The sequence below is a fragment of the Pistacia vera genome, unplaced genomic scaffold (genome assembly GCF_008641045.1).
Source record: "Pistacia vera cultivar Batoury unplaced genomic scaffold, PisVer_v2 Contig157, whole genome shotgun sequence".
NCBI lineage: Eukaryota > Viridiplantae > Streptophyta > Magnoliopsida > Sapindales > Anacardiaceae > Pistacia > Pistacia vera.
Window position 1 is genome coordinate 116,234 of NW_022195652.1, and position 122,838 is coordinate 239,071.

Genomic DNA, 122,838 nt, shown 5'->3' on the forward strand with positions numbered 1-122,838 from the left:
AGTTTGTGGAGTTTCTGGTGCGACAATGCTAGAGAATTCTTCTTTTATTTGGTTGAGTTTTTATTAATTTCTAGCATAAATTCTTCTTTGTTCGTTAAAGTTTTAGTATGTTTTGGAGGGATCTCGTGTGGAAAAAATAAAGGTTTATTATCTACAATTTTTAATGGTTTTGACTTTAGGCCAATAGGTCTTAGGATTGGTTTTCCTACAATATCTTCAATTCTAATTAATTGTTCGCCAATAGTATTCAAGCATTGGTTTACATAATTATTTTGTTGGTAAATATTTTTGATATCATTTCTTGACATTTCACTTAAATTTTCTTTAACTTTTAAAGGTGAAGCCTTAATTTCCACTCCTTTATAGGGAATCGTTACTTCTGCTGTACATGGGTGGATGAATTGATTCTATTTCTTCAATATCTTTTCCTCTTGTGATTTTCCATTGTTTTGCTTTTGTTTGGACTTTGATTGTTTTTTCACTGTCAAACCATTGAAAGAAAGGTATAAGAACTTGGCGTGTTTTCATAAAGTTATATTAATTTTGTTGAATTATATCCCTTTCTTTTTTATTAAAGGTTTTAAAGAATTTTTCCCTTAATTCTTGATTTTCTTTCGAATAAAAATTCTTTCTTAAGAAGATTTTATCTATTTCAAATTTTTCAATCATGTTTAATTATGACAAATCTATTATTTGGGAATAGGTCGGAGACATTCTTTGTGATGTCTCTTCCCTATCTTGTTGGGAAGGTGTTTGAATTGAATAATAAGGTTGTGGTATTGTTGAGGAATTATCTATTCACTGAAGATTTGTTTTAACTTGGGTTGGCCTAGGGGGATCTCTTACTGAACAAGAAAATCTTCTTTGGGATTTAATCTGGATGATGGCAAGTGTGAGTCATCAAAACTTATACTTGGAGACCCATTAAACCTAATCCGAACACTTCCATGAGAATTTTCAGTTATGTTTTCAATCTCTGTATTTTGGATTGGTTGGGTTAAAGGTTTGGGAATTCTCATTTTTAAAGATATGACTGCATTTGCTAATCCTCAATCTTCTGGTAAAGTAATTTGATCCCAACTTATTGTTTTAGGAACTATTATGTGTGATCTTTTTAAATCAGTTTGAAAACAATATTGTGTGGCCTTTTTGGTCATGATTAATGACCCTAGTTTCAAAAGCAGATTGCATTACTTTGTATTGGATCCTATAAATGACTGCTATAGGAGTGGTTCATGGTTTTAACTCATAATCAAACATTTTAATATTCAAAGTTAAAATATCTAGTATATTTTGGTCATCTAAACAGACTGTGAAATCAAGATAACAATTGAAATAAAATGGTCCATTAGACAGACTGGATTTTATTGTTCCTAGCAGAGAATCTCTAAATCTTAGCCATCTTTAATCTCTTAAACAAGAAAAGATAGCAGTGTCCATGCCTTTAATGCTTAAAGTTTTGATTCTTATTTGGTCTAATCCTATATGAAGATAATTATAATTCTTTTTGTATTTTTCAACCATTTCATTAGATATTAACCTAGTTATTTGAGTTGAATTGTTTACCTTAAGAGTCTTTTCTTTTGTTTTAATTATGTATTTTGATTTGTTTAAGGGGTTTATTCTATTGAGACTTGATAATTTTTCTTTTTTGTAAACATCTGTTACAGAAATTTTGGGAATTTTCCATTTATCAAAATGTTTTCTAAATTTTAAGGTCTTATGACCTGTGTATCTTTTTGTGTACAAGCTTGACTTGTTTCAATTATGTTGTCATTTTGATTTATACAAATCTGTTCTTGATGAACAATTTGTTCATCTCTAGTATTCAAACTGGAAGTAGACATTGATCTAGAATTTTTTTCCATTTTGTTTATCTCCTATTTCTTTCCCTACAGTGGTTGATCTAAGGTACTTACAACGGTTACATCCTAATAAATATATATGAGGATATCTTGACTAGAGAATTATATATATTAATAAAATATAATTATAATATCAATCAAACAATTTAAAATTAATAAAACTAGAACTCATAAAGTATGGGGAATTTTTATTAATCCCCACGCGATTCATGTAATTAAAATATCTAATATGAAGAAGAGGAAATAATTATAACCTATTCTTTGCATCCCATCCACATAGATTGGCCACCTTTGTTAAGGCTCTCCTCCATGTTTGGACCTTTCCCACATTCTCCTTGAAAGTATCTTCATGTCTGGCAAAGGCTTCATTAAAGTTTCCGATTTGTTTTCTTACTACTGATGGATCCACATCATAGAAAATTGGAATCACCATATGTCCCCAAGAATCCATACATTGAACAATCTTGGTAAGTTCATCCAAACACCAAGTGGAAAAAGCATAGTTTTGCGAGAGGATGATAATTGAAATTTTTGATTCTTCAATTGCTTGAAGGAGTTCTGGTCTGATGGGTTTTCCTCTCTTAAGTTCTTTGTCATCTCTAAATGCCTTAATTTTCTTTTTATTTAAAGCATAATAAAGATGATCAGTGAAACTCCTTCGAGTGTCTTCACCTCTGAAACTTAGAAAGACATCGTATTTACAATTGGGATTATAAGAAGAGACTTTTTCCATGTTCAGGCCAAGAATCAATGAATCATTCTAAGCAACTAGCAAGCTCCTCGGATACAAGTCTGATTCCTGAAACATGCCAAATTTAATTGGTTTATGTATATTTGATCTCAAAAGACACATCCATATTATACCACAATAATTCATTGAAATCAAAATTTTAAAAAGAGTAAACGATTTTTCCCACTCAAGGTTTGCCTTAACGACACTTTCTCACTTAAAAAGTTTCAAAATACTACTTTCCCACCCAAAGTTAGTATTACATTACTACCCAAAGCCGATTTCAGCTACGAAAATTCTCTCTATCACCACTATTTGAACCTCCGGTCTCCTTTCTACAAAACTTATCTCACTCCGGCACCTGATTTTTCGTCAATTGCCAACCAATACAAAGCTAAGGTTTCATATTCTTAGCTGATTTTTTATGATGAATATTCAATCGGTCACCATCATTCGATCCACCAGTCTCATTTCTACAAAACCCCTCTTATCATGACTTTTGGTAACTCGCCAAACACCGGCTGAGAAAGTGAAATGTATTTTGGATATTAACAGAATATGAACTTTGGGTGGAAAAGTGATATTTTGAAACTTTTTGAATGGAAAATGTCACTAATGCAAACTTTGAGTGGGAAAAAGTCGTTTACTCATTTAAAAGATATAAGAGTTATATATGGCTCAGAGAATTAATATTGATTGGATATATTAATTAGGAAAATAAAATCACATGAAGAAAAAAAATTGTAAAATTACGAGCGTACCTGTAAGAGAAGCTGCGGAGGAAGGGAACACAGATTTTGGCAGACGGGAGACGGGCTTACAAAGAAAAAAACTCCTATGGCTGGGATATGAGTTACCCTAAATGAACGCGGCCCAGTTTATGTTAAAGTCCCAAGGATAATTTTTTAAACGTCGCGAATGCCTTTTATCACCTTTCACCAGCACTGAGATTAATTATTTCATTTGAGTGGGAGAATGCTTTCGGCGAACCTTTAGACCGAAGTTTCACTATTTAAATTGCACGCCGAACCTTTCTTTCATTCCTATAGTTTTGATTACACAATTTAGACAAAAAAGTTCAGATTCCATCGCCTCATTATGCTTTGCCTTATTATCATATATTACAAAAGGTCAACAAGGATTCGATTGACTGCCTTTAACGTCTTTTGATGGGAGAATTGAACGTTCCTGAATTTGATTCGTTCCTCACTTTCTTTCGGATTCTTAAAATAAGCCTTAAGATTCTGTGTCCATTGATGGGAGAAAGAATATGTACTGTGCGAAGGATGATCATGAGCGTGCCACTGTATGCATAATTTATGTTGGCTACTTTTGTAGATAAAATTTACATTAAATATTCTTAAATTACAAAAGATTTCAATGGTTCTGAGGCTACCAAAACTTTTTCTAAGCTCTTTTAATTATAATTATTTCAATTATAAATCTACTCATATTAAAAAGGTATTCTATCTTCTTCCCTTCTATTAAGTTAAATAGTTCTATTATGGAATAATAAATGAAGCGGTTGGTTAACAAAGTTTAAAAGCCGCGTCAGTAGATAAATAGAGTTGTTAGCTGTTATGTAAGGTGGCATTCTTCTTTTGTATGAAAGTTGAATACACCTATTAGCTGACTATGTCTCAATATATAAGTTCGAGAAAAAGAAAAAACAAAGACCCTGAGTCTGTTCACTATCTATTATTGAGGTTACCTAGTAATAATGTTGAGTAAAGCTTAAATGTTAAAAATCAGGTTGTTGTTGTCCATATTCTTCGGTAGATTTTACGCTTATATACCTATATATCACCTACTGGTTCTTAATGTATAAGCTCAGTTTATCCTCTTGAATCAATCTCTCTTGTTAAGTTGGTATGATGCCATGTTGAATAGCGTCAATGGCAAACATTCTGTAGTTTTCTTCACTACCAAACATCCTGAGAAAATAATCTAGATGCCAGATATTTTCTCATCCTGCCAATTTTACTTCAAGTTTTCAAGTATCTCACCACAACTCAATAGAGTAACTATCGTTTTCGAAGAGTATTATTTGCAATGGACACATGATGGTGAAGATCGATCATCTGGTAGGAGTAATTCCTTGTCTACACTTTTTTTTTTTTTAAAGGATTAAGTCATAAACTTTAACCTTTTAATTTCATAAAATCAAAATTTAAGATAAGATTTTTTTTTTTTTTTTGGTTGGATAACGGGGTGTTCGGCCAACTTGTATGCACTTCGACAATCCCTGTGGTCCATTGAATACCTTACAAACTCTCGACCAATCTCTAGGATCCATTGAATACCCTATATCTACAAACCCAATGTTCCAAAGTAAGTCATAATGTGATAGTGATTCTAAAGTTTGAACTAGGAAGTAAATAAAGTGAGTAAACATTCTTAACTGTTAGACCAACCATTTGGGGTTGATGGTAAGAGTTTACCCTCACGAAATTGAGTGAGTAATTAAGATTTGATTGATATTAAGTACTTAGCTTAGCTTGGAATAATGGTATGTATACTATTGGTACAATCTTGATTATATTTTATCATAGATTATAATCAAGGTAAAAATCACATCACAACTATAAATTAATTAATATATAAGGTTAGTGTAAGGGATTTTTTCTAACCAATTACAAAATCCTTTTGGGCAAAATAATATTCATAGTTTCTTTAGGGAGAACGACATTTTCCCACCCAAGGTTTGGCAAACTGACCTTTTCCGACCGTAAGTTTAAAAATGACACTTCCCCACCCATATTCCGTTAGGAAATCGGTTCTGAAGAAGGGCAGGATGGTCGATTACATGAAGGGCAAAATCAAAATTTAAAATTAGTTGCTTGCCTTCCGGTATTCGCGTCGTCGTTTTATTAATTCTCTTGAAAGAATTCGTTGCTCTGCAACTCTACTCCTAGGAACCAAATACACATTTCCACCAGCAGGTTCATTACTTAAATCCATAAATGTATTTTAAGAAGAAATAATGTATTGTTTTGTTTAGGGTTTGCTTATGTATGTAGTTTTTTGTTTTGCTTCTTTGATTTGTCGAATTTCATTGATCATTCTCGGAGATAATTCGAATTAGGCTCTGTTTGGAGTTGAGAAATTGTGTTTTTAACTGTTCTATCTTAGTTCTTATTAGTCGCTGATAAAGTCGTTTGAAAAAAAAAAAAAAAAAAGAATTGGAAGAACCTACACGGATGACGATATATACTTGAGTTCTCCTCCCTGTCAATATGAAAGGTTCAGAGCAGCAACTCTGTGTTGAACAACCTTTCAGGTACTATGCAAAGAATCTGTAAGAGTTTGAGAACGGTTACACAGGAGAAATCGATGGAATGAGGCTCTAAAGTCGGGTTTCAGAAGGGAACAGTTCCAAGTTTTTCACCATTGTCAATGCCGAGGAGTTCTCAGACTGCATTATCAGAAAGTGACTTTAACTCAATTGACCGGATGCCCTCGAATGTATCTAATTATAAAGTGAGGAACAGGATCAGATGGTCCCGTGAACAGGTATTGTCGTTGAACAGTTTGCGACATTGTTGATTTTGATGTGTTCGTAGATATCACTTGAACTTGAACAGGGCCAGCATGGTCTGTTTTATGTTGTCTGTTCTGTGTTATGGGAAGGTTCAATTGATAAAGCATAAGACAGGTTCGAATTGTTTTAATTTTCCTGATTTTTGGCAGAAGAAGCCTTTAGAAAATGCCTTAGATCTGTAAGCAATAATGAAGGAAACTGGTGATGTTAAGTAATCATTGAGTCTTAAAAATATCCAGGAGATGAAACCCTGTTCCGGGATTGTATCTGGTTAATAATGGCTGTCTCCTTTGATTTATATTGAATATGAGATCTCTGGGTCTAAAGAGACATCTGCCAAAAACCATATAATAGAAAATATCAAATGTAAGAAGTGACTTTTTGGTGCTTATTTAAATGAAATTTTAGGGGAACTTATGTTTTTACATTTTTCTAGGTGATGAGAGGTACGAAGACATTCAGAGAAGAGAAGAGAGTACGGCGGAGAAAAATGTGAGCTTGGGTGTTCTTCAGCAATACTTTTCTGGGAGTCTTAGATGCTGCAAAAAGCATTGGTGGTGAGACTTCAGTTGCAGTTCTTGCGTATCATTAATGATTGGATTTTAAATGTGTCATTCCATCTTTGATCTTGACCACCACATTAAAGTGCATATGTCTGGTTTTTTCGGAGAGCATTAAAAAGCCTTTGCTTGGACTTAAACTGAAATAGGATTAAATTCATATATTCTTTGGAATGTACTTGTATTGAGGGATTTATACCAAATGTTTGAAAAATATGAAGGTTGAACCAGTTTGCAATTGTGTAGGTAGATCACATTGAAGTCTTTGAATATGGAAGAGAATTGAGGGCTGGTATTCTTTAACTTTTAAATTTCTTTTTCTCTTGCAGTCTGCCCGACCACACTGAAAAGGATATGCAGACAACATGGGATCTCTAGATGGCCATCCCGCAAGAGAAACAAAGTGAACCGTCATTAAAGAAAATACAAACTGTGCTTGACTCTGTTCAGGGGATGGAAGGTGGATTAAAGTTGACCCAACCACAGGTAGGTTTGTGGGCAGCAGGCTCGATCATTCAAGATTGATGCTCGGAAAAAAAATTCTCTTCCCGACAAAAACTGCTGTCAAGAACCCTGAGCCAATAATCCAAGATGCAGCATCAATACCTCCAGCCCTTTGTATGGATGAGGAAAAGTCTGTTAAACAGGAGGAAGATGGATGCAGTTCGGCAAAAAACCAAGTAGGCCTGACAGGAGCATGATCATTCCAAATAGTCCGAGGAGATGTACCTAGATCAAACGTTTTCTGATTGTTGTACTGAAGACTCCCTGTGGGCGGAATAGATGCCGGACAATTTCAGCAGCTAAGCTTGTGCTGCAGCTGGGTTACTCCTGAAAATGGCTCCATGGGTTCTTGTTTTGCGAAAGGAAAAAAATTGGGCTCTGAACAAGGAAGGGTTGAAATTAGAGAATTCCGACTGCCAATATGTGTCTCAATGCTTCAGCTCCTTGGTGTTGCAGAGGAGATGGATACTAAAATGGAGGGTTATGATGGAATGATGAACAGAACCAACCTACTTCTTCAGGCATGACAGACTCATCAAACGGTTCATTGGTGCATGGTAGTTCATCAAGCTCCCCAAGCTTTGAAGAGGGGAAGCAATCGAAAGTTCAACCAAGTTGCGGTGACAGTGGCACAAAAATTACCGTGAAAGCTACTTACAAAGAAGATATCATCCGATTCAAGTTTGAGCCTACTGCAGGGTGTTTACAACTGTACGAAGAAGTGGCAAGCAGACTCAAACTGCAAAATGGTACCTTCCAGCTCAAGTATCTAGATGATGAAGAGGAATGGGTGATGTTGGTTAGTGACTTGGATTTGCAGGAGTGTCTTGAAATAATGGAATCCATTGGCACACGAAGTGTGAAGTTCCTTGTTCGTGATCTTTGTAGTGCTGTTGGCAGCTCTGGCAGTAGCAATTGCTTTTTGGTAGGCGGTTCATAGTCAACACCATGCCGATCTTTTTCCCCAGCTTCCATACGAGGTGATGTTCTTCCCAAAAAGTTGTAAACTTACACCTTCCTTCCTAGTTTTTGCAGTACTCTCATGAAATGAAGCATCTCTGTCCTTTGGTCTAAGTGTTAGTCTAGACAGCATGATAAGTTCCAAAGAACAGCTCTGCATCGTTGAATCATCGTTCACTGCAAGAAGTCTGAAGCCTAGATGATATAGATCATAAATGTCAATTCAAATAGGTCTGTATATGTTAGAAATAGCAACAATTGTAGAATAGATGTCTGTATAGAGATTTACATATTAATTTTGATAAGAATGAAGTTGTATCTCTTGAAGCTGTTGATTTCCTTACTTTGTTTGCATCGTTGGTAGAGAGATTGTCACAATACCGAGGGTAGTGAATAGTGTTAAACTCTTTTCTTCAAATCCTTGGATCATGGTTCGGTCAACCTTTGAATCACGATTTGAGGGTGGACTATGGTTCGATCAATCTTTGGATCATGGTTCGAGGGTCGATGAGTAGAATAATATTGATCTCAGTACTGTGACAATGAAAATAAATATATGTTTATTATAACATTATTAATGATTGTTCAAAGAAAAACTTTTGTTTTTCTTAAAAGGAAATTCATTTAATACATCTTAACATTGTTGATGGATTTTAGATGTTAGATTGATTGAATTTGGATGAATAATAAAAATATCATTTATTTCAAACTTAAATAGAATAATCTAATGGTCCATAAAAAATGGGGATTTCGATCGCATTTCTGACCTAAATATGGGGAAAGTTGAATACATCTATTAGCTGACTATGTCTCAATATATAAGTTTGAGAAAAAGAAAAAACAAAGACCCTGAGTCTGTTCACATATCTATTATTTGAAGGTTACTTAGTAATAATGTTGAGTAAAGCTTTAAATTGTTAAAAATCAGGTTGTTGTCCATATTCTTCGGTAGATTTTACGCTTGTATACCTATATATCACCTCCTGGTTCTTAATGTAAAAGCTCAGTTTATTCCTCTTGAATCAATTCTCTCTTGTTAAGTTGGTATGATAGCCATATTGAATAGCGTCAATGGCAAACATTTCTGTAGTTTTCTTCACTACCAAACAATCCTGAGAAAAATAATCTAGATGCCAGATATTTTCTCATCCTGCCAATTTTTACTTCAAGTTTTCAAGTCATCTCACCACAACTCAATAGAGATAACTATCGTTTTCGAAGAGTATTATTTGCAATGGGACCACATGATGGTGAAGATCGATCATCTGGTAGGAGTAATTCCTTGTCTAACACCTTTTTTTTTTTTTTAAAGGATTAAGTCATAAACTTTAACCTTTTTTAATTTCATAAAATCAAAAATTTAAGATAGTAAGATTTTTTTTTTTTTTTTTTGGTTGGATAACGGGGTGTTCGGCCAACTTGTATGCACTTCGACTAATCCCTGTGGTCCATTGAATACCTTACAAACTCTCGACCAATCTCTAGGATCCATTGAATACCCTATATCTACAAACCCAATGTTCCAAAGTAAGTCATAAATGTGATAGGTGATTCTAAAGTTTGAACCTAGGAAGTAAATAAAGTGAGTAAACATTCTTAACTGTTAGACCAACCATTTGGGGTTGATGGTAAGAGTTTTACCCTCACGAAATTGAGTGAGTAATTAAGATTTGATTGATATTAAGTACTTAGCTTAGCTTGGAATAATGGTATGTATCTATTGGTATTCAATCTTGATTATATTTTATCATAGATCTTATTAATCAAGGTAAAAATCACATCACCAACTATAAATTTAATATAATATATAAGGTTAGTGTAAGGGATTTTTTCTAACCAATTACAAAATCCTTTTGGGCACAAATTATATTCATAGTTTCTTTAAGGGAGAACGACATTTTCCCACCCAAGGTTTGGCAAACTGACCTTTTCCGACCTGTTAAGTTTAAAAATGACACTTCCCCACCCATATTCCGTTAGGAAAATCGGTTCTGAAGAAGGGCAGGATGGTCGATTTACATGAAGGGCAAAAATCAAAATTTAAAAATTAGTTGCTTGCCTTCCGGTATTCGCGTCGTCGTTTTATTAATTCTCTTGAAAGAATGTCNATTAAGTCATAAACTTTAACCTTTTTTAATTTCATAAAATAAAAAATTTAAGATAGTAAGATTTTTTTTTTTTTTTTTTTTGGGTTGAATGACGGGGTGTTCGACCAACTTGCATGCACTTCGACTAATCCCTGTGGCCCATAGAATACCCTACACCCTTGATCAATCTCCAGGATGCATTGAATACCCTACATCTACAAAACCCAATGTTCCAAAGCAAGTCATAAATATGGTAGATGGTCCTAAAGTTTGAACCTAGGAAGTAAATGAAGTGAGCAAACATTCTTAGCCGTTAGACCAATCCTTTGGGGTTGATGGTAAGAGTTTTACCCTCACGATTGAGTGAGTAATTAAGATTTGATTGATATTAAGTAGTTAGCTTAGCTTGGAATAATGGTATGTATCTATTGGTATTCAATCTTGATTATATTTTATCATAGATCTAATTAATCAAGGTAAAAATCACATCACCAACTATAAATTTAATATAATATATTTAAAGTTCTTTTATTTTATTTTCTTTGATTCTTGTAGGCTATTTGTTGAACATGCATATATAGTATATTATTATTATTATTTCTACTTAGTGTGTGCACAAAGACAAATTAATTGATCCTTTTATAGGGTTAGTATAAGGGATTTTATCTTTATATCTCTAGTTCTTGTGCAAGAATTCTAACCAATTACAAAATCCTTTTGGGCACAAATGATATGCATAGTTTCTTTAAGGGAGAACAATATTTTCCCTCCCAAAGTTTGGCAAAACGACCCTTTCTGACCTGTTAAGTTTAAAAATGACACTTCCCCACCCATATTCCGTTAGGAAAATCGGTTCTAAAGAAGGGCAGGATGGTCGATTTATATGAAGGGCAAAAATCAAAATTTAAAAATTAGTTGCTTGCCTTCCAGTATTCGCGTCGTCGTTTTATTAATTCTCTCAAAAGAATGTCGTTTCTCTGCAACTCTACCTCCTAAGGAATCCAATACACCATTTCCACCACTAGGTTCATTATTTAAACCCATAAATGTATTTTTAAGAAGAAATAAATGTAATTGTTTTGTTTAGGAGTTTGTTGGTGTATGTAGTGTGGGAAAACACGTGTAATTCTAGGAGTGTTGTGGTGTAGATATTTTTAAATTTAAATTTAAACAGAACCTTGTATATAGGAGTTATCCTAGGAGTTAGGTGTGTGACTAATATTCTGATTTCAAATCTGATTGTTATCAGGTTAAGTTGATCCCTTTAAATAGGGTTGCCTTGTACACTTTACGATGTATCAATGAAACATTCTGTTTCTCCAATTCTTCATGGTATCAGAGCTAAACTGATCCCTATCCAGAAAAGTTGAGAGAAAACCAGAGAGTCCCTAACCCAACCGAAACACCAACCAAACACCATGTTTGATCTTTCAGGTGAAAACACTTCCAAAAGCCCTGAAACAAACCCCTCTCTTGCTGTTATTCCCCAAACAGCACCTCATCATGCTCCTTCAGCCGAAAACCCCTCACTACAAATCACCTCACACAAGCTAAATTGGCAGAACTATTTGCCATGGTCCTGTTTTGTCACCATGTTTGTCCGAGGTCGAGGAAGATACGACTATCTCTCGAGCACCACTACAACCCCGCCAGAATCAAATCCTTCATACCCTCACTACAACAATATACACATATATCTACGAAAATTAGCTACAAAAAGAAAAATTGTAGAAAATTCATATTTATAGCTATAAAAATCAATATTTATAGCTAATTGAAATAATTTTGGTGATAAGAATTTATTCCTCGAAGCTAATATTCATCTATTGCTTTAACTTATTAAAATTGTGGCAATAGCTATTCATTTAGCTACAATGTATTAGCTATGGTAAAACATTGTAGCTAATTAATGTATTTAGCTATAAATATTTCATTTACATGACATATAGTATCATTATTTGCTATGAGTTTTAACTATATAGCTATTATTTGTGCATTAGCTATAAAATATTGAGATTTGTAGCTAATTAATGTATTTAGCTATAAATATTTCATTTACATGACATATAGTATCATTATTTGCTACGAGATTTAACTATATAGCTATTATTTGTGCATTAGTTATAAAATGTTGAGATTTGTAGCTAATTAATGTATTTAACTATAAACATTTTATGTATATGACATATAGTATCATTATTAACTACGAGTTTAACTATATAGCTATTATTTGTACATTAGTTATAAAATATTAAATTTTGTAGCTAATTAAGGTATCTAGCATTCAAACAAATATAATATGAAAGATTAAAAAAATGTAATAAACATTCTAATAATCTATATGAGCAAATCTTCATCATCAATGTCACTATCATCAATGTCTTCAACATCTCTCTCTTCATCAACACTATGTCTTCAACACCAACACTATAACCATCATCAACAATCGCACTACTAGAAATAGATATCTCATATCTCTTCCAATTGATTAAGTCACCATCATCTTTAAACATATTTGTAATTTGAGGATTTATTTCAGAGCTATTTTGGTGGAAAGCTTCTTCATTAATCTGATATGGTGAGAACCCAATCTGATAGTGGCAAGTGTGAGTGAAAACCAAGACCTTTGGGGAATTAAAAAAAGAAAAGATAAAAGAAATAGATGTTGATAAACACGAGATGGTGGAGATCCTGATCCTAATCTTTGATATTGATCTTGAGCTGCCAAATCAATTTCATTTTGTTTAATCTAATGATACATCTCTCACCTTTCCACCGTCAAATATCTCATATTTATGTTATATTTTATTTTAAACTATTTAATTAATAATATTTTATTGGGTCTAGACGTCTAGTGGAATAGGGTAAAGTTTTGTCTAATCTCACCTGTCAACCTCTTGCCGCCAATCTCACATTTGTGCTATATTTTATTTCAAATTATTAAATTAATAATATTTTATTTAATAATAATACTTTATTGGGTCTAGACGGCTAATGGAATTGGGATGAAATATTTATATATAAAATACGTATATATAAACTATAGTAATAATCACTTTGGCCTTTGGGCATAACTAAATCAAATATTTAGACTATTTTAATTAATAATAATTGTTTTTAAGTATTTATACTATTTTATTTAATAATAATACTTTATTGGATCTAGAAGTCTAGTGGAATTGGGATGAAATACATATATATATATATATATATATAGTCTAGTGGAATTGGGATGAAATTATATATATATATATATATATATATATATATATATATAGAGTAATTATAAACAATAGTAATTATCACTTTGGGCATAGCTAAATCAAATATTTAAACCACTTTAATTAATAATAATTGCTTTTAAGTGTATATATATAAAAAATAGAAAACCCTATTTATTTGGATTAACCTGAATCTAATCCAACCCAAGTTCAAATATTAGTAATCTAATAACAAGTCCAATTACTAATTGGATTTACCACGAGGGCGCGTTGCCCTCTCATCCCCGCCCTCTCACCAATGAGCGGGACCGTTGCCCACTCACCAGGGAATGGGACCCCCAAATGCATCATTAATCAATAAGTTAGAGATTAATTTACAAGTTTATTCTATGAACAAGAAATAAAGAATTCATCACGGATCTTAGCAATGGTAGGATTTAAGTTGGATTCATTTCTTTGTGATTTAATAAATTGTTCTCAAGTTGTCAGTTGCAATTAATTCAAACCACTTGTGATTTAATTCACAATCTTTTCATATTGTTTATAATAAGAATATAAGTTTACTTATAAAAATTGAACTTAGTGAATCACATGAGATTATGGTTAGCTTGTGTGACAATCCACTATGTAAAGATTATTTATCTTATTCATCATTTATAATTCAAATTATTTATCTTAAATATGTAGAATTTAATTTTCTTCATCATAATTTATGTAATTTATCTTTTAAATGTGAAAAATTAAAGAAATTATTCATATATCTTAATAATTATAAGATTAATTAATAAAATAATTTGTTTAATTTTAGTTATGATACATATTAGGGTAAGTAATCAAACATCTAATCCTCCCCAACTTATTATATACATTTAATTTTGATGCATATTCTACTTAAACAAAACTCTACCAAATTCCAATTCACAAGTATAGTAATTTGTTTTCCTTGCACATAGTGAAACAACAAGACAATAAATATAAATAGCACAAAAAAAGGGGTATTCCTAAGGAAGTTAAATGTCCATAAGTATAATGAAAATGAAATAAGAACAAATTCCCATTTAGAAAGTCCACTCCTCAAAACTTTACAACAAATATTAATCACTAATGGACAAATGCCTAACCACTTGGACAAATTTAAGACCTTAGATTATTGATCTTCTTCCCAAAAATATCATGCAATTTAAAAAATCACAAGTATTTAATTAACAACCATGCACTATCAAATTAATGCTAATAATCAAACCATATTTTATATATTTGACAAGCATATGAATCTTCATCATCATTTATCTTTTTTTATTAAATTATGTATAAGTTGGAAGCAAAAACCGGCACAGACTCCCATGTGTAATGCTAACTTTACAACAAATATTAATCACTACACAAATGCCTAACCACTTGGACAAATTTAAGACCATAGATTAATGATCTTCTTCCCAAAAATATCATGCAATTTAAAAAATCACAAGTATTTTAATCAACAACCATGCACTATCAAATTAATGCTAATAATCAAACCATATTTTATATATTTGACAAGCATATGAATCTTCATCATCATTTATCTATTTTTATTAAATTATGTGTAAGTTGGAAGCAAAAATTGGCACACACTCCCATGTATAATGCTCAACTTTTGTGATTTAATCGAGATTATAGCTAGTGTAGAAGCGGATGTGTAAGAATTTAATTAAATAAATACAAAGTTTTTATTATTTTTTATTTGATAGGAGATGCACGCAAAAACATAGTTATATAACATAATTAAAATAGATAAAATAGATTTAAAATTAAATAGGATAAAGAGTAAATGTTTTCCCAAATTATAAAAGTAAAAGTGACGATACTTTTTATCCCTCCATAATTTTTCAATTGCGCTTTTTTTTTTTTTATAAGTTTTTATTTTATCATAAACATGGGGGAATCAAGAACAAGGCGCGGCAAACGATTACAACCATCGGGAAGAATTTCCAGACAATATTTAGGCTTCAAAGGTTAGTTTTCTTTTTGGAACCAATACAATATCATTAAGGTTTTTATTTTCTAGTGTTCTGTGCATTTTTTTTTCTTTTGCAAATTGTTTTACTTGCAGTTTTCTTTCAAGAATCAGTTTTCTTTCAAAGGTAAGTTTTCTTCTGCAACTTGTTTTGTTTTCTTCCATGCATTATTTGTTTATATAGAGGACAAAATCTCATAACTTTCTAGGGTTTTTAGAAAATACACTCAATTGATATTTATTAAATGTTTGTTTAATGACACAATCATCGATAAAAACACATAATCAAACACACATTAAGCACATAATGCCAAATTTTGAGAAAATTTTTATTTATACTATAATATTAAACTTGGCCATGCGTCAAACCAATAAGTGGATATAAAATAAGGTTAAAAAAAAAAAAAACTGATAAAAACTCATGACAATAATTATCTTTGATTACATTTCTAATATCCTCCACAGTGCCTCTGCTTTTTATTAACCTGATAACGGACTCAGCTTGCTACTTTAGCTTTCGAGACTTTCCATGTCTGCTGCAATAACTAGTGTCATCAGACATTGCTAATTTATATACATATATATTTTTTTTGGACATTTTCAATCTTACATTATTTAATTAGTATTTTGCAAACCAGTTATCTTAAGATAGATTCCTCGAGGCATCAAACCATAACATAAATACATTCACAATATATTCTTTTCATGACCCACTCTGCTTAAAATACCATTATATAAATATATTCACAACATATTCTTTTCATGGCCCACTGCACAATCTGTCTTCATTCATAACTTAAGGTTTTGGAAAATGGATGAATGATTAATTGACATTGGGGTTTAAGGAAATTTTCCGTTTTATGGTCACAGCTTAATAATGTCTTTTTCTTTCATTTATTTATTTATAACTCAGTGATTTATTTTATTGTAAATAATACATTTTTAGAATACCAATAACATGAGTAGGTGTGGAGGTTTAGTTAAAGACAAAAGAAAAGCTAAGCTCACTAACAAAAAGAGTGATCCTCCTGATAGTGTCTCTCAAGATATGCAAAAAACTCATCATGAAGCATAACGCAATAAGGTGCAATCTACTACAAATAGCATTGAAAAGTCATGTCTTAATCACCGGTCTTGTATACAGCTAGAAAAAACAACCGATTCTATTGGTAAGCATCATTTAGTAATTTATTTTTTTAATATCTTCTTGATCATCAAATCAATTCATTGTTATGTCTATCATGTACACTCATTATTAATATTGTTTGTTAGTTTTTTTAATATTCATCTAACTTGAATTTACTTTTTCTATAATGGGAAGAATGGGCATACCGGACATGAGAACAATAAGATTTCATTATGGAGGATATTTTGTCTTTTCACCTACACGAACGTATATCAATGGTAGAGTGAGTGAGAAGTACTATGATTTTGATTTGGAGTTCGAGTTTCTCACATACTTTGCTTTGTTGGATTACATAAAGAAGAACTGTGACTTTGATGTACTCCGCAGAGACAAATTGTTTTACCTAAAGCCAAGGAGTATCCTCAGTGATCTTGATGGGCTAGTCCAAATTGTTGATGATGATGACGTGAGAAACATGCTTGCAAGTTACAGAAATACTAAGGGAATGCATGTTAACATGTTTACTCTCTTAGAAAAGGATGATATAGTGCCTTGCTATCCCAAAGAACATAATCTTGGAAATGTTTCTAGAGAAGTCAACTAGACATTTTTGGAGGAATGCACATTAGATGTTGGAATTGAGGCATGGACATCAAGTTTTAATTTTAATTTTTCCCTTTTACTTTCATGCATTTTCATTTTCTAAATGTCGTGCAGTTCTTAATTTGCTAATTAATAATTATTCATGTGATTTTTAGGTTTAAACACCAAAAAAAGGAAAACAAGAGGTCCTGCTGCATAAAAATCATTACATTAGAAAAAGGAGAAAATTTGCCTATAGAATTTGATGAGGATCATTAGGCTGTTGGTGAAAGCTCAATAGATTTTGTTTGATTTTTAGGATAAACAGTTTGGAATAAGTCATGTTGTCCTTTACAAATAAAGGAGTTGAAAGAACTTAAAGAACATAAAATTGACCATATGTGGACCATTATCAAGGTAAGACAGATAAGAAATAAATATTTATAATATTTTGTATTTTGTTTAATATATTAAAGTGTAGAATTTGAAACTTATTTTTCTTATATGCTTTTCAGGAGAAGTTTGTATTTGAAGAAGTAGAAAGAAGGAAAGAAGCCATTTTTGGTCACATGAATGCCTTATATAGGGATTACAAATACAAAATGAAAAAAAAAGATATTTTGATTCGAGACCAACTTACCAAAGTCGTTTGAAAACAAGCATAAACTTGTTATATGGACGATTTGAAGTATTTGGTTAATTATTGGAGTGAGGCAACCTTTCAAGTAAGCATAGCTATTTAAGTTACATTTTAGCATAATTACTATGTAATTATAAGATATAAATATTATTGCTTATTTTATCATTATACAGGAAATGAGTAACAAGAATAAAACAAATAGATCAAAGTGGTCTATGCCTCCTTACATAGGAACTAAAAGTTATGCTCGACTCAGACATCAAATGGTATGAATTTGCTTTCAAATATGAGATTAAGTTTAATAATTCACATTCATTATTTTTTAATCAATATGTTCATAACTTTTATTATGACAGCAAAAGAAAAATGGATATACTCCTTCTCGTGTTGAAGTTTGGATATAATCTTGCAAAAGAAAGAAAGATAAGCAAGTTGAATCCAATATAGAAGACATCATTGTAATAGCTTTGTATTCTCTTTAACTACTTCTTGATTTTTTATTATGCACACACATCCAAGCTAATACCATAAATTTGTTTTGCAGTCACAGTTTGATCGATTAAAAAAATAACAAGTAGAAGGACAAATCTTATTGAATGATGATGAAATATTTGAAGAGGTCCTTGGTCCAGAGAAGAATGACTATTTGCGTGCTTATGGTCCAGGAAAAAGTGTTACCGAATATTTTGGAAGTAGACCAACTAAAGCACAACTTATAAAACAAGTACAAACAACTAGGAAGGAAGCAAATGAAAGGGTAGAGGAGGCAAAGAGGGAACACTTATGGAGGAGATGAATAGACAATGGGAAGAGAAGTTCATGATGACGCTTACAACTCAAGGTCAACAATCTTCAATAAATAACCAAATCCCTTTGGATGAAATTGTAAGTTATTTTGAAAATTGCATATATACTATGAAAACCATTTTTTTTTTTTAGATTAATCATAAAGTGATATGCAATTGTTACATTAGTCTATATGATGAATCTAATTTTTTTTTTTTCAAATTTGATATTGCAGGTTGGTAGAAATTCTTAAATGGTCAAGAAATATTGATATGACATTGAAGATTCATATTTTGTAGAAAAAGTTAGTTGATAACATTTTAAATTACTAGAATGAAGGATTTTATGAGTAAACAATTATTTGGTTGGAAATGACTTTGTTAATGTATAACTTTTTATGTTAGAAATTTTCATATGACGTCATATTATCTATTTAATATAAAAGAATTGCTATAAATTTGTAATTATTATTAAATTTGTTAATTATAGCAATATTTGTACAATTAATTTTAATTGAAGCAATAAATTATAAATTTTTTATATAAATTATTTGTTCGACAGCAAATAATTATAATATTTAGCTACAAATTAAAAGTATTTATAGCAAGTTATTTAAATATTTAGCTATTAACAAACTATATCCATAGCAATTGAATTTCACATATAGATATGACTTCAATATGTCCATAACAAATAATTATAATATTCAGCTACAAATCAAAAGTATTCATAGCAAGTAATTTCAATATTTAGCTATTAACACACTATGTCCATAGCAATATCTTTTCATATACAGATATGACTTTCATATGTCTGCAGCAAAAAAATTAATATTTAGCTATGAATTCACTATATATGTGGCAAATGATATTTTTATTTAGTTACGATTTTAGTTGTCACTTAGTCAAAAGGTTTAATGTATTTGCTATGGATATTATTTTTGTAGCATAAATTTTCAAAATTTAGTTATAAATTTATATGGTTATAGCTAAAATGCAAACATAGCTATACAGACTATTCTCCGTGGCTATAAAGGCAAAGTTTTTGCTACAAGTTTATTATTATTATGGCAAAAACATCTAAGTTTTTAGCTACATATTAATCATCTATCGCAAAAAATATAAACTATTAACTACGTAAGCAAAAGTTACATTACTAAATTTTAGCTACGCCACTTCTAGCTACGATAAACTACAAAACATTGTATTTGTAGCTAAACCATTTAGCTACATAAATTCATACTTTTAGCTATAATGAACGCCATGGCAAGAAATGCATAATGTTGTAGTCCTACTTGGGAGGCCGAAAACTCCATGTTGATGGCCTGGTTGATCAACTCTATGGAACCAGATATAGGTCGATTATATATGTTTCTTCCTACTACCAAAACCATATGAGAAGCCGCTGCCGAAACTTATTTTGATGCTAGTAATGCTGCATACTATTTGGAGTCACTCAAAGGGTTCACCGAATCAGACAGGGAGAGCTCTGAGTCACTCAATACTACAACATTCTCAAAGGGCTGTGGTAAGAGGTTGATCAGTATCGACGGGTGAAATGGGAGTGTGCTGCTGACAGCACGTTGTACAGCAAGATGCTTGAACAAGAGCGCATCTTTGAATTTCTTATTGGCCTCAACCGAGACTTAGATGATATACGAGAACGAATAATTGGAAGAGAACCCCTGCCTTCTATTCCCGAAGTCTTTGTTGTTATTCCCCGGGAAGAAAGCCGTCGGTTCGTAATGATGGGAGGAAACCAGCCCACTTTACCTATCGATAAATCTGCATTGGCTACCAACTCTACTCTAACAAATCAACAGCATTACAATCAAAGGAGTGACAACAGACGCCCTTGGTGTGACCATTGTCACATAGTCGATCATACCAAAGAAACTTATTGGAAGCTGCACGGTAAACCACTGCACCTGAAGAACAATAAGCCAGCCGAGAGCAATAATCGTGCTCTTCATGTCACTAACGACACCCAATCCATTCATTCAGGCTCTCAAACTGGTTCTCAAGACTCAGTCATCTCCAAGGAGCAATGGGATCTTCTTCAGGACCTCATTCAGAAGACCAAAACGCCAGCTGCATCTACTTCTAATCCCTCTTGCTCTTTAGCAGGTATGACAAACAACTCTTGTGTCCCTTGGATAATAGATTCAGGGGCGTCTGACATCATGACTAGTTTATCTAATCTGTTCACCTCCTATTCCCCTTGTCTGGGTAATATCAAAGTTTGAATAGCCGATGGATCTCTATCAGACATAGAAGGAAAAGGAAAAATTCATATCTCTCAAAATCTTGCTCTTAATTCCGTGTTACATGTTCCCAAACTTACCTATAACTTGTTTTCAGTCAGAATTTACTAAAGACCAAAACTGTGTTGCTAACTTTTATCCTACCTACTGTGAGTTTCAGGACTTGATCTCGGGGAAGAGAATTGGTAGTGCTAGGTTGGAGAATGGTCTATATTATTTTGAAGAAGAATCAACTTCGGTAGACAAGTTCAAGTTGCAAATAAAGCCTCCATTTCTCTTGAAGAAGATAATATCATGTTATGGCATCGTAGATTAGGACATCCTAGTTTCAGTATTTAGCAAAATTGTTTCCTGTTTTATTTTCTAATAAAGATCCTTCTCTATTTCAATGTAAGATTTGTGAACTTGCAACACATCATAGAGCACATATTTGCTCAAAAATTTATGAAAAATCTTCGCCTTTTAATGTTATTCATAGCGATCTCTGGGGTCCATCTCTGTTTCAAATATTTTGGGTACAAGATGGTTTATATCTTTTATTGATGATCATACTCATTTAACATGGATATACCTATTAAAAGACAAATATGAAACGTTTCAGTGCTTTCAAAATTTTTACAACATGATTAAAACCCAATTTGGTGTTTCCATTCAACTTTTTCGAATGGATAATGGTTGTGAATATTTCTCTAATGTACTCGGTAGTTTCTTATCTGAAAAAGGAGTCATTCATCAATCCTCATGTGTCGATAGTCCTCAACAAAATGGTCTCGCCGAAAGAAAAAATGGGTATCTCTTAGAAGTGGCTAGGGCATTGATGTTCACCTATCAAGTTCCAAAATATCTTTGGGGGGAAGCTGCACACTTAATTAATCGTATGCCATCTAAAGTTCTCAATTTTCAAACACCCATTCAAATATTTAAAAAATTCTATCCAAATACAAAGTTATTACACTCTTTACCCCTAAAAACAATTGGTTGCCAAGCCTTCGTCTATATTCACAGTCAATTTCAAAGCAAACTTGATCCTAAGACCATTAAGTGTGTATTTTTGGGGTACTTTCCTCCTCAAAAAGGATACAAGTGTTTTGATCCCATCTCTAAAAAATTCTTTGTGTTAGTCGATGTCACCTTTTTTGAAAATCTTTCTTACTTCTCCAAAACTCCTCTTTACGGAAAAGATAAGCTCACAATTCGAATCAGAAGAGAAGTTTTGGGAATCATAATCAGTAGAATCAGTTCCTAATATCTCTCCTCAAATCTCTCCAAATATCTCTCTAGTTCAAAATTCGAATGACACTCAACCTTCTCCATCAATCTCTTTAAACCAAAACTCAAATTCAGATTTTTCAGTGCCTCAAAAAAATCAGCAAACTAAAAATTCAAAGAATCCTAGGAACTTGACAGATATTTCTAAAATTATGTTCCAATCTCGGTGCCAAAAAATCGCAAAGAGGGGGATCGGTCTAACTACCCTGAACTTCATGTTTATACAAGGCGAAGAATCCTAACAGAATAATGCAGACCTTTCAACCCGTACCAATACTGTCCTATCCTTTAGCTGAGATTGAGGAATCAAACACAACAAGTAATGATCTAAATCTACCCATAGCAACCAGAAAAGGAGTAAGAACCTACACACAACATCCCATTGGTAAATACACTTCATATCATAGATTATCTCCTATCTATTTGTCTTTTGTTCTCAATCTGGGCTTCTGTAGAAATACCCAAGAATATTGAAGAAGCTTTGGGGAAACAAGAGTGGTGTGAGGCTGTAATGGAGGAGATGAAGGCATTGGAAAAAACTGGAACTTGGGAGATTGTTAAATTGGCAGAAGGCAAGGTTCCCGTTGGCTGTAAGTGGGTTTTCACTCTCAAATACAAGGTTGATGGATCGATTAACCATTACAAAGCACGACTGGTTGCCAAAGGGTACACACAGACTTACGGCATCGACCACCAAGAGACCTTTGCACCCGTAGCAAAGATGAACACAGTTAGAGTGATCATGGCCATAGCAGCAAATCAAGATTGGCCACTCCACCAGCTTGACGTAAAAAAAGCTTTTCTCAATGGGGAGCTAGTAGAAGAGGTGTATATGTCACTCCCTCTAAGATTCGAGAAACACTACGAAAAGGACAACGTATGTAGACTAAAAAGATCACTATACGATCTGAAGCCATCTCCAAGGGCCTGGTTTGACAGATTTTCAAGAGCAATCAAAGGTTTTGGGTTTGCACAAAGTCAAGCTAACCATAAACTGTTTCTGAAGTATTCGGCAAAGAGAATCACTCTGTTAATCGTATATGTTGACGACATAATAGTGATAGGTAATGACAGTAAAGGTGTTCAAGAGGTTAAGGAGTATCTTGGGAAGGAATTCGAAATCAAAGATCTTGGACATTTGAAGTATTTCTTCGGGATGGAAGTAGCAAGATCAAAATCTGGTATTACAGTCACACAAAGGAAGTATACACTGGATCTACTCAAGGAGGCCAGAATGCTAGGATGCAGGCCTGGTGAGGTTCCTATTGAACCAAACTTTAAACTGAAGGTTAGTAGAGATAAGAAACAAACCAATAAGGAGAGATATCAACGACTAGTCGGGAAACTCATTTATCTATCTCACATTAGACACGATATCGCCTTCTCGGTTTAGTGTGGTTAGTCAACACATGCACTCTCCAACAGATGAACATCTGGAAGCTGTGTATAAGACTTTAAGGTATTTGAAGAGAACACCTGGTAGAGGATTGCTTTTCACTAATAAGCATCCATTGAAGATTGAAGCTTATACAGATGACAGGAGGTCAACGACAGGTTTCTGTACATATGCGGCATGTAATCTAATCACTTGGCAAAGTAAAAAACAAACTGTTGTGGCACGAAGCAGTGTTGAGGCAGAATTCAGGGCTACAGCTCAAGGTATATGTGAACTATTGTGGCTTAAAAAGCTAGTTGAAGAAATGGGTATCAAAGTTGGAGGACCTATGAAACTTTTTTGCGACAACAAGGCAGCAATTAACATTTGTCACAATCCCGTTCAACATGACAGGACGAAACATGTTGAAATTGATAGACATTTCATTAAGGAGAAGTTAGAAGAAGGAGTTGTTTGTATGCCTTACGTCCCTACAAAAGAACAATTGGCTGATTTGTTTACAAAAGGGTTGCAGAAACAGACATTCGAAGATTTAGTGAGCAAGTTGGGTCTTTATGATGTATACGAACCAGCTTGAGGGGGAGTGTGGGAAAACACGTGTAATTCTAGGAGTGTTGTGGTGTAGATATTTTTAAATTTAAATTTAAACAGAACCTTGTATATAGGAGTTTTCCTAGGAGTTAGGTGTGTGACTAATATTCTAATTTCAAATCTGATTGTTATCAGGTTAAGTTGATCCCTTTAAATAGCGCTGCCTTGTACACTTTACGATGTATCAATGAAACATTCAGTTTCTCCGATTCTTCATGTAGTTTTTGGTTTTGCTTCTTTGATTTGTTGAATTTCATTGATCATTCTCGGAGGATAATTCGAATTTAGGCTCTGTTTGGAAGTTAAGAAATTGTGTTTTTAACTGTTCTATCTTAGTTCTTATTAGTCGCTGATAAAGTCGTTTGAAAAAAAAAGAAAAAAAAAAAAAAATTGGAAGAACCTACACTGGTGATGACGATTATATACTTGAGTTCTTCCTCCCTGTCAATATGAAAGGGAGTTCAGAGCCGCAACTCTTGTTGAACAACCTTTCAGGTACTATGCAGAGAATCTGTAAGAGTTTGAGAACGGTATGAAGGCTCTAAAGTCGGGTTTCAGAAGGGAACAGTTCCAAATTTTTCACCATTGTCAATGTCGAGGAGTTCTCAGACTGCATTATCAGAGAGTGACTTTAACTCAATTGACCGGATGCCCTCGAATGTATCTAATTCTAAAAGTGATGGAACAGGATCAGATGGTCCTCGTGAACAGGTATTGTTGTTGAACAGTTTGTGACATTGTTGATTTTGATATGTTCGTAGATATCACTTGAAATTGAACAAGGGCCAGCATTGGTCTGTTTTATGTTGTGTGTTCTGTGTTATGTGGAAGGTTCAATTGATAGAGCATAAGACAGGTTAAAATTTGTTTTAATTTTCCATGATTTTGTGGCAGAAGAAGCCTTTAGAAAATGCCTTAGATCTGTAAGCAATTAATGAAGGGAAACTGTGTGATGTTAAGTAATCATTTGAGTCTTAAAAATATCCAGGAGATGAAACCTCTGTTCCGGGGTCGTATCTGGGCAATAATGGCTGTCTCCTTTGCATTTATATTGAATATGAGAATCTCTGTGTCTAAAGAGACAACTGCCAAAAACCGCATAATAGAAAATATTAAAATGTAAGAAGTGACTTTTTGGTGCATTATTTAAATGAAATTTTAGGATTGAACTTATGTTTTTACATTTCTTCTAGGTGATGAGTGGACCACGAAGACATTCAGAGAAGAAGAGAAGTACGGCGGAGAAAAATGTGAGCTTGAGTGTTCTTCAGCAATACTTTTCTGGGAGTCTTAAGGATGCTGCAAAAAGCATTGGCGGTGAGACTTCCTGTTGCATGGTCTTGCGTATCATTAATGTTATTGGTTTTTAAATTGTCATTCCATCTTTGATCTTGACCACCAAGCGCATATGTCTGGTTTTTTCGGAGAGCCATTAAAAAGCCTTTGCTTGGACTTAAAACTGAAATAGGATTAAATTCATATATTTCTTTTGGAACGTATTTGTATTGAGGGATATTATACCAAATCTTTGAAAAATATTGAAAGGTTGAACCAGTTTGCAATTGTGTAGATGGATCACATTGAAGTCTTTGAAATATGGAAGAGAATTAAGGGCTGGTATTCTTTACATTTTAAATTTCGTTTTCTCTTGCAGTCTGCCCGACCACACTGAAAAGGATATGCAGACAACATGGGATCTCTAGATGGCCATCCCGCAAGATAAACAAAGTGAACCGTTCATTAAAGAAAACAAATTGTGCTTGACTCTGTTCAGGGGGTGGAAGGTGGATTAAAGTTTGACCCAACCACAGGTGGGTTTGTGGCAGCAGGCTCAATCATTCAAGAATTGGATGCTCCGAAAAAAATTCTCTTCACAGACAAAAACCTGCCTGTCAAGAACCCTGAGCCAATAATCCAAGATGCAGCATCAATACCTCCAGCCCTTTGTATGGATGAGGAAAAGTCTGCTGGTAAACAGGAGGAAGATGAATGCAGTTCGGACAAAAACCGAGTAGGCCTTGGCAGGAGCATGATCATTCCAAATAGCTCTGCTAGTTTTTGCAGTACTCTCATGAAATGAAGCATCTCTGTCCAACACCATGAACCGCCTACCAAAAACCGAGCAATTGCTTTTTGGTAAGCGGTTCATAGTCTACGCCCAACACCATGCCGATCTTTTTCCCCAGCTTCCATACGAGGTGATGTTCTTCCCAAAAGGTTGTAAACTTACACCTTCCTTCCTAGTTTTTGCAGTACTCTCATGAAATGAAGCATCTCTGTCCTTTGGTCTAAGTGTTAGTCTAGACAGCAATATAAGTTCCAAAGAACAGCTCTGCATCGTTGAATCATCGTTCACCGCAAGAAGTCTGAAGCATAGATGATATAGATCATAAATGAATGTCAATGTAAATAGGTCTGTATATGTTAGAAATAGCAGCAATTGTAGAATAGATGTCTGTATAGAGATTTACATATTAATTTTGACAAGAATGAAGTTGTATCTCTTGAAGCTGTTGATTTCCTTGCTTTATTTGCATCGTTGGTACAGAGATTGTCACAATACTGAGGGTAGTGAACAGTGTTAAAATCTTTTCTTCAAATCCTTGGATCATGGTTCGGTCAACCTTTGAATCACGATTTGAGGGTGGATTATGGTTCAAACAATGTTTGGATCATGGTTCGAGGGTCGATGAGGTGAATAATATTGATCTCAGTACTGTGATGATGAAAATAAGTATATGTTTATTATAATTTTATTAATGATCGTTCCAAAGAATCTTTTATTTTTTCAGAAAGAAATTCATTTAATACAAGATCTTAACATTGCTGACGGATTTTATATGTTACATTGATTGAATTTGGATGAATAGTAAAATGTTATTTGCTTCAAACTGAAACAGAATAACTTAATGGTCTGTAAAAAAAATGGGGATTACAGTTGCATTTCTAAAACCAGTGGGAGTTCACTGAAAAGCACCAAATACACGGGGTTTCAATTCTATTTTAGAAACCCGCTCCACAAATAGGAGCTTAAGAGTTATTTTTTTAAAGAAAGCTACGCGATAATGTTTATGAGTTAATGGAATGCATATTCTTGAACAATTATATTCTATATTATATAAATGAACTTAGAACAAATAAACCAAATTAATCATCCTATCTCATATTCTTGAACTTTTGTTTGATCTCTTTTCACGTTTCCGCTTCATCACAAGATTTTAATTAAACATACAAAAGAAAAGCAAAAAGCTTAAATTATCGTTTTATAAGGAGTTAATAACATTAATTCCCATGAGATATGATATACTAATACAATTTTTCCTAAGATTTCTAAAATCATAAAAATCCTTCTAGTAGTAAGCTATTAAAATTTACACGGTTATAAATTTGTAAATATTACCAAATTTTTCTCCTACCATTTATTTTAAAAGAGTTAATGATTTTTTCACATCTAAATAATGGTTTAATGACACTTTACCATTTACAGACTCTTAAAATGCTATTTTACTATCCAAATTTATATTCTAATGACAAACAGGGAGCAAACTTGGTTCATACTGTTGGAGCTTTTGAAAAGAGGAGGTCGATGAGTCTTTTGGTGGTGGAAGGTTGGATTTTAGTGATTGAGATTAATTAGAATTTGACTTGAGAGGGTCAGTTACACAAACCTCAATCGCCTGATTGTCGGTCATTGGTAGGGTTTGGCAGGAGTAAGATTTGAGGGGTTTTGGTGAGTGATGATCGTGGAAGAGAATGATGGTGGTGTGGATTCACAATGATGTCTAAATTAGAAATGGAATATAAATTTGGATAGTAAAATAATATTTTAAAAGTCTGTGGGTGAGAAAGTGTCATTAAACTATTATTTGGGTAAAAAGTCGTTTACTCATTTTAAAACCTAAAGGGCAATTTTTTTTTGGTTACTTTTGAAACCTTAGGGGATTTTGTTATTATATCATCCCTTAGGGTAGTTAATGTTATTAAATCTTAGGGTGCGTTTGGTTCAAAGAATGTTGTATTATTGAGAATGTTACATTAATGGAAATATAAATTACCTTAAAGATTACTGAAAATGTTTAGAGAAATGTGTTTGGTTAGTTTGGAATAAATTGGTGAGTATGTTATATTGATATGTTTGGTTAGGAGGATAAATTGGTGGGTATATTATATAAATTACTAAATTGCCCTCATTTTTAAATATTAATAGAATAGTATTATTATTATTATTTTTTGAATCATTTCTTTTAACCCCCTACATTTAAAATTTTACTAAAACACCACAGTCATATAAAATGTCGTAGACAGTTGCGAGAAAGACGACCTAGTCGGAACTCATACCCAAGTATGAGAAACCGACAACCTAAGACTTTTGAGAACGAAGACATGCAAAATATTTGAGAATTTAACTCAAGGTCAATATAACTAAGTCAACACACACATACAAGCAACCTTCACGAGCAAAAGCAATGATCACGTTCAAATTCCATAAGTTCATAAATAAAACAACAATCAACATTCACTAGTAACACCAACAAATATACAATCGGGACAATCGGGAACAAGCTCAGTCAATTCTTTTCGATGCTAAAGTCTTTAGCACTTGGAGGATAGGGGTTAGGAACAGGGGCGGACCTAGCTCCTTGGGCCTACCCCACATTTAAAAAAAAAAAAAAAATTGTTTATATAGCTCATAAAAAAATTCTATTAATATATATATATCCAAGCCTACTTTAAGGTTTAGGTTTTATACATATATACAGGCTCATAAAAAACTTCCTATTAATATATATATTCCAGGCCTACATCATATTAAAAGTTTAAAACTATCTCCACTCTTTTCTATGTCCACCTGTTTTTTATGATTTTATCTCTAAAATTCTTTACTCTCTCATTCTCTCTTCACTTTCTCTAAGTTATTCGTTCTTAAAACTTTTGAAGACTGTTGAAGCTTTCACTAATCAAGGTGCCATAATTAGCTTCGTTTTCTGTTTTATCAGTTTTAGGTATGTGTATTGCTCATTTCATTTTAGTTTATTTTAGGGCTGAATCATGCTTAGTTTTTGAAGGTTTTTTGTTCTAATTTGATGGAAAAAGACATGGATCTTGTGAGTTTGTTTTCTGTTTTATGTCCTGCTTTCCCAAATTAAACATTAACTATATTTTACTGAATGTTATTCTTCACCCTTCACCCATCATTTTTCTATATTTCAAACGTCACCATTTGGCAACTCAAAATTATTAAAGAAGTTTTAGTTTATTATCTATGTTTATACTAAAAAAAATTGCCCTTTTTTTTATTAATTCATATTAAAAGTCAAGGCAACATTAACTTAATTTACATTTTGATTGACTTTAGCTTAGGCTAAGCTTGATCAAAGTCATAAAACTTTATATTATAATCTTTGAAAGCCAAAAATAAAAAAGGAAATTAAAAGAAAAAAAGAGGAGAAATTAAAAATTTGTGTAGAACATTTTTGGTGGATTGTGATTGTTGTAAACTCTTTTAATTATATTGGATTTAAGTGGATCGTTAGATTCATGTGGTTTTTTGCTCTCTTTAGTTTAAAAGGTTTTTCCATAGAAAAATTTTCTTATGTTTCCTCATGAATTGGATGTTATTTTCAACATAATTTACTCAAGGTTTTGCTTCTCATAGATTTATTCAAGTAGTAAAGTATTGTGTTATTACATTGTTTTCTTTCAGATTATTGATATTGTATTATTTCCTTCACTTAAGTTTTGGTGATTTTTTTACAAGTTTTCACTAGTTGTTTGACAAACAATGGCGGAACTGCAAAGGCCCTCCTGAGCAAAAATCCTGGGTCCGCCACTGGTTAGGAATAGCAACAACCTCGGTAGAGTAGACCTTTGGAAAGGCAGACTCGATTGCTGTGTGAAAAGGTTATTTTGTGGTTACTTCAGTCCTCAAAGCACCAACACTTGCTTTTCCTCAACACCAAGCAAGGGCACGCCTCGCGGAGTCATGGTTTGTCGTCTGCAACTTATACTAACGAATCGAGCTCGTCATTAAGAGCTTGGTCCAATCGTCAGTCAAGCCCATTTGCTCAGCAAAAGTACGTAGACCTCATATCATTGACTCGGGTGAAGAAGCTTGTAGTTTTTGAAGCCTGAATCGACTGCCAAAAACTGGGGGACAGTTGTTGTGCAGGGAATCTAGAGCTGATAAATCCTTATTTGGCATGTAGATATTATGTGATATGTCTCCTATAATCAAATATAAAGATCATGCCACTTCTCATTTTTATCGGGTTTGAGCCTATCTACAACTCAATCATATAATTGACATTATATAAACCTAGGATGAACAAATTGTCAACCTAAAAACTCTTTGTAAAGAGCTCGTCAATCGATAATAACATTGGACGTATGTTTTTGCCTTGCGAGCAGTCAAACCAGTTTAAAACGCTTTTCTGCTCTTTGTTCTTGGTATTTCATTCCCTGCGTATCCATCACCATACTATTTCATTGCCGATCTATCAGGATTACACAAACATCTTATGTGGTATAATGCTATCAATCATGTACCTCTGGTTAGTGCAGATTTTTGCCTTAACAAACATCAACATCATAATTTAACATTCCCGCAGCTACTTTACCCAACATTCTTTCTTCTCATTACTCAATTATGTACATATTATACATACAATATAAATAGTTAAAATGCAACTCATGATCAACTTAATAAGGTCGAAATAGTGCAAGAAATAGACAACATCAAAAGTAGCCGAGCCATGCAAAAGATTTACAACTACACACCCACGAACATTCAAACCCAAAGTATGATTTTTATGCAATTTCTTATACATAATAACTATACTTCAATAAACACAGTCTTAATGTCAATGATTTCTCTTTTTACCAACACATTGTCAACACAGTCTTCTAAGAAGAGAAATTCATGGTAAACAAAAGTCCATACAAGCACCCCCAAAAAGTTCACAATTGGCGGAAGCATACAACCTTCAAATACCCAAAATGCATGCCTATATCTCATTCCAAAATACATATAATATCTTCATAACCCAAGCAACTCATATAACCAACAAGCAGCTAGCATACATGACATTTGAAAACCCAAATAAATGATGAATAAGAGTAACATGCAACAAAATAATTCACCTCCATTTCATGTTCACTTCGGCCACTTCCTTTCATGCTTCCGGCCATAATAACCCAACCCCATAACCATAAGTTTTCCACATAAGCTGTTATAATTTGAGGTGGGCCTGGCTCCTCACCCAATAAAGCCTTGTTGAATAAGAGAATTACCCCTTCTTATAACCCAATAGGCTTGAGCGTGCCTAGTCGATGTGGGACTCCAACACTCCCCCTCACGGTCAAGCCCATATGTTAGGTCATGTCTGTTATTGGAGGTAGTTGCTGGCTCTAACTCCTCACCCGCTGGTTAAGCACTTAGCTCAATTGAACTTGGGCCCTGATACCATGTTAGAATTTGAGGTGAGCCTGACTCCTCACCCAATAAGGCCTTATTGAATGGGAGGATTACCCCCTCTTATAACCCAATAGGCTTGAGTGTGTCTAGTCGATGTGGGACTCTAACATAGGCAACCAAGTTTCGAAACATAGCACATGCCCAGTAGAATACAATATAGTAATTTTAAACTCAATTTTAACACCATCACAACAATATATAATATCAACCACAGAAAGGCACAATATTTTACGTGGTTCAATATATTTCGCCTATATCCATGGATGAGAGAGATCTACAATAATTTTAAGAACACAAATGCTAGAGTGTACAACACCATTGAAATCGCCTACATCCACAGATGAAAGAGATCTACTATAATTATATGAGTACGATATAAGTGTTCATCACACCATTAACATAATACCTTTACATAGGCGAACATCCTGTTCGTATGGTGTTTAATACCCTGTGGTATTTTCCCGATATCTGTGGTACCCTTAAATTAAAACCTCTTGTATCCTCACATTCTCTCTTTCTTTACTTCCCTCTCTCATAACCTTGGATTAATTCTAACTCTTATATATTTATAGATAGAATAGGACATTCTTTTTCTACTAGGATTCATATTTCCAATCCTACTAGGATTCTAATTTGATTCATTCTCCTATGTTAACTCTAAATAAAATCCTAAACCAATTCTTCATTCTACTACAACTCGAAGTAAAGGAAAACAAATATTCTCAATTACAAATTCCTAAAGTAGAAATTTGCCTAAAACTTAAATTTCTTTTTCTTCTTGCTTGCCTTTTCTTCATCAATTACCAAAAAGTTTTCACATTCCAACATTCCTCCTTGAGCCTTTTTAATATTGAACTCCAAAGCTTGTTCTTCATTCTCTTACTCCTCCTTACCTCTATTTTTCTTCCTCCACCCTTTGTTGGAGTCTTCTCTTCTTCCCTCACTCTTTGTTGGAGTCTCGATGGTTTTCTCTTGTTGATCCTGTTGCCGACATTCTTGCAGACCATCACCCTACAATTTTCACTTCATCTTCCTTAGGCCCTTTCTCCTGTAGGTCCCTTAAGAATATAAGCTCTGATACCATGTTAAAAATCAAAGGAGTAAATAAATAAAATAAAGAACAACAATAACAACACACAAATGCATAATATTTTATGTGGTTTGGCATAACTCATCTACATCAACGGATGAGAGAGATCCGTTATAATTTTTAGAACACAAATGCTAGAGTGTATAATACCATTGAACTCGCCCACATCCACAGATGAGAGAGGTCCACTATAATTCTATGAGTAAGATGCAAGTGTTCATCACATTATCAACCTAGTACCTCTCCCAAGTCCAACAATTGGTATCAGAGCAAAGTTATCTTAGGGGATTTGTGGTGAGGTTCTTAAGTTAGAGAGAGAGAGAGAGAGAGAAGAGTAAATATGAAGTAAGATGGCTCCGTCAAGTTTAATGTCACGGATTCCTGTATTTACAGGAGATCTCTACCATATTTGGAAGTATTTGGAAGGTGAAGATGCAAGGATTTCTACAGGCTGCTGATTTGTGGGAAGTCACCAAGACAGGAGGAGACTTTCAAGAAGAATTGGAGGATCTGACGATCACTCAGATGGAATTAAAAAGGTAGCAGATAAAAAGAGAGTAAAGACTTTGTTGTACTTGCAATTGACTGTGACTGATGTGATTTTTGTGAGAATTATTGTCTGCACTACTGCCAATGAGATTTGGGAGAAGTTGAAGACAAAGTATCAATGTTCTGAGAAGACAAGGAACATAAAGATTATCATAATGAAGTGGCAACTTGAGAACAAGAGGATGACTAAAACGAAGAGTATATCGCAATACTCTGACAGCCTAATGAAGCTTGTGAATGAAATTAAAATCTTGGGTGAAGACCTTCCAGAGGACAGTGTGTAGAAAAAGTTCTGGTAAGTGTGCCAGAAAAGTTTGAGTCCAAGATTTCATCTCTAGTGACAAAATCTGAATAATGGTTGAACCATGCTGATACCTAAACAATTCTTCTTTTCTACAACAACTCAAAGTAAACGAAAACAAATATTCTCAATTACAAATTTCTAAAATAGAAATTTGCCTAAAATTTAAATTCTTTTTTCTTCTTGCTTGCCTTTTCTTCATCAATTACCAAAAAGTATTCACATTCCAACAAATACTAGTCCACTCACCTCACAGCTCAGTCAAACTCCGATCAAGCTCCTACCATTGCCTCCTTTGGTTCTTGAGCTTGGATTTGCAAGATCATCTAATTTTCTTCTCCTCATCCATTAAAACACTTCACTTTCACTCCACCTCTTGGCCAAGCTGCTCTCTCTCCTCCTTTTCTCTCTTTTCCTCTTCTCTCCCCTCTTTTGCATTAATCCTTTCTCCTCTTCCTCTCTTCTTCTGGGCTTTTTCTTCTTTTAAACGATTAATGTTCACAAAAATATCTTGGAAAATTTTACTTAGTCCTCACTTGTTTCGGCTATTACACTCTACTCCCTCAAAAAGCTTCTAATTTGTACACTTTACCCCCAAAAATCATAAAATAAAATTTAATAAAATTCCATAATTATACGGGATATCAGTGTATCACATGAACTCATACATATTGATCAAATCAGATAAAAGTGTACATTCCACGATAAAGTTTCTATCAATCTCTGCCGATTAATTCACACAAGCAAATTAAGAACATAAATCCAATAACTCACACATGTTGATGTCCAAATAGAATATTTGATGTCATCTCTTCGGACATATCAACTTTTAAGCATACGCAACACAAATTTAGTTGTTCAAGATTTATTGAAACAAGAAAAAGTTGAAGTCTTTTATCTTTACCAACTTTATCACACACTCATAAGATTCTAGCTCGTACCTGTACAAATTACAATTAACTATAATGAGTATTCATTAAATACAAAAACATAAAAATTAAACTATAATGAGTATTCACTGGATATAAATAAATTAACTAGAGGGAATTGAGAGAATAATGAGATTTAAACTTACTGATATATTCAGAGAACAAATCCATAGGATTCAATTCCTGGCCTTTTGCCTACAATTGAGATTTCTACTTTAGTTCTTTTAGCTTGTGGTTCGTCATTGTCACAACAACTATTTTCACCAGATTCTGCCTCATCACGTCCTCGCTTGGTGGTCGATCTAACAAAATCTTTTATCTCCGGCACCTATTAAGCATTGAAGAACAAAAATTACTGTATACACACATCCAAATTTACTGTCTTATCAAAAATTTTATTATGCTTCGTGAGCGATTCAAGGATGTATTAATGGTAGTTATAAAAAGAATTATATATAAACCCCAAGGAATTGGTTTAGCAGTCAATAAGGTTGCTTCCTTCACATGGATCTGTGACCGTTTACAACCATTGATCTGGTCGGAAAATGGCCAAATCCACGACCATCTAGCTATTTTCGGCTTTCGATTTGGCCAGACAATTTGGCGCACAATCAGTCAGATCCAGCCAGTCGTGCACTGTTTCGATGACTGCGATAGTTGTCTTGGGTGACTAAGGGTATTTTGGATATTATCTATGTAAATAGTGAGGGTATTTGTGTCCAAAAAATTAATATATGAGGTTAAAGAAGTCATTTCAGACATTTGGATGAATTATTATTTAGTAGATATATGAGGGCATTTGTGTCCAAAATGTTAATTAATTAAGAGTAAAATTGGTATGAACAGTTGATTACCTCAGTAATGGAAAAAGAACACCCTCCTAAACGGTAATCGAATTACTTACATTGTTTTTACCTACAATAACTACTATTGATATTAAAAGTTTACCGTAATAATTTATTACTTAACATCCAAATGTAGTAACTGCAAGAAAATAAGATAGATTGCCCGAAACATACACAGTGTAATGGGAATTAAGATCCGGATGGACTTACCAATGTATTGAGAAACTTGTTGACAGCAAATTTTGTTTCCTCCTCACAGCGGTTACTTGCACTAGATTCGGCCTCTTTATTTCTAACAATGCTTTGGTTAATGTTGACAATTACATCTGTTGTTGATCTACCAACAAAATCTTTTAGCTCCGACGCCTATTGAACATTAAACAACAAAAATTATCATATAAATCAAAAGCACCAAGATTCCCATATGTATGAACATTAAGTTGAACAAATATCTGTGCACCAATAGTTAATAAATATTCAAAAATCAATAATTTTTCATAAGTAAATACATTTGTTTGTAGTACGGTTGGCGAAGAAAAAGACAGAAAGTCGAAAGAAGCAGACCTACCGGTTGATTCAGATGACCAAATAAATCGTCGATAGCAGCAGCTCTTGTTTCCAGGTCACAGCTGGAACTTACACTGCGCTCTAGGTCTGTGGATTCTGATTGATTATCCATGGTTGATTCAACAAAATCTTCATAAGGGAATATATTTAAATTCGAGAAAGCTGAGTTACTGGACTCATTGAATAGATCTTCCACTTCTTTTTCATATATCGGACGAGCTCCACACCTCTTCACCTCTAATCCAGCTCCCCTCACCACTCTAAATGAACCCTTAATGGGGTTACATATTTCCTTGCATTCTCTCCGAGAAAAGAATATTAACCAAGTCTGATCTGACATAGCCTGGCCAGATTTCTCAGCTTCAAATGAAACAGCAGGAACAACTTCACAAATATGTTTGTCAACAGAAGATGAGTAGAAGCGAATCCGATGTCTGTCACCGTAACTCAACGGGATGCAATCGTCTTCCCAAGGTGGATGTTTATTGACAACAAAAACACAGCACATAACATATCCGACCAACTTACTATTGTTATACACATCAGGATGCCTATGTATTATTATTGAAGAACCCTCTTTCTGATGGAAAGACTCCGGAATTTCGTTTCCAGGAGCTGCGACATGAAATAACCTTCTCCGGTATGGTGTAATTGAAAAATTAGGATTGCGGGAGCGATGGAAACTGATGTAGAGTACAAGGTAATCTTTCAGAACTGAAAATGCCGTAGCTCTGGTGCAGCGGTGCAAGTTTGGGCAATTCACAGCAAAAACACAAACCAAGTTTGTGAACAACCCCCAAAATCTTTTTTGAACTGACGAAATATCTAGTGAAACACAACCACTTACTTTAAGAAACGACGTCATGAACGGAACTTCTGGAAGAGATTGAAGGTTCTTGCAGCCCTCCAATGAAAAAGTGTCGATCATTGAAAGACGACTTATGCTTTCAGGTAGTGAGACAAAATTGTTTCTGCTTAAATCTAAACTCCTTAGTCCCCGTAAGTCCCAAAATTTCTTGGGCAATGCGTCTTCCCTCAAATTACAGTCACTGAGATTCAAATCCGTTAAAGAATGACAACCTAGCAAAGAAGGCAGCCGACAATTAAGCGCGTTTGAACTTCTTCTTGGCATCCAACCAGCAATTAGCCGTGAATACCATCTGGGATTTTGTCTGCTTAGTGATGGTCCTCTGTATCCATGAGAAAAAAGATTTTTAAGAATCTCTACAATAAGAAGGGGCGATTTCATAATTTTAAGTTTTCTTGTTGCATCTCTCCCTATGTTAAATTTCCTCTCTAAACTTTCTTCTTCTGAACTTTGAAGTTGGAAGCAGCCAGAGAGATCCAGAAGTTGAAGGGATTCCATATAAATCTTGCTTGGAAAAGTAAGATTTATACAATTTCTCAAGCTCAAAACAATGATGTTTTTGTGAACAAACAAAGATGGGTGAATCTCTCGTAACATTATGCATCCTTCAAGAATCACCTTCTCAAGATTTGAGATTCCTATGAAGTCTGGAGTTTTGGTCAATTTTCGACAATTCCTCAAATTGATGGAGTTCAATTTTTCCAAATTCTGTAGACAAAATAGAGGCATAAAAAGAAAGAGGTTTGTGTCAATATATGAACAATCTCTCAAATTGATGGATTTCAATTTTTCCAAATTTTATTGACAAAATTGAGGCACAACAAGACAAAGGTTTGTTTTTCTTATATTTAGTAAGCACATGAATCCAAGGATGAATAAACGTCAATGATCATTGATAAAGAATTCACCAAAAAATTAGAGAAAACAAATAAATAAATGTGTTACTGATGAATAATCTTACTTGGCTTCCCTCCCATAGGTGCTCGATGCTGCTATTGCTCATGTCAAGTTCAATAATTTCATCAAATTGCAAATTTGGTAGTAACAAGGATTTCAAAGGATATCCATGCCATTCCAGTATGAGCAACTTATGGGAAAGGTACTCTATACCTTCAGGAAGTTGCACATTGTGGATTTTGAGTAATCTTAGATTAATCATATTTGAAAAAGCTTTAGCACTTGCACTCAAATTTAATTCTTTGTCAACCATGATGCCTTCAACTCGTTCAGATCCCTAAAAAATTAAGTGAACTTGATGATGTTAATTGAAGTATATAAATAAATAAATAAATGGATAAATATATGTTGAATTAAGAAAAAATAATTATTCCCAGTAAATTGCTTACTGTATTTTTAGTCAACACATGACGAATGTCGGCTTCCTCCCACAGTCGACTTCGTTGTCCAGGTTCATTAGGACATTCTTTCTTAACAATTTGTCGACCCATTTCTTGTAACAAATCATGCATCCACAATTGATTGTTTGTTGAAACAGTTATGAGACATTTCTCAATGAGACAGTTTATGCCAATAATTGGATAGAAACCAGAGCCATCTAGTATTCTTGTCACATAATCTCTATCATGACCTTTAAAGAAACACGCAATATCAAGAAATATCTTTTTCTCAGATTCTTCTAGTCCATTAAAACTTATTTGTAGTCTATCCAAAATCTCCTTGTTAGAATCTTTGCTCAATCTTTTTAGAGCATCTTTCCATTCATCCATAGTTCTTCCAAACAAAAAAGAACCCAAAACTTCGAGAGCTAATGGATTACCACTAGCATAGCTTACAACACGATTGGACAGCTCTTGGTAGCCTTCTGAAGGTTGATGGTCTTTGAAGGCTTTCAAGCTGAGAAGTTGAACAGCTTCATCATGATTTAGTTCCTCAGCTTCATACGTCTCATTCACACGTTGTATTTTCAACAAATGTTTATTTCTCGTTGTTATTATGATTCTACTACCTAAACCAAACCAAGTAGATTCTCCCGCTAGAAATTCTAACTGGTTTATATGAGTCACATCATCGATAACAACAAGAACTTTTCTATGTTGCAGCCTGTTTTTAATCTCACAAATTCCCATGTCGATATCCCATATGCTTATTTTTCTTTCCTTTTCCCTTAGAATTTGGCAAAGAAGTTGCCTTTGTAAAGAAACCAAACCATCATATTTGTCTGAAATTTCGCCAACATTAGCAAGAAAACAATTACCTTCAAATTCACTGGAAATCGACATATAAACAGCTCTTGCAATAGTTGTTTTTCCTATCCCTGCCATTCCAAAGATGCCAATCATTCGAACATCAGGTTCAGTACCTATAAGATTCCTTATACTCCCCAAACGTGAATTTATTCCTACCAAATTCTTGATATTTACCGAAGCTGAAGTATTAATTTTATTTAATATTTCCTTGACGATGTCTTTTATGAGTTCAGATTCATACCTGTAAAGTGAAAAAGAAAATAATGGTGTTACAAAACCAACCAGCCAATGAAGATGATAATAACGAATAGCATACCAAAAATAATATTAGTGACTATATGTATAAAAAGATTTCATTCTTGATTAAGTACCTTTCAATATACGTATATAATATAATGCATGCATCCCTTTCTTTTTTATTAAAGGTTTTAAAGAATTTTTCCCTTAATTCTTGATTTTCTTTCAAATAAAAATCCTTTCTTAAGAAGATTTTATATATTTCAAATTTTTCAATCATGTTTAATTCTGGCAAATCTGTTATTTAGGAATAGGTTGGAGACATTCTTTATAATGTCTCTTCCCCATCTTGTTGGAAAGGTGTTTGAATTGAATAATAAGATTGTGGTATTGTTGAGGAATTATCTATTCGCTGAATATTTGTTTTAACTTGGGTAGGCCTAGGGGAATCTCTTACTGAACAAGAAAATCTTCTTTGGGATTTAATCTGGATGAGTGTAACGCCCCACTTGAGGTATGTAGTTATTGTTTCTTCTTTTGCTCTTTTTTTTGAGTTGGTTTCTAGGTAATATTGTTTGGTATGTCGAGTACTTGCCCTGAATTTTGTTAAAAAAATAGAAGAAGTGTAGAATACCAAGCTTCGCCGGGGCGAAGAAGAATCTTCGCCGCGGCGAAGAGGTGTGGAAGCTAAGGGAAACATTCTGGACAGTTTCGCCGCGGCGACAGAAGTTTCCTCACCGCGGCGACAGTCCGACCAAAATGTTTACTAAGTTTTAGATATTCTCTTCACTAAGGACAATTTGACCATTCTACCCCTAATTAGCAGGAAAAGTGGGGAGTAAATTGTAAGGAAATTTCAAGGAGAATATGTTAGTATGGGGGTGTGTTAGTAAGGAATCAAAGGATATGGATGGAATTTCCATAAAAGAGCAAGGGCAAAATGGGAAGAATGAGTATTAAGAGGTATTAAAAAGGGTTTAGCCTTTGAAAGTTCTTCATTTTTCCAGTTCCACCGCCTCCTTCATTCCTCTAAACTCTCTCAAATTTCCTTCAATCTTTCAAGNTTATTTTTCTTTCCTTTTCCCTTAGAATTTGGCAAAGAAGTTGCCTTTGTAAAGAAACCAAACCATCATATTTGTCTGAAATTTCGCCAACATTAGCAAGAAAACAATTACCTTCAAATTCACTAGAAATCGACATATAAATAGCTCTTGCAATAGTTGTTTTTCCTATCCCTGCCATTCCAAAGATGCCAATCATTCGAACATCAGGTTCAGTACCTATAAGATTCCTTATACTCCCCAAACGTGAATTTATTCCTACCAAATTCTTGATATTTACCGAAGCTGAAGTATTAATTTTATTTAATATTTCCTTGACGATGTCTTTTATGAGTTCAGATTCATACCTGCAAAGTGAAAAAGAAAATAATGGTGTTACAAAACCAACCAGCCAATGAAGATGATAATAACGAATAGCATACCAAAAATAATATTAGTGACTATATGTATAAAAAGATTTCATTCTTGATTAACTACCTTTCTATATACGTATATAATATAATGCATGCATTCCTTTATTTTTTATTAAAGGTTTTAAAGAATTTTTCCCTTAATTCTTGATTTTCTTTCAAATAAAAATCCTTTCTTAAGAAGATTTTATCTATTTCAAATTTTTCAATCATGTTTAATTCTGACAAATCTGTTATTTGGGAATAGGTTGGAGACATTCTTTGTGATGTCTCTTCCCCATCTTGTTGGAAAGGTATTTGAATTGAATAATAAGATTGTGGTATTGTTGAGGAATTATTTATTCCCTGAATATTTGTTTTAATTTGGGTAGGCCTAGGGGAATCTCTTACTGAACAAGAAAATCTTCTTTGGGATTTAATCTGGATGAGGGCAAGTGTGAGTAATCAAAACTTATACTTGGAGACCCATTAAACCTAATCCGAACGCTTCCATGAGAATTTTTAGTTAAGTTTTCAATCTCTGTATTTTAGATTGGTTGGGTTAAAGGTTTGGGAATTCTCATTTTTAAAGATATGACTGCATTTGCTAATCCTCAATCGTCTGGTAAAGTAATTTTATCCCAACTTATTGTTTTAGGAAATATTATGTGTGATCTTGTTAAATCAGTTTGAAACAACACTGTGTGGCCTTTTTAGTCATGATTAATGACCCTAGTTTCAAAAGCAGATTGCATTACTTTGTATTGGATCCTATAAATGGCTGTTATAGAAGTGGTTCTTGGTTTTAACTCATAATCAAACATTTTAATATTCAAAGTTAAAATATCTAGTATATTTTGGTCATCTAAATAGATTGTGAAATCAGGATAACAATTGAAATAAATTAGTCCATAAGACAGACTAGATTTTATTGTTCCTAGCAGAGAATCTCTAAATCTTGGCCATCTTTAATCTCTTAAACAAGCAAAGATAGTAGTGTCCAGGCCTTCAATGCTTAAAGGTTTGATTCTTATTTGGTCTAATCTTATATGAAGATAATTATAATTCTTTTTGTATTTTTCAACCATTTCATTGGATATTAACCTAGTTATTTGAGTTGAATTGTTTACCTTAAAAGTCTTTTATTCTGTTTTAATTATGTATTTTGATTTGTTTAAGGGGTTTACTCTATCGAGACTTGATAATTTTTCTTCTTCGTAACCATCTATTACAGAAATTTTGGGAATGTTCAATTTATCAAAATGTTTTCTAAATCTTGAGGTCTTATGACCTATTTATATTTTTGTATACAAGCTTAATTTGTTTCAATTATGTTGTCATTTTGATTTATACAAATATCTTCTTGATGAACAATTTGTTCATCTCTGGTATTCAAACTGGAAGTAGACATTGATCTAGAAATTTTTTCCATTTTGTTTATCTCCTATTTCTTTCCCTAAGTGGTTGATCTAAGGTATTTACAACGGTTATTTCCTAATAAATTTATATCAGGATGTCTTGACTAGAGAATTATATATATTAATAAAATATAATTATAATATCAATTAAACAATTTAAAATTAATAAAACTAGAACTCCTAAAGTATGGGGAATTTTTATTAATCCCCACGCGATTCATGTAATTAAAATATCTAATATGAAGAAGAGGAAATAATTATAACCTGTTCTTTGCATCCCATCCACATAGATTGGCCACCTTTGTTAAGGCTCTCCTCCATGTTTGGACCTTTCCCACATCCTCCTTGAAAGTATCTTCATGTCCTGCAAAGGCTTCATTAAAGTTTCCGATTTGTTTTCTTACTACTGATGGATCCACATCATAAAAAATTGGAATCACCATATGTCCCCAAGAATCCATGCATTGAACAATCTTGGTAAGTTCATCCAAACACCAAGTGGAAAAAGCATAGTTTTGCGAGAGGATGATAATTGAAATTTTTGATTCTTCAATTGCTTGAAGGAGTTCTGGTCTGATGGGATATCCTCTCTTAAGTTCTTTGTCATCTTAATGCTCTTAATTTTCTTTTATTTAAAGCATAATAAAGATGATCAGTGAAACTCTCGAGTGTCTTCTTGAAACTTAGAAGACATCGTATTTACAATTGGATTTAAGAAGAGAATCTTTCCATGTATCATTGGGCCAAGTAATCAATGAATCTTCTAAGCAACTAGCAACTTCTCGGATAAAGTCTGATTCCTGAAACATGCCAATTTAATTGGTTTATGTTATTTTATTCAAAAGACACACCATATTATACCACATAATTCTTGAAATCAAAAATTAAAAAGAGTAACGATTTTTCCCACTCAAGGTTTGCCTTAAAACACTTTACTTAAAAAGTTTCAAAATACTACTTTCCCACCAATGTAGTATTCTTACTACCAAAGCGATTCCAGCTGCGAAATTTTCTTCACCACTATTTAACCTCCGGTCTCCTCTTACAAAACTATCTCATCCGGCACTCGATTTTTCATCAATGCCAGCCAACACAAGCTAAGGTTTCATATTCTTACTGATTTTTTATGGTGAATATTCAATAGTCACCACATTCGATCCACAGCCTCATTACAAAACCCCTTTACAGACTTTTGGTAACTCCCGAACACCGCTGAGAAGATGAATGATGAATGTATATTTGGGTGGAAAAGTGATTTTGAACTTTTGGTGGAAAGTGTCTAATGCAAACTTTGGTGGGAAAAAGTCCTTACTCATTTAAAAGATATAAGAGTTAATATGGCTCAGAGAATTAATATGATTGGATAATAATTAGGAAAAAAAGAAAAAAAAAATTGAAATTACAGCGTACCTGTAAGAGAAGCTGTGGAGGAAGGGAACACAGATTTTGGCAGACGAGAGAGGACTTACAAAGAAAAAACTCCTATGGCTGGGTTGAGGTTACCTAAATGAACTCGGCCCAGTTTATTCAAAGTCCCAAGGCATAATTTTTTAAACGTCGCGATGCCTTTTATCACCTTACACAGCACCTAGAGATATTATTCATTTGAGTGGGAGAATGCTTTCGGCGAACCTTAGACCGAAGTTTCATTATTCAAATTGCACGCCGAACCTTTCTTTCATTCTATAGTTTTGATTACACATATTTAGACAAAAAAGTTCAGATTCATCGCCTCATTATGCTTTGCCTTATTACATATTACAAAAGGTCAAAAGGATTCGATTTGACTGCCTTTACGTCTTTGATGGAGAATTGAACGTTCCTGAAATTTGATTCGTTCTCTACTTCTTTCGGATTCTTAAAATAAGCCTTAAGATTCTGTGTCCATTGATGGGAGAAATGAATATGTACTGTGCGAAGGATGATCATGAGCGTGTGCCACTCTATGCAATTTATGTTGGCTATTTTGTAGATAAATTTACATTAAATATTCTTAAATTACAAAGATTTCAATGGTTCTGAGGCTACCAAAACTTTTTCTAAGCTTTTAATTATAATTATTTCAATTATAAATCTACTCATATTCAAAACGTAATTCTATCTTCTTCCCTTCTATTAAGTTAAATAGTTCTATTATGGAATAATAAATGAAGCGGTTGGTTAACAAAGTTTAAAAGCAGCGTCAGTAGATAAATAGAGTTGTTAGCTGTTATGTAAGGTGGCATTTCTTCTTTTGTATGAAAGTTGAATACATCTATTAGCTGACTATGTCTCAATATATAAGTTTGAGAAAAAGAAAAAACAAAGACCCTGAGTCTGTTCACATATCTATTATTTAAGGTTACCTAGTAATAATGTTGAGTAAAGCTTTAAATTGTTAAAAATCAGGTTGTTGTTGTCCATATTCTTCGGTAGATTTTACGCTTGTATACCTATATATCACCTACTGGTTCTTAATGTATAAGCTCAGCTTATTCCTCTTGAATCAATTCTTTCTTGTTAAGTTCGTATGATGGCCATATTGAATAGCGTCGATGGCAAACAATTCTGTAGTTTTCTTCACTACCAAACAATCCTGAGAAAAATAATCTCACCACAACTCAATAGAGATAACTATCGTTTTCGACAAGTATTATTTGCAATATGAGCACATGATGGTGAAGATCGATCATCTGATGGGCGTAATTCCTTGTCTAACACCTTTTTTTTAAGGATTAAGTCATAAACTTAACCTTTTTCAATTTCATAAAATCAAAAATTTAAGATAGTAAGATTTTTTTTTTTTTTTTTTTGTTGGATGACGGGGTGTTCGGCCAACTTGCATGTACTTCGATTAATCCCTGTGGCCCATTGAATACCCTATAAACTCTCGACTAATCTCCAGGATCTATTGAATACCCTATATCTACAAACCCAATGTTTCAAAATAAGTCATAAATGTGATAGGTGGTCCTAAAGTTTGAACTTGGGAAGTAAATGAAGTGAGCAAACATTCTTGGCCGTTAGACCAATCCTTTGGGGTTGATGGTAAGAGCTTTACCCTCACAATTGAGTGAGTAATTAAGATTTGATTGATATTAAATACTTAGCTTAGCTTGGAATAATGGTATGTATCTATTGGTATTCAATCTTGATTATATTTTATCATAGATCTTATTAATCAAGGTGAAAATCACATCACCAACTATAAATTTAATATAATATATTTTGAGTGGGGAGAATGCTTTCGGCGAACCTTAGACCGAAGTTTCATTATTAAATTGCACGCCGAACCTTTCTTCATTCTATAGTTTGATTACACATATTTAGACAAAAAAGTCAGATTCCATCGCCTCAATGCTTTGCCTTATTATCAATATTACAAAAGGTCAACAAGGATCGATTGAATGCCTTATAACGTCTTTGATGGTGGGATTGAAACGTTCCTGAAATTTGATTCGTTCTCTACTTTCTTTCGGATTCTAAAATAAGCCTAAGATTCTGTGTCCATTGAGGGAGAATAGAATATGTATGTGCGAAGGATGATCATGAGCGTGGCACTTATGCATAATTATGTTGGCTATTTTGTAGATAAAATTTACATTAAATATTCTAAATTACAAAAGATTTCAATGTTCTGAGGCTACCAAACTTTTTCTAAGCTCTTTTTAATTATAATTATTTTCAATTATAAATCGTACTCATATTAAAATAGGTAAGTCTTAAGCTCTTTGTCATCTCTAAATGCCTTAATTTTCTTTTTATTTAAAGCATAATAAAGATGATCAGTGAAACTCCTTCGAGTGTCTTCACCTCTGAAACTTAGAAAGACATCGTATTTACAATTAGGATTATAAGAAGAGACTCTTTCCATGTTCATCGATACAATTTGGGCCAAGTAATCAATGAATCGTTCTAAGCAATTAGCAACCTTCTCGAGAGAAGTCTGATTCCTGAAACATGCCCAATTTAATTGGTTTATGTATATTTTATCTCAAAAGACACATCCATATTATACCACAATAATTCATTGAAATCAAAATTTTAAAAAGAGTAAGCGATTTTTCCCACTCAAGGTTTGCCTTAATAACACTTTTTAACTCAAAAAGTTTCAAAATACTACTTTCCCACCCAAAGTTAGTATTCTGTTACTACCCAAAGCCGATTCCAGCTGCGAAAATTCTTTCTGTCACCACTATTTGAACCTCCGGTCTCCTCTTTACAAAACTCATCTTACTCTGGCATCTGATTTCTCATCAATTGCCAGCCAACACAAAGCTAAGTTTTCATATTCTTAACTGATTTTTTATGGTGAATATTCAATCGATCACCACAATTCGATTCACCAGCCTCATTTCTATAAAACTCCTCTTACTATGACTTTTGGTAACTCGCCGAACACCGACTGAGAAAGTGAAATGTATTTTGGGTGGAAAAGTGATATTTTGAAACTTTTTGGATAGAAAAGTGTCATTAATGCAAACTTGGGGTGGGAAAAAGTCCTTTACTCATTTAAAAGATATAAGAGTTATATATGGCTCAGAGAATTAATATTGATTGGATATATTAACTAGGAAAAGAAAAAAAAAAATTGTGAAATTACTAGCGTACCTGTAAGAGAAGCTGTGGAGGAAGGGAACACAGATTTTGGCAGACGAGAGAAGGACTTACAAAGAAAAAACTCCTATGGCTGGGATATGAGATTACCTTTGGGAATTATATTCATAGATGAACTCGGCCCAGCTTTATTCAAAGTCCCAAGGCATAATTTTTTAAACTATTCATAGATTACCACCGCACTTAAGAGATTATTTCAAAGCAATGACACGTGTCCAATATTAAAAACAATCTTTATACTAAGATCTAAACATTTCTCGACACGTCATGAAGTACTACCTAAAGCTCTGAAGAAAAAGACGAGGTAAGGGAAATTACTGAGTTTTGACTGAATCTAGGTGTCCCTTGGATTGGATCAAGTGTGACGGGTGATAGATACTTGTCGCCTCAAAAATAATTTTTATTATTTGAAAATAATAAAATTATTAGATTAAATGAATATTTAAAGGAGTTTTTCACAGAGAAACAAAATTGGGTACGTCGAGCGTGTGGTGTGAAAGTGACTCGATGGCTCATTGGCTCAAGCCTATTTTATTTAGTCAGAGGCTTAGCCAAGAAGGCCTAGCATAGAATTCAGCGTTAAACATTTTGTTGGGCTTGTCAATACTGACCGTGATTTACCAAAAATTATATTAAAATAAATCCTCTTCTGCTAGAACCGGAACTACGTATATATTTATACAAAAATTATCATATTAAAATAATTACGCATATGTGGCATGGATTATTGGTCCAACTTTTACATTTTAACAATGCTGTGGTAACAAAGCAAACGCTACATTTAAATATATAGAAACTAAAATAGTATATTATGAAATAATGGTAATGGCAGAACGTGATTCATGGATTATATGGAAGATGCTTTTGTATATACCCATTTGTTGATTAAAAGCCTCAATTTGATTGTTTGATAGTGAAATTAAGTCAATTATAGAAATGGCACTTGGTCCACTACGTGGGCTCAAGAATATGGCATATCATATATAAATAAATAATTTGAATATAATAAAAGTAAGGTTAATTATAATATACAATTACCAAAAACTTTTTCAAAAATATTATCCCTTACAAATATTAAAAAAAACCCATATACTGAAGGGGATTTTCAATATTTTTTTTAAAGTTGTCGAAGCATTTAAGAGTTGACTATCTATCAAGGACAAATGAAATAACCTAAATGTAGTATAGTACTTTTACCTATGATTAATGTAGGATGCCACGGCAGTGAATTGTTGTGGGATAGCTTTCTTTAAGGATTAATCGAGGTAAACGTAAGTTAATCTAAACACATTAGTTAACAAAGGAAAAAAAAACCTAAATGTAATTTTATTTATCTTAATATCCTACATCTACAAATCCAATGTTCCAAAATAAATCATAAATGTGGCAGGTGGTCCTAAAGTTTAAACCTAGGAAGTAAATAAAGTGAGTAAACATTCTTAGCTGTTAGACCAACCATTTGAGGTTGATGGTAAGAGTTTTACCCCCATGATTGAGTGAGTAATTAAGATTTGATTGATATTAAGTACTTAGCTTAGCTTGGAATAATGGTATGTATCTATTGGTATTCAATCTTTATTATATTTTATCATAGATCTAATTAATCAAGGTAAAAATCACATCACCAACTATAAATTTAATATAATATATAAGGTTAGTATAAGGGATTTTTTCTAACCAACTACAAAATCCTTTTGGGCACAAATTATATTCATAGTTTCTTTAAGGGAGAACGACATTTTCCCACCCAAGGTTTGGCAAAATGACCTTTTCCGACCTGTTAAGTTTAAAAATGACACTTCCCCACCCATATTCCGTTAGGAAAATCGGTTCTGAAGAAGGGCAGGATGGTCGATTTACATGAAGGGCAAAAATCAAAATTTAAAAATTAGTTGCTTGCCTTCCGGTATTCGCGTCGTCGTTTTATTAATTCTCTTGAAAGAATGTCGTTTCTCTGCAACTCTAACTCCTACGGAATCCAATACACCATTTCCACCAGCAGGTTCATTACTTAAATCCATAAATGTATTTTTAAGAAGAAATAAATGTAATTGTTTTGTTTAGGAGTTTGCTGATGTATGTAGTTTTTGGTTTTGCTTCTTTGATTTGTCGAATTTCATTGATCATTCTCGGAGGATAATTCGAATTTAGGCTCTGTTTGGAAGTTGAGAAAATGTGTTTTTAACTGTTCTATCTTAGTTCTTATTAGTCGCTGATAAAGTCGTTTGAAAAAAAAAAAGAAATTGGAAGAACCTACACTGGTGATGACGATTATATACTTGAGTTCTTCCTCCCTGTCAATATGAAAGGGAGTTCAGAGCAGCAACTCTTGTTGAACAACCTTTCAGGTACTATGCAGAGAATCTGTAAGAGTTTGAGAACGGTTACACAGGGAGAAATCGATGGGAATGAAGGCTCTAAAGTCGGGTTTCAGAAGGGAACAGTTCCAAGTTTTTCACCATTGTCAATGCCGAGGAGTTCTCAGACTGCATTATCAGAAAGTGACTTCAACTCAATTGACCGGATGCCCTCGAATGTATCTAATTCTAAAAGTGATGGAACAGGATCAGATGGTCCTCGTGAACAGGTATTGTCGTTGAACAGTTTGCGACATTGTTGATTTTGATATGTTCGTAGATATCACTTGAACTTGAACAAGGGCCAGCATTGGTCTGTTTTATGTTGTCTGTTCTGTGTTATGTGGAAGGTTCAATTGATAAAGCATAAGACAGGTTCGAATTTGTTTTAATTTTCCATGATTTTTTGGCAGAAGAAGCCTTTAGAAAATGCCTTAGATCTGTAAGCAATTAATGAAGGGAAACTGTGTGATGTTAAGTAATCATTTGAGTCTTAAAAATATCCAGGAGATGAAACCTCTGTTCCGGGATTGTATCTGGTTAATAATGGCTGTCTCCTTTGCATTTATATTGAATATGAGAATCTCTGGGTCTAAAGAGACATCTGCCAAAAACCATATAATAGAAAATATCAAAATGTAAGAAGTGACTTTTTGGTGCATTATTTAAATGAAATTTTAGGATTGAACTTATGTTTTTACATTTCTTCTAGGTGATGAGTGGACTACGAAGACATTCAGAGAAGAAGAGAAGTACGGCGGAGAAAAATGTGAGCTTGGGTGTTCTTCAGCAATACTTTTCTGGGAGTCTTAAGGATGCTGCAAAAAGCATTGGTGGTGAGACTTCATGTTGCATGGTCTTGCGTATCATTAATGTTATTGGATTTTAAATTGTCATTCCATCTTTGATCTTGACCACCACATTAAAGTGCATATGTCTGGTTTTTTCGGAGAGCCATTAAAAAGCCTTTGCTTGGACTTAAACTGAAATAGGATTAAATTCATATATTTCTTTTGGAATGTACTTGTATTGAGGGATATTATACCAAATGTTTGAAAAATATTGAAAGGTTGAACCAGTTTGCAATTGTGTAGGTAGATCACATTGAAGTCTTTGAAATATGGAAGAGAATTGAGGGCTGGTATTCTTTAACTTTTAAATTTCTTTTTCTCTTGCAGTCTGCCCGACCACACTGAAAAGGATATGCAGACAACATGGGATCTCTAGATGGCCATCCCGCAAGATAAACAAAGTGAACCGTTCATTAAAGAAAATACAAACTGTGCTTGACTCTGTTCAGGGGATGGAAGGTGGATTAAAGTTTGACCCAACCACAGGTAGGTTTGTGGCAGCAGGCTCGATCATTCAAGAATTTGATGCTCGGAAAAAAATTCTCTTCCCCGACAAAAACCTGCCTGTCAAGAACCCTGAGCCAATAATCCAAGATGCAGCATCAATACCTCCAGCCCTTTGTATGGATGAGGAAAAGTCTGCTGTTAAACAGGAGGAAGATGGATGCAGTTCGGACAAAAACCAAGTAGGCCCTGACAGGAGCATGATCATTCCAAATAGCTCCGAGGGAGATGTACATAGATCAAACGTTTTCCTGATTGATTGTACTGAAGACTCCATGTTGGGCGGAATAGATGCCGGACAATTTCAGCCAGCTAAGCTTGGTGCTGCAGCTTGGGTTACTCCTGAAAATGGCTCCATGGGTTCTTGTTTTGCAAAAGGAAAAAATTGGGCTCTGAACAAGGAAGGGTTGAAATTAGAGAATTCCGACTGCCAATATGTGTCTCAATGCTTCAGCTCCTTGGCTGTTGCAGAGGAGATGGATACTAAAATGGAGGGTTATGATGGAATGATTGAACAGAACCAACCTACTTCTTCAGGCATGACAGACTCATCAAACGGTTCATTGGTGCATGGTAGTTCATCAAGCTCCCCAAGCTTTGAAGAGGGGAAGCAATCGAAAGTTCAACCAAGTTGCGGTGACAGTGGCACAAAAATTACCGTGAAAGCTACTTACAAAGAAGATATCATCCGATTCAAGTTTGAGCCTACTGCAGGGTGTTTACAACTGTACGAAGAAGTGGCAAGCAGACTCAAACTGCAAAATGGTACCTTCCAGCTCAAGTATCTAGATGATGAAGAGGAATGGGTGATGTTGGTCAGTGACTTGGATTTGCAGGAGTGTCTTGAAATAATGGAATCCATCGGCACACGAAGTGTGAAGTTCCTTGTTCGTGATCTTTCTAGTGCTGTTGGCAGCTCTGGCAGTAGCAATTGCTTTTTGGTAGGCGGTTCATAGTCTACGCCCAACACCATGCCGATCTTTTTCCCCAGCTTCCATACAAGGTGATGTTCTTCCCAAAAAGTTGTAAACTTACACCTTCCTTCCTAGTTTTTGCAGTACTCTCATGAAATGAAGCATCTCTGTCCTTTGGTCTAAGTGTTAGTCTAGACTCCAAAGAACAGCTCTGCATCGTTGAATCATCGTTCACTGCAAGAAGTCTGAAGCATAGATGATATAGATCATAAATGTCAATGTAAATAGGTCTGTATATGTTAGACATAGCAACAGTTGTAGAATAGATGTCTGTATAGAGATTTACATATTAATTTTGATAAGAATGAAGTTGTATCTCTTGAAGCTGTTGATTCCCTTGCTTTAGTTGGTAGAGAGATTGTCACAATACTGAGGGTAGTGAACAGTGTTAAACTCTTTCCTTCAAATCCTTGGATCATGGTTCGGTCAACCTTTGAATCACGATTTGAGGGTGGACTATGGTTCGATCAACCTTTGGATCATGGTTCGAGGGTCAATGAGGAGAATAATATTGATCTCAGTACTGTGAGGATGAAAATAAATATATGTTTATTATAACATCATTAATGATCGTTCCAAAGAAACTTTGTTTTTCTTAAAAGGAAATTCATTTAATACAAGATAATCTTAACATTGTTGGTGGATTTAAGATGTTAGATTGATTGAATTTGGATGAATAGTAAAAATATGATTTGTTTCAAACTTAAATAGAATAATCAAATGGTCCGTAAAGAATGGGGATTACGATCGCATTTCTAAAACCAGCAGAAAGTGTTCACTACAAGAAAACCAAACACACAAGGTTAGAAATAGTAAAAACCCCCCTATCGATAAAATTTACCCTGTTGTAAGTTTGTAAATATTATTAAGGGTGTGTTTGGTTTAATATTCTTATCTATATTCCAAAAAGATTTGTTTGTTAAATTATTTAGGAAATATTAGTATATTTAAACCCCTTAAGTTTATTAATTTTATAATATCCCCAAAAAAAGTTTAAAAATTAACAAAAATACCCCCATTCACCCATAGTTATCAGATTCTGACAATCACCGTAGGTGATAGCTGGAATCTGTCATAACAGCCTACAAACGATCGGAATTGACCGTTAATTCACCGATCTGGCCGAAAAAGGCAAGATCGACGCACATAAGGCTAGATCCGATTGGTCTGCATCGTAACGCCAGATTCCGACCAGATTCCGACGGTGGTGGCCGAAATCTGGTACTATGGGTGGGTGGGGTATTTTTGTCATTTTACAAAATTTATATACATTGGGGTGTTTAGTTAAATTAGTAAACTTAGGAGTTTTTTTGTTAAATTTTAAATTTTACCTCGTAATACTTACCCTATTCAACTACCTAATATTATTCTTAAAATCTCGTCCAAAATAACCAAACAAATGGACCCTAAATTATTCTTTATCATTTATTTTAACATTTAGAACTTGACAGCATATAATTTTTTGTTATTTTTTAAACCGAGGAGAATTTAATTATTACTGTATATCATAAACTCTTTTATGAATATTTAAGCCGTTGACGCAAAAGTGGAGCCAACACGCTCGCGCCATATTGCTAGGATCCTTCCTTTACAAAAAAACCAAAAACCAAAAAAAAAAAAGGAAAGTTCGAGGCTTCCGGTATTCGCGTCGTCGTTTTATTAATTCTCTCGAAATTGGGATGGCGTTTCTCTGCAACTCTACCTCCTATGGAATCTAATACACCGTCTCACCACCAGGTTCATTCAGAAATAATTAATTAAAATTAGTTCTCCTGTCGAGTTCATTACTTAAATCCATAAATCTATTTTTAAGAAGAAATTAGTGTAATCGTTTTTTTTTAGGAGTTTGCTGATGTATGTAGTTTCTGGTTTTGCTTCTTTGATTTGTTGAATTTCATTGATCATTCTCGGAGGAATTCTAATTTAGGCTCTGTTTGGCAGTTGAGAAACTGTGGGAATGTCTGTTTTTTTTTTAATTTTTATTCTGAACTCTTATTAGTCGCTGATAAAGTCATTTAAAAAAAAAAAAAATTATCGAATCGTTGTTTCTTTCAGATTTTTTTTTTTTTTTGGATGATAGATGAAGAGTGATGAAAGTGGTTGGATTTCATGTTACAAATGCTATTGCTGGCATTAATTAATAAATCATAGATAAAAGGTGAAGTATGTTACCGTTTAAAGTTCATTTGATTATATTTTATATATTTTTAATTTTTCTGGGTTAGATATATTGTGACAGTTCATGTCCTTTGTTGGACTGAGATTTTTTCATGGTTATTAGATTATTATTATTCCCTTTTTTTTTTTTTTTTTTTTTTCAGTTTGCTGATATAAGTTGTAAGGTGTGTTCTGGAACATGAATTGATCTAATCATCGGAAAATGGAAGTTCTGGAACCCATTTTCTGTTTCTTGAATTCCAATTTCATAGCTCTGATTCCAGTTTAATGAATGCAGTGCTTAAGGTTTTACTAGTATTTTGGCTATATTAATTAGTCATGCATTTTTATGGTTGTCATGTTGCCGAGATTTGTGATTTGAAGTACTCGAAGTTGCTTTTTTTTTTTTTTTCTTTCAATTTCCACTTGGATTTTGAAATGAATTATGTGATTTGATTTTGCAGCTAATAGTCCTCCCCAAACCATGGGATCGGGAAGGTGCTGCTTCTGGGCCTACACCTTTTAAACCCCCATCAGCTGGCAATACAAGTGATGTAGTTGAGTCTTCAGGAACTGCAAATCCTGGGGAAATTGTTTCAACTTCCGATAGGACTGCCACTGTTAATAGAAATGCTCTTGGTAGACCTCTTCCATCTAGGCCTTGGGAACAAAGCTATGGGAGTAACAGCTACGGAGGTAAATATGAATCTTTAGTTTGAAAGAAAAGAATTCTTATAATTACTGGTGTGCAGAGGACTCGCTACCTCTGGCTTTGAATAGGTGCCATCTGAGGTTAATTAAAGAAGCTTATCTTAAAGATGATAATTATCATTGTGTTGCAAATTGATGTAAAGAGATTGAGTGGCTCCTTTTCTTTTTTCATTGAATTCATTTATTAATTTTTGTTTCCTTCCTAACGCAGGTTATGGGTCTGCTTTGAACTATAATTCTGGCTTAGGTTCTGGAATGTATGGTTCATACGGTGGTCTTGGAGGAGGAATGTATGGTAACAGCATGTACAGGGGAGGTTATGGTGGTCTTAATGGATCTGGGATGTATGGGGGCGGAATGTATAATGGTGGTTTTGGAGGTCCGATGGGTGGTTATGGAGTGGGCATGGGTGGTCCTTATGGTGTTCAAGATCCAAACAATCCACATGGTGGTCCTTCATCCCCTCCTGGGTTTTGGATCTCACTTCTTCGAGTGGTAAGGTTATCAGTCCCAGTTATGTGAAATCACCAAATTATTTAACAAATAATAGATGTGAAGTAATATGTGAAGTACTGAACAATGAACCGCTGTCCTGTAATTGGAACTTTTGTGAACTTGACTACCTAATATATGGAAAATGCTATACCCACAACCTCTTCTTACAAACTTTCTCTCATAACCCCGATGTAGCAGCTTGCAATTGGTCAGCTCGTAATAGATCCCACCTGATAAATTACGGCTGACCAATTGCGAGCTGCCATGTCGAGGTTGTGAGAGAAAGTTTGTGAGAATAGGTCATGAGGGTAGCATTACTCCCCAATATATATAGCCCTTGCCTTCACAGAATCGAGTGTTTCTCACCACTACTCATCTGGTCACCATAGTTTGCTTCTGACCAATGCCTTCACTGTTCTTAGTTGCTTGCGCTTGGTTAACTTTTCTTCTATGCAATCACTAATTTATGAAGAGGAACAGAAAGATATTGGTTATTAGAATGGGCTGTGAGATCTTGTTTCAATGTGTTGAAATTTTCTCTAAAGAGTCTGCGGACCACTATATATCTGTGGATGCTTCATGTATTAATTATTTGTGGGGTTTTCTTTCTGTTGTGCTATCAGTAATTCACAGTTTTTTTTTTTTTTTTTTTTTCTGTATGGCAGATGCAAGGTGTGGTAAATGTTTTCGGCCGGATCTCAATCCTTATTTATGAAAATACGGAGGCCTTCAACATGTTCATGACAGCACTTCTTCAGGTATTCTCCCCTTTTTGTTTCCTTGTATATCTTTTGGTTATGTTTAATTGAAAATGATGGAATTGGCTTCCTGAGGAACTAGAGGGCCATAAAGACGGCAAAGATTGCTTTCATATGCCCAGTTGTTCTTTATGTTGACAGCTTGCCATTAGTTCAAGTCATAGCTATGGCAGCTTCTACAGCATTGACTTCGTACTCACTGGCCTTGTGGTTGTTTTAGCTTCATTTTCATGTTTCTTCAGTATCACTTGTGCACAATGGAGACACCATTACAATATATTTTCTTGCTATCTCCATTATTATCAGGACTTTCTGAAAAGCTCCCGGATTAATCTATGTCATTTTGCTGCAGCTTTTTGATCGCACAGGCTCATTATACGGAGAACTAGCTAGATTTGTACTGAGAATACTGGGAATCAAACGAAAGCAAAGAAAGGTTTGCCCACCAGGTCCTAATGGACTCCCTCTCCCTGGACCTAATGACATGCATGCAAATCCAAGCTTCATCAAGGGACCAAAGGCTGCCCCAGGTGAATCTTGGGACAGTGTTTGGGGAAAGGATCCTAGTAAATGAATCGACCATACTTGTTTAGCACGATGAATCAACCCTATAAGAGTAATTGAGTAATCAGCTCAGTGAAAGAAACATAGTTACACTGCCAACATGTTCTGAACATGACATGATTATGTATCTAATGTAATGTCTAGCGTATAGATCGCTTCAGTGCATATCTAGCCTGAAAGTTAAACCTTTTTTGTATTCATTAATCCGTTTTCCCCGTGGATATATATGAGATCATATGGTATAAGCTTTGATATGATAAATCTACTTTGATTTTTGGTTCAGTGCACCAAGAAAACCCTTCTAGATTTTATCCAATGATGTAAAAATCTGCCCTCAAGAAAGGAGACTTTCGGATCAATCTAAGAATCATCAGGAAGTATTTTGTATTTATGATGAAAATAGGGGGAGATATACTGATGAACACACTAATAAGACAGGCTGCAAGCAATTTAGTTTTCACAAATAATATTCTTGTAATATCTCTGACTCAAAACCATAATTTCAATGTAATCCCAGGGGAAGAAAGATGGTTTGAACTTCAAAAGGATGCATATGGTCTCGAATAAATAATAATTGCATAATGAATGAATGAATATCTACATTACTACATACATCAATGAAGATGATATAATAAATGTGGAAGAAGTTATATTACAATCAATGTTTTAAAACCCGACTCGACTGGTTCAATCGGTTCAACTAGAACCTGATCAATGAGCGAGGTCAGGTGAGGCTAATAACCAATAATATAAGACTGACTAGTTACACTCGCGGTTAGACTGATGTATTGTAGCACCCGTCAGTCCAACTGTTATTTTAACAAAAACTAGGTCACCTTTAAAAAATTAAAATTAAAACCCATATCCCTTAAACCCCCAAATATCAACCATTTCGCCCATTTTTACACCATTTCCCTGACTTTTGGTTTGAACTTTGAAAATCTTCCACTGGAGTCTCCACTCTCCCCTTCACCGTCGATTTTGTCTCTTCAACCTTCATAATGAACTGCTATGCTTGTCGTCAGCTGGGATACCAAGACTCTCCTCCCATTTTGCAATCTTCTCTATCCTCTCTTCACTCTTCAGTCTTCATTCTTTTTCACCGTCGATCTACTGTGTTCATCGTCGATCTCGAAGCTACACCGTCGATCTCCTCTTCGTCTTGCCCAAGAACTGTCGCCTCTTCCTCACATTTGCTTGATGTCATCTCTTCATAGTTCACACTTCACAGTCAAGCTCCACCTCTCCGACAATCAACAATAGCTCATCTTCACCAACACTAAGTCTCTCCGCCAATCAACGACTAACTCATCTTCACCAACACTAAGTAACTATTGCCTTACTGACGTACATTCGTGGGGCAACAAGCATTTAATTTTCTTTTGGTCAATCAACACTTGATTTGAGTATTGAAGATATTACACTGAACAAGTAGGTAATACAAACCAACAAACAAAGAAAAAAAAAATGTTGCTCATTTTGTTATTTTGATTTGTAATTTATTGTATTATTGATGTAATAATGTTTGATGATGCCTTGCTGATGACTTTTTATTCAAGAGTTTATGATTTGGATCCAAATTATGGAATTTTGCATTCTGTGAACAATAACATTGCTGACATCATCATGATGACATCACCAATTGAACTAGCTAGTTTAACTGATTAAACCGATCGAATCGGGACCCAGCCAGCTTGCTGGGGTTTTGTCCCATGTCGGTTTTTAAAACATTGATTACAATTGCTGGCTTCCACATCTCTATGCAGCTCCAGCAATAATGGCTACTCCTTCGGATGGCTTGTTTAAACAATTTTCAGCCATCTTTTACATGAATAACACCTGCAAAAATTAGACACCACTTGAATCAACGAGTAAGAAATTGACATTGGGCTTCCAAGGTTCTAGTTTTTGGTTAGTGGACATACCGCACAAGGTGAAATTCCACGATTTTTCGGTTCGGGCTACTTAATCAGCAGCTCACATTCCCCAGTCAAACCCAGATGTTAAGGAAACAATTTTGTTGATTACTTGGCAGTTATGCACCCAATAATTTCTTCAACTTTTTTATTCCACTGCATACATAAAACAACAGTCAACATTTATGAACTTTAATATGTTTAGTTGGGTAAATGAACTATGCAAATGTACAATGTACATGCATGAATGTTTTAAACTCCGTACCAAACAAGACCTAAATTTTTTAACACTCAGTTCAAACTACTATATCGACAGTGCAAAGCATACTAACCAAACACATTGATAAGACTGTCAAATGTGACGGAGTTATTCCTTTGGGAAGGGAGGAGCGTTAAGCACTTTCATAAAAACAGACATAAGAACAATCAAACTTTTAAGCAATCTAAATGTGTAAAGAAAAGAACCTCTTTGGAAGGAAAGGTACTAGCTCTTCAACCATTTGAACGTCAGAACTACTCGCATCCTCTTCAGGTGAAGTTTGACTTTCTGATTTAACTGCTCATTCAGATGGGAAGTAGGATTAACAATTTGCATTGCAATTATGATTACTGGAAAAATAAATGTACGTGTTGAAGTGTTACAGAAAACTAAGTCCTACTTCATCAAGTAAAATACAATTAGATTTAGAGAGAAAAAAAAAAAGCATAAAATGAAGCCGCACATCAAATTCTAAGATCCAATGGTTAGTTTACAAGACAAACAGAATATCCATGTTGACATTTGTTGTTGGTTCCATCCACTTCAATTTGCATCTCTAAAACAGGAATCAAACAAACTAATTCATAAATATGTAACTTTAAACATGATTAAGATAAACCCTATAAAAATAAATATTAAAATATAAAGGATCTAAACATCCATTCAATGATGCAAAGAAAATGATATCACTCACCTTGTATTGACATTATATAAAATTTTTAAAAATAATCATTAAAGATGGATTACATACCACTGGCATGTTCTTGAATTGATGAGTTGCCTCTGAGATATGAACTGTCATTACAGTCTAAATCTAATTCTTCTTCCTTAGCAAATTTCTCTAACATGTGACCAATAACATTATAAGCAACCAGACTTGTCTCATCACAAATTTCTTGGATAGCAACATATTGGTTTCTACGTCTACTTTGCTTGCTGGGTTTTATATCTTCATCTACTAAGTTATTTGAAAATAAATCCCTTGAGAATACTGGAACCTTTCTATTATTTAGTTCAATTTCATGTCCCTCAAACAAGTTGTGATTAAACCTTTCATGCGGCGTAAGAAAACGGGAGAAACTATTCCCATCAGCTATGGAAAAGCAAACTTTTCCCAGACTTTCTCCTTGGTATTGACTAATATCCATATTAGTGGTGCTACAATGAACTGTTGATCCCAAGGATTGTGAGAGAGAAATGATACCATGGGAATCAGAACCCAGTCTGATAAAACACTTTTGTCCAGATCCTTCACTTGAGATTTTTTTAACCCTGTCCTTAGGTGTAAGGTAGGCAGAAGATCCATTCTCCATAGTGGCAGGGGCATCTGACTTAGAATCAACTGGCACCGACTCCCCAACGCCTTCTGCTTCATGATCTGGTTCAGCATCACCGTCACTATAATCACTATCATCATCATAATCTGATCCTCCATCACTTTCTTCTAATTCCTCCATATATGCATCAGTGAAGTCCTGATCAAGCCCATTGTCAGGAAGCAAATCCCAGATAATCTGCTTTGTGTGAGCACTCACACTCAAGACACAATCTACCTCCTGTTCGATTTCCTCTTTTGGGAAGCACCAATAAGGTGTACTACGAGAACTCCGGTTGACAATAGCAAGAGCTTCTAATAAAGACTTTGGAATGATATCCATATCACTGCACTCAAAAAGATAATCAATTAACATTTTCTTAACTGCTGTTCTAAGACCACGATTGGGTACATCAGCATTTGGGTCCAATAAATGCTGCAAAGTTTTCAGCTCTGGGAATCTAACCTTTGTTTTAAGGAAACAAATTGCTTTCACTATCTCACTTTGTAAACTTCTTATTTCAGGTGAAAATTGATGAAAGCCTGCATCAGAGGAATTCTGACAGCCTGGTTTTAGCTTTAGTGATAAACCTGCTATAGCCATTGCTTTGGCTAATGGCATCTGTAGCTCATCTCCTTTACTGAGTTCGGAAAGCATTTTCTTGCTAATTTTCCTCACATTGTCAATTATCTGGCCTCGACTCCGATTTTGTCTGTGGCGACGTAATTGAGGCATAACTCCTTGGACACCTCTAAGCTTCCTGTCCATTGAAAGCAGGACCTGGGAAGGCAAGTCCTCGAGTCCAGCCAATATCTTGATAGTAGCAGCATAATGAGATTGAAGCGTGGGAGTTAAAAAGTTAGCAGAATTCTCCCGGAAATTTTGTGGGTCATATAGAAGTAGAGATAGCTGCTTTAAGATATTTGTCTTCCAATAATTATTTTTGCTTTTCAAGTCTTTAGAAAGAGATTCCCTAATAACCATTTTCATTTGTTTTCTAGTTTTCTCAAACTTGACAAAGCCTCCTGTAAGGATCATGGCAATGCGGTAAAGCCCCTTACTTGTCAAAGCATCCAGTTGCGACATGAGGATTCTTTTTATATTGTGCATCTCATACAATAACATATTGTCTTGAACATCATGGTCTCTTTCAGCTGTACATGCTCCAAAGGATTCTTCAACACGTGTTTTTACAGTCTCATAGAATATCTGAGATCCACAATAAAGAGAAAATATGAACATCTACTAGTGCTCAGCTGAATAAATTCAGACAAGCAGTGAACAGCAAACACAAATTATACCAAAGGTTCTTATAGAAGAATATTTTACTAATAAACCAATCAAGTATATCAAATTTTAAGAATCATTTGGATTCGCAAAAGAACAAAACTGCAATCAGTTTTACCAAAAATATTTTTCCCAATGACATTGGAAAAAGGGGCCCTTTTTCCAGGGGCTGGATTGTTGGTAGAAACATAAAATAACCAAGAGAAAGAGATAATATATATGCTAATGTATCTTTCTATTAGAAAACAACCACAGGCATTGAATTTGACAAGACTAGCAAAAATGTCCCAAGAGCCAATACAAGAGCTCAAACTAAGAACAGACTCTAGCAGCACATGGAATCCAAAGGAGCAACAGTGTTGTATGATATCCTCGCATCTTCAATCAGGTATACATTTGAAATTCATTGGAACTTGGCTTCTACAAAAGGCATACAGGCAGTCAATGGAAAAATTCGTTGACAAATTTTTCATTTGGATGGCAGAACTAGCATTGAAACAAAACTTGATTCAGCTTAATTTTCTTTTTAATTTAACCTATCAAACTTGCGTTCACAACCCTATGAAAATGTCTTCCCAACCAACCATAAGATGAGTACATGTCATACACGCTGATGTAGCACATCGCGGTTGGTTGTTTTTATGTACAACCATTATAGGGAAACTTTTTTCCAAGAAAACATAACCAAATTTCTAAATACAAATAAAATGTCTATGCCCCATTTATTTGTTGTAAGAATCAGAAGTTCCTTTTTATTTAAATTATAAATTCACTAAAACTAAATATCAAAATACAATGAAGAAAACAACTTACATCGTCATCCCTAAGCAGTGATTCAGGCAACGACCTGGAGATCAAACCAAAATCATTCAATAAAATTAGCGCCGAAGAAAAGAAAATAATCGCATGCTTTTTCTCTTTTGTGGTTTTGACATGCCATATTTCAGTGGGGAAAGAAGCATTCACCACTTACCTATCTTTCTTTAAGAACTTTGGCTCTTTAAACCGATTTCTTTTAGATTTGGATGTAGGGAGTCCCATCAACCACCTGAATACAGCAACTTGGTAAAAACACGTAATGAAATATCAAATCAAAACAAATCGCGGCGACATAACAAGAAACATTTTAAGACAATGCTCTCAGTGAACTTTTTACATCACACAGCTGCTCCATCAAAGCTAATGTAACGCCACAAAGTTTATAATTTTATTTATTTTTTTCATACTAACAAGTAATCTGACATTGAGTAAATTAAAAATTTTAGCTTTCTTAACGCTGTGACCTAACAAAAATTTTGATTATATCAATACGCTTTATATATATATAACCACCGTTAATTTGTACAGTATCAATGAAGGAAAACTTGAAAGGGAGCGAGGACTGACCGTCTTTTGAGCTTAAGTTGCTTCTCTTGGCTCTTAATTTCCGACAAAATCGATTCGCAATCTGTTCCGAACAATCCCGTCGATTCCATTCGAATTTATTCGTACAAGTTACGAACACGTCTGTTATTTCAGATTGATCTGACGGCGGAGAGGGACGGCGAACTTAAAGTTAGGGTTTTGAAGTCTATATAAGTTTTGTTACTGTGAACAAGTGGAGAGGGTTTTAGAAGAAGAATTACTGAGCCGATGGCGTCGGCTTAGTGGTCTGGTTGGTAAGCCTGTAAGCCGTATTATTATGGGTAAATATCACAAACACCTCTCAATTTAAAGCCAATTTTAGGAAAGTATAATATGTTTCAAAATCAATTATGTGAATGTTAAAACCAGTGATTAGGAAACCAACCCGGGTGTCACCAGATAGGGGTTAACCGAAAACCGGTTCAAGCATAATTTTGAATCGAAATCGAACCTATTATCTACTTGAACCGGTTTTTAAAATATTACTGAATTGGCAGAAAGAATCTGTACAATACCCAAATATCAATTGAGTCGATATCAAAAACAAAGAGAGCAGCGCGAAAAGAGAGAGAGAAAGTGCAAGATCGAAGAGGTGTGCATTTGAAGCCATTTAACGAGTTGGCAAGATTAGATGTTGGCCCTTGATGAAGATTCAATGAATAACAAAAAAAGCAAAGAAGTTAATTTGAAGGGGCGTTTGGTTGGGGTAATGTGAGATTACTGAAGTTATGTCATCTATATTAACTTGATTATCACGTTTGATTGTCAAGTAATATAAGATACCAGTAATCTTCAAATACCAATAGTAGTTGTTGGTAATATTGAGGTAATTTAATTACCTTATTTTCTTAGGGTTTGCTTGAGAGTTTTTTTTTTTACTGGTTTTGTGGGGTTTTAAAACGACTGGTTTGAGGTGTTTAAAAACCATTACTTGCCAGATTTTTTATGGACTGGTTTAAAAACCCTCCAAAACCAGTGTAGTGTATTTTTTGAAGGGTTTATAAAACACTCAAATCAGGGTGTTTGACTGGTTTAAAAATTTTATCCCAAAAAAACCCCTTCCACTATTATTCATAAATAATAATCCCTTTGCTGGTTTAAAAATTTCTTCAAACCCCATTCAATCTTCAACTTTTAGATGACTATTACAATGCTTTGAACTTTTTATCTTAGGCTTTCTAATCCTTCATTAGAGATATAAGGTTTTCTTTCTTTCTTCTTCATTTTCCCCTTCAACTTTTTGTTCTTTTAATCTAGTAAACTCCTCTGTAGGCTGTATACAATTAACTGCATTTCTTTACAGTTGTTTTACAAAATTAGGTGGTTTTTCCTTTATTTGATTTTTCTTTTGCGTTTAGGTGATGATTGAATCGTTTTCAGTTTGTTAAATAAAGATTGTTTTTTAGGCTTTGCTTCATGATTGAAGAAAAGAACAAAAAACTATTTTTAGAAATGCTGCGGCTGTTATAGATAATTTGCGAAGTCCAACATTGTGGCAGCATGTTTATTCTCTTAAAGTGACAGATTCGAATGATTGTGTGATGAATTAAAAATATACAATGATTGTGTGATGAATTAATAATATACAATAAAAAAACTTACAAATAAATTAAACTTGGAAGGAACTTTGATACTAAGTATTGGTAATTGAAAAAAAAAAAAAAAAAAAAAAAAAAAAAAAAAAAAAACTCCCAAATATTGGTTGAAGTTGGAGTATTTTTATGAGTATATATGTAAATTTATTATTTTAAAAAACTATCAGAACCGCTGGAAAATAAACTCTCAAGCACTGGTTGGGTGTTTTAAAAATCGCTACTAAAAACCCCTCAAAACCGCTACGATGGTTTACCTTCATAACCGCTACCATAAAACTCCCAAGCAGACCCTTAAGTATTCTAAGATTACCAGGGTAATCTTTTTTTTTTTTACAATTCTATCCCTTATTAATAAAATTTTAGGACAATAATGCCTTTATTTTTATATTTATTTACATGAATATGATTTTTACTAGTTCACCCCAATTAATTAACTTTTTGGATAAAATTACCTTTGAATTCAAAACAAATTGCAGCCCACCCAAGCCATCACCCCCACCCACCTGCCGCCGGCAACCACTATTGCAGCCAGCCGCTGCCGGAACGGCGCACGAAAGGTCGAAAATGGGTGTCGTGCGCCAATATGACCATTTCGAGCTAGATATCTAGCCGGAAATAGCCAGATCTATCACATCTGGCCAGAAATGGCCATATGGCACACAGAGGCCATTTCTTACCTTCCGTGCGCCGTTAGGTTGTCGACTGTAGGCGGCCTGCAGTGGTTTCTGGCGGCTGGCAGTGGTTGAGTTTGTGGGGGTGCTTTGTTGATTTTCCAAACTTTTATTATGGAGTTGTTTTTGCTAAATTTTTAAATACAGGGGGTTACAATACAATATTAAAAAATAATATAATAATAATATTTAATTAGAAGACAATTTAGTAATTTAAGTAACATACCCACCAATTTATTCCTCCAACCAAACATATTAATATAATATAACCACCAATTAACCAAACATATTTTTTTTAAAGATTCCCAATAATCTTCAAGATAATCTAATATTCTCAGTAATCCAACACTCACAGAGCCAAACGCCCCTGAAAAATAGAAGTGGAAAGTTGAAAAAAAAAACTTACGATGCTAGAACATAGGCAAGAAAGGGCGGTTACAGTCCTAAAGAACACCATAGCTGCCTCGTCTGAAAAACTAAAGGAAAAATGGTTTTCAATCAAAATGAGGATATAGAAAGAGAAAAGAGAAAATGGATGAGAGAATCCTGTACCAAACCAAATCACACCACCACCTCCGCTAATTCAAAGCTAAATTTATAATGTAAAACTTATTCCATTTACAGCAAGCAGACTGAAGAGTGAAGACAGAAGATTTTACCGTGAATGAAATTTAGGTTAGGGCAAAATTAGGATTTTTAAGTTATTTAGGATTTTATAGATTTAGGATATTTAAAAAAAAAAAACCGGTTTTTAAAAAAAACCGATTTTTTGGTTCGATTTTTAGATTTTTTTCACCCTTACCCGTGATAAATAAGTTTAAAATCTATCAAACACACCCCTACGATAGTTAAGGTGTTGATTTTTTAAGCCAAATTTCGGTTGATTCCAATGTAAAAAATTCAATCCAACACCACCACTTGAACCACCAACCTTCACTCTACAAAATCCCTCTAACCCCGTTAGTTAAATTAGGGATTTTGGGAATAGTTAAAAACAGTAACCCGGTCTAGAGAAGGCTCTGGGTCCCGATTAAACCAGTTAAACCGGCCAATCTTGACCAGGTTCCTTTTATCGCTAATATTATTATTACTTTTCAAGGTGTCACGTCCAGCCCAAATTAAGAGGTCCATTGGGCTAATCCATAATAGGACAATAAAAGGCTTTGATTAGAGAATATGCCAAGAAACTTCCAAAATGTTTTAGAATATTCTTACCTAAATAGGCTGCAGAATAAGAGTGTTAGATCTGAAGTGACATTGTATTATTTCGATTCCAAACATTGTATTATTTTAAGAATAATACTAATACAAGATAGTTTCCTCTCATGTTCTTTATATTTTCTTGAGTTCCTTGTATCTCTGTTTTAAAAACCGGACCGGCTGGTCGGATCAGGAACCAACATCTTTTTGGGTCCGGTTCAGATCTTAGGGGGGTTTTGTAATATTTCAAAATTATAAGGGTTAATTTATATTTTTATAGGGGTGTTTTGGAGATATGTCAAAAGTTTAGAGATTAATTGATAATTTTTGGGGGGTATTTTTGAAATAAATAAAAATTTTAGGGACTAATAATTTTTTAGGAGAATTTTTGTAATATATTAAAATTTAAGGGATTAATAATAATTTTTTAAAAATAAAATTGTCGCTGACATCATCAGTCCGACCAACCTTGTTGCTCGGATCATGAGTCAACCGGTCCAACCAATTGGACCAGTTGACTCATGATCGGAGCAACAAAACGGGTTACCCTCCGGTTCGGGTTTTAAAACAATACCTTGTAAGAGTATTTTCCAGACACCATACTCCCCGTTACAAAAGGAATCATAAGAGAAAAATCTTATTATAGTAAGTAAAATAAAATGGAAAATGACATTTTAGCCCTTTTGACCATACAACATAATCAAATTACAAAATAAATTGTTCAATAAATAATTACCGATGCTATTATCATTTATTTATCCGCTCATAGACATTGCAATTTGATTGCAAATTTAATTAACCTACACAATCTCACGTCTTTTTGCAGCCATTCTATTTTCAAAGTACTTTGTGGGGCTTAGTATTAACCCTAAAAAAAATCTAAGAAAAATTATGGCGAACAATGAACATACGAAAATCTTCACTTGCTGAGAAGTTGAAGCTTCGGCAGTGTAACTTCAAACCATGTTCTGAAAAATTTGCTTTCACTTCTGCTTTGAACATGTATTCAGTCAGATACCTCACCAGATCCGAAGATTGTGGTTCGAGAATTGATTGAATCATGATTCAGTAGTTTAACCCCGGATAACATTACAGTTTCCTCTTTGAGCTAACAAAAATTTTCATTTCTGCTGAAAAACAAGTACTGCTATTGATCTCCAGTAATATCTCAACATTTTCATTTGAAGTAATCCATTTCAAACTCACATGAATGACTGAGATGGTACGATACCAGATCGGTTAACACATTACTTGAGACGGAAAAGTTGAAATATTATTTGAGAAGCATAATACTTCAAGCACGACGGAGTGCTCGTTTCACATGCTTAACCTAAGCCTGTCTATATTGACATCTCTCAGATAAAGTATCATGCAACTTCAATATTGCTAATAACTTTTCACACCATAGTTGAAACTGCAAACACAAGTCCTCCAGATGAATGGACAACATGAAACAAAAATTAAGAGCCCAAATAGAGAGAAAAAGAGAGAACGAAAGTGCAAACATCAGGAAGAAAGTGGAATAGGGTAAAAACATCTGCTATACAAAAAGGCTTACTCAAAAATATACATGTAAAATCCCCCACACAGTCTGATTACCAAAAAGCCCCTATTCCAAACCAACTCAGCTCGACCCTCTACTAACTCTTCAGCACAATAATGCACTGAAAACAAAAAATGAAAAAATGGGAACAAGGACTTCCAACACACAACCGCTACAACCTGCATCATAGAAAGACATGAAAAGTTTAGATATCGCTAAATCAGGGAACAAGACGAATTCAAATATCTACAACTAACACTCAGCTCAGCAGCCACAGCTACCGAGATGGTAAATCTAACTTGCCAGACAATTTGGCCTTGAGAAATCTATAATAATATTTGTGAGTATATAGTATTTTACTTCTAACCAACAAGGAGCACAATGACCATCAGTTCTTTTTTCGGGGGGAGCATGAGGAATACAATCTTTCTAAATGTGCATCATAGAAAGAATGGTATGACTATAAAACAAATAAAAAAAACTTGGCAGCCAAAGATCAATAAACCAATAACCACAATGTCAACAATATCATCCTGCATGAAACTAATTGTGCTAATTTAAAATCCTCTGTTAATGTGTTGCATGAAACACAAAATCACCTTAAAAGTAAAATGTCAAAATTATTTACTGTCCTTCAGGATAATACAATTATTGGGCATATTCTCATTGATTGCTAAAATACCATTTTGTTATAAGTACTTTGTTGAACACGCCAGCTTTCACTTGTCCTAATTTCTGCAATTATCATTTATACTTTCTCGAAAACTTAATAATTAATTTAAGATGCGGTATAAAACAAACATAGAAAGGCTAGGAATTGCATAGTACGAACCATGATTCTTAAAAGTTTCCGATGTTGGGAGGGCAGGCAATGACATCTCTGCCAAATTAGAAATAGACATTAGGTCTTCAATGTAAAAACAACTTGCGAGAGCACTTCCTATGAAATCTCATCTTTAAGTTAACAGTAAAACTAAAAATAAAAATCATTGTTTGCCAATCAGTTACCAGGAGCACACAGAGACAAGGATGACATTGAGGATGATAAAGGCCACGGAGCTGCAATGTTGTCGGTTAGGTCACATGTGAAGCTGTAGCCTGTTGAATTGTCAAATGCCACATCTGCAGGCAAGCTTCGAAGCAGACATCCTATATAAAATAAGAAATTTATTAACTTACAAAAGCAAAACTAAATTTCATTAGATTGATCAAAAAAGAATAACAATGTAGGTCTAGGGCTGTTAACCGAACCGAGCCGCTCGCGAGCAGCTCGGTTCGGTTAACAGCCCTATCCGTAATAGGCATTGGTAAACTTATTTTGATCTATTTTTATTCGAGCTTGAGCTCTTCCTTCTCATGCCGAGCTGAGCTCGAGCTCCCCAAAGCTCAACTCGACTCGATAACACCCCTAGAGCGGGTCACCCAAATTCTATTAACATAAGAATCTAAAATACAAAAGAATGCTTATTTAACATAAAATCAAGATCTATTAATTAACATATGCTATTTTATTTCCTATGCAATTACGGAAAGTGACAAATCATTAGACACGTGCCTTAAGTGTGAGAAAACAATACCCACCCTCACCCTTTAGAGCACACTTTTAAACTTAAGCAATTAGAAACAAAACACGTGCCTTATATATATCCCTCCATCTGTATATATACACAGCAGATGTGCTTTGTCTGATTGCTTAAGTCTCTATAATGGAATTATTGTCATTCCATGATTAAAACTAATTCTTTTGTAGCATTAAGACCCTAAACCCTCCCTTTCCTCCTCTCCGCACAAGACACAAATGAAAAATCAGAGTCTTGCTTATCTCAGTCTCTGTGTTCAAATTTATGTTCTTAAAGGAATGCTAGAAAGAAGGAAAATCGAATCCAACTGCCAAAAATCGGTGAGTAAACAAGAGAAGCCCCTATTAGTTTGATATAAACAATTAACGGTTCTTATTACAGGGAAAAATGCATCCCCTTTTGGGATTTTGAAAACTAGTAATAGGTGTGGAATTGTCAAAACTCCACTTTAAATACTCAAATAGCATTCAGCTTAAAGTTTGTTAATGAAAATCTACAAAAGTGTTTTCAGGCATCCAGCAAAAAGGATTGATAACTTTCCCAGGACATACATGAGGTGTCCAATATTTCCATTATTTTTTTTCTTTTTGGTCCTTAAGAAACAACTGAGGTTAATTAATCTTTTTACCATAAGCAAAAATTTCTTCCTCCAACACCACACCACTTGTCTTTTTAAACATATGAATAAATTAATGAATGCTAACTAATTTTACAGAAGAATGCATACCACCAACTGAATAGTAACATACAAAATTAAATCACAGAATTTGGACGGGGAGAAGGAAAGGAGAAATTGAAGCAAACCTTGTTGTCCATATGCTGTTTAAGAATCCACATTGCAAATTGACCAAAAAAAAAAAAAAAAATAAAAAGAAAAAAAAGAAAAAAAAAAAAAAAAAAAAAAAAAAAAACAATCAGATGAATTAATAGTAAAAAAAGGGAATGATTACAAGATCATCATCACAGAAATATATGTACCTTGAATGCTAAAGTCTTTCAAGTCGACATCACAGAGCTCATAGACATTTGTCATAACCCCTCCTTTCCGTAACATAGACCCAAAAAATGCAGCACAGATTATGGCATGTTTATTTGTGATTAGCATTTGCCTCTGTATTCCTGCAATATAGGTATTCAGCGAGCTACAGCACGTAGGACTAGGAGCCGCTACATTACGACATGCTTTAATTACTTCCGAAGGCTGCTTAAACTCCAATGGGCAAACTGCAGCAAAATAGTTTCGTGACCATAAGCAAAATAACAGAAACAAGTTATAAATTATTTGCACAAAACACCAGAAAGCAATATTGCATTTGACTGACTCATATACATTCTTTATTTAATAATCTGGAGCTTTGGTTCCAAGCCAGCTAGTTCTTGGATAATATTAGAAACTAAATTGAAGTTTGAATCCACAAACTTGATGCTTATTAAACTTACATGCCTAGCTTCATTATTCGAACTTAATAGATGGAATCACCTGAAGGCAAAATGACTATCTTAATGCTTCTTATAAATGTAAAAACAGAAAGAAAACCTCTTAGGATATTGCACACCATACTTAATTTTCACCCCATCTTTCTCTAATACCTAGTTTTTTTAGCACTAAAATGGAAATTGTTTACAGCTAATACCTCATTTTGCTTTGTGTCTATTTCTATTTTATTTACATCTAATACACTAGTTGTAACATGAATTTCTTTCTCAATCTTTCCATATTTTAAGATCTTCATGTTTCATCAATTGAAGTATAGAGATAAAAGTACTATCGGTAGGATCAATAAATGTCATCTCCAAGTTTATTCCTACATGGTTTCTTCAAACTGCATTAGATAAAGATATGATCACATAGAGCGTGGTTTTTCCTATATTACACATAAGACAGCCATATCATTTAACAGATGTTCATCTTCATTTTTCCACATCAACAAAGTATGGCAATGAGATATGGTAAGATGTAAAATATATTTCTTAATTTGCAAACTTCATACCCATCGCACATAAGAAGGGTCTTAGAGACGGTTTCTTGTGGCCAGTGCATATTTAATAACTCATAACCACGGAACCAACAATTTACATTCAATCAACAATCAACCAATACTTACCAAATAACAATGTGAATGAAACTAAAATGTGATATCTAGCAATCTGTTAGAGCATAAAACATTAAAGATGCTTAAAATAGAGCCAGAAACTATACATATAAGTCTATGGAAACAAAGGCAAAGAATTTTTTGGAACTTCTTAAAGCCTTTTAATTATTTTTGACAGGAGAAAATTTGTTTCACAGAAAAAAACAAATACCCATAAAAAAAACTAAACCAACCATGAGCAGATAAATGAAGATGCCATGATATGATAGAGGAGAAATACAAATGCTAAATATATGTCTGAAGATGTAAAGCAAGTATATATGCCCTAAAGTTCTAATTATCATGATTACAGACGCCATACAATTATCCAAAATATAGAGCAACTTAATTAGAAAGAATAAAGTAGAAGCACAAGGAATTTCAAAAAATTTCTATAAGTACTACATTTGGCAACAAACATGTAAGATAATTAAACACTGTACCCTTGTTAACTTTGCAGGCCGATAATATTCGGAATGCAGTGTTGGTGACATCTGCTGACAATTTACTAGAAAGATACGAGTATACAACCCCTTTACAGTCATTTAGCGCATTAACATGATTTGAGCCTCCAACTAGATTTTTATTGTCATTAATTGCTAATGATGATCCTGAAATCTGCAGAGCAGCCTCCATAATGGCAGGTTGACAAACTGGTCTGCAACACTCTTTAAGAGGATCAACAGTGCTGCAGGCCTCCAGTAATTTGCTTGTGTTTACTGTCTTCTCAAAACTAATAACATCCTTAACTGGACAAGAACCACCAGTGAGATTCAATGATGTCACAGAACAGAGTGTATGAATTGTGCTGTTGGCCCCCTTGCTAGCTAATATACTAATGATATCTGAAAAACAATCATTAGCAACCGCATTTTGCAAGACCAAATTTTCAGATTTCATGCTGTAGAAACCCTGGAATATGTGAAGTAAACTACCAAGCTGCGGACAACATATTACATTTCCTACAAGTGCAGCTAAAGGTTGAGAACAATCAGTTGCTGTTTTGTCCATGATAATTGACATGGCAGAGAAATTTACAGGGCATCGCCCAGTTAAATTTGGTTCGTATGTAGTAGGAAAAGTCGGGTACATTGGTGGCAAAGTTTCACCAGTATATGGATAATGTGGAAATACAGCTGGTGATATTTCTATAGGTTCAAACAGTCCAGTGCTAGGAGGATTAGCCAACTCAGACGTGGAAGAAACATGACTAGGCTCAAGCACAGTCTGCAATGCCACTACATCTTGGAAACTAAACAACCAGGTGATGAATAATAAGAACACCTGACACAGGGATCCTACAATCAAACACAAGCCAAAAATCAGCATCTAGATATATAATCAGTCATACAATAGGAAATAATGCATGGACTACAGTAAACAAATTACAGCTCAGAAAAATAAAAGGAGCCAAAATATGCAAAACTTTGCTTGTTATGGATTCAGTAACAAACTATAAAACACAATCTTCAATACTTTTAAATCAGAGAAAAGATTAGAGAATAACATAATGAATTATAATTAAATCTCTAAATCATGAAAGTTATGAAGAAAACACATAAACACACCAGAGATCAAGTACCTTCATATAATCAAATAAAATGATAGCCTTATAATAGAGCAATCTAATGCTAGAGAAGAGGCAAAAACTTGAAAGATGACTTTTTGCCCTATTCAATTGATGTCTAGTCAAAACAGGCCACATCAAACACTAATAAATTCCGATAACTCACCTTTAAGATGAGTAACAGTCTGAAAACAGTCCATAGCTCCCCTAGCCGTTCGGCACCATTGAGCTTTACAGAAGAAAACACTATGGTAGTTAATTGTCAGCACAAGAGATGTTCACAGCGATACCTGAACCATCTTCAAGCATTAGGACAAAAGCCATGAGGAAACAAAGAATTACAAGGCAGACTAAAAATCATACTTCAAGTAAACAAAAGAATTTCTAATATCAATTCAAAAAAAAATCAAAACTACTGCTACAACCCAGTTTTGTCAAACCATATATACTATTATGTCTTGAGCTTTGCAGACAACTGAGCCCAAATCTAATCAACTTCATCAGTTGGAAGATATTTCCATTTACTCCTCTTTTATTTAATTTTCCCAACTAAATTACATGACTACATTCATCAGTTGGAAGATATCCACCTAAGAAAACCCGAACAATGACACTAAGCTCAATTAAATCAAGGTTCCCCAAAACCATATTATGAATATGAAAATCATCATACACGAAATTCCAATTTTCTCTTGTTTTTCCACATTTTTCCAGCTACCAAACATATAACCATACATTCGCACAGGAATGAGAGAAAAAACCAAGTCATCTATGTCAACAACAATCATTTCAATTTTGATCACCTCTGCCATATTTTTCTCAGCTATTAAACAAGTCAGCTCAATGGATCAATGCTTCTCATCAAAAACAAAAAATCAAACATGAAGACTTACATTCCCTCTTCATTTCCGCATTTTCTCTGAAACCAAACAAGTAAAATCATTTCTTCAAAGAAATCAAAAACGAAACCCTCAACTCAACCAAGCCAAGTAACCAAACTGAGCTTAATAAACCAAAATTTCCAAACAATCACTTACTTAACACTAAAAGCTTCATTTTCACATGTTTTCTCAGCAACCAAACAAGTAAAAATCATCTCTAGGAAGAAATTAGGAAGAAAAAAAAAGCTCAACCAAGCTAACTAACCAAATTGCGCTTAATCAACCAAAAGTTCCCCAAAAATCACCTTTTTAACACTAAAACCTTCAATTTTCCTTCACTTTCCCAAGTTCCCTCAGCTCCTAGACAAAAATTTCAAAAAATAGAAAGTAAAGAAAACAAAAACCCAAAAAAACTCACCTGCATAGATGATACAAAACAAGCAACCTCAACCAACCAACCCTTCTCCTCAAAAAACCAAAAATCAAGCTCTAAAACTTACACTTTCCCATCATTTACCAGCATTTTCTCAGCAACCACCAAAGAAATCAACAACAAAACCACCCAACTCAGCCGAGCAAACTCCCCAAACTATACTCAATCAACCAACCTCCACCTCCAAATTTCAACTTTCCTTCATCTCCCACGGTTTCCCAGTTCCCAACCAAAAAACCCAGAAAAAAAAAAAAAAAAGCAAAGAAAAAAACTGTACCTGAACACGATGTTGCACTTGCGCCCATAAAACGAGCATATCCAAGCACAAAAACCTAAAAATTGAACCTTCCGTACTCAAGACGCAGTGAACAACGCCGTTTCGGTGCCGATCGGTAGGTGAATGATGAGAAACCCTAGAAATAGAAAGGGGAGCAGTGAGCTCAGTGAGTGAAGAGTGTTAATGTGAAGTTATAAAGGTGTGGATAAAGTGAAGGGAAAGAGACGAGAGAAGGGAAGGGCGCGTTAATAACTTTACCTTTCGGGACTTGACCCGGAATCTTCCGGATTTGGAGCCTGGGTCCTCTTTCTATTTGTGGGTGAGTGACCCGGTTGCTTTTGAGGTCCCACTAAGGGCATAATAGGGGTTTACTATGACAAGGACAAAAGTGTCGTGTCACTTCATTTACACTTTTTATTTGTTTTCTAATTTAATATTTTCTCTTGTTTACGTTCATTGCTTCTACGGCGTAAATATAATTAAAGAAAATAATATGGGTTGGTTTGGTTTATTATTTTGAATATAATATTAGGTAATTAAATACGAGTGTATTATAAGGTAAAGTTTTAAAATATATAAAAAACCCTTAGGTTTACTAATTTAATTAAATACCCTAATATATAAAATAATAAAAATACTTCCACTATTTGCAGTACCAGATTCCGGCCACCACCATTGGAATCTGGTCGAAAAATTGTGTTACGACCCAGTTTAGTCAGATTTGTATTGTAGCGAGTCGTTATGACATTTTTCGACCATATCTACGGCCTGCTGTGGCCACGACGATTGGAAAAGGTCAAAACAACGATCATTTCTTTGGGCGTCGCTGACGGGCAGATCAGTGAATTATCGACCAATTCTGATAGGTAATTCACCGTTGTGGCAAATTCCGACTACCACCAATGGTGGTTGCTGAAATCTGACATGTATGGGTCACGGGAGTGTTTTTGTTAATTTTTAAAGGGATATTTAATGAAATTAATAACCTTATGGGGTCTAAAAATAATTAAAAAATAAGATAATATTTCTGGAATAATGTGTCAAATATTATTTGGATAATAAGATTGGGAATATGAGCAAAAATAATTAGCCAAACATGCCCATATTTATCGATTACACATACCGAACTCTTTATCCCGATTGATATAAGGTGTAATGTAGAGGGTCTTTATCCCGATCATGTTAGACTTACATTAATTAGTATGTAGAATCAAAGTCTAGTCTGACCTTATAATTAAAGGTCAAGTCATTTTCAGTTTTTGGTTTGAAACATATCTATTTAATTTAGGATGGATCCATATAGTTGCATATTACCTTGATGGACCAAAAGAGAATATACTAATAGAAGAATTTCTCTAAATTTGGAGCTGGTTATTATCAATAGTATGTTTAGTACAAGTTATATTTGTTTCATATTGTTTAAGTTAGTGAGCGTCGTAATGTATATATATATATGGTTAGATTATCTTCTCCGTATATATATGTGGTTGGATTATCTTCTCCCTTAAACCAGCTTTTGGGAGAAAATTTACCGATTAAGACAAGCACGACACACATACACTTTTTTTCCCCTTTGATCAAACTCAAACATTCCTGCAGAATTACGCTATTACCCTTCTTCGATCAAACTCAAAACATTCCTAGTAAACATGAGCGATGATGGCAGGGTGAGGAGAGTTGAGTGATATTTTTTTGCGGTGAAAAGTAATAAAAATTGTGGAAACCCCAATAGTTTATTGTATTACACTCTAGTACCAGTAGCTACACTGTTGGTGTAAATTCTCTCGTTATTTTCCGGCCGCTTGTTTCCGTCAATTCAGCTGTGGTTCTAGCTTTAACAATCGAAACTTTGATAGGTTTCTATTTTTCTTTTTATGTATAAATGATAAGTTGTTAATGAAGTTTGGCGAGTGCATACGTTAAAGATTGAGTTATGATTATTGAAAAGAGCAGAGACGAAGAATCTTCTTTTGTTTCTTTTTTTTTTTTTTTTTTTTGAATTTTTTTATCACATTGGATAATTTTGATAACAAACTCAGGGTTTCTAATGGATTTTTCATGTTGACATATGCATTGGTTTAACAAAAGCTGGTACTTGCTCTACTTCTTCATTCATAGCTCAAACAGCCGAAAGCTTTTCATTTTTCATTATTTTTTTTTCTGTTTTCTATAGTTTAGGAATTAAAAATGGCTTTAGAACTTGGTATGCTCATCTTAAACAGAGGACTTTCAGGGTTTTTAGTATTGTTTCTTTCATATTTTTATATTTTCTCTGTATTTTGTGTTCGCATTTTTTCCTTAAACAGAAAGTAGATTTTTGATAAATTTTAAGAGAGGTCTGTCTTAGGCGAGGTTATGATTTTCTAAATTTTAGTTAAGTTCATCTGTATCTTTCAAATTATTAGTCAAACCTTAGGGAAGTCAATTAAATTTATGATGGTTTCTGGGTTTGTTTTTTATAGTTAATGAAATGCGGTTATTCTTGTTTCAGGATTGTGCACTTGTACTGTGGCTTCGGAGAAACAGAGTTTGATTTTGCTTCAAGGAAAAGTACTGCTATATGCATAATCTTACCCGTGTCATATCTCGCCTGTTATCTACTTCCCTTGTACTGTCACAACCACCAAAAGAATTTTGGAGAGAACTTTGCCCTCATTGGGAAATGATGCGAAAATTGTTCAAAGAGTGGATTTGAGGCCAATCAGGGTATGGTGACTCGAGCATTTTCAGTGAAATCAAGTGGTGGTGATGGTGATGGGAGTGAAGGTAAAAATGAATGGGAGAAGGCTGTGGGTGAGCATTTGGTGGGACCAGAAATGAGTTTAATGTGGTCAACTGGATTGACCAAGGAGCATTTTGATGGAGTGGCTGTTGGATGTCAAACTAGTTCCGGTAGTAGTGGACAGGATACATATTATGAATCTCAGTGGTATCTAATATGCAAGATATTGAAGATAGATAAAGGAATTAGAGGAAAAGAACAGAAAGAGCAAGGCTTATGTTGCGGGATGGGATGAGAGATTTCGTGAGACGTGCTGCTGAAGCAAGTACAGAGCCTGGTGCAAGAGTGTCTTATCTCAAGGACTCAAAGAAGGCAGAGATGTACCGCTTGCACAGGACAATCCTGGATTTATAATGTGGAGAGGCTTGCCAAGGATTATAGGATTATGAGGCAGAGGGTGCATGCAATTCTGTGGCTGAAGGACTTGAGGAAGAAGAGGAGAAAAAGCTTGGCCATCCATTGGATATCTGTTTGAGATTCTGCTTGACACCTGCCCAGAGTGAGATTTCGTATCTAATCATTGTTTATTTTTTGATATTTAATGTCTTATATCATTCTGATTTGGCCTTTTGGCTTGATGTTGTGTGTGATTATCAGTACTTATGTTATGTTTTTTGAGGTGTAGTTGTTTATAAAGCAGATATTTGATGTTTAAAAGAATTCTTTCATCTACTATTGAATCACATCATTTAAATGTTTTGACATTGGACAAATTTTACTTAACTGTCATATATCTTGTAATGCTTCTAAGCAAAAGCTACCCTTAGAATTATCTCAATCATAAATGCAGTTTCTTTATACTTTTGATTACCCGTATGGATGTGTCTAAAAGGAAACTGAAACTTGTACAGCATGTATGTGATAGTTGTTAGATATATGAATTTAAAGGGCATTCACTTATTTCGTAAAACAGAATGTGGTGATAATCCATTGAGGGTATTAAGAAATGTGCTACAAACTGTTATTCATAACCTTAGCTGTGGTGGTGTTTGCGGCGAGGTTAACTTTTGTGTGATGCGTTGGTTACTTCTGTTGATAGAAATATACTGCTGTAATCATGGGTGATGATGGAGATCGAAAACAATATTTTGTAAGCTGCTAATGGTAGTAATCTTTGTGGCATGATGACAATGAGCAAAACAACTTTTGGTTAGCTGTGGTTGGGTTTAGTGCTAAAGGTTACTTTTGGTCCTTTTAACTTGGAGCTAGTGTGGCTTTGTGTGTTGCTAGTCATGTTGATGATATTGGTTTCATGCTTATCGTATTGTTGACATAAATAGATGTTCAGTCCCATGGGAATAGGAATGTCATAGTAATTATACACAAAAAATGGTCCCCAAAAAAATGTTGTGTCAAAGATGCAATTACAAATGCACATGTCTTGGGTTGATATATCATAAACCAGACCTAGAAACATTGAATTAGCAAAATATTGGCTGATTTGCCTCTGAAATAATAACTTTCTATTTCCTTTGCAATTTTTTATTTTTTACTGCAGATTCTTCATTTCTCATACCGGGAATTCCATGTGGCATCGCTTCCATACAAACCTGACTTTAAGGTTGGGATGGTACTATCAAAGACCTAGATGAAGTTCATTATGAGATCTCCCAGAAAGAGGATGAAATGCTATATCAGACTTTGTCCAGAGAATGACTTCAACAAAATGAAGTAAGTCCAAGTCCTCTTAGCCTTAGCCTTGTGACAAGAAAGATCTTGGCTTTGTATTTCCTTGGCTTTTCATTTCAGTTTTTGAAAAACTTTGTTGTTCTGTTTCCTTCTAAAAGTGGGGAAAAGAGTACTAATGTTGTTGAATATTGATTTTTTAGTCTCTTTCTCTCTACATAACACAAATGCACTTGCATGCACAGTTCTGAAGAATTTATTTTCATATTGATTAACTAATGACAGATTTAATTGCAATATCTTTTGAGTTGGATTGCTGAGGGGAGTGGATTGCTGTGAGCTGTTAGTACAATGGGGACCCTGCTTCATCTACTTTTGCTGGTGGAGGCAGATCTGTCTACCAATGATTTCCTAAAATTTTGAGTGTCCTGACCCTTTTAATAGATAACTCCATAGTTTTTTCCTTTCTTTGATTTGCTTGTAGACATTTACCAATGTTCTGCCCTATTATTCTTCAAGTCATTGTCTATAAAAGAAACAAAATATCGACTCTATGCACATTTGGTCTTTGTTAACCCTAATATTTGTAGTTTTGTCTCTTTACAGAGACAGGGAAGGTGAATATGCCACAAATATAGCAGCATCGTTCTTTAGAAGTTGGCAATTCACAGTGGAGAAAATGGGACCACGAGCAAGCGTGGGGGGTGGGGCTGGAAGTTTGTTAGCATGCCATGGGTCTACCCGACCACTGAATGAAATGGAAAAAATGTACGTGAAGCGAGAGAGACCTCGCCGTCGACGCAGAATTTTCCCATGATGTGCTTTGGTAGATACAAAATCCCTGCTTCTGTTGTACTTGTCTGCATCTGAGAAGTAAGATGAAGTTATAATTTTCCTGAAAAAAAAAAAAAAAAATCAGTACATTTACCTTTCTGCTTTTGCAATGTAAGATCATGAGCTGATCATATTTGGTCACATAGCCTTTTCTCCTAATCTTGCTCTTTTCTTGTTTCTTTCCGTCTTTCATTGTGGCTTCACTGGACCAAGTTTCCTGAAGTTCAATTTTGTATAAAATCAATTAGGAGCTCTCAGATTATAAAGGATTTGAGAATCTAGTGACAGAGATAAATTTAGTTAGCGAATCTGTCTAATTAGTAGATGTATATTATTTAGTGTCTTTTCTGAGTATTTCATCTTGTAAACCTAGTTTTGATATAAATTTTTTGATGTGATCTTCTAATCAGAGCAAACTCTCTTGGATCTAAATGTTAATGTTAAGTGTTGCTATGGCAATTTTTGCAGAACAACTCACTAATGGTCTACTAACGACAATGAGATTTTATTATTTCTGAAACCCTAGAGAGATTTTTGTAATTACATCAACACTTCAGGGGGTTGTTCTTTAAACTCATTTGTATATTTTAAGATTGGCATGTTGGTGAAAGAAAACCTCGAATTTCAATCTTAAAAGTTAGGCAGTAACAGACATATACAAGTGGCAGCAGTGTAAGCTAATTTACGGTCCTCTCTTAAAATCATGGCCATGATCGCTAAGAATCCATAGGCTGTGGCAGTCTATTCCAACCTGTGATGATTCTTGCAGCTCGACCGGCTCTTCGGCCACACACCAAGATGCCACATAAGCAGCAAAGACACCCATTGCATTGCAATTGTAGCACACTGCTTGAGGATTTCATTGTTAGGCGATAAAGAGTTGCCGCAAGCATCACTGGTGGCCCAGAGGTTAATTAGTTCTTTGGTATATTTTCAAGGGTCTTGAGTTCGATCTACCTGAGTTGCTAATAAGGTGACCATTAAAGGATTTACCTAGTTGTCAACTTTAAGACCTCGAAAGATTAGTTAAGTATACGCAAATTGGTCTAGACACCCCGTTCAATTAAAAAAAAAAAAAAAAATCTGCTGCTCTGGACCCATTTGTCAAAAAAGTCAGAGCTACTTGGGCACTACAATGAGTGTGGTTTCTGTCATTCGACCTAGATTGAACAAGGGTTCTGCTTCTTGATCACTTCGAAGGTGTAAGAAGGCCTTTATTTTCTCAAGAAAAGTTGCTTTATGCCCTGGTTCGGCCTCTATACTATCAGATTAGCTAAGTCTCTAAATTCAAGCTAAAAGGAGACTCTTCTGCTCTCAGGTCCATTGTGTGAACACTTGCTTGATCAGAAGTTGCATTGTTCCGAGACGACGAATCGCCATGAAACTCCATAGGCGTGATGAAGCATGGTCTTCACGAAATTAATATTAGGATGTCCTAATTAGAAATGAATATATAGATTATCAATATTGTGTTGATTATCTCTAGTTATATGTCTTCTCCTTAGGTAAATAGATAGCAAAGGTTGTGTCCTCGACTCTTCGTTATCATGAGTAACACTTATGCTATTACCCTTCTTATATCAACTCAAACATTCCTAGTAAACATGGTTTGACGGGAGGTCAAGTTAGGATTGCAATCGATCGAGTCGAATATTGAGAAGTTTGAGCTTGGCTCATCTGAATATTTGAAGCTGGCTCGATAGATATATATTGGTTTGAGCTTGATTTGGTCGTAATTGAGTCACATTTTAATTATTTAATTATATATAATTATTTTTAATTTTTAATTAATATATGTATAATATTATATAAAATTAAAATATTATATATATGTTGAGCTCGAGTAACTCATGAGATGCTTGAATCGAGTATTATTAGCTCAAACTCGGCTTGACTCAACACACGAGCTACTCGAGTTGATTCCGAGCAGTTCGCGAGCGGCTCGACTAGTTTGCAGGCTGTCAAGGGAAGTGAGTGATATTTTTCAAAAATCTTAGGGGTGAAAATGATAGTATTTTTCTAGAAACCCCATTAGTTTATTATATCACGGCACGAACGCTTAAAACCAGTGTCACTCATCTCTTCTTATATCACATGTTCAACCGCCGCCAACTCTGTCCAAAATCGAACTCCGCCTAGACGAGCCGTTTTGCGCCGGTCGCCTCCTCCAGTTCTGGCAGCGTGTTTCCGTCAATTCAACTGCGGTTCTACTTCAACAATTGAAACTTTGATAGTTTCCTTTTTTTTTTTTTTATAATGATGTTGTTAATGATTTTGCGAATGCATATTTTAAATATTGAGTTATGATTATTGAAAAGAGCAAAGACGAGTCTCTTTCTTTAATTTTAATTTTTTTTTTTTTTTTAATCACATTGGATCAAATTTATGAGAACAAACTTAGGGTTTCTACTGGTTTTTTTCATATTGGCAAATGACTGTTGTCTTTCAGAAGCTAGTCCTGCTCTTATTCATCATTCAGAGCTCAACCGAACGAAAGCTTTTTCATTTTTCATTTTTCATTTTTTTCTGTTTTCTATATTTTAGGAATTAAAAATGGCTTTAGAACTTGGTATGTTCATCTTAAACAGAAGACTTTCAGGGCTTTAGTATTGTTCCTTTCATGTAGTTTTATATTTTTCTCTGTATTTTGTGTTCGCATTTATTTCCTTATAAAAGAAGAGGTAGATTTTGATAAATTTTTAGAAGGCCTGTCTGAGGCGAGGTTAATGATTTCTAAATTTAGTTGAAGTTCATCTGTATCTTTCAAATATTAAGTCAAACCTTAGGGAGTCAATTAAATTATATGATGGTTTCTGGGTTGTGTTCATAGTTACTGAAATGCGGTTAATCTTGTTTCAGGACTGTGTACTTATAGTGCTTTGGAGAAACGAGTTTGATTTTGCTTCAAGGAAAAGTACTGAATATGCTAATCTTACTACGCGTGTCATATCTCGCCTGTCATCTACTTCCCTTAGTACTGTCACAAACACCAAAAGAATTTTGGAGAGAACTTTGCCCTCATTGGGAAATGATGCGAAAATTGCTTCAAAGAGTGGTTTGAGGCCAATCAGGGTATTGTGACTCGAGCATTTTCAGTGAAATCAAGTGGTGGTGATGGTGATGGGAGTGAAGGTAAAAATGAATGGGAGAAGGCTGTGGGTGGATCATTTGGTGGGACCAATTCTGATAATCTGGGTTGGGAAACGAGTTCATTGTGGTCAACTGGATTGACCAAGGAGCATTTTGATGGAGTGGCTGTTGGACGTCAAAGTAGTTCCGGTAGTAGTGGAAAGGATACATATTATGAATCTACAGTGGTATCTAATATGCAAGATATTGAAGATAAGATAAAGGAATTAGAGGAAAAGAACAGAAAGAGCAAGGCTTATGTTGCGGGATGGGATGAGAGATTTCGTGAGACATGTATGCTGCTGAAGCAGGTACGAGAGCCTGGTGCAAGAGGGTCTTATCTCAAGGACTCAGAGAAGGCAGAGATGTACCGCTTGCACAAGGAGAATCCTGAGGTTTATACTGTAGAGAGGCTTGCCAAGGATTATAGGATTATGAGGCAGAGGGTGCATGCAATTCTGTGGCTTAAGGAGGATGAGGAGGAAATGGAGAAAAAGCTTGGCCATCCATTGGATAATTCTATTGAGGTTCTGCTTGACACCTGCCCAGAGTGAGATTTCGCATCTAATCATTGTTTATTTTTGATATTTAATGTCTTATGTCATTCTGATTTGGCCTTTTGGCTTGATGTTTGTGTGTGATTATCAGTACTTATGTTATGTTTTATGATGTGTAGTTGTTTATAGAAAGCAGATATTTGATGTTATAAATAGAATTCTTTCTCGTCTACTATTGAATCACATCATTTAAATGTTTTTACATTGGACAAATTTTACTTAACTGTATCATATCTTGTAATGCTTCTAAGCAAAAGCTACCCTTAGAAGTATCTCAATCATAAATGCAGTTTTCTTATACTTTTGATAACCCGATATGGATATGTCTAAAAGGAAACTGAAACTTGTACATGCATGTATGTGATAGTGTTAGTATATATGCAATTTAAAAGTGCATTCACATTATTTCATAAAACAGAAAGTAGTGATAATCCATTGAGGGTATTAAGAAAATGTGCTACAAACTGTTATTCATAACCTTAGCTGTGGTGGTGTTTTGCGGGCAGATGTTCACTGTTGTGTGATGTGGTTGGTTACTTCAGTTGATAGAAGCATACTGCTAGTAATCATGGGTGATGATGGAGAATGATCGAAAACAATATTTTGTAAGCTGCTAATGGTAGTAATCTTTGTGGCAATGATAGACAATGAGCAAAACAACATTTGGTTAGCTGTGGCAGGGTTAGTGCTTAAAGGTTACTTTTGGTCCTTTTAACTTGGAGCTAGTGTAGCTTTGTGCGTTGCTGGTCATGTTGATGATATTGGCTTTTGTACTTATTGAATTGTTGATATGAAATAGATATTTAGTATCATGGCGGAACGAGAATATGTCAATATTAATTATAACACAAAAATGCTTTCATGCTGTAGTTTGTTATGTACATCTTTTTTGTGTACATGTGGTCTTATTCATGTACTTAGATAAGCTCTAACATAAATGAATAAAGTTGTCCCCAAAGATGCAGTTACGAATGCAACATTTTCTTGGGTTGATATGTTGTAAATCAGAACTAGAAATGTTGAATTAGCAAAAGATTGTCTGACTTGCCTCTGAAATAATAACCTTCTATTTCCTTTGCATTTTTTTTTTTTTTTTACTGCAGATTCTTTATTTCTCACGACCGGGAATTCCATGTGGCATCCCTTCCATACAAACCTGAGTTTAAGGTTATGCCGGAGGGTTGGGATGGTACTATCAAAGACCTAGATGAAGTTCATTATGAGATCTCCCAGAAAGAGGATGAAATGCTATATCGAGACTTTGTCGAGAGAATGACCTTCAACAAAATGAAAGTAAGTCACTGTCCTCTTAGCCTTAGCCTTGCGACAAGGAAAAGATAAATTGGCTTGGTATATAACCTTGGCTTTTCATTTCAGTTATTGAGGAAAACTATTGTTGGTCTGTTTCCCATCCAAAAGGGGGAAAAAGAGTACTAATGTTGTTAGAATATTGTTATTTTTCAGTCTCTTTCTCTCTACATAACAAAATGCGCATGCATGCACAGTTCTAAGAGAATTTATTTTCATGTTGATTAACTGATGACACATTTTAATTTGGCTATATCTTTTGAATTGGATTGCTGAGGTGAGGCTGTTAGTACAATAAAGACTCCTGCTTCATCTACTGTTTGCTGGTGGAGGCAGATCTGTCTGCTGCAAATTATGATTTCCTAAAATTTTGAGTGTCCTGACTCATTTTAAACGGATAACTTGATAGATTTTCTTTGATTGCTTTAGACCATTATTCCATGTTCTGCCCTTATTCTTCAAGTCATTGTCTATAAAAAGAAACAAATATCGACTCTATGCACATTTGGTCTTTGTTATACCCTAATATGTATTTTTTTGTCTCTTTACAGATGACAGGGAAGATATGCCACAAATATAGCAGGCTCGTTCTTTAGAAGGTTGGCAATTCACAGTGGAGAAAATGGGACCACGAGGCAAGCGTGGAGGGGGGGGGCTGGAAGTTTGTTAGCATGCCAGATGGGTCTACCCGACCACTGAATGAAATGGAAAAAAGTACGTGAAGCGAAGAGACCTCGCCGTCGACGCAGAATTTTCCCATGATGTGCTTGTAGATACGAAAATCCCTGCTTCTGTTGTACTTGTCTGCATCTGAGAAGTAAGATGAAGTTATAATTTCCTTAAAAAAAAAAAAAAAAAATCAGTACATTTACCTTTCTGCTTTTGCAATGTAAGATCATGAGCTGATCATATTTGGTCACATAAGCCTTTTCTCCTAATCTTGCTCTTTTCTTGTTTCTTTCCGTCTTTCATTGTGGCTTCACTGGACCAAGTTTCCTGAAGTTCAATTTTGTATAAAAGTCAATTAGGAGCTCTCAGATTATAAAGGATTTGAGAATCTAGTGACAGAGATAAATTTAGTTAGCGAATCTGTCTAATTAGTAGATGTATATTATTTAGTGTCTTTTCTGAGTATTTCATCTTGTAAACCTAGTTTTGATATAAATTTTTTGATGTGATCTTCTAAATCAGAGCAAACTCTCTTGGATCTAAATGTTAATGTTAAGTGTTGCTATGGCAATTTTTGCAGAACAACTCACTAATGGTCTACTAACGACAATGAGATTTTTATTATTTCTGAAACCCTAGAGAGATTTTTGTAAGTACATCAAACTTCAGGGTGGTTGTCTTTTAACTCATTTGTATATTTTAAGATTGGCATGGTTGGTGAAAGAAAACCTCGAAATTTCAATCTTAAAAAGTTAGGCAGGTAACAGACATATACAAGTGGCAGCAGTGAATGCTAATTTACGGTCCTCTCTTAAAATCATGGCCATGATCGCTAAGAATCCATAGGCTGTGGCAGTCTATTCACAACCTGTGATGATTCTTGCAGCTCGACCGGCTCTTCGGCCACACACCAAGATGCCACATAAGCAGCAAAGACACCCAATTGCATTGCAAATTGTAGCAAACTGCTTGAGGATTTCATTGTTAGGCGATAAAGAGTTGCTGTAAGCATCACTGGGTGGCCCAGAGGTTAATTAGGATTCTTTGGTATATTATTCAAGAGGTCTTGAGTTCGATCTACCTGAGTTGCTAATAAAGGTGACCATTAAAGAGATTTACCTAGTTGTCAACTTTAAGACCTCGAAAGATTAGTTGAAGTATACGCAAATTGGTCTAGACACCCCGTTCAATTAAAAAAAAAAAAAAAAAATCTGCTGCTCTGGACCCATTTGTCAAAAAAGTGAGAGCTACTTGGGTAGCTACAATGAGTGTGGTTTCTGTCATTCGACCTAGATTGAAAAAGGGTTTTGCTTCTTGAACACTTCGAAGGTGTAAGAAGGCCTTTATTTTCTCAAGAAAAGTTGCTTTATGCCCTGGTTCGGCCTCTATACTATCAGATTAGCTAAGTCTCTAAATTCAAGCTAAAAGGAGACTCTTCTGCACTCAGGTCCATTGTGTGAACAGCTTGCTTGATCAGAAGTTGCATTGTTCCGAGACGACGAATCGCCATGAAACTCCATAGGCAGGTGATGAAGCATGGTCTTCACGAAATTAATATTAGGATGTCCTAATTAGAAATGAATATATAGATTATCAATATTGTGTTGATTATCTCTAGTTATATGTCTTCTCCTTAGGTAAATAGATAGCAAAGGTTGTGTCCTCGACTCTTCGTTATCAATGAGTAGACACTTATGTATTACCTTCTTATATCAAACTCAAACATTCCTAGTAAACATGGTTTGACGGAGGTCAAGTTAGGATTGCAATCGAGTCGAGTCGAATATTGAGAAGTTTGAGCTTGGCTCATCTAGAATAGTTGAAGCTGAGCTCGATATAGATATTGATTGGTTTGAGCTTGATTTGGTCGTAATTGAGTCAACATATTAATTATTTTAATTTATATATAATTATTTTTAATTTTAATTAATATATGATAATATTAATATAAAATTAAAATATTATAATATGTTGAGCTCGAGTAAACTCATGAGCTGCTTGAATCGAGTATTATTGGCTCAAACTCGGCTTGACTCAACACACGAGCTACTCGAGTTGATTCGAGCAGTTCGCGAGCGGCTCGACTAGTTTGCAGGTGTCAAGGGGAAGTGAGTGATATTTTTCAAAAATCTTAGGGGTGAAAATGATAGTATTTTTCTAGAAACCCATTAGTTTATTATATCACGGCACGAACGCTTAAAACCAGTGTCACTCTATCTCTTCTTATATCACATGTTCAAGCCGCCGCCAACTCTGTCCAAAATCGAACTCCGCCTAGACGAGCCGGTTGCGGGTCGCCTCCTCCATTCTGGCAGCGTGTTTCCGTCAATTCAACTGCGTGCTTAGCTTCAACAATTGAAACTTTGATAGGTTTCCTTTTTTTTTTTTATAAATGATAAGTTGTTAATGAAGTTTGGCGAATGATATTTTAAATATTGAGTTATGATTATTGAAAAGAGCAAAGACGAAGAGTCTTCTTTCTTAATTTAAATTTTTTTTTTTTTTAATCACATTGGATCAAATTATGAGAACAAACTTAGGGTTTCTACTGGATTTTTTTTCATATTGGCAAATGACTGTTGTCTTTCAGAAGCTAGTCCTCTTATTCATCATTCGAGCTCAACGAACGAAAGCTTTTTCATTTTCATTTTTCATTTTTTTGTTTTCTATATTTTAGGAATTAAAAATGGCTTTGAACTTGGTATGTTCATCTTAAACAGAAGACTTTCAGGGCTTTTAGTATTGTTCCTTTCATGTAGTTTTTATTTTTCTCTGTATTTTGTGTTCGCATTTATTTTCCTTATAAAAGAGAGGTAGATTTTTGATAAATTTTAAGGAGGCCTGTCTGAGGCGAGGTTATGATTTTCTAATTTAGTTGAAGTTCATCTGTATCTTTCAAATATTAAGTCAAACCTTAGGGGAGTCATTAAATATGATGGTTTCTGGGTTTGTTTTCATAGTTACTGAAATGCGGTTTCTTGTTTCAGGACTGGTGTACTATAGTGCTTTGGAGAAACAGAGTTTGATTTTGCTTCAAGGAAAAGTACTGCTATATGCATATCTTCGCGTATCATCTTCGCCTGTCATCTACTTCCCTTGTACTGTCACAACACCAAAAGAATTTTGGAGGAACTTTGCCTCATTGGGAATGTGGAAATTGCTTCAAGGTGGATTTGAGGCCAATCAGGGTATTGTGACTCGAGCATTTTCAGTGAATCAAGTGGTGGTGTGGTGATGGGAGTGAGGTAGTAGGAGAGGCTGTGGGTGGATCATTGGGGGACCAATTCTGATAATCGGGTTGGGCGGTTTTGTGGTCACTGGAGCCAGGGCATTTTAGGAGTGGGAGTGGCTGTTGGCGTCACGTAAAGTTCCGTAGTAGATAGAAATGATCTCAGTGGTTCTAATATGCAAGATATTGAAGAAAGATAAGGAATAGAGGAGAGAACAGAAAGAGCAAGGCTTATGTTGCGGGATGGGATGAGAGATTTCGTGAGACATGTATGCTGCTGAAGCAGGTACGAGAGCCTGGTGCAAGAGGGTCTTATCTCAAGGACTCAGAGAAGGCAGAGATGTACCGCTTGCAAAGGAGAATCCTGAGGTTTATACGTAGAGAGGCTTGCCAAGGATATAGGATTATGAGGCGAGGGTGCATGCAATTCTGTGGGTTAAGGAGGATGAGGAGGAAATGGAGAAAAAGCTTGGCCATCCATTGGATAATTCTATTGAGTTCTGCTTGACACCTGCCCAGGTGAGATTTCGCATCTAATCTTGTTTATTTTTGATATTTAATGTCTTATGTCATTCTGATTTGGCCTTTTGGCTTGATGTTTGTGGTGATTATGTACTTATGTTATGTTTATGATGTGTAGTGTTTATAGAAAAGATATTTGATGTTATAAATAGAATTCTTTCTCGTCTACTATTAGATCACATCATTTAAATGTTTTTACATTGGACAAATTTTACTTAACTGTATTATCTTGTAATGTTCTAAGCAAAAGTACCCTTGAAGTATCTCAATCATAAATGCAGTTTTCTTATACTTTTGATAACCGATATGGATATGTCTAAAGGAAACGAAACTTGTCATGCATGTATGTGATAGTGTTAGTATATGCAATTTAAAAGTGCATTCACATTATTTCATAAAACAGAACGTGTGATAATCCATTGAGGGTATAAGAAAATGTGCTAAAACGTTTTCATAACCTTAGCTGTGTGGTGTTTTGCGGGCAGATGTTCACTGTTGTGTGATGTGGTTGGTTACTTCAGTTGATAGAAGCATACTGCTAGTAATCATGGGTGATGATGGAGAATGATCGAAAACAATATTTTGTAAGCTGCTAATGGTAGTAATCTTGTGGCAATGATAGAAATGAGCAAAACAACATTTGGTTAGCTGTGGCAGGGTTAGTGCTTAAAGGTTATTTTGGTCCTTTTAACTGGAGCTAGTGTAGCTTTGTGCGTTGCTGGTCATGTTGATGATATTGGCTTTTGTACTTATTGAATGTTGATATGAAATAGATATTTAGTATCATGGCGGACGAGAATATGTCATATTATTATACACAAAAATGCTTTCATGCTGTAGTTTGTTATGTACATCTTTTTGTGTACATGTGGTCTTATTCATGTACTTAGATAAGCTCTAACATAAATGAATAAAGTTGTCCCCAAAGATGCAGTTACGAATGACACATTTTCTTGGGTTGATATGTTGTAAATCAGAACTAGAAATGTTGAATTAGCAAAAGATTGTCTGACTTGCCTCTGAAATAATAACCTTCTATTTCCTTTGCATTTTTTTTTTTTTTTTACTGCGAGTTCTTATTTCTCACGACCGGGAATCCATGTGGCATCCCTTCCATACAAACCTGAGTTAAGGTTATGCGGAGGGTTGGGATGGTACTATCAAAGACCTGATGAAGTTCATTATGAGATCTCCCAGAAAGAGGATGAAATGCATATTCGAGACTTTGTCGAGAGAATGACTCCACAAAAATGAAAGTAAGTCACTGTCCTTAGCCTTAGCTTGCGACAAGGAAAAATAAATTGGCTTAGTATATAACCTTGGCTTTTCATTTCAGTTATTGAGGAAACTATTGTTGGTCTGTTTCCTATCCAAAAGGGGGAAAAAGAGTACCATGTTGTAGAATATTGTTATTTTCAGTCCTTTCTCTCTACATAACAAAATGCGCATGCATGCACCGTTCTAAGAGAATTTATTTTCATGTTGATTAACGATGACACATTTTAATTTGGCTTATCTTTGAATTGGATTGCTGAGGTGGAGCTGTTAGTACAATAAAGATCCTGCTCATCTCGTTGCTGGTGGAGGCAGATCTGTCTGCTGCAATTATGATTCCTAAAATTTTGGTGTCCTGACTCATTTTAACGGATAACTTGATAGATTTCTTTTCTTAGGTTTGCTGTAGGCATTTAACCAGTGTTTGCCCTATTATTCTGCAGTATTGGCCTGCTGAAATTATGATTCCTAAAATTTGAGTGTCCTGACTCATTAAAGGATAACTTGATATTTTCCTTTCTAGGTTTGCTTGTAGGCATTTAACCAGTGTTTGCCCTATATTCTTCAGTCATTGTCTCAAAAAAAAAAAAACAAAACCAAATATCTGTTGATTAGGACGTGAAGTTTGTTTAGTAGGTAGAACTTATATCGGTTACAGAGGAGGCTGAAAGGGAAACGGTATGATGATTTCATGAACTGTTAGGTTGAAGATGAGAGGTAAAAGTCTCAAAAAAAAATTATGAGTTTAGAGGAGTGGAGATAGAAGACCTTTCGGGGGCAGTAATTAGGTGACATAAGCTTATTTTTTTCTTTCGCTGTCTCCTTCCCCTTCTTGAAAGGTATCATATTAATTAAGTTATAAAGAGAGTAAATAGACTGCAGTTTGCTACAGTGCTCAGCTTTGCATGGGTCGTTATGTTGTTTCTTTTCTCTTGCTAAGTGTGCTGCTGTCGACTTTATGCACATCTGGTCTGTTTTTTCTCATCAGTGTGCAGGGAAGGTGAAATACCATAGATATAGCAGGCGTCGTCCTTCAGAAGGTTGGCAATTCACAGTGGAGAAAATGGGACCACGAGGAAGCGTGGAGCGGGTGGGGGGGTGGAAGTTTGTTAGCATGCCAGATGGGTCTCACGACCGCTGAATGAAACGGAAAAAATGTTTTGAAGCGAGAGAACCTCACCGTCGACGCAGAATTCTCCCATGTGTGCTTCAATAGATACGATAAATCCCTACTTACTGTTGTGTTTTCTGCATCAAAGTTACCATTTTCCGAAAACAAAATCAGTACAGTACCTTTTCTGCTCAGCAATGTAAGAACATGAACCCTTTGAATTTGTCGCATGGGCCTTTTCTTCTAATCGTGCTCTTTTTTCTCCTTTCTTTGTGGCTTCACTGGACCAGGTTTGCTGAAGTCCAAAAATCTAGTGACGGAAATAAATTTATTGTGTGTCTGTATATAATTATTTAGTGTCTCCGCTCTCTGTATCATCTAGTAAACCTAGTTTGATATAAATTTTTTAATGTGATCTTCCAAATGTTAAATTTTTAATATACAAAACAAGAAGTGTATAGCATTGACTATGCTTCTTATATCTCTTCCCCTGCAAACATAAACTGATCTTCAGGGGAAGAAGAGATGGTGCTTCATATTAATATCAAAAACAAGTAATTATTGTGAAATTATCTTTATAAAAATATATATAAATTTAAGTACAAAGATAAAATCATCTTTTGAAGAAAAGGTGGGGCCAACTCCGTTTGACTTGATTATTTTTGTTGTAGTCCAATCATTGGATCAAAAATGGTAAACTCCACAATTTGTTTAATTGATTTAGTTATATGATCAAAAATTACTTCACCAATTAATTGACTGATTGGCCACACATAATATATCTTTAAGCTTTTTTAACATGTACCAAATGAATTGTTAACATTGACTATGGTCTAAACGTTAATGAATTATACTAATGATGCATGTTTAATTGATCTAAACTCGCTTTTTTTTTATATGCCTAGCCATGGCTGTTGGTGCAGGAGATCAAAATAAGCAAGAAAAAATTAGAGATATTCAAAAACAATTAAAATGACATTCCAACTTATACAATTTAAGTGACAATGGTGTAGATATTCCTTTGGGACAGATGAGACCTGCTGCGAATTGATCAATTCTCGAATTGTCACATTAAGATTGTATAAAAAAGTGTATAAAAAAATTACAAGTGTCTATTCAAAACTTATTATTTTTACTTCATACAAGCAAAAGCCAGAACAGGAAGCAGGGCAAAATAAGTGACACCAGTGAACCACAACATAAGCTCATCGCTTATTGTCATGGCCATCATGGCTAAGAACCCATAGGCAGTGGCAATATATCCACAACCTGTACTGACCCTTGCACAAAAGTTAGATTTTTTTTTGTACTTATAAACACTTTACTTATAAGCTAGTTTTGACCAAGTATATTATCACATTATCTTTGTTTAATTTTAAAATTATATAGCATATTATCACATTACCTTGACCTACTTCACGCGCTTATGTTTTCGATTTGACCATTGGTTTTCCCACGCGCTTCTTCTTCATATTCAGAGTTCTGTTTAATTAACCTGTCTTTCAAACCACACGAGGCTTTCGCATTCCCAACCCAAAAGAAACCTGTCATAAATTTTCTTCGGCCAATTCCAGACGAACCTTTTATGCTTTCCCCATCCAAGACTTCACTAACTATGAGTGAAGATTGTGAAGAGATGCAACGTTCTGAAAAGACTGAAGAATCGCTGGCACTTGAGGGAAAGGCTAAAGCTGCTTCATTTGGTAAGTAAGCTATTTCTTCAAGTTCATTCTTTTCATAATCATAAGTAGCTGTTAACAATTTTATTCTTTCCTTAAATTTATATTAATTAGTTGATCTCTTTATAACCAAAATTTAGGTGTATTAATATGTGAACAATTTTCTGTAAATTCTTTTTAATCATTTCATTCTATCTTTCACTTAAATTAATATATTTCACATTAGTTGATTTTACACAATTTTTCTTCTTCTTTTTCAAAATTTGAGATTATAATTCTTGATTCAATTCAATTTGTATGATTAAATTAATTTATTATTTTAGTTCTGCTGAATAGTGTCTGCCAAACCTGCATTTCAAATCTGATAAATTTTTCTTCCGCCAATTCCAAACAAATCTTTTACGCTTTTCCCATCGGAAACTTATTCAGATGAAATTTGCAAGGCGATGCTATCAGATCTTGCAGAAATGGAGAATCGGACAAACCGCTGGTATGTATCTCTTTTCAAAATAGTGAATTAGTTTAAGCTCTGAGGTATCTTCTGTTGCCTCATATTCAAATGGCAGGCCTGAGTATGAGCATGAGCGAGAGCTGGTTGAAGATCCACTTGTGGAACAATCATATCAGGCAGTAGTGAACGAAAACTGGTATGTATCCTTGACCAAAGTCTGAAATTCGTTCGTGCTCTGAAACATAAAATTATGCTCCCTAAAGCTTTAATCAAATGGCAGGCACAAGTTTCATATGACTGAAGGTGAAAAGGCTGAGGTTGTCGGAAGACTGATATCTGAAGCTTGTGAGGGAAAGGCTAAGGCTGCTTCACCTGGTAAGTAAGCTATTTCTTCAAGTTCATTCTTTTTATAATCATAAGTAGCTGTTTCCTTAAATTTATGTGTATTAATATGTGAACAATTTTCTGTAAATTGTTTAAAATCATTTCATTCTATCTTTCACTAAATTTAACACATTTCACATTATTAGTTCTCGAGTCAGATTGCTTCTTTATATTTAATTACTTAGTTGATTTTACACAAATTTTCTTCTTCTTTTTCGAAATTAGAGATTATTATTCTTGATTCAATTCAATTTGTATGATTGAATTAATTTTGTTACTTTAGTTCAATTTGATCGCCCTCATACATTCAATTATTTTTCAAATTCAGATTTCATTCCAAGCCTGGCTGTTCAGGATACGGTATCAAAGGTTAATTTGTGGACAAGTTTGGCATTCATTTCAGCTACAATTTTCCTAGATCGAGAATATTACAAAGACATAAATTCAGTTTATAAGTTGTTTGATGCCTTCATGATTTGTATCATTTTGTCTTTCACTGGGGCATTTTGCGCTTTGCTGATCAGAAACAAGCCCAAGCTTGCAGTTCTCCGAGGATGTTATTTCTTGCTCTCCATTGTTTCAATGGCATCAGCTTTATCAATAATGGGATATGCCTTGTTTCTAGAAAGTTTCGGCTGGGTTTATTGAGGATTAATTTGTGGCACAATTAATACCATAGCTTTTCAGATTTGTGGGAAGAATTAGGAAAAAGAAAATTATTAGCCATGTTGTTGAATATTTCTCTTCTGTTTCTTGAATTTACGTTTTGACTTGCACTTTATGTATAATTATTAATATCTTGAAACTCCTTGAATTTCCAAATAACTTTACCATTTTCCTTCTCTTTTAGAATACAGAACTCTAAATTAGATCCAATACATGTTATGTATGATTGTGAGATCCTTTGAAGATTGGTAGATGCTATTTGCTGATTAAATTACATATGTTTTTTAAGATGTTATTTCCTAATAACATACATATGTTAAATTTCTTTTTCAGTTTATGGGTTTATGTGGGTTTTTTAACGATTAGATCAGAAAAAAATTCTTGTGATACCAAATACTTAAAAAGAGTAGAGCTGAAAATTGCTCAAAACATGTTATCTATGTTATGAACTCTGTGTTGGAGTCGCCTAAGACCAGGAGGCTTCATCCATCATGAACCCTTCATGAAGTACCATGGATTCATTTTTGATACCTGCAAGGTTCACCAGTCTTGTGAGATAAATTTTGTTTTCCTGGAGTATATTAGTTTGATATAAATATTTTATTATGAGATAATAATCTTAATATTGATTAGACTATAATTCAACTATTTAAAAATATTCTTCTAAATACAAATATTTAAAGTTTAATAAATTAAATATTTTACTCAACATATAACCAAAGAGCCTTTAACTGGGTAGTATGAATCTCTCTTGTCCAAGAGGCCATAAGGAAATTTGATGACATGCATGTTAAGACAGAGGCCAGAATTGCAGCAAGACGTGAGGAAAATTTGATTAGTTTGGGTAGTTATAATTGCGTTAAGCCAAACGAACAAGATTTTGCATATTTCTAGCAATAACCAAAAAATGCATGTGGCTCTGCTTCTTCATTCTTAGGCTGAAAGAGGGCCTCTATTCTCTCAGCAACAATTTTACAATATGCATTAATGCATATGAGTACCGCTGCTTCAGCTTCAGCTGTCAATTCCTTAAAAATATCACTGTGAAGGGGTTCATGAGTAAGCTTCGTCGGGGCAAGTCCCAAATTGGTGGACCAGTTCTAGAACTATTGGGATGTAAGTTCGAAAAGTGCTTTTCGTGTTCCCGCCCAAATATGCACATCCTACGCCCACAAGAAGCGTCAGATTGGGAATCTCGCTAGCTAATGAACGTTTCAGGGTCTGAAAGAGCAAACTGAAGCTCCCACGGATGGATCAAAATTGACTTACTGAGAGAAGTAAGAGCTTCAGATTGGTTACAACCATGAACCTGCCCTGTTACAGGACAGCTTTCATCAGGAACAAGAACGGACTTTCCCTCACTGCCGTAACCAAGACAAAAAGTGGTATTGGCTGAACCAGATGATCCCCCAGGAAACTTACTCGTAGCACTGGACCGCTCATCTGAACTGGCGATTACCTCACTGTAGGCTATGGCGGAAGCACCGGTAGACAAGTTAGGGGGATTAGGTTCCACAGTAAAACAAACTATTTCAGGAGTAGAATACCTTTTGCACCACTTGGAGCGTTTGGAAAGTTAAAATGATGGCGATGAAGAAACCACTTCATGAAAAACAAAAGAAATTTAAAACATTAATCATTGTCCTAAAACAGAGATTCTAAGTTTCCGCCTGGACCAGTCAAAGGAAAATTCCAGAAGTTTGCCACAAATTAATTAATTAACATTTAAATAACTTATAAACGATTAAGACTCAGTAAACAGAGGTTTCATTATGAATTTCCTACGTAGAAAATTTGACTAAATGTTAATTTGGATCAATAAACAAAGACTTAAGTTTCGGTGCGGGGAAGCCATGAGAAAATCCCATCAAGAAAAGATTATAATATATTTACATTGACTTACAAAAACAACTAGTTCCTCATAATTTCTTCTCTCTGCAAAACTGTAACCGATCTCAGAGGAAGAAGAAGATGATGCCCAAAGTTCTTCCTGTTCATCTTCCCTTTAACTCTCCAAACCGTCTTCCAAGCCAAGAAATCCGAATGATCAACTGGGCAAAGAATATTTGGCTTTTCTGTCTCGTTTTTGCTCTGGCTCTATGGTTACATCATCAACATTACGGGAATAATGGAGGATCAGTTCCTAAACCATACGAAGATGCGCTTATGATCTCCATCATGTTTTCCTGTATGGGTGCTTTTAGTGCCTTGCACATGAGAGACAAGCCACAATTTGCAATAGTTCGCAGAGTTTACTTCGTAATCTCTATGGTTTCCATTGCATCAGCTTTGAGAATACTGGCCTTTGCCTTGCTTTCAGAAAGTTCCAGGCCGGTTTCTCTGGGAAGCATATTGCGGCAGAATCGAGTCAATGGAGAAGATCACTTAAATAGATTTTTCTTGTTTCAGAGGATGAAGTCTCAGAAGTTGTTTGAGGCCTTTTGTCATCTGTAAAAACTAATCAATATAATTTTGCTATTTGTCAAATAAATTATTGAGACTACTGACCTTGAATGTTTATTAATATCTAGGTTTCGGTTTATGTGTGCTAATATTGTTCGTTAGTCTGATGAGTTTGATTTCTATATCAATAGTTTCCATGATTCATGCATGTCTGGAAAAATCCCTTTTGAAGAACCCAACAAAATTTGCAGACCTGATCTTTAATTTGCATGAAAGAGTAAAGCTTTAGAAACGTAAATATGATTACTACAAACCATAAATATGGTGAACAAACAGGAGCTGATATTTGGAACAGCACAGACCTGATCTTTTTCAATTTACATGCTCTTATATCCAAAAGTTTTGATTTCCATCCATAATTATAGTACACTACCCTCCAATGAGATCAGCTCAAATAGTTGGATCTTGCCTTGGGTTGGTGTTTGTTACTTGACACTCATGGTGCTGGTTGTTAGATATAGTGTATACTTCTCTTAATATTGAAAGATTGTATGATTATGAAGACTAATTCGGTGAACGGATAAGCCTCCTTCACGATAAACCCAATGTCTAATTGGGTTTAGAGTTAGTTTACTAATATTTGGGTCTCGGTCAAGTTAGATTTGGGTAAGCCCAAATGGGGTTAGAGTTTTATAATGTATTTTCTGTAATAGTGGAAAACCTAATGTGAAAAATTATAGAGAGTGAGAGTGAGTTGTTGTTATAATTGCTGCAAGTTCTAATACTCAATAAAATTCTTTGTTTAAATACTGGATGTAGTTCCTTGATTAGAACGAACCAGGGTAAATTATTGTATAATGTTTTTCATTTTATGTTTAACTTGTAACATGTTTGCTTTCGGTTTCAATACTAGTCTCTTTTCTTTGTACAACCCCTCTATGAGAATATGTAAGAAACTGCGTGATCACTATTTCATCGAGTATTTGATGATGAAATTCAGGTGTACTCACTAAAAACCAATTCATGGAAAAGAATTTTGTGTGATATTTCAAGTGTTCATGCCTGAATTCAGCTTTGTTATGTCATATAATTTTGTTGATGAGATGTTGAGAGCCCAGAGCAGTGCCTGAGCATGAAAATGAGCACTGCCTTGATAGGTGAAATTGCATACGAGTTTATCATCTATTTTGGAGAGGCCTTCGATATGGGCTTGCCGAACTGGGCCCATCAGGTGCCAATGTGAATTACCGAAATTACCCCTGTATAATTGTGGAGGTGGAGCCCAATTGAGAGTGAATAGAAGAGTGGCAGGTGGAGAGGGGAAGAAGTGACGCAAACAACGTCAGTAGAGAGGTCTTATCTGATAAGACAACTGACTTTTGATTAGACACAATCACATCCATTCATTATTCATCATTCATGATTGATGATGATGATGGTTATATGTATCTGTATCTATATGCCTTCATCATCATCAACATCATCATCACCCAAAAACCTTAAGACCTGGCAGACACATCAGACGGTTGATGGTGACCCTACTTTTTTAAGACTCACAGCGCAGCAGAGGCAGAGAGACAGTATCGCGCGGAATGCGCGGGAGCTTGCTTTGTCTTAGGGTGGGTCCTTCTCTCTCCTATCATTTTTTTTTTTTTTTTTATTTTTTCAATCTTCAAAATATAATCTTCGTACTACTTTTGTGGGGCATCGATCAGATGACTATTCAGCACATGATCATCATCAATTCTTGTTTCTTCTTCTTCTTCTTTATGTCACTGTTGTTTACCAGTGAAATGTAACGTGCCTTAATAGCAAATCAACACCAACCGTCAGATGATCATCATGATTCAAAATATTTGTTATCATCTAATTATAATTACTTCTCTAATCATATACGTTTTTAGGATAAACTCATCCTAACAGACCAATCGTAAAAAGTTAATGAAAAATGTTTGTGATTGTTTTTAAAACTTTTATTTTGATGATCAGAGTTATCCGAATCAGTTTATGCACATCTTAATTAATTATTCGAAATTCTAAAAAATCGACTGAATAACAGTTTTAATAGCCACTCTTAAAAAGACCGAAACAAATTAAACTCAAAATCTCTTAAATAATATACCTAAAAGTCCTAATTGATCGACTATCTAGTGGTTGTTAATGGTTTATTTTTTTTATTCATAAATCATGAAGTCGGTAAGTTTACAGTTTCTGGATAGAGAAATTGATAATGTGTTAGAATGATGGTGAGAGCAATGATGTGATACAAATAGAGACAGCTCATCTCCATCTCCATGTTGATACACTGGTTTGGTTGCTTTGTCTCTCTGTCTGTCTCCCTTCCCCACCACCTTCTATTTCCTCTCATCCATCTCCATTCTTTACTCATTATCATCTTCAACCCTACAATCTTTAAGAATCACATACAAGACAACTCGGCGAACCCCTCTAGTTTACCCCTTTTACCTTATGGTCCTTTCTGATTGAAAAGATCTCACTTTATGGGTCCCTAGATGAGTAGTCATTGTCTACTCGACCCCTTTGACATCTCTAATTCCTTATCAATGAGTAATGGTAATATTTCAAGATTTCGCTTGATGAAAAAAGATACACTAATAAGAATCATATAAGGAAGGAACATGGAAGATCTTGATAGTACATAAACTAACAAACATTTGGGCCGACAGTAGATGAAGATGAACCAACTAACTTACCTAACTCTTGGTGACTGAGTGGTAACATGTTAACAACCATCTTAAACGATTACTAAGGGAATTTTTTCAAAAATAATAATTAAGATTTACATGAGAAACAGAATAAGGGCCTGCCTGGTCTTGAATGTAAGTAGTAGATGATTTTGATTTGTCTATGATCCTCCAGTTCCAGGTCCTCCCAGGGTTAGAACCACACCCTGGAGATCGCTTCTCAGCTTAGGCTCTTTGCCTAAGGATGGAGGAGGAGAGGCTCTGATAATAGGAAAATGTCTACTTGCTTGAGCTTGTCGGAAGGTCAGAGCAGACTCGGGTATGGATAACCGAGTTGGCTGCTGAGAACGCTTGAAGGGTTCAAGAGGATTTGAGTTTGGGAATGGTTGAGCAACGACAATGTGGTTTGTTGAAGATGGAGTTTGAGCAATCATCGACCCTCTGGAGACATTCCCGGGTCCCTGGTTTAACAAAAATAATTCCCATAAGCAAAGCAGAAGCTTGAACATTGTAACGACTATAATTAAACAGTTGAATGCTGGAGGCTTACGGGAGGAAATAAAACCCCTCGGAAAATCTTCCCATTAACCGTTGCTGTCATTAGGAAACCTGAGTCGAAGGCTCCATCAACTTTTCCGTGAACATCAGCTCCAATCTAAGGACAATAATAAAAAATAATGGAAGGCATCAACCAATAGAAATCGGGCAACAAGCAAAACAAACAAAAACATTGCAACTAAGAAGGTATTGTAGCTTCAAGAGATCTTGAAAACATCAATATATTACCAGATTATGAATGGATGATCCTGCATCCAGTGGTTTCAGTTCCACAGTTGGATGTTGAGTTCCTTGTCGACCTGCATGAACTACATTAAGATGCTGTTCTGGTTTTTTATTGTTTTGATGTTCTCTTAGAAACTGATGGTCTTGTGGAGTTCTCTGGATCATGTTTCTGGAATCTTTCTGATTACTTGCAATGCTGTTCGGCTGACTATTATTAGGAACTTGACTTAAACGCTTGAACAAACTGAACCCCTGGGACCCCGTGATAGATTCAGGGGCTTTTCTGACTGGGGTTTGCTCTTGATCAGATTGTGATGGTGAAGAATGCTGTGAGAGTGAAAGGGAATGCTCTTCTTGTTCTGATTCAATATCACATACTATAGCTGGATTCGAAGTTCTTCTCTTCTTTGAATGCAAAGTATCTGAAAGATAATGAAATACTTGAATCAATCATAATTCAAATCCCTGTGTATGAAATAACACAACAATATGGATATTCTGAGCCAAACCTGAATTGAACTGAAAAGATTGCTTGGGCTCTAATTCTGGTTCATAAGCTCCTTTACTTCCGAGAAACATAGTTTTCTGATTCATAACAAAATAATAAGCTCCCTAGCCCCCATTATTGAACTCACATATTTTTACATCTAGTATATAACATCATTACCAAGTTTTCGTCTGCTCCTCCAGGGAACTTTCGTTTTGCTTGGCTCCAATGGCTTCCGAATATTTTGCACATGGAAATGTTGTAACGACCATTGGGATGATCTGACCCAAGCTGCAAGACCAACAATTCATTGAGAGGACGCTCATCCTCCCCACATCTGCTTAAATAGAAAAACAAGTTAAACTAAAATTAAGGACCAGGGACAGGCATGTGAAATTTCTGTGCAGTAAATCAGCGATAAACCTTACCCTCCATAGATGGCAATATCTGAGTCAGTAACAACAGCAGTATGAGAAAACCGTCCTTGGGGTTGCTGGCCACATATATCAAGTCGAGTCCATGAGCAAGTACACACATCAAGAATCCAAACATCATTATAGTAATGTTTGTCTCCTACCCCTCCAATAACATAAACCTGCAAACCATAAAGACATCAGTAAGTGATTGCTGACAACGATACTGAACTTCGGCGTGATTTTTTTATCCGAGTCAAAGACAATAAGCCAACCAAGCTATGTTATAGAAACTCCCTAACTAAAATACCAAATATACTATTTAAGTAACATGACTTGCCTTTGTTCCTACATTTACAGCAGCATGACCTGCTCTAACACCTGGTGAAGGCCCTTGAACTACCAACTGTAGGAAGTCATAAAAATATGAGCATCACACTCCAACACAAACAAGATATATATTCAGTGAAATATGACATTAAATTTCATAAAACCGATCCCAAGAGACAGGAATGTGAATGCCATACCCTTGACCAAGTCAATGTCCTCATGTCCAGCATATCAACACCTCCATGGTACCGATCACCACAATCCCCACCATACACAAAAAGCTTATTAGCTATTACATTACAGCTGTGACTGTCCCTAGGGACAGGAATATCACCCTTCACTGCCGGAGAAGTCCATATCATAGTCTTGAGGTCTAGAACATGAAAATCGTTCAAGTAATTCGCTTCCCCTTCTCCACTACCTCCAAATATAGCCATTTTATCATCACAAAAAAGCGTTGCAGTGTGGCTTTCACGAGGAGAAGGTGGAACACCTCTGCATACAGGCCGTATCCACTCTTTCGACCCAAGATCTAATATGTGAAGGTCATTCACCTTCTTAGAACCATTTGTACCCCCAAAAACAATCATCTTTTGCCCCACAAGAACAGCACTATGGCTGTCCCTTGGGCCAGGTCCTTGACCTGTGGTTGCAAGAGTGCTCCATACCATTGTATCCAGATCTAGCATCAGAACATCACTGAAATGCAAACCCCCACAACATCCCTGAAGTAAATAAACAGAGGAAATTAATAAAATAATAATTGGCATCAAGTTTATGTTTACTTAGAGGTAATTCTAAAGCTTTCCTCTCTAAACTTTGCCATATTCTTTCATACCAATAAAATGATTCAACAGTGCATCTTCAACCTATTATTGTTTAATTGGTGCTTTTTGAGGCCAAGCAGTGCACTTTGCAGGCTCAAGTTTTCCAAATTATGAAGATCCAAAAGGTAGAGCCAAAGGAGTTGAAAACATTTAATTACCGGAAATAATTTTTTGGTGGGTAGCAAAATTCTAAGAAGTCACAATAAAATAAAATAAATTAATTAAAAAAAAAAAAAACTCAGGGACATGAAAATTAGAGAAACAGAGAAAAGATTAAAGTTTTGACAAGGACAATAAATAAACATTTTTAGTAACACTGCCATCATCAATATTAAAAACAAAACAACTTGTTTTAATGAAGTTATTGGCTAAAGAAATTGATATACAACAGGAAGGTGGAAGCAAAAAGCAAAAAGCAAAATTTTTTTAGGTTTTCTTGACCAGGAAATATTTGATATGGAGAAAACAAAAAGAAGGTATTGTGTCATAAACAATGAAATTGATAGAAAACATGGCTGATCCCAAGTTATAAAATGACACATTTAAAAATTAATGAAGTAATGATACATGAAAATAAGGACCAAAAAGAGTATGAAAATATTTCTATAACAAGAAAGAATGAAGATAACAGTCATCCTACCTAAAACCTGTTCTACTAATTAAAGGAACTAAAACAAAAAAAAAAAAACACAAACTTCAGACTATCCAACAAGAAACAGAAGAAGATAAGAAAAAAAGGAAAGAACTAAAAGCAATGAAGAAAGGTAGTATTTTCTTAGCCAAAAATAAGGATGCAGAAGAATTAAAGAGAAATAAGAAAGAATTCAAATAAGCATACAGCATCATCAAAGCTAATAAAAGTACACTANCATCCTACCTAAAACCTGTTCTACTAATTAAAGGAACTAAAACACAAACTTCAGACTATCCAACAAGAAACAGAAGAAGATAAGAAAAAAAGGAAAGAACTAAAAGCAATGAAGAAAGGTAGTATTTTCTTAGCCAAAAATAAGGATGCAGAAGAATTAAAGAGAAATAAGAAAGAATTCAAATAAGCATACAGCATCATCAAAGCTAATAAAAGTACACTAATAAAAAGAAGAAAAATTTAAGTATGGAATTATTAAAAGTTTGTAGTTTTAAAAAATTAAACTCACCCCAAAAACATAAACAACACCATGAGAAAAGCAAGCTGAGTGTCCCCATCTCTCAGGGGGATTGAAGCCTAAAACCTTTGGATAAAGCCACATTGGTGACTTCTTTGAAGGTTCATGAGCTCCAAGAGAACCCATTATCTTGTGAAATTCTCTCTCTCTAATCTTTTATGAGTTGGTTTGAGAGCTGAAGTTTGGTTTGAAGTTCAAACACAGTGCTTGACAATGATGAAGCAACAAAGGAGGTGAGATATAGAGGGTCAAAAGAGGACATGAACAAGCCAAGTGATATATCAACTATCAGTGTCAATAGACATGAAAAGATGGGCGCTTTCGAGTCTCAGTCACTGTGGCAACCAACATCAACAGAAGCTGTGGTGAAAAGAACATATATATTATATATTGTTTTTGTTTTTGTTTATATATTAAACTTGTTATATATTGTTTAATATTTTCCAAAAAAAGGTTGTTATATTTGGGTACATGGGTGGATATGGTTGAATAGAAAGGCATAAGTGCATAACAAGTGGTGATGTAAAATCATAGTAAGTAAGATGAGTGTTGAGTGAGAGTGAGAGAGAGAGAAGTGTTTGTATTTCTTTTTTTAAGTGGATTGTTTATTTGTTTGGTTACTTTCCTCACTTGTCTAACTGAAAATGATGGAAGTGTGGGGGCATTGAATTGTGGGAAATGATGAGGGAAGGTTTTTCTTGGGAGTTTTGACAGTAGTATTGCATAGGTTTTGGTTTTGGTTTTGGTTTGGGTTTGGGTTAGTGAGTGATGAGGTATATCATTTTTTCAAAACTCACATGGTGTTTGGTTATTTGGTTTCTTTTTCTTCGTTAATATGATATTGGGATTGATGGAAGAGAAGTTCTACTTTCTTTCTTTATTTTTCTTTCTCTCTCTCCCTTTCACACCCAATTTTCAAGGTGGGTTATTGATGTTGATCTAGAAATGTCACTTCTCAAGGGTCTTTGGGGAAGTGTGGGACTTTGTGTTGTGGGAAATTCTTTTTTAGTTTTTGGGAAATGTAATGAAATGAAATGGAGGGTGTTATTTCTTTCAAAAGCTTAATTAATGGTTTTTTTCTCAAACTCAACTCAAAGGTAGGCTACTAGTGACCTCATCATCTCACCTTCACCTTCACTTTCACTTTCACTTTCACAATCAAAACCAAATATCACAACTTTCCATCCATCCATCCATCCATCCATACCCTCATACATTTTTACACATAGTTATACATCATCCATCATACATACATGATAAGGGTGTTAAAGTGATGCACATGGGAGGCCATTCCCAATTTCCCATTCCCTACCTCCTTGACGGTAAAGTCTTATTAGTACTATGCTTTCTTTTGATATTTCCTTTTCCCCAAAATTGCAAATGTACCTATAACTCTTCTCTCTCTCTCTCTCTCTCTCTCACTCTCACTTCAATAAATGACCCATCCATCCAGCTCTTGCTTGCTCATATGATTAACCCAAATGTAATTAAAATAAATGAGTTGGATGATAATTAATAGTGAATAGTAGAAGAGTCGTGTTGACTGTTTGAGTTGACAGTTGATAATGGAGAGATGGAAGGAAGGAAAGGAAGGAAGAAAGAAGACGTAGAGTACACGCGACAAACACGGGAGCTTCCTAGTGTTATGCAATGGCTTATTGGCGGTAGTCTAGTCTGTGCTTTGGTTCACGTGACACACCCTCTGTAACTTGTTATCACCTTTTCTCTTTCAAATGATATGATATGAAATGAAAAGAAAAGAAAAAGAAAGTCTCCTGTTTTTATCAACCAAACTGTTTATACATCTTACTTAACCTAACTTTATAAATTAATACTACCCATCTCTTTGTACAATCATCTCGGCAACTCCTTGTAAAGATTAGCCTAACAATTTAGTACTACGTATTCTAAATTAAACCTAAGATTGTATGTCTTATTCATATTATCTTCAACTCGTTTTAACCGTTTAAACTATTTACAGTAAAAATATCAAAAGTTTTCTTAAAACTATCAAATATAACTTTATCAAAAGTATAAAAAAAAAAACCTACTAATACAAGGTATAAAATGATAAACACCTCCTACAGGGTACATAACATAATTCTATTTATTATTATTGAAATTTGAAAAGTACTATATATTTCTATTATTATCGAAACAACCCATATTAAAAACATCAAACACCCGGATCTATAATATTTTTTCAATAATTGTAGATGCATTTCAAAATAAACAATCGTCAAAGGGTAAACGAGAAGGTATTGGACACATGTAGTTTTTGGTTCCCAAAATGTAAGTAGTGAAAAGAGTGAGAGTGAGTGAAAGTGAGTGATGGTGTTAGTGTTTTGTACTAGTGAACTGTGTTTCTTGGAATACGGGCGTCCAGCCAGCGTGACGGGTACGTGCAGTTCACTCTTATACACTAAACAAAACACAACCCCCAATATCACATAACATTACATTAACAACTCAACTACCGCACTATTCTTTCACTTTATTACACTGCTCTCTTTTCTTTCAATCTCTCTCTGTTTTACTGTTTCTTTTATCTAACAGCCACCTCAAAGTCAACATGTATCCTAGACATCAACCTTAAAGTGGGTTCCAATAATGTTATCGAATCGATAAATAACAGCTACATTCTAATCTTTAATACTATACAACATCTCAAGATTTATTATTCCAAAGTTGAGCACAAAAGGGTAAGAGAATCTTTAGTCTTTGTGAATCAATAGCAACCACTCATAATTTTTCAACATTCCATTTCTATCTTTTGCATGAAATGCAATTACTCAAAGAAGGAAAAAAACATTCACCTCCAACAATAGAGTGATTTCAATTGAATTTTTTTTTTGAATTAGTTGATGCTTTACAGATTTATCTAAATGTTTGTACAGGTTGTAACGTTATCATAAACTAAACTTGGTTCAATCTTCTCATCTAATCTTATAATACATGTGGGCATGTTACAGACTTTACAGTAAAGCTTCCGAGTGGAGAATATATACCTCAACCTTTTCTTTTTTTTTTTTTTTTTTTTTTACGTAGAAGATAAATGTGGACCTCATCGAAAGTATATGACCACATCCTGGCTCCGAAATAACCTTTCAATGGCAGAAACTGACACCTGTTTATGACAGCACAAGAAAAAGACATTTGAGAACATTAGCATATCACTGGAAGAACCCACTGTCTGTGCGGTAAAGTTGTTCAAATAATGCACTCAAATCACCTTTTGTTATCCAAGGTTTTGAAGATAATGAAATCCATCATCCTCGATCATAATACTCAAAGCATAAAAAAAGAACTGTACAAATTGTGCCTAGACTCGTCATGATGCAAGTTGGAGCATAATATAATGGTTCAATCAAAGCCCAGTCTCTTAGTGGGGCACTTATAGATCTACTGGCAGTCTTAAGTATATGGGCTACTTGAAGGATGATTATCCAACCAATGCAGTGAAAAACTTAAATATAATAAGGCATACTTGAAGATAAGTTTCTAAACCTATTAAGGTATTTGAAAATTATTCCATTGACTAAAAGGTAATTCCATTTTAACATTTGTCAGTCACCTAATGGGGAATCTTGTGAGAAGTTCCATATCTGTAGAAGCCCATCCAAGAAACGGGCCACATAAAGATACATCATACAGCATTGGTCGGCAATTTTCTGTCCTAAAACAATAAAATTAGGATCATGCATAAAATTTTCTGGATGATCAGACAAGTTGCAAAATCATTCTTCCAAGCTAATGAATTGACATATAAAACGAAAAAGAAAAATAAAACAAACTCTACTTTAGATTTAAGAATGAGGGTCAAAAGAGAAAAGGCTTTTCTGTTCATCTGTTGGATTTAACAACCACCGGCAGAACGTCCATGATGCCCCAACTACAGATAAGAGTGATAGGGTTGCCAAAAATCCAAAATGTGATACATCATTTGCAATGATTGCAACTCCTAACATTACAGATTCTGCTAAGCTTGCTACAGAAATCTCTGTCGTCCCAATAAGGTTCGCTTTGGATGATGGGATCCCTGTTTGAAGAATTTGTGCTCCCACAATATCATATGACATATGTCCCAACCTTGATAAGACCTGCATACAAGTAGTGGATAAATTCTTGTTTAGAGGAAGATAAAACAAATGATACAGAACAAGATAATAAGAAAGGAGATAGACATCTTCATGTCTTCAAAAAATGTCAACTATAAAGATTAAAAACAAGTGAATGATTCTCACAATCAAGCACAAGAAGAATAAAAGAGGACTTTGCTGGGAAAAATATCCACTCCAGTATACAGCAACCGCCATGGTAAGAAGAGAAGCCTGAAAGATTAGTCCAACTGCTCCAGCCTGGTAAAATGAAAAGAAATATATCCATAAGCATTGCCACTAGAACAAGAAATTGTGGTTGCCCGGTCAGAAGAAAAACAAAAATAAGAAGCAACCTTCAAAATTCCAAGTCGCCTAACCAAGTATGCTGATAAGAATGTAGCTGCAACACCCATGAAGGCACATAGCCCACTAAAACCACCAATTATAGACGGATTCAGACCTGTTAAATTAATATCTCCAAGTCAGGAAGCAATTTCTGAGGGAAGATAGGGCAGAGGTTTTGTGAAGCAAAGTGTAAAATGAATTATAGATATTTTCAATGATAATAATTTCAAAGCAAGGAAACAAAAATGAAACAGTTGCATGCATGCCAACCACTCTCTTCTTCTTTCCTAGGCAATTATGTAGAATATATTTGAGTAAACAAGGATCTGTCAATCTTGTAGAGAAGACCTTCCAATATGAAACACTAGAATAAAACCACCACACTGTGGCTTCTGAGAAATTAATACCATAAAGAATCACTAAAAGTAGATCAATGTCTAAGAAAACGCAAGAGAATAAGCTTAGAGCAGGAACACCCAAGTGTCCTCTGAATAGTGATGTAATCAATTTCTGACATGTGCCACATTTCACTACCAAAGAAGTGGGTTCTCAAACTAGTCTGGATTATTAACAACGAAAGTTCTCAGAGAAATATGTTTAAATAATGCCAAGCAACATAAAACTGTTGATTTGCAGGAGAATGCATGCATTACTTGGGGCTTGTCACCAGTCTGGACTCAAATGAGTCAAGGAAACTAAAAAAATATGTAATAAACAGGGATAAAGAGTTTGAAAACTACCTCGTTGTGTTAAAAATGCTGTCATCAAACTGCCTGGAGTGAGAATGACATTGAAGTATAAAAGTACATAAGCTAGGCTTGCAGGAAGAACTGGCTGTTGCACATATTCCTTCCATCCAAGCTTAATAGCTTCCAAACCTACATCCACTGGTTAACCGGCAGATGCAATCATTAAATACAGCATGGAAGATTACCCTTTTAAACAGAAAATAATCAACTCAATAAATCCCACCTATGCTGCCACCATCAGGCAAAGGCCTTCCCCTGGATGTTCCGCAACAGCTTTGTGAACATTTAGCGCGGTCAAGAACCCCAGTAGAAAGTTTGTTCGTTAACCATGTGAGAATAATCTGGGAAACTGTGTCGGTAAAACAGAAAGAGGAATGTATTTTCCAAACAAGAAAGACAATCAAAACACAAAGAAATGCAATTACCATAATAGGCAATGACCAAACCATTGAACCAGCAGCAAACTTCAAGCAGGTAACTGGATCATACTTAGAGAGAAGAATACCAAACAGAGATGCTCCAGCTATCTGTATATAAATTTAAATCTCTTAAGGTGGAGTTTCTGTGTACTCTAAATTCCTTATAGGGTATAAGTGGTCCACATTGAAATTAAAATAGCAACTATTATACCATGGCCATACAATTACAGCCACGTAGACAAACTCTCAAAAATACAGACAATTACAAAATTGGCACACACCTCGCACAGCAGATCAATACGGTTAAGAATAGCATTTGCTTGTGCAAGTGCAATTGGCTTGTTGATTCCTGCTAACTGCCAACATGAGAAAAACCAACTTAGCAGATGCTAAACTTTCTAGTATTAAGAATAGTTATCAATACACATGACAATGGGAAGGAAACCATGGAAAAGAGCTACCAGCACAACCCAATCACGCTCCATGGCAACTCCCAATGCTACTCCACATAACCTCTCGATAGCGCCTGCTAATACCAGTACAATAAACCAAGGACGGAGAAGAACAGATGATGAAGAAGTAGGAAGTGCAGTGTGGGCATGAATTATCATTGCTGCAGATAACAACTGTGCAGAAGCCTGACAAAAGCCGAATATTAGTGGACAAATTAGAAGAGATTTAGTTGCAAACCAATTTGAGGATGAGTAATGTTTAATAAGAAGATACCTGGACAGTATTCAAGCAAACATATGTAGGTACTCTGGGAGAATGATCCATGAGTTTACCCACCAATGGACCTCCAATAATTAGTGCAAACTGTTTAACAAAATAGCGGTCAGAAATTATCTTCATTATGTCCTATTATACAAGGTTAATTTATCTCAATGTAATGATTCAACCTTACTGAAGAATCCCATGACTGCCACAGGTAGAAGGCTTGGATGAAGCAAAGCAATAGCAGAAGGCCAAGCAAAAGTCCAAAGTTGTTCCACCAAGTTGCCAGCAAGACAACAAGCATACAAAGCTGAAAAAATTACAGAATTCAGGTTAACAATGGCCTAAGAATTTTGACATCACTACAATCATCTATCTGATAGTTTAATTGACAAATCAAGACACATTGGGAAGCAAATGTCTCAACTGTTTCTTCACAAAAAAATTACAGTGACATTATTAGATCACCACAAACAAGAAAAGTCGTTCATGCCACCAAGAATTAATTGCAACCAGTAACTCAGGAGGGATCCACCAAGATTCAAATGAAGAGCTTCTTGCACCCTTTTCAATATTTTCAAATTTAAGAGGCTTCATTCTAAGGAACGGTTTTGTCTACATGAAGACATCTTTTGTTCTTTATGACGTAAATGGTTCTGACATTACTTCTTTTTTCTTTTCTAACAAAAGACACATAAAATCTTAAACCCCTAACTCAATTGCATAGGCTATGGTTATAAGTTTTACCCTCATCAAGAACTTTATTATGCTAACAAAAAGTTACTGTGCTTTAGTTAAGACTAAAAGGTGACAGTTCTTACCATGCAAACCCTCTGGGTGGGCTGGAGTTGCAGCAAGGGCATTCTGCTCCTCCTCTGATAAAACCTAAGCAGCAAAGAATAAAATAAAAATTGGAATGTAGCTCAATATCAAAAACTAATAGGGAGTTCAGGTATATCAAGCAACCATCAAGTTAATAGATTACACGTACTGGCAATGTCGTCAAAAGACTATCTACATAAGTTCCTTCAGTGAGCAAAGTCACAGAATCAGTCTGAAGAATATCAGGATTTAGATGAACAATCGGACACTCCATTTCAACAGCTGACATATCTTCTTGGACTTCGTCATCGGCAGCAACTTTGTTCATGTGCAGCTCAGTGTTCGTTATTGAGCACCTTGAAACAAAACTGTAACAAAAGAAAAGAAAAAAAAAAAAATATATCAGCAGCATGCCCTTGCCAAGAACCTGATACATGAATTGCAGTGCACACCATCCTGGTTCAAAAACTAAACCAACCGTTCCACCTTCTTTGCCAAGTTGTATATACTACTTTCACTAAATGAATCACAGGCTCCAGTTACATTTCCTTATTACAAGACATTTTTTAAACGTGCCACATTGCACTTGTAATATCAAATTCCACATTATTAACATTTAACATCAACTAGTTTCATAACATTTTTGTATTCTGTTAACATTACAGGGATTTCACTCAATGGAACATAGCAATTTCCTACAGCTCAGCTAAGCTATAAAGTTGTTTAAATAATAGCAGAACTAAGGTAAAGCCAACATTTTTAACTAGAAAAAATCGATTTTGATTAATAATACGCAATCAAACAGTATGTGTTAAGCAAGAGCAGTCAAATAAATTAATGAACGACGACATCTCCACCTGCGAATATGAGAAGGAGAATTGAAGTTCAACCATCGGCGAGAAGAGAAGCGATAGCGAATTGAAGAGGACGGCGGTCGCGATATAGCAGAAGCTTTCCGGAACAAACTAAACGACATCGTTTGATAAGTAATTGCCATGGCCATTGCTTTCTATTAAAAATCTTGTTCAAGTGCAAACTATCCCACTTGAATCCGAACCGATTGCCGTCGAACTCCTTTCGTCTCATGCAGTCTCTAAATCAATCAAAGGAACAAGATTTCAGGTGGTTGGCTCTGGTACATCAGTCGTCTTATCTTCTTCTACTTCTTCTTCTTCTTGCTGAGGTTTGGGCGGATAAATCTGAGCGAAATGGGATTGGGAGCTGAGTTGTGCTGACGAGTCAAGATTTTTTTAAATGTGGGCCATGTATACGTGGCGACAGATGGATTTTTCCACGTAGGTGTTTGCATTTCCACATGATTATTATTCAAGAGGACAAGTATGACTCTTTTAAGAGTTCTAACTTCTAAATAATGTTCTGAAAATCGGATCAGACAATAACCCGTTTAAGGGTTCGATTTCTGGTTTGACCGGTTAGATAGGTCAGCTGGATCGTAATTTATAAATTTTTTTTAGTCTCAAAAGGTTTGAAATTCATCAAAAACACCCCTATAATACTCCCTTAAGGATTGAAATCTATTTAAAACACCATTGTCATGCGAAGATTCTGGTGAGTGTGGCAGCAACGACGATCGACAGCAATTCGAAGTTGGAATATTGGGGCTTTTGATGTGCAGGTGCCGGCGACTCTGATGGTGGTGCGACAGAGTTCCGAGTCCTATCGACATCGGAACTCGTCGGAATCAACGAAAGAAATCTGACGTCACGTAAAGCCATAAACTTTAGGTGGACGGCGATCGACGAAGGCTAGACGACGGTGACTGAAAATGGATGGGTTTGGTCGTGGAGATGCCATCCGTCGAATGGGGATGTTTTCTCCGTCGAAAGATACCTGAATCCGGCGGCGATTAGACAGCGATTCGGCACTATTTCGATAGTCCAACTACGGTCCAATCCGGTTTAACTTCAAATAGCGGTTTTTTATATATACCGGACTGGATTTGCCACCGGTTGCCGGTCAAATCGGTCCGACCGGGCGGTCTAGTCCGGTTTTCAAAACACTGCTTCTAAGAACTAAAGAAATCAATTTTCTGTGGTTATGTTTGTTTCCCTAGAAAATTTAATATATTTTCTTTCTAAATTCATATTAATAATTATTTTATCTCTACTTTTAATATATATTATTTCATATTTTTCATTGATGAACAGAACACATCAGCGCATTTTATTAAAAAAAAAAACCCATTAATCCTTGTACAACATAAAGAATTAAATAAATGTTATTTGTATCACAATTAACCATTGGCTTGTACCAGGATGATCAAGGCTTTAGGTTATTCAAGGTTTTATGTTTTAGTCCCATCAAATAGTCACAATCACTGTTTTTACTTTAAAATTAATTAAGACGCGTGCAAATTGATTAAAAATCCCAATCAACACACAAAAAATATATATATATATATATTTATATCATAATCTCTATTAATATATTTTATTCATCTTTAGCTTATTTAAATGGGTTTGGATTCATTGTTTCACTTACCATAAAAAATGGATTTAGTATATGGACTTTCATGTGTTATCATTTGTAAACTTGTCATATCAATTTAGTTTGTTCATATATATATATCAAAATATGCGATCAATTATTATGAAATGTAACTGATCCATGGGTAGGTCATATCCCATATGGTTAAGGGAATTACGGATAGTATAATTAGGTTTACAGTCTCAAGTTCGATTTTCTATATAAGCATACACAATTTAAGTGGAGAGTATTGTGCTAGTTTCTTAAGAGGATTAGTAGGTCTAACAGACACCTTGGTTGAAAAAAGTATTTAAAATATAGTAATAAAGTGGGATTGGATAGAACTCACTCTCAAAAGCTAACTCAAGAGAGGAGAGAACCCAATCACTTATATACACTATAACAGCCCACTATTGGGGCGATGTAGGACAAATTCAACTTCTAACATCCTCCCTCACGCTCGGCGTGCAAGGTCGGAATCCAAACCCATCATCGTCCCAACCAAAGAGGAGAGAGAAACAAACATGGCTCTGATACCATGATAAAGTGGACTTGGGTAGAACTCACTCCTAAAAGTTAGTTCAAGAGAAGAGGGAGCCCAATCACTTATATACACCATAACAGTCCACTATTGATACGGTATGGGACAAATTCAACTTCTAACCTGTAACACATAATTATGTGTAATACCATTAATCACTGTATTAATTTACATGTTCATTGAGGTAAGTTGGTAAGCCAGCCATCTTGGTTGATGAAAAGTGAGGTTGAAAACTGTTGATTCACCGACTGTTGGTCACGGGGACCAAACTTCTTTTCCCACGATACTCTCTTTGAAGTGTCAGACCCTGGACCTTCGCACCCAATCTCTCCATACACCAAATTGCTTCTGCATCAACAAAAAATCAATACACAAATCTTATATCATCTCTTTTATTTGGAGATGTTCCAGATTGAATACAGTCGTCCGTAGGTGAGACAGTATATGAATTAACTTACTCTTGTCCCTGGAAATTCCAGGCATCCCATCCTGGAGAAGTGACAATAGGAGAAAACCATGTGTTGAAGAATAATACTCTAGAATAAGGACGGTAGGCTCGTCCGAGATAAGCTTGCCCACTGCCTGTAACTATGCCTCGTCTGAATATGAACCCGGTCGTTTCATTGGAAGATTCTCGTGCCTGAGCTGTTATATACCCGACAACTGATTCTCCAGGAAATATTAACCCACCAGTGTAATTCACCACACAACGCTGAATCAATAACACAATATACATATTCATCATTGTGAAAGTAATTGGAACATATATATATATATAGAAATTGAGTAATAAATTTAAATTGTACTTCATAAACAGATTGTCCATTGCCGAAAATGAAATCTACAGCTCCTTCTATGTAACATCTGGAGAAGAAATGGCGGCCTTGGACATCCCATAATGTATCTTGTACTCCTTTGAAAGCACAACCAAAAAAAGCTGATTTATCACCATAAATTCTTGCTGCTAATGCTTGTGCTAGGGCTGGGGAGTCCCATGATTTTGCTGCACCGAAATCTACTTGTTTTTGCCGCAGGTTTAGCCCTTCTGCAATGTTATATGAATTCTGCAACAGGAAATTAAAAAACTTGGATTTTTAGAAGAGACAAAATGTAATTAAATTAGAATTTTATATCTTTACCTCGAAAGTAATGCCCTTTGCAACAATATTTTCTGCAAATGAGGAGAAAGTTGCACTAGTATCTGTTCTTTGATGTGCATTATAGGTTATTTTTGTCGTACGAGAACTGTTTCCTTCAAGAACTACACATGGTTTGTTTGCCGGAATTGATACTTGCTCTCTACATAATCAATATCCATGACAAATAAAAGTTACAATACAAATACTGAATTATATAGGAAACACTATATATTTGACTTCACTTACGTGTAGAATCCGGGGCTAATCTTAATTTTGATCCACTGATCATTGTTTTCAGGAATGGCATCAATGGCGCTTTGAACCGTCGTGAATTGGCTCTTGAACTTGCCTACATAGAGGGTATCTTTTCCAGCTTTACAAATCACACCTGCAGCTCTACTAGAAGAAATTGTTAACAATATACAAATTATAATGAACAAAGACTTTGAAAGAAACTGCATTTTGATTCAATGCATACGTTATTTTCATGCACTGTCTAGAAAATGAAATGAAGAAAATGGGTGTTATGTAGATGATTTTGTAAAACGGTAATTACTCATTAAAGATATATTACGCTTATTAAACTGCAACATATTTATTATTTCCAGATTGGGATCATGGAGCAGATTGAGGGTGTGATTAATCAAGTAACTAAAGATTGAAGAAATTATATGTTGCCATCTATATAAGTTGGATAAGATAGATAGTATGGATGGGGAATAAAATTTTATTTGGACAACGAATCTTTCTCAAGCATGCTGTTCTCATCCAGGGAATGCATTAATTTGGAAGGAAATATCATCAGTGAAAGATTCAAGGGAGATTTGGTTGTTTATTCATCCATCCTTCTTTATTTAAGAAAGTTTTCAAAACTGTAAACGATGCAGTTTGTTATGCCTAAAAAGTCACGTTGATGTGAGCTCAATAAATATCCTTTTTATAATAGTTGCCAAGTCCATACCTCTTCAAAGATATTCATATCAATCATATCTCATTTCAAGAGATGAACGGACGAGAGCCTTCCATGTGTCAAAGCAACTTGCAAAACACTAATTACATTGACCTCAAAGGTGTATAAATTGACACTTCTCTTCCCGAAAAGGGGGGTTGGGCATATAAGAGCTAGGCATTGATTTCAAATCAATTCTTTCTCTATGTAAACACTGTATTTCTTCATCTTTGTATGTCTTATGGGCAATATCATAGAAATAGTCAAAGATCAATAAAATTATAGGACTTGCTTTAAGCATCCGAACCACTATAAAAACCCCTCTTATTAGTCTATTTTTTTATGTTTCTGCAACATATATAATCTTAGCTCCATATTCAAATCTCATGGATCCATCACGTGTAATTTCTAAGACTCCCTTAGTACTTTGCATGTGCGAATCGTTGATGTCCAAAATCAAGCATCAACAGAGTTCATCCATCAGACATTCTCTTCAACCATTTCACCCGCTTAGACATATTTGCTCTAGGTCCACTGTATATGTGATTGAGTTTCTGCATATATATACAACAGAAGAACGAAATTAAAATAATATCTTTTTTGCGTTTTAAGGAGTGTATATGTTAAGAAACTTCCTCTTGGCCATGAAAGGACCACGAATTCCAACCCTCTGGAACAATAATTTCAGAGAAAGCTGTCTTGTAAATTATAACTCTAGAGTACTTTGTAAGAGCTCTTCCCAAATATGAAGTTCCTGTGCCCACTATATTGCAATATTTGAACACAAAACCACCTGTTTCAGCTGTGCTATTTCGGTATTGAGCTGTGATGAAACCTGAAATACTTCCACCCAGAAGCGCGGCGGTAACATTTATGATGCAGTGCTGCATATATCGAATGTGTTAAAGTATAAATATCACAGCATATGATAAATTAATGTCAATGTATGTGAAAAAAAATTGCTTTTGTGAACCTAATATATATGGATTGGCCACCACCCTAGATGAAATCAACAGCAGCTTGAATGTAGCAAGATTGAAAATAATGACGACCTGCAGAATCTGTCAATGTGTCTTGCAGGCCAACAAATCCACACTCATAGAAAGTCGCCTTATTGGCATGAATTAGAGCCGCCGGTGCCCATGTAATGTTTCTTCTTTCAGTACTATGATCACCACGCGAAATGAGAACATTAAAAGTGTTAAGTCAATAATACATAAGTACATATATTAGCTCAGAGTCAAAATCTGCGCGCGAAAGTAAGTTTTGAGCCGGTTTGATTTCTTAAACCTTGAAGGTTATGCGTCTTGCCATGAAATTTTCTGCAAACAATTGGAAGGTAGAACTTGCAATGCATTCTCCAGCATCATTATATTGGATCACAGTTGTTCTACGGCTCTCTCCATCAAGAATAATGTATGGTTTCTCTAGAGGGATTTTAACCTTTTCCTTGTATACAAATACAATAGCATGAACACATTACATGATCACTGTTGATGCGTGATTTTGACACCAACTAATCGACACGTGCACAATCGTTGGTTGGCCAAGAGACACAGTGGGTATGGATAAAGTGTGTAGTAAATATAATAGTGAGGGCTTTTTAAAGTGGTTTGGATGCTAAGGTAGCAAGTCCTATGTCCACTAATAGTTGTATTAATCTTGTGGGTCAGGTCGCAACAGCGGACTGACTTACAAAATAATTAGTGAAAAGTAAATGTCAAGATATAAGAGAGAGAGGGATAGCTAATTCAGAGTGTAAAATGGCCGAATCCTCTCAATAAAGGGGTCTTTTCCTTTTTACAGTGAGATGAGTGCAAGTAATCATCATTAAATCTGTGGATTGGTGTGAATGTCAGGACAAAATCCGGCTTTATGTCACATTGTCCATCTTCCAAACTGATTTCACGCGATTTGGAGCAGAGAATGGACACGTGGGATCTTCACAGCGTCTGACAGGTCTGGCGCGCGCTTACCGTTCTGACAGGAGCAGGTCACACTCCATCACGTAATTTCCCACGTCAGCCCTTGATTTCCCAGGCATAACAATCACTAATCACAAAAGCAATTAAAAATATACAATTACTTGTAAATGCCAGCTTTAACATGAATTCGAGTCCACAATGTGTTGTGGTGTGGGACAGAGTCAATAGCTTTTTGCACACTTGTATAATCTCCTTTTCCCCATTTATCAACTGTGATGGTCTTTGCAATTTCATCTCGGTCAGCCATGGATGCAGTAATTAAGCAAAGCAAGAGAGGAACCATGATCAGAATTTATTTGATTTTGCAGAGACCCCAATTGACAGAAAGTTTGAAAACACCATTTTAATCTGTATAATTAGGATAACAATGTGCTTGAGTTGGAAAGTATTAAAAGCGCAGTGAAATTTTTGGCATGATGTCTAGGCTCACATGTAAAACCATTGGGGTTCTTCATTGCACGATGTGCTGTGGTATAATTGCCAATGAAAACACCATATTAATTGTTTCATTAAGTCATTCATCAGGTATCAGAGCTATTTTAAAGCAATTTGTTCTTGGATCATGTTTTCATTGTATTACTCTTTGTTGCAATTTGCAAAGGGTTTATTACGATGCCATTCCTAAGGTTTGATATAGAAAAACTTTCACCCTCAAAATATTTTGATTGATTGGTTAACAGATTTGGATAAAAGACTAGAAGTTTATGCCAAATCATTGGTCGTTTTAGCCAAAGGATAAAGATTGGTTCACAATTTAATCTTACAAACCTTCTTTCACAACTTTAACATGACAGCTTACAATTAGACAAGCAAGATCCATAACAAGTAAGCGGGATCCGTTTGTAAACTGATCAATTACAAACTGTCACATCGAGATTGTAAGAGAAAGTTTGTGAGATTTGATTACAAATTAATATAGTATTACCCTTTAGCCAAAATAGGTGGCTGTTTCAAATAAAAGGCAAACCATTTTGGTAATATTGCATTTATCGAATGTAAAAAAGGTCTATAGTGTATTCAAATTATCTTTTCAATGTCTTGCACTGTTACAGTTAGTTGACAAAACCTCCATTTGGGAGTAACAGTGCTAGTTTCCCAAAATCAGGTGAAAAGCGTTTCACACCAAACCTTGGGGAGGAAAATGTAATTAACCCAGTTACAAAAGCCCAAAATTGTAGCTGGATTAGATTTGGGTAGCCCAAAGTCAATTAAATGGCCCTGAAGGCGTTCACGGTCGTTCATAGAAACTTACTTGTCGTATATCATTTGCTGCAGTGAACGACAGGTCAGTAGGTGGTCTCCAAGATAAATAACGCGCCAACCTAACGGACCCGTCTGTTACAGTTTCAACTGCAGTCGTCCACTTGAAAAATATGTGGCAGAGGGCTTCCCAAGCCCGTAAAAAATCTGTTACTGCAGTAGCCTGATAAAATATACGTTGTCATTGGAGTTGGGCAGTTGGCTACTGACCAAGTCTGGATAAGGAAGAGGAGGAAGAAAGATGAGCACAGCCACCACCACTACCACCACCACCACCACCACCACCACAAATCTTCCTCATAATCTAAAGCCAGAAAACCTCTCAACATCAAACATACCCACTTCCCAACTTCCCCAGAAAACAATCCTAGACCTCTTAAACACAAAATGCACCACTTCTTTACACCATCTCAAGCAGGCTCATGCTGTGGTATTAAAGAGTGGCCACTTTCAAGACCATTATGTAGCTGGCACTTTAGTCAAGTGTTATGCTAATTCTCCTTCCAGCAACTTGGATTTTGCATTGAAGGTCTTCCATTATGTCCCTAGGCCCAATGTTTTTGTATGGAATCTTATGCTCAAAAGTTGCTTAGACCATAACGAGGCTTTTAAGGTAGTGTACTTTTATTATAAGATGGTGGTTGCTAATTCTAGGCCTAATAAGTTCACTTATCCTGTAGTTTTTAAGGCATGCACTATTACAGGAGCTGATAAAGAAGGGGTGCAAGTTCATGCTCACGTAGTGAAACTTGGACTTCATGGAGATGTTCATATTAAAAGTGCTGCAATTCAAATGTATGCTTCTTTTGGGCTTTTAATGGAGGCAAGGCAGTTTCTTGATGATGGTCAAGAGTGTGATGTCATTTGTTGGAATGCTATGATTGATGGTTACTTGAAATGTGAAGAGACTGAAGCTGCTAAAGAGTTGTTTGATTCTATGGTTGATAAAAATATTGGCTCTTATAATGCTATGATAAGTGGTTTAGCTAAGTGTGGAAGGTTTGATAAAGCAAGAAAATTGTTTGATGAGATGAGTGATAAGGATGAAATAACATGGAGTTCAATTATTGATGGTTATATCAAAGGAGGGTATTACAAAGAGGCCTTGGAAGTATTTAATCTAATGCAGAAAGACAAGATTAGGCCAAGGAAATTTGTTCTGTCAAGTGTGCTATGTGCTTGTGCAAATGTTGCTGCACTTGATCAAGGGAGATGGATTCATGCTTATGTGAAAAGAAATTCTATGAATTTGGATGCAGTATTGGGGACTGCATTGATTGATATGTATGCGAAATGCGGGCGTCTTGATATGGCATGGGAGGTTTTTGAGAACATGAAAGTGAAAGAAGTGTTTTCTTGGAATGCCATGATTGGTGGGCTAGCTATGCACGGCCAAGCAGGGGATGCAATTGAATTATTCTTTAAAATGCTAAGGGAAAGGATGAGACCTGATAAAATTACATTTGTTGGTATTTTAAGCGCTTGTGCTCATGCAGGGATGGTTGATAGAGGTCTAGAGGTTTTGAATAATATGAAGACAACATTTGGTATTGAGCCTGAGGTGGAGCATTATGGATGTGTGGTAGACCTGCTAGGAAGGGCAGGGTTTTTAGCTGAGGCTGAGAAACTCATTAGTACAATGCCAATAGAACCCAATGCAGCTGTTTGGGGTGCTCTTTTAGGTGCTTGTAAGAAACATAGAAATATTGAATTGGGTGAAAGGGTGGGGAAGATTTTGGTGGAGATGGAGCCAGAAAATAGTGGTCGATATGCATTGTTGTCGAACATCTATGCGAATGAAGGCAGATGGGATGATGTTGCTAAAGTGAGGAAGTTGATTAAGGAAAGAGGAATAAAGACAAATCCAGGAATTAGCACGATTGATTTGGATGGTATTGTTCATGAATTCAAAATGGGAGATGGATCACACCCACTAGTGAAGGAAATCCATTTGATGCTGGAGAAGATCATTGATAAGCTGAAGATGGAAGGCTATTCACCAAATGCTTCCCAAGTTCTGTTTGATATTGAAGAGGAAGAGAAGGAAACTGCACTTAAGTACCATAGTGAAAAGCTTGCAATTGCTTTTGGATTCATTAACACAAATCCGGGAACAACCATCCGCATTGTAAAGAACTTGAGGGTGTGTGAGGACTGCCATTCTGCCACCAAGCTAATTTCTAAAGTATTCGAAAGGGATATCATTGTAAGGGACCGTGTTCGGTATCATCATTTCAAAAATGGTAAATGTTCCTGCAATGATTTTTGGTAAAGTTCTGGTCAGAATGGATGAAGAGTGAACATGGGGAGTAAACAATAGAAATGCAGTAAAGGCAGTCATAAATTAAAGTATGTAAGGTACTTAAGTATGAGATGGCAATCACAATTCCAGCATTACAGGCTCAGGCTTAACAAAGAATGACAAGTAGCTTCTACAAGATTTTACTTAAAACTTCATTTCCTAGCCTCTTGAGAATGCCTATATGAATGAATATGTATATGCAAATACCCACAACCACAAGTGCACATGTTAATTTGTCAATATTTATGAGCAGTACGTTGTGACAGACCGCAGAGGCTAACTTTCATAGGAGTTCAAATAATCTAAACAGCAGTTAATTTCTAGCAGAAAACAGGCTGAGGAATGTGTCATCTTATTGTTCTTTTAGATTTGGCTAACTGTTAGATGTAACAGAAACATTCTTATAAAGCACAGAAAGGAATGATTATCAGAAATAATTTAAAATACACTTTTTATAGAAAGGATTGCCGAATTTAAATTATTTCTTTATTTGGTATTGGAGAGACAAAAGAAAGAGGGATGACTTCATAATCAATCCTGAGTTTTTGTGCAGATGTCACTTTCAATAAAGAGAAAAGAACTATAATCTAGTTGAGTCTCACTGAGTGCTGGCTGAATGCTTTAGATTTTCATCTCTCACAGCATTTCAAATGTTAACTCATACAAAACCACCTTCTTTATTAGTTAATGCTCATAATATTGGCCCTCAAATAGAATTTTCAAGGAGCCTCAATGCATCAACAAGTCTCACTCCTGATTTATAGGATCATTAGATGAATGAGTTTTGTCATTAAGCTATCGATCTTCTCTCAAATCTTAAGCACACAAAACCTTACTAGTCATGATCCTTTTATTTAGATATAGTGTACAGAACTTTTGTATTTTGGCTCAAGGCCATACAACCATGACAAATTATAGCACACACAACACAGCATATATCATTAATACTATAAATCTACTTAGTTATGTAGAATGCACATCTAAGTAGCAATATCAAGCTTGTAACACAGCACTGCGACACCCTTCAATCACACTATAAATTTATCTACACATTTTTTTTTTCTTCACAACTTGTTAGCAGCTTTTCTTAGGCCCACAATCATTGGTATAAACATGGTGAGAATCGGTAGATGATCCGGAAGGATTCCCATAATTTTTATAACTATGGTTCACCTCATCTGTGCTATCATCAGGTTGCACGTTCGATGAAGTCCGGGTGGTTTTATCATTTTTAGCAGCAACTGATGGCACTGAATCAACTGTGGCACCATTGTTCACCTCCAAAGTAAACCTTCGGGCGTCAGCTTGAAGGTGTAGTGAGACCAATCCAATGACAAATAGAACTACAAGTAGTATCTTCATGATTATGACCTATAGTATTAAAACAATATAAGATTAATGATTGCTTGAGAGTCATGATAAAATAATATTACATGAATGCAACTTCAACTCAAATGAACTAGGACATACCTTATCTTCTTTCTGTATAAGCTTTTCTTGATATGGGCTGGTGAATCTTTCTTCCAAAGAAGAGATTATATAGGCTAAATGTATTGCTTAGTGGGAAAGATTTAGTGGAGTAATCACAATTTTTTTGACCTTATTGGAAG

The 122,838-nt window shown here is 34.9% G+C and overlaps 11 protein-coding genes and 2 pseudogenes across 14 annotated transcripts; 6 read left to right on the forward strand and 7 right to left on the reverse strand.

The window, feature by feature from the left end:
• LOC116124821 overlaps positions 1–8,140 on the forward strand; it is a 26,751-nt pseudogene extending 18,611 nt beyond the window's left edge.
• Positions 8,141–34,260: 26,120 nt separating this feature from the next.
• LOC116124836 (disease resistance protein RML1B-like) lies at positions 34,261–42,861 on the reverse strand. Its single transcript, XM_031410598.1, has 9 exons — positions 42,756–42,861; positions 42,317–42,659; positions 40,293–40,592; positions 38,087–39,188; positions 37,702–37,974; positions 35,874–37,448; positions 35,516–35,671; positions 34,607–34,788; positions 34,261–34,472 (listed from the first exon to the last, which is right to left on the reverse strand). The coding sequence occupies exons 1-8, from the start codon at positions 42,859–42,861 to the stop codon at positions 34,615–34,617; spliced, it is 4,029 nt and encodes a 1,342-aa protein (XP_031266458.1). The 3' UTR covers positions 34,261–34,472; positions 34,607–34,614.
• Positions 42,862–47,584: 4,723 nt separating this feature from the next.
• On the forward strand, positions 47,585–51,465 carry LOC116124837 (protein NLP8-like). Its single transcript, XM_031410599.1, has 4 exons — positions 47,585–47,620; positions 48,858–49,240; positions 49,726–49,841; positions 50,184–51,465. The coding sequence occupies exons 1-4, from the start codon at positions 47,585–47,587 to the stop codon at positions 51,314–51,316; spliced, it is 1,668 nt and encodes a 555-aa protein (XP_031266459.1). The 3' UTR covers positions 51,317–51,465.
• Positions 51,466–52,932: 1,467 nt separating this feature from the next.
• Positions 52,933–56,280, forward strand: LOC116124866 (peroxisomal membrane protein 13-like). The gene is made up of 5 exons (XM_031410629.1): positions 52,933–53,071; positions 53,956–54,187; positions 54,414–54,697; positions 55,363–55,455; positions 55,808–56,280. Exons 1-5 carry the CDS (start codon positions 53,042–53,044, stop codon positions 56,027–56,029), a joined length of 861 nt encoding a protein of 286 aa, XP_031266489.1. The 5' UTR covers positions 52,933–53,041; the 3' UTR covers positions 56,030–56,280.
• Positions 56,281–58,047: 1,767 nt separating this feature from the next.
• LOC116124865 lies at positions 58,048–62,387 on the reverse strand. The gene is made up of 6 exons (XM_031410628.1): positions 62,184–62,387; positions 61,771–61,845; positions 61,611–61,644; positions 58,946–60,719; positions 58,401–58,491; positions 58,048–58,091 (listed from the first exon to the last, which is right to left on the reverse strand). Exons 1-6 carry the CDS (start codon positions 62,270–62,272, stop codon positions 58,055–58,057), a joined length of 2,100 nt encoding a protein of 699 aa, XP_031266488.1. The 5' UTR covers positions 62,273–62,387; the 3' UTR covers positions 58,048–58,054.
• Positions 62,388–67,123: 4,736 nt separating this feature from the next.
• LOC116124831 (uncharacterized GPI-anchored protein At1g61900-like) lies at positions 67,124–74,285 on the reverse strand. Of its 3 annotated transcripts, XM_031410593.1 has the most exons (9): positions 74,081–74,285; positions 73,383–73,408; positions 72,656–72,779; positions 71,366–72,220; positions 69,769–70,014; positions 69,595–69,609; positions 68,219–68,359; positions 68,043–68,090; positions 67,124–67,389 (listed from the first exon to the last, which is right to left on the reverse strand). In XM_031410593.1, exons 3-9 carry the CDS (start codon positions 72,687–72,689, stop codon positions 67,316–67,318), a joined length of 1,413 nt encoding a protein of 470 aa, XP_031266453.1. In that variant the 5' UTR covers positions 72,690–72,779; positions 73,383–73,408; positions 74,081–74,285; the 3' UTR covers positions 67,124–67,315. The 3 variants fall into 3 exon arrangements, with proteins under 3 accessions (XP_031266453.1, XP_031266452.1, XP_031266454.1); XM_031410592.1 differs by lacking the exon at positions 73,383–73,408; XM_031410594.1 differs by lacking the exons at positions 73,383–73,408; positions 74,081–74,285 and adding an exon at positions 73,789–74,060.
• A 1,982-nt stretch (positions 74,286–76,267) lies between these two features.
• LOC116124838 lies at positions 76,268–79,453 on the forward strand (annotated as a pseudogene).
• Positions 79,454–82,354: 2,901 nt separating this feature from the next.
• LOC116124839 lies at positions 82,355–91,280 on the forward strand (the record flags this gene model as incomplete). The annotated part of the gene is made up of 3 exons (XM_031410600.1): positions 82,355–83,001; positions 84,112–84,301; positions 91,000–91,280. Coding segments are annotated over 3 exons (990 nt in total), but the record flags the coding sequence as incomplete, so codon positions are not given.
• Positions 91,281–99,305: 8,025 nt separating this feature from the next.
• On the reverse strand, positions 99,306–103,758 carry LOC116124861 (rab9 effector protein with kelch motifs-like). 2 transcript variants are annotated; one of them, XM_031410619.1, is made up of 9 exons: positions 103,408–103,758; positions 101,621–102,148; positions 101,434–101,499; positions 101,109–101,275; positions 100,861–101,017; positions 100,703–100,778; positions 100,197–100,615; positions 99,961–100,065; positions 99,306–99,871 (listed from the first exon to the last, which is right to left on the reverse strand). In XM_031410619.1, the coding sequence occupies exons 1-9, from the start codon at positions 103,540–103,542 to the stop codon at positions 99,572–99,574; spliced, it is 1,953 nt and encodes a 650-aa protein (XP_031266479.1). In that variant the 5' UTR covers positions 103,543–103,758; the 3' UTR covers positions 99,306–99,571. The 2 variants fall into 2 exon arrangements, with proteins under 2 accessions (XP_031266479.1, XP_031266480.1); XM_031410620.1 differs by lacking the exon at positions 103,408–103,758 and adding an exon at positions 102,262–102,333.
• A 2,458-nt stretch (positions 103,759–106,216) lies between these two features.
• LOC116124881 (solute carrier family 40 member 3, chloroplastic) lies at positions 106,217–111,768 on the reverse strand. Its single transcript, XM_031410643.1, has 14 exons — positions 111,423–111,768; positions 110,735–110,933; positions 110,565–110,628; positions 109,929–110,053; positions 109,756–109,845; positions 109,491–109,667; positions 109,311–109,385; positions 109,036–109,137; positions 108,834–108,951; positions 108,602–108,748; positions 107,870–107,976; positions 107,661–107,774; positions 107,216–107,516; positions 106,217–106,543 (listed from the first exon to the last, which is right to left on the reverse strand). Exons 1-13 carry the CDS (start codon positions 111,566–111,568, stop codon positions 107,223–107,225), a joined length of 1,758 nt encoding a protein of 585 aa, XP_031266503.1. The 5' UTR covers positions 111,569–111,768; the 3' UTR covers positions 106,217–106,543; positions 107,216–107,222.
• A 2,001-nt stretch (positions 111,769–113,769) lies between these two features.
• LOC116124840 (probable pectinesterase 55) lies at positions 113,770–115,193 on the reverse strand. The gene is made up of 5 exons (XM_031410602.1): positions 114,979–115,193; positions 114,733–114,892; positions 114,400–114,657; positions 114,052–114,305; positions 113,770–113,941 (listed from the first exon to the last, which is right to left on the reverse strand). Exons 1-5 carry the CDS (start codon positions 115,191–115,193, stop codon positions 113,770–113,772), a joined length of 1,059 nt encoding a protein of 352 aa, XP_031266462.1.
• A 1,111-nt stretch (positions 115,194–116,304) lies between these two features.
• On the reverse strand, positions 116,305–117,913 carry LOC116124841 (probable pectinesterase 29). Its single transcript, XM_031410603.1, is given in 5 exon segments — positions 116,305–116,568; positions 116,660–116,884; positions 116,972–117,130; positions 117,658–117,661; positions 117,768–117,913. Coding segments are annotated over 5 exon segments (798 nt in total).
• A 1,254-nt stretch (positions 117,914–119,167) lies between these two features.
• Positions 119,168–121,596, forward strand: LOC116124842 (pentatricopeptide repeat-containing protein At5g48910-like). The gene has a single exon (XM_031410604.1). It carries the CDS (start codon positions 119,168–119,170, stop codon positions 121,196–121,198), a length of 2,031 nt encoding a protein of 676 aa, XP_031266464.1. The 3' UTR covers positions 121,199–121,596.
• Positions 121,597–122,838: the final 1,242 nt, after the last annotated feature.

What these genes read in the sequence shown, in the direction of transcription:
- LOC116124881 (XM_031410643.1), bottom strand. Translation starts at nt 111,568, where the DNA reads ATGGCCATGGCAATTACTTATCAAACGATGTCGTTTAGTTTGTTCCGG. An exon ending in TCATGGGATTCTTCAGTAAG is followed by an intron (nt 109,846 to 109,928) that starts GTTGAATCATTA and finishes TTTGTTAAACAG; the next exon opens with TTTGCACTAATTATTGGAGG. An exon ending in GCCTGATGGTGGCAGCATAG is followed by an intron (nt 108,749 to 108,833) that starts GTGGGATTTATT and finishes CCGGTTAACCAG; the next exon opens with TGGATGTAGGTTTGGAAGCT.
- LOC116124831 (XM_031410592.1), bottom strand. Translation starts at nt 72,689, where the DNA reads ATGGACTGTTTTCAGACTGTTACTCATCTTAAAG. An exon ending in GGCCTGCAAAGTTAACAAGG is followed by an intron (nt 70,015 to 71,365) that starts GTACAGTGTTTA and finishes ATTTTGCTGCAG; the next exon opens with TTTGCCCATTGGAGTTTAAG. An exon ending in CTTGTCTCTGTGTGCTCCTG is followed by an intron (nt 68,091 to 68,218) that starts GTAACTGATTGG and finishes CTAATTTGGCAG; the next exon opens with AGATGTCATTGCCTGCCCTC.
- LOC116124842 (XM_031410604.1), top strand. Translation starts at nt 119,168, where the DNA reads ATGAGCACAGCCACCACCACTACCACCACCACCACCACCACCACCACA.
- LOC116124837 (XM_031410599.1), top strand. Translation starts at nt 47,585, where the DNA reads ATGGCACTTGGTCCACTACGTGGGCTCAAGAATATG. An exon ending in TACGTGGGCTCAAGAATATG is followed by an intron (nt 47,621 to 48,857) that starts GCATATCATATA and finishes AGTTCTTATTAG; the next exon opens with TCGCTGATAAAGTCGTTTGA. An exon ending in GGTCCTCGTGAACAGGTATT is followed by an intron (nt 49,241 to 49,725) that starts GTCGTTGAACAG and finishes CTAGGTGATGAG; the next exon opens with TGGACTACGAAGACATTCAG.
- LOC116124866 (XM_031410629.1), top strand. Translation starts at nt 53,042, where the DNA reads ATGGAATCTAATACACCGTCTCACCACCAG. An exon ending in ATACACCGTCTCACCACCAG is followed by an intron (nt 53,072 to 53,955) that starts GTTCATTCAGAA and finishes TTGATTTTGCAG; the next exon opens with CTAATAGTCCTCCCCAAACC. An exon ending in TCATGACAGCACTTCTTCAG is followed by an intron (nt 55,456 to 55,807) that starts GTATTCTCCCCT and finishes ATTTTGCTGCAG; the next exon opens with CTTTTTGATCGCACAGGCTC.
- LOC116124865 (XM_031410628.1), bottom strand. Translation starts at nt 62,272, where the DNA reads ATGGAATCGACGGGATTGTTCGGAACAGATTGCGAATCGATTTTGTCG. An exon ending in AAGTTCTTAAAGAAAGATAG is followed by an intron (nt 61,645 to 61,770) that starts GTAAGTGGTGAA and finishes TTTGATCTCCAG; the next exon opens with GTCGTTGCCTGAATCACTGC. An exon ending in GTACCTTTCCTTCCAAAGAG is followed by an intron (nt 58,092 to 58,400) that starts GTTCTTTTCTTT and finishes TTATGTATGCAG; the next exon opens with TGGAATAAAAAAGTTGAAGA.
- LOC116124836 (XM_031410598.1), bottom strand. Translation starts at nt 42,861, where the DNA reads ATGTTTCAGGAATCAGACTTTATCCGAGAAGTTGCTAGTTGCTTAGAA. An exon ending in TTCTCTTCTTAAATCCAATT is followed by an intron (nt 42,660 to 42,755) that starts GTAAATACGATG and finishes AAGAGCATTAAG; the next exon opens with ATGACAAAGAACTTAAGAGA. An exon ending in ATGTGTTGACTAAAAATACA is followed by an intron (nt 37,975 to 38,086) that starts GTAAGCAATTTA and finishes TTAATTTTTTAG; the next exon opens with GGATCTGAACGAGTTGAAGG.
- LOC116124861 (XM_031410619.1), bottom strand. Translation starts at nt 103,542, where the DNA reads ATGGGTTCTCTTGGAGCTCATGAACCTTCAAAGAAGTCACCAATGTGG. An exon ending in GAGGAGCAGACGAAAACTTG is followed by an intron (nt 100,779 to 100,860) that starts GTAATGATGTTA and finishes GTTATGAATCAG; the next exon opens with AAAACTATGTTTCTCGGAAG. An exon ending in GAGGGGTTTTATTTCCTCCC is followed by an intron (nt 99,872 to 99,960) that starts GTAAGCCTCCAG and finishes TTGTTAAACCAG; the next exon opens with GGACCCGGGAATGTCTCCAG.
- LOC116124840 (XM_031410602.1), bottom strand. Translation starts at nt 115,193, where the DNA reads ATGCAGTTTCTTTCAAAGTCTTTGTTCATTATAATTTGTATATTGTTA. An exon ending in ATGGACAATCTGTTTATGAA is followed by an intron (nt 114,306 to 114,399) that starts GTACAATTTAAA and finishes TTATTGATTCAG; the next exon opens with CGTTGTGTGGTGAATTACAC. An exon ending in TGGAATTTCCAGGGACAAGA is followed by an intron (nt 113,942 to 114,051) that starts GTAAGTTAATTC and finishes TTGTTGATGCAG; the next exon opens with AAGCAATTTGGTGTATGGAG.